The sequence below is a fragment of the Salvia splendens genome, chromosome 15 (genome assembly GCF_004379255.2).
Source record: "Salvia splendens isolate huo1 chromosome 15, SspV2, whole genome shotgun sequence".
NCBI classification, from domain to species: Eukaryota; Viridiplantae; Streptophyta; class Magnoliopsida; order Lamiales; family Lamiaceae; genus Salvia; species Salvia splendens.
This window is the reverse complement of record NC_056046.1, coordinates 9558938-9703116: the sequence shown is the minus strand read 5'-3', so window position 1 is coordinate 9703116 and position 144179 is coordinate 9558938. Positions and strand designations below refer to the sequence as shown.

Sequence of the window (144179 nt, the reverse complement as noted above, 5' to 3'; positions counted from 1 at the left end):
CCACATGTGGTTGATTAGGTCTTCTTGTAGTTGATTGTGGATTCGAGTATCGCGCATTGTGTGTCTTGTCTCGATCCTCTGGCCAACCGTCGTATGCTCGCCTCGGCGTGGGGGAGACCTCGCTGTTGAGCTTCCGGCTTCGTCCTCGTCGTAGAAGCTAGCCGCCCTCGGCCCTTCGTCGGCTATAATCATGTTGTGTGGACAATGTGTTGACAATTCGCATGAACAAGCGCTTTGACATGCGAAAACGGAGCCTGAAGTAATCTGCCGGAAACCGCGGATGGTCGGCAAAGTAGTCGGCAACGAGCCTTTCGTGGGCTCCCTCCCGGTCACGATGGATGTAGCGGCGATTTGATCTAGTGCGTTGAGGAGGATGAGCGGGGGTATTCGCCGCGACATATGCTTCGTAAGCGGCACGATGTTGTTCGTAGTATTCTTGTTCTTCGCGCTCCGCTTCCGCCATGAGATGAGTGAAATCCATTTGATGTTTTGAGTGAAGGTTGAATGTGTTGATAGTTTGTATAAGAATTATGAATGAGAGACGAATGAGAGATGAATTGATGTGATAAATGAGTGATGAATGTGTGTATTTATAGATGATTTTGGGAAAAAAAAATCAAAAAAATTCAGAAAAAACGGGAAAAAAATGGCCATATTTTTGGGATTTGGAAAATATTTTTTTTTTATTTTTTAGCATTATTTATAATTAAATACCGATTTTTTTTTAAAAAAAAAATTTGAATGCAACGGCTACGCCGTTGCCCAATCCCGTGCCGCCACGTGTGCGTCCGCTGGCACGGACGTGCTCGATACAAATAGCAGCGCCGTGCCAGCGGCGCGAGCGCAGCGGCGGCGACCCTCCTCCTTGCCGCTGGCACGGACGGCGGTGGCGACGACCGCCACCGCTGCGGATGCTCTCATGATAGAAATTAAAAAAAATCATTGGTAGATGTAGGAGTTACATAGTACTCCGTTGTACAAGAATTGCACTAAAGTTTTTTGGGTCTAACTTCTCAATCAACCTTTTCAATCTTTGTCGTTCTAATTTGGACAGTTGTTTAGTAATCATATATATTTTTAGTACTAAAATAAGAATTCTATATGAAATCCAACATGGGACCTCCCCAAATTCTTGAAGAAATTAAACACTATAAAGGTAAAATATTTCCGTATTCATTTTTTCACCGACACAAAAAACGTCATGGCAGTTTGTAATTTTCCATTTGAGAAAACTCTACTTTAAATATAGTGTTAAATTTCAATAACCTTAACCTAATTACAATAATCTAATACTACAATTAAAATCTGAAAATTATAGTACTCTATAATTTAAGTTTAGTTAGGTTGACTGAAGCGGTGAGTGGGGCTCCAAATAAATTAATAAATTGAAGTAATGGGCTCCAAGTTGGATTACGCATATTTGGGGGCCTTTTGACTGAAGCACTTTTGCTTGGACTTTTCTTTATCATTTTTTACTAATAAATATCTATATCCGAATACATGTAACCAAATGGTCACAAAAATATTTATTTATTAAAGCTGGAACAACTCGAAGAACACCGAATTAAGAATTAATAAATAAGTTTGTTCTTTATAAAAGTAAGGGGGTTGCACAAAAAGATAAATCATCACATTCCATAACTAACTAAGCCACACATTCATATTCCTCTTAGCCCTATAGTTAAAAACATCAAAGCCCATGTCAATTAGATTTTACCAAAATAACTAATACTAATAAATACCTAAAGAAATCTATTTCAAAGTTGTCCTAGAATCAAGCCATGAAACAATGTCATTGAGAACTGTCAAAATTACATCATCCGGTTCCCCTTCAAGGATAGAGTGAAATCCACCTTCATATAGCTTCAAGGTTTTGTCATTGGTCGATGCGTTGTTGTACAAGAACTGGCTAATCCGGGGATCCGTCACCCTATCAGCAGCCCCGTGAAGAATCAGCATTGGAGTCGAGACCTGGCATGGATTCGAATCCCATAAATGGTCGTCCCCAACACAGAGTCAAGGTGGTTTTAGAGTTTATATAGTACTCACCTTGTCAACCCGAGACTCAATGTACTTTGTGGCATTCAAGAGCTCGACAGCAGTCTTGAGCCGCGTCTGGTCTGAGTAGCTGATCACATTGTATGGAGCCTGCAAGAGGAAGTTAGGGAAATGCTTTGCAAGCTCAACGACAACACTGTTATTTTACAAAGGGAAAAGGCCATATATACCAGATTTTTCTTGCTCAACTCTCTGAAAGCTAAGTCAGCTATGTCTTTCTGGGGCACGAGCTTTGCCTGTGGCATGAGCTTCGATAGGAAGATGAGTACTTGCTGGAGTGGAACGGGGGGTTTCATTTCGTCTGAGATCTGAAGAACATGCCAGCTAGTAAATAAATTATACTCACATCGTCACAATATATCAACCTATGTATGTAACTATATGGTCAATTATTTCATCAAATTGTCTAAACAGAAACAACACACAACTCTCAAGATCAACAATAAACATCTCATGTCCAATCCATATGATAAATTTGGGTACATATAGATTATAGCAGTGAAAATAGGGATGGTTACTTTACACATTGGAGCAACAAGCACTATCCCATCCCATTCCTTTGGTGCCTTTAGAAGTGCTTTGATAGCAATTGCTCCTCCCATGGACTGACCAAATATGAAACGGGGCAGCCCACGAATCTCGGGCCTTCCTGTGCATCAGAACACAAGATTAATAACTGGACTTCGAATTTACATTAGGAGTAAGCAAGTTTCTCTTAAGCATATTCCAATTCATTGAATCTGGTAGTTTTTACCTTTCATTATCTTGAATTGCTCAATGACATTGTCGACCACAGCATCAAATGAGGGGATATAGCCGTGCAATCCTTCAGAGAGGCCAAAACCAGGATGGTCGATGGCGTACACACCATAACCAGTGGCAGCAATGTGCTTGGCAATGCCTGTGATTCCATAGATTAAAAAGTGCTCACTAAATCAAAGTGGCTTATCTTCTTTTGAGATATGACAAACCTTCAAAGAAAAATGTGCAGGTGTCACCATATCCATGACAAAAACATAAGGCTCCTTTGATCCGTACACCGGGCTTTGGCAACCAGCTTTTACAAAAAATCTCTTGACCTTCCGAATTGACCTCATACCACTAAATCAAAGTTAATCATGTCATAATCAATGCTGTTTGAATAAGATTCCATTACTAATAGACAGCACACAAAACTTCCCCAAATAATGGCCCATTGGCCTCAATCTCAGGGAAACTGTTTGATGTCACAAAACGGAGTTTCATATCACACCAACTAATCAAAACCACATAGAATCAAATCATCACCATACACTTATCAGTTGGAAATTTAATGCAGAATCAGAATCAGAATGAATCAGTAAAGGGTGAAATTCTGCATTCAACTTCCAAGCATCAAATTTTCAGCCTTTATGCAAATACAGGAATCTTGATTAGAGTCTTATGATATTGAAGCAGGGATCAATTAATGATATATTTAACTCAACAAAATGTAGCTAGAAAAGGATTCTAGAGTTGAATCTTTTCAATAATACTACTATTAACAATATTTCAGCTCAGCAGTTGTTGAAATTAGTTTTGTCAAGATCACAACTCACCTCATCGGTTCTCATCCCAGCTGGAGCCATCTGCACACAAAGCAATATTCGACAATCTTTAGTAATCTAATACTACTAATAAAGACTTTTTTGTTTAATTTGAAGAAATGAAAAACCTTAAACAGTATATGATCGAGCTGCTGCTGAACGTTGGCAAAAGCCGATCGCACCCTCCTTCTGGCGGGGGCGTGATCCAAATTTTGCGATGCGATGGAGTTGAGTTCGTCGCTCACCCCATCGATCTTTTTCTGAGCCGCCAGGATCACTGTTTGCCGCAATAATGTGGGCTCCCGCTGGAAAAATTTGGGCGGAATATTCCGGCGAAAGTGGGTAGATTCGAGGCGAGGGTGGAAGGTTGAGGCGAGCGCGAAGTCCATGGTATTGGGGAATCTGGATTGAGAAAGTGGAAAGTAAACCACTTTATTCTGCCATTATAAATAGTCAAATGCATAAGTATTTTAAAACGTGTTGAGTCAGTGGAGAGTGGGTCGGAATATGATGAGTATAGCATTTGAAATGTGACCGCCGTCCAAATACAAGGGTTAGAATTTAATAATAGAGCATCTTTTATTTGTTCAAGTATTACTCCATATGAAGATTCTAGAATAGTCGAACGTTGCCGGCGTCGGTGACTTTGGGGTGGAGCGTGGACGGTGTTTTTCGGTAATAATTGGAATTTGGGAAGCTTGAAAATTTTCATGAGAATATTGTTGTAACTAACATGTAAATGTGTTTTTGACAGGTTTATGCTGTGTTAGATTGGAGTTGTGTTTATGCAAATGTGTGCCCCACATTTTTTCACCTACTTTTTTTAGTTGAAAAGTGGTGCCTACATCTCCTATTCTTTTCCTTGCATGTGTGTTGCTATTCTCACACTAAATTAGTGGATCAAATATGCAATTTTGGCCAATCCTTGAGGTGTTTCAGTAAAAATGTTTCAATTTTAGGATAACTGCAAAAAAAAATATTCAATGTTTAAATTTTTGCTTAAAAGTATCGCACAAATTTTTCTTCAAACGGAATTTGATCAACAAATCACAATTTTAGAGCATTTCGACAGCAAAATTTGGAGTTTTGTAAAGTCTCCTTTAATAGACCCTCCAAGAAAATTCCGGCAAATAGATCTATCATTCAACGTCCAAACTAGTTCAACTCAATAATCAGCCTCTTCCCCAATACCAAATTCCTGCTTCCGGCAACACTATTGGCTCACCAACTCCCCCCTGCGAGCCCCTCTACGAGACGCGACGGCTGCAATGCTGGCTCGAAGCAGGCTCGTCTCGCCTGAGCTAGCAACGAGTCACGTTGTTTGTGCTCTAAATGGCTAAAAAAATAATTAAGTTTGATTAAATTCTAGTTTATCCCGCAATTTTCAGAAGGTCCATTTATATTAACTTTGACATTTTTCTCAATTATCTCATAGCAAAACATTTCACCATGCCACGTTTCTAAATTTATAAACGTAATACGTAAATATGTAAAAATTAAAGACATAACTGACTAAATGCATTTATAACGTCATTTAAATAGTCGAATGTTTTATTCACATGATATTTTTCGTTTGCCAAAAGCATATATAATTTTTCCCAGATCATAGATTATGAAATAATTGTGGAAAATATCAATTAATAATTTGTTAAAATTTATAGAATAAACCAAAATTTGAATGTTCTTTTGGTCATTTACATATATGATGTAATATGTGATAAATGACTATAAGTCACTAGGAATGATTAAATACATCATATCCTTATTATGATGTACTATGTGATAAATGACTATAAGTCACTAGGAATGATTAAATACATCATATCCTTATTATATTAATACATCAAGTCAATAATAGCCACCTCTATATTTTAATAATTTAAAGCTATCTATATGATTCAATATGGATGATATAATGTGGTAAAGGAATTAAATGAGCCCTTCCCCTTTCCCTGTTTCCCAGTGACTAAAAAAGGAATTTCTGAAAACTTGCTCTAACAAAGTTGGAAATCTTGAATTTATGAACCAACCCGGCCTAAGACATGGACCCAATAATTATAAAGAACTTTTAAATCAAAGAATTATTTTAGTGTTGAAATTTTGATACTCCATAATAGAGCTATTTATTTGCAATAATTCACGTTGAATCCAACAATCAAATTTCAAGTCATAATCTTATGACGCGCCACATTTGAATGCAATTTAGTTGCCGAATTTTATTAAATTCTCAAATTATTTATTGAAGTATATAGTTGGTCAATAAAAATAATTCAACCATTGACCGAAACAGATGTTTTGGTGCGACTAAAATTAATAAGGTGGAAATTATGACAATGCCACGACGACTTACAAACGACACCGTTTTTGTTTAAGCATTTCATGTAAACTTCATAAAACAAAAAATTCCACGTAAACATTTAGGCCATGTTTGGTTGCCAGGATTCTGTCTGGGAAAGTAATCCGATTCCTTAAATTTTAAATTCCTGTGTTTGTTTCCGTTTTTAATCAAACTGGGAAAGTAATCAAAATCCTGAAACAAGGAATGTTAGTACAACTTTCCAGGATTCTAAATCCTAACTTTTCTTAGGTATTCTTTTTCATAGTTTTAGGATTCTTACATATTTAATGTAATATAGTACAGTTTATTATTATTATTATTATTATTATTATTATTATTATTATTATTATTATTATTATTATTATTATCATTATTACCACCATCATCATTATTATTGTTATTATTTATTACAATGTTTTAAAAATAATTTAAAAGTATAAACCATACTTAATTTCAGGATAATAAATAACTATAATTCAAATTATCATAATTATAACTATATTGTTAATATTTATTTTTATTTTTATTATCATCATAATAGTAATAATTTATTAAATAATTAAATATAATTATAATTATATAATAATATAATAATTATTAATTTAAAAATTAGTAATTAACAATAAAATTGTAGTGAAATTTTAAATTATAAAATTTATTCAATTAAAAATTATGTAAATATAATGATAATAATAATAATAATAATCTTATTTATTATTATATTATTATATATTATGATGTATAATCCATATTTAAACTATCCATCGTAATAATAAATAAAATAATATAATTATTATCATTTGTAATTAATAATTTATTAAATAATATGTATTATTATTTTTTATAAATAAAAAATGATAAGTATATTTTTAGTTTAGTGTTTAAATCAAATATAAACTTTTAAATCTTGATATTTTCCAAACACGGGAAAGTAAAGTTATTAGAAATCATATTCTCGGGATTTATTTTCCCAGAAATCATTTTCCTTGCCAACTTTACTTTCCCGCCAACCAAACATGGCCTTATAGTTTCTCCTTTTCTTAATGTAAAGCTCATCTTAAAAGTAAAAAAAAAAAGACTAAAAGAGAAGTGAAAATCTGAAACAAAAAAGGTCGTTCCAACATAGTACCAAATACCCAGCCGTATGAACCCAATGATTCAATGACAAAGATTACTAGGATTTGGTCGAAAACTAACAAAGGTAACATTTGAGCATACAACAATGAATAGTTGCTTTACATATCTTATGTTACTGGCAAAATTGAGGCTCAAGCAGAAGGCGTGTCGACCCAGTCAGCTGAGGCCCGCTTCTTGGCAAAGTATTCTTCAGCACGGGAAAGGTTCTTCGTTACAGACGGCTTCACCCATTTCTTTCGCCCAGGAAGCACGGTTAATGAACAACCAGCTGCCTCAATCTTCTCTTTTGCTGATGCTGAAAAAGCTCGGGCCTTGAAGTCGAGCTTCACAGTCAAGTCCCCATCTCCTAAGATCTGAAACAAGAGTAATATAGATCACATAATATGTAGATACGAGTATATGCTAAGGGACCACATACGTTTCTTCCTTTACAAATCCGGCATTCATGTTTACACTTCAACATACATGGATATGTACCAGTAATCATAAAAAAGAGATGAAATTAGTATGCTGTTTTAGACGATTTCGAAAGACTGGTATATCTTCTTCAAGTAAAAATACCCAACATTTTAGCATATAACTGTACATTACCTTGAGAGGGAGTCTTCTTTCCCGACCGGATGGGTTTATTAGACGTTTCTTCTTCAAGGACTCCAAGGAAACCTCTTCCCCTTCTTGAAATCCAGCATCTGCAATATCTTTCAAGTTCACCGGTAGATACTTTGGTAGTCCAGCACGCATGCCTGAATATATGAAAGCAACCCCATATTAGTATCAGCATAACTTAAATATAAAATGGTCTCAATCGAGTATATTAGAGGATGCTTCAAGCACTGTTATTGGTCATCAAATATGAAGCTTCAGGTATTGCAAACTGATATCCAAACAAAGTTTTGAGTGGCACTAGCTTACTAGAAACGACAGGTTAAGTGAATAGTAGTGTCAAAAATTGAGAATGCTTAATAAGCATTCGTGGAATCCAAAAATCATGGTAATGAACACACAGAAGAAAGCAGCAGTATATTATTTCCAATCAAGCAACCAACTTCCCACAAGTTGAATTAAAATTACTAATTAGTTTCCCAAACATCATTTGAAACAAAAATACAGGCAAATTAGTCAATCATTGACAAGCATACCCTGATAGCATACACCTGCAACTTGTATCTGTGAATGCACTCACAGGCTACTCTTTGTAAAAACTAAAACACATCTTAAAACAAAAAGTTCGGAGAAGGTGCTGAATCAAGGTAACCAACCAACACATAAATATCATCTATTCTTTTACTTTGATTCTCAACAAGAGTTAGAAAATTAATATAAACATATTAGGCAAGAACGTTATCCTAAACTAACTACTATATTTTTGCTATCAAGAACTCGAACGAAAAGGAAGCCCTCTTCAAATTAACCTCAATGCTGAATACTGTCCACTCCACACACACAGATTATGATATGGAAATCAGTCTAAGACTGTAGTACTTTAGATTACCTTAAACAAAAAAAATCAAGCAACACCATTGCTTATACTCTACCCTTAAAAAGTTCTGAATGTAATGAAAAGTTCAATTCCAGAGGAAAACAAAAATAATCCACTCTTCTAGATATACACCCGCCATCAGAAATCACTGCATTACTATTGTGTCACTAGCAATTTCATTTTTTTATTTTCACTATGTAAATTCAAAGCAACCAAGCTCAGAACAAACTCTCAAAACCTATCAGAATCATCAGAGAATAGTCATATTTTATCCCAGATTGGGCAAATTCAGATTGATATCAAGCGAAACTAGTTGAAAGAAACATTAAACCTCCAGCAATTCCCCTCAATTTAGGGATTCTTCGATAGAGGGGCATCTGGCCGCCCTCAAAACCCCTCCTGACGCCGGGACCGGACCTCGATTTCTGACCCCTCATTCCGAACCCGCAGCTTCCCCCCTGTCCAGCCGCATGCCCTCGCCCCTTTCTCTTCGCCTTCTTCCGTGACCCCGGCTGCGGGCCCAAGTTATCGAGCCGAAATCGAGCACTTCCAGAAGCTTCTTGGGCAGCAGACGCCGCGGAATTCTGAACAGTAAGCGGCTTCCGCGGCTTGTCCTTGTAGTGGCAGAGGCTTATGGACGGAAATTGAGATGGGTTCGCCCTCAGAGTTGTTACATTGCCCTGTGAATTAAAAAAACACAAAATTAAACTTGAAAAAAATGTGAACTTTTGTTGTTGTTCAGGGAGTGCGTGTGGAATGTGATGGAGAAAATACCTTGAAGTGGGAAGAGAATAGGCGAAGAAGAGGAGTAGCTGTGGAAGGGGTAGAGGAGGAGAGGAAGAGTAAGGAGGCAGCCATGGAAACAAGATAATGATAATGTTTTCAGTTTTTTTACAATTTGGATGCGATTTTCTGCCTTGGGAGAAACACAGCAGAGGCTCGAAACGACGCCGTTCGGAACAAATTAGTTTTAATTTCTTAAAACTAATTTACTTATCTTCCTTAATAAAACTAATTAGTTTTAATTTCTTAAAACTAATTTACTTATTTTCATGGAACAAATAAAAGATGTTCCGTAAAAAATATTTAAACAAAACAAAAAAGTGTATGTTGTGGTTTAACAAAAATTTACTTATTTTCCTTAATATTTTTATTCTTTTTTTTATGGCACTACAAAACAAGGAAGCAGATTCTCTGCTGTGCTCTAGATCACAGCTCACAATGCTGTGCTTCAAAACGTAAAAGATATCAAACGAAACGCAACACAATAAGCATTGGCCGCATGATTAGCTTAATTCAATGTTTTAAAAACCGGACTGGCAAGCGAACCGGCGTCATTACTGGTTCACTGGTTCAACCGGTTCACTGGTCGAACCATTGAACCGGAATACTGTTTATATATTGATGGGGTACGGACTAAACAAGCCCAACAGCAGTGACGGCCCATCAGCCCAAAGCCCAAGGAAGAGTATGAGTTCGGCATTACCAAAGAGTTCGGCCTCAGCCTACAGCTCGGTAAAAGCCAACCAATCAAGCTCTGCTCTCAAGTCGGCACCAAGCTCTCAGATCGGCAACCAAAGCAGTTCGGTCTCAGTAAGAGTTCGGCCTCAGCCTACAGCTCGGCAAAAGCCCACCAATCAAGCTCTGCTCTTAGGTCGGCATCAAGCTCTACTCTCAGATCGGCAACCAAAGCAGTTCGGTCTCAGTTTTCGACCGAACAAGGAGTTAGTGGACCCATGCAGGATTTCCACGACTTCCAACATACCCACTACCACGTGGCGTCAACTCAGGCCACGATCTTAGGCCATGACCTACACGACCTCCACGACCTAGAGTGATGATGTAAGCCACGATCTTAGTTCAATGTATAAATGGAACTTAGATCTGATAGAAAGGGGTTAGAAGCTCTCTAGAGAAAAATACCATATAGCAAGTCTGTGTTGTAAGCTGTAATTCCAGATCAAGCAATACAAACCTGCCCCCATTTCTCCCCGTGGACGTAGATTTACCTCAGTGAATCGAACCACGTAAAATTCTCTGTGTCGTGATCTGTATTTTCCTGCATTTACTAACATCAACAATTCGCGGACTCATCACTGGCGCCGTCTGTGGGAAACAGAGAACCAAATTTGTGATAAAGCGAATTTTTGACCATTTTTTTCAACCCAAAAAATGCATACCAGATCGCAGAGTACCCGTATTCCTGCCCGTGAGAACCAGGAGGAAGCCAATCCACCCCATAGGTCTGGAAAACAGCCTAGGGATAAATCCACCACCAGTTCTCATGGCGGAGGAACAAGCCGCTCCAAAAGCCGTCACACCGAGTCTTCCCAGCAGCCCGATTTGAACGAGGCTGTCAAGCTGTTTCTGGCTGAAAAGCAGGAGGAATTCTTAACCTTCCTGCAGAGAAGCCAAAAGCAGCCGGAGGCGAAAACGGCGGATTCTCTCCCTCCCTCCATACTAGACAGTCACTACCGCAGTAGTGTCATGTCTTCCAGAAGAAAGAATCCTCGGTACCGGAATCACAGGAGAACTCCATCTCCTCCATACCGAAGAAATGTCGGGTTCGCCATGTACGGAGCATTGAGGACTCCGTTCTCGGACGATATTACCCGAACTTCCCTACCACAGAACTACCGAACTCCGTCGATAACCTATGACGGACTCGTGGATCCTCATGATTTCTTGGGACGCTATCAATATAACATGGCGAACCAGGGTCTCAACGAGGTCCACATGTGCAAGCTGTTTCCCGAACTGCTTATCGGGAACGCAAGAAGGTGGTTCGATAGCCTCCCCCAAGGCAGCATTAGATCCTACCGAGATCTAATGGATGCTTTCCACAGGAGGTTCTTTCAGAAAGCGGAAGCCCGGATTACTTCGGCTCAGCTGCTTTCTATACGTCAAGGTCGCGACGAAAAGATCAGCGACTTCCTGACGAGATTCCATAAGGAATGCCTACAAGTAGATAATCTCAATGATCTACTTGTCATTTCGGCATTCCAAAATGGAATCCTGCCCGGAGCTCTCTACAGAAAGCTCGTGGAATGCAGTCCGCAAACAGCTCAAGAGATGTGGGACATTGCGGACAAGTTTTCTCGTGCCGATGAGGCAGACCGTCGAAAACGGTCTTTAGACAGCTCATCTAGAGAAGACAAAAAGAAGCCCGATCATAGCGATCAGAGGCTTCCTCGCCGAACACCTTCCCCACCAAAGGAGAGATAGCGGTCATCCGAGGTGATCGAAAAAAGAGCAAGTGTGTTCGCAGATTGCGCTTAAAAGTGCCGAGTAATCAGTTCGGCACCATCAAGCATAGCAATCACAGCAGCCGGAGTCAGAGGCAGGCGGAATGACCGAAGTCACACCGGAGCCGAACTCGATGGTGTACGGCACTGAAGCCGTGATTCCGGTTTAGATTGGCATACCCAGTCCCCGAACTCAATTTCTCCTCAGAAATGAATGGTGACGGACTGAGAGCCGAACTAGATCTTGCCGAAGAAAGAAGAGAATTGGCCTGCATAAAAGCAGCCAAGTACAAGGAGCAAGTAGCCCGGTATTACAACCAAAGGGTGAAGAAGCTGCAATTTCAAGTGGGAGATCTCGTCTTGAGAAACAACGAAGTAAGCCGAGCAGAAAAGCTGGGCGAACTCGAACCCACATAGGAAGGTCCATATCGGGTGTCAGAAGTCCTCGGCAAAGGGTCTTACAAATTGACTCACGTGTCAAGAGCACAAGTACCCCGAACATGGTACGTTTCCAACCTCAAAAAGTTCCATTTGTAAGAGACAGTCCGGTCAATGTGCTTTCTTTGGTTTGCTTGGTCTTTATTTGTCTCTGTGCGTTTTGTCTGTGTGTTTTGTCTGTTTCGGTGCGTGTCGTCTCTTACAAATGTTACTGAGGTATCTTGTTCTTCGAAGGCTGATCCCCTTCTTAGAACATATATAAGCCAACGATTGTGAGTCAAAGCTTCTACAGAAGATACAAGACCACAATTCAGCTTAAACAAGCAGTTCGTCTGAAACGAGCTGCAACAAGCCAACGATTGTGAGTCAAAGCTTCTACAGAAGATACAAGACCACAATTCAGCTTAAACAAGCAGCTCGTCTGAAACGAGCTGCAATAAGCCAACGATTGTGAAGTCCAAGCTTCTAAAGAGGATACAAGACCACAATTCGGCTTAAAAATCAAGCACTTCGTCTGAAACGAACTGCAACGAAAGTCCGATTCTCGCGATAAAACTTGCCTGAATTAGGACAAGGGAAAGTCCGATCCACGCGATAAACCTCGCCGAATTAGGACGACCAAGTTCGGTCAAAGAAGTTTACCTCATAAGACCAAGGACGACCATGTCTAGTCAAAGAGGTTTACTGCATAAGACCACTTCGGTTAACTGGGAAAGTCCGATCCACGCGATAAAACTCGCCGAATTAGGACAAGGGAAAGTTCGATCCCGGCGACAAAAATCGCCAAATTAGAACACAAACCAAGTCCGGTCAAAGATGTTTATGTCATCAGACCAAAGACGAGTCCGGTCAAAGATGTTTATTTCATCAGACCAAAGACGAGTCCGGTCAAAGATGTTTATTTCATCAGACCAAAGACGAGTCCGGTCAAAGATGTTTATTTCATCAGACCCAAGACGAGTCCGGTCAAAGATGTTTATTTCATCAGACCCAAGACGAGTCCCGCCAAAGATGTTTATTTCATCAGACCAAAGACGAGTCCGGTCAAAGATGTTTATTTCATCAGACCCAAGACGAGTCCGGTCAAAGATGTTTATTTCATCAGATCAAGGACCAAGTCCGGTCAAAGAAGTTTACTTCATAAGACCGAGGACAAGTACGATGAAATTTTTCGCTAAGCTGTAAATACAGAGTTAGAAGCGAAAACAAAATTTCATTTTTCAAATCTTGTTCGGCACACAACTCCGCTACCCTACGAGATGGCGTTACGCTATTACAAAGGACTATTCTACTGTCCAGGGTTGCTAAAGTTGAGCCATCTATTCACAAAATCCTCGTGAAGCTGAGTTCGGGCGTTCCAGGCAGCCGCAGAATAAGCAGGTCGACGAGATGCTCTAATCGACCTGCCACCTCTTCTCTGAGCCCGGGAAGCCCTAGCACCTCGGCGGCGAAGAGTCTCTTCACGAAGCATTTGCCGATCTTGCTCACTCATAACCACAGCTCTTCTGCGAACTTCAGCCCGTCCTTGACTTGACGTCTCCGGTTGTCCCTGAGTTCGTTGCTGACTTGGAGTAGGGTTTTGAGCAAGTGAATCAGAGGTTTGAGCTGGAGTACTAGCATCTGTTGGCGGGAAATGCCGGAGGAATCTCTCAATTGAGGGACGCCGGGCAAGAACTATGTCGTACCGAGAGGCCCAGCGCCGCAATGATGTCACGACTTGTTGGCAAGCCGAGCTCTCCAGCGCATTGTTCCTCCGGAGTACATTATATTCCTCCCACAGTTCGTCAACTCGACTCTGAACATCTGATATGGTCATTCCCCCGCGCACACGGATGTAATCCTCGTACGCAGTCCTCTCAGCAATGGTCGTGTTCAGCTCGGCCTCCAGATCATTCTTATCGGACTCTAAGTCCTTATTATCGGCCTCCAGCTTCACTAAACGAGCCAGAAGCTCGTCATTCTTCGTCTGATCGGCTATAGCTCTTTTCTCAGCTTCGTCTAAAGCCGAAGAGTACAGCCGTTTCCAGTGAAGTATCTCCATCTCCTTGAGTACAAAGCAGCTACGTCAGTTCGGCAGCTTACCGAGCAGGTAGTAAAATACAACAGGAGTAAGAGAGTACGAAAGGCTAAACGAAGACACAAGAGCAGAAAGAAGAATTTTTTCATTCATAAGAAAAAAATTTTTCTATACAAGGAGGGCTTCAAGGCCATTTTACATAAAGGAAGAAACTAAACTAAGAGAAGGGAGACGAAATCATACTTCGCTAGCCTCGTCTCCGCCTTCTCGGTGAGGTTCAGCTTCCTTCTCCTTATCTGCTTCAGCTTCAGCCTCTGCCTCCTTGCTCTCCCCAGCCTGTTCGGCGCCACCGTAGCCGATCTGCTGCGCCTCCTGATCGGCCTGCTTATCGCCGGCCTCCAGCTCCAGCGGCTCGGCCTCACCCTCTCCGTTGTAAGTCGAAGCGGGTGAAACGGGTCCCACGGAGGCAAAGATAGCCTCCAGGTTCTCGTCCCGATCAGCTCGACAACTCCGGACTCGGTCTGCAGAAAGCAGGACCGAGGATGAAGCGAGCTCCTCAAGGAGCGGCAGATTCTGAAGCCGAGCTGCTATCTCTCGGCTGTACAGAGGCAGCACGACGTCGGCCCCCTGCTCGCCCTTATCGGCAATTAGCCTTACCAGACTACCGACAAAAGCCGAGAACTGGCTGCTCAAAAAGAGTTTCTCCGTGTAAACACGGAGAGCCTCCCCCTGGGCAACCACGGCGGCAGCACCACTCCGTTTCGTCTGCTCTCGCTGGATGACGAGCTGGTTTTTGGCAAACTGAGCTTCATCCTGGGCCGAAATCCTAGCAGCTCTGGCTTTCTCAAAGTTTGCCTCAGCCTGCTCGGCCCGGTGACAAGCAGCCGCCAATTTCCTCTGCATCTCAGCATAGTCGTTGGACGCTTTGGAGAGTTCGACGGCGACGAGCTTGGAGAGCATGTCGTTCCTCTGAAAATGGATAAAGAAAAAAGTCAACAGAGGGCACCAAAAATACAGGACAGAAGCAAAGCCAAAGAATCAAGAAGACAATTCACCTCGGCAAAGTCCGTGGGCCATAAAAATGGCTCACAGATATGCTCCGAAGGAGGCGCCAAGACCATGTCTTTCTCTGGCGCTCTCGGGGGTTTCTGGGTCTTCCCCTTCCTACTTGCCGAAGTCGACTCCGGCTTCTTTGGACCCGAAGAAGTCTTTTGCCTCTTCGGATTCTTCTCGGCATCAGGCGCCGAGCTGGTAGCCTTCTCTCTCTCCGGCTCCTTGGACTCCGAAGATTTTCGGGTAGCCTTGTTCAGCATGTACACTGCCAAAAAGCAAGAAAGCAAGGTTAGTTTTCTTCGTTAAAGCAGTAGAGCATAAAGATAAAGAGAAATCCTCACCCTCGGCCTCTTCGTCCGAAGACGAGATGTCGAACACGACGTCGCCCTTGACGAGCTCAGACTCCGTGTATTGTTTCCTAACTATGGGAATCTTGTTGAGCTCGCCATCGAGCTCGTCCAACGGTTCAGGCCGAGGATGACGGATAACGGACTTCGGCCCTCTCCAAGGAAAACTAGGAGCCGCAGTCCTATTATAAAAAAAGAAGCGATTTTGCCATTTCGGCCATTTGGTTTTACAAAAGGCCCTAAAAGGCTGTAAAGGGACCAAGTAAAACCAAGATCCCTTCCTTTTAAACTGGAAAAAATTAAGGATTGCCCTCAGAGACAGATCCTTATCTAGCCTACGCAGTTCGGCAGCAAAAGCCGATAAGTGCCTCCAAGAGTTCGGAGTCACCTGACCTAAAGGGAGTTGAAAAAAATCTAGCAACTCTACAAAGGCAAGGGGAAGGGGGAAACGAAGCCCGCATTCTAAGCTGGCTTCGTAGACGGTGGCGTAACCTTCCGGCGGCGAGTCCGCCCTATAAAGGTCGTCAGGAATCGCAACCTTCCCCCCAGGAAAAGAGTATTTTTCGTGAAGGGATATCACAGTATCCTTACTCAAGATACTGTGAAAATACTCTACGGTCTTCTCCCCGGATTCTTTCCGGCTAGAAGACCCCTTACCCCCTTCACCACCGCTACCAGACTCAGACGAAGAAGAAGCAGACATGGTCCTTACTCTTTGCAAAATCTGAGGAAATTTTTGAAAGCGGAAGAAAATCTTTCACGCAAAAGATAGAGAGTGCAGAAGAAGCCAATAGCAAAGGTGTTCAAACGATGAAGAAGGGAGGTATTTATCAGATTCGGCGAAGATTTCAAAATCGTCACACCGTTTCGAATCCCACCTTTTCAGGATTCAACGGCCGGATTTTACTGTCGCATTTAATGCAGTCACGTGCACGGCGCGTCCCCTGACGTCAGCCTCCCCCGTACCTTTATCCAGAATGCCGAAGTGACTCGCTTCGCCGAAGTGATTCACTTCGTCTTTCGGGGGGGGTAGTGATGGGGTACGGACTAAACAAGCCCAACAGCAGTGACGGCCCATCAGCCCAAAGCCCAAGGAAGAGTATGAGTTCGGCATTACCAAAGAGTTCGGCCTCAGCCTACAGCTCGGTAAAAGCCAACCAATCAAGCTCTGCTCTCAAGTCGGCACCAAGCTCTCAGATCGGCAACCAAAGCAGTTCGGTCTCAGTAAGAGTTCGGCCTCAGCCTACAGCTCGGCAAAAGCCCACCAATCAAGCTCTGCTCTTAGGTCGGCATCAAGCTCTACTCTCAGATCGGCAACCAAAGCAGTTCGGTCTCAGTTTTCGACCGAACAAGGAGTTAGTGGACCCATGCAGGATTTCCACGACTTCCAACATACCCACTACCACGTGGCGTCAACTCAGGCCACGATCTTAGGCCATGACCTACACGACCTCCACGACCTAGAGTGATGATGTAAGCCACGATCTTAGTTCAATGTATAAATGGAACTTAGATCTGATAGAAAGGGGTTAGAAGCTCTCTAGAGAAAAATACCATATAGCAAGTCTGTGTTGTAAGCTGTAATTCCAGATCAAGCAATACAAACCTGCCCCCATTTCTCCCCGTGGACGTAGATTTACCTCAGTGAATCGAACCACGTAAAATTCTCTGTGTCGTGATCTGTATTTTCCTGCATTTACTAACATCAACAATTCGCGGACTCATCATATATATATATATATATTTATTTAGTAGTAAATAATAAAATTTAATCAAATGTTTTATCAATAAATATTATAGTATTATACATTTAATAGTATTATTATAGAAAACAAGTCTTGTACTAGTATATTAGAATATTTAATGACGTTAAGTTTAAATACAATAATAAATTAGAATACACAATATTAAAAACTAGTATTAAACTCTATGTATAATTATAAACTCCTATATTATAAAACATTAGTGATTGTAAAAGTATAATTAAAATATAAGAAATATATTAAAATTAACAATTTCTTAAAAGAATATATAAAATTAAAATGAATTATCTTAAAAGAATATAAAATTAAAAAGAATATATTTTTAGTGAATGATAGAATTTTATTAATTTTTTATCAACAAATATAATTAAATATATAAATTATACTAGGAGTAAGTTATTGTAAATAAAAAATTTAATATTTATGTATAAAAATAAATAAGTTCATAGTATTATTTTCAAAAAGTAATGCGGCAAAATAATATTATACACAAAGATATATGAATAAACATAAATTAAAAACATATATTTAGTAAATCCTCCTAGTATATAATCAAATAGTAGTAAACTTTTAATATAATTAATCACATATTCTTAATATACATATATACGTATTAAACACGAATTATTAGTTTATATAGATAAAATATTTCGTGTTTAACATATGAAAATAATTTATGTTCATATTACTACCAAGAAGTCCTTGTGGTGTAGTGGTAGAATTGTTGGTAAGTTCACCGAGAGGTCTTGAGTTCGACCCCTATCAAGGCCAAAATTTTAGAATAAAATTTTGAAAAGCATTTGAACCGGTTTCCGGTTCCCGGCCAGACCGGTCCGACCGGCCGGTTTCGGCGGTTCATGGCGGTTGAACATGTCACTGGTTTTATAGTGCTAACCGGACCGGACCACCTACCGGTTCACGGTTGAACCGGTCGAACCGGCCAGTCCGGTCCGGTTTTTAAAACATTGGCTTAATTCATTTATGCAAACACCATTTCCACATGGGCCCACCTTAGCCGATTTATTCTACAATATTTAATAATAAAGCTAATCCAATATTTTTGTCAATCGGACCAACTTGTTCGGGTTCGGGCCAACCCGTTCGGGTTGTCGGGCCATTCGGGTACGGGCTATTCGGGTTATGATTTTTTCGGGTTATAAAAGTTCGACCCTAACCCTTCGAGTTTCGGGCTAACCCACCGGGTTATTCGGGTCAATGCGTATTTTTAATTCTTTTAATATTTTCAAAAAAATAATACGTATTTTAAATTTTCTTTAATTATATACATATTTTTAATTAATCATTCAACAATGAAATATGTATTTTTAATTTTCTTTAATATTTTAAAAAAAGATTAAGTTATTTAAATTTAAATTCATTACATAATTATTTACAAAATATCTATCAATAGTATGTTTATGTTTATGTTTATGTTTATGTTTATGTATTTAAAATATAAATCAACATTTTGTTTCAAAATTCAAACATAAATCAATTCGTAGAAAATTAAATAAAATTTTCATAACGTGAGATGTGCATCGTAGATGTAACAAAAGTATTTTGAATTGTTAAAAAGTGAATTATCAAGATGCTAGCTAATTGAAGTAACTCTAAATTTTCTTGAATTATGATTGGTCAAATTTAATTTATTCCAGGTGTAAATAAGTCAAATAATAATTTATCTTTGTTTTAAGAATCATCAAAGTACTCATAATTAAATGACGAAGCGGCGTCAAAACACTTTGCACTATTATATTGGAAATATACTAAAAGAAAGCTTTTATATACGAGTATTTATGAATCCATGAACCACATAGTGATTTTTTTCGTGATCTTTTATAGTCGGTTGACGTATTTGGATTTTGCATGGTTTTAAAGGGTTGTCTTGGATGATTTTGATTATATTTCTATATTTTGGTATGTTTACATGTTTGTTGAGAAATGATAGAAAATGGATTAGAAAATGTACACAAAATATGTGGATGTGCAGCAGCCTTGTTTGAGTCAATGTTTCTCGCAATTTTGAACTCTGATAAACCTCTAATACATATCATTCTCTTCGTCTTCGAAAGAGCTTCGCGTGGATATATTGCACACCTCAATCGGAGCTTTGTAGAGAAAGTTATGACCGTTACAAAAACTGCTCACGGTGCAGAAGCCTTCAACCCGACGGGCCGACCCGTAACCCGATCGGGTCAGCCCGCATAACCCGACAACCTGAACGGGTCAGCCCGATTGGCCCGATTTTAAATTCGGGCTGCGAAATTACAACCCTAACCCTGTATTTTTATCGGGTTATTCGGGCCGGCCCGCGGGTTCGGGTTACATTGACATCCCTACATATAGGGATAATATTTCAAGTTGTTCAATAAAACAGATTTTGACTTGGAATAAATAAAAAATAGGACACATTGTGAATGACACGGGTTTTAATGTGAAAATTGGTCAAATAAGAGAGAAGGAAAAAAAATAAGAGAAAAGTAGTGTTAGTGGAACGTGGGGTCCATATTATTAGAAAGAGAGAAGAGGAAAAAGTAAAAGAGAATGAAAAGAAAGTAAGAGAGAAGTAGTGTAATTTTTTTTTAAATGTAATCTATTTTTCATAGACAACCAAAAATGGCAAATGTACTCTATTTTTCATGGACGAAGGGAGTATTTAGTAAGCAGTTACAAAAAAAATTAGTATTAATATATTTAAGGGCTATTGTTATCTGAAACTAAAAGCTTTAGCCAAATTTTAGTATTTTTTACTAACTTTAAAATTTCTACTTTACATATTTTTGTTATTTCTCTCGGTAGGTCAATCACTATATCCAACTAACTTACGTAAAATTTTTTTATCTTACTTGACTCTACTAAATTAACGTGTTTTATACGTGCCTTTTTATCCTACTTGTCCCAAACTTAAAACGTGATCTAAAATATAAGTATATATTTCACGATTGTCCATATAAAATAAGTGCTGATATTTTAGACCAATTTAAAAGTTTATGTGAAATATTAAAATTTGACCAAAGGTCAAAAATTTAGTGATCAATATCGATATATTTCAACATTATTTCACTATCTGCTATAAATATTAATAATACAAATTCATTTTAAATAATTAATGACAAAAAACGTTGCATAATATTTAATATTGCAAATTCATTTTTAATAATTGATGACAAAAAATGTTGGAATCAGCTTTATAAATATATTAAAATAAATATATATAAGAGAATGAATCGGGTGAGGTGGGCCCATGTGGAAATGGTGTTTGAATAATGAATTAAGCTAATCATGCGGACAAAGCTTAATGTTTGCGTTTCGTTTGATATCTTTTGCGTTTTGAAGCACAGCATTGTGTGCTGTGATTTAGAGCACAGCAGAGGATCTGCTTCCACAAAACAAACGCTCATTTGCAAGCACCGATTTGGTCGCAAATAGGCCCATGTGCTCGCAAAAATGGAGATTTGCAAGCAACTTGCAAGCACCACATGTGCTTCCCATTTGCTTCGTTGCAAAATTTGCAAGCGCTTTTGCAAGCACATAGCTGAAAATTTGCATTTGCAAGCACCTTGAATGTGCTCGTAATTTTGTCAAATGCTTGAAATTTGCAAGCACCGCACTGTGCTTGAAATTTGCAAGCACCGCAAAATGTCTGTTTTATTGGATACAATATGCTCGGATATGCTGGTTTGCTATATTGTTATTTTTATTTTTTTATTTGTTTTTCAAATTATTATATAGATTTATTTATTAATTATTATCAAATGAATAAATAGAGTAAATGGAATTCAGAAATGTATTCAATTAAATAAAATTGTTTTACACACTTCATGGAGTCTACATTGCTTAATCTATCCTTAGCTTCTTTTCATTTGTAGGAATGGTTGACTAAAGGCTTTTCACTTGTTCTACCAATGCAGCAGTTTGTTTCTCCGAGTATGCTCGCCTCTATCCGCACCACCGTCTTCGAGCATCCGTTCGTTTGCTGGATTGACATGTAACAAATCAACAAATTAGTACGATAAGAATGGTAGGAATGACTAATTTAAAAAAACTTGGAGAATGTTAAGTCCAAAGTAAGATATAGTTCAATGCTAAATTAAGCAAAACAGAACATGGAAATGATCATTTGTAAGCTTGGCATGACAGTAAGGAAAACAACTAAAATCCTAAGGTAAAAATAGTTCAGAATGACTAGAAACAAAAATTTTACATATATACAAAACTTTAAAAAGTGTAGACAGTTCTGTTCCCTCAATAGGCATAAGTCACATAAATCTACCGATCTTCTGCATTTCCTATAAATACTAATTCCTCTGTACATAAATTCACACACACACACACACACACACATATATATATATATATATATATATATATATGTTTGTGATCAAATACTTAACTTTTTATTGTAATAACTAATAACTAAATATCAATATTGTATGTTAAAAATATCAACACAAAATATAAATTTGTCAATCTTTCTTGTATTGATAAATTATGTCTTTGTGTTGATAATTTTAATACATAGCATTGATAGTTATTAGTTATTACTGTAAATAGTTAGCACCCTAGTCCAACCATATATATATATATATATATATATATAGAGAGAGAGAGAGAGAGAGAGGGAGAATGAATGAAAGAGAGAGGAAACTTTACAATAACATCGGAGGAGCTGTCGACATTTTCTTGCTACAAGTAAAATAGCTACAGGGAGTAATCCGGAATACATCCTGAGAGTTACTACTTAATATTAGAGTAAGCCCCATACTTTATCTTTGTAAACACCTACAACAATTTAGTTTTAGTGCATGTACAAATAAAATGTATTCTGCCGTAAGAAATAAAACAGGATAGTCTACAGATCTCTTACTTTGTTAACTAATTCACCAAGTGTCGAGGTGCACATTAATATATTATCCATGATATGCAAGAAAAGCAAATTAGAAAGAAAGATAAAAGGCAGCATGCATAACAGAATATAGTTCCATTTCCATTTAGAGTAGGAATAATGCATAATTTATAGCAAACTCTTCCATCATGCTATAAAATATGGTGATTCTTGCCTTACCATGTTCGAAAAGGTTGAATTTGACAACGGCTTTCTTGGCATTCAAAATTGTAAAATCTGCACAACAGAATATAGTTCCATTTCCATTTAGAGTAGTGATACAAGTTGCACTGACAGCAGTATGAAGCAGAAGTGAACAAAATTCTCAAATTTGAATCCAATCTATGATCACTAAAGTGCAAATAATGTGGTATTGTTAAAGAAGATTAGGAGCAAGGATAGCAAGGATAACCTGAATGAAGAAAGGTGCAAATTCCTTGTTTTGAGCTCCTTAGGGTATATCATAACTTAGGCCTCTGTTCACTTCTACTTATCAATAGTTTAGGCCTTTGATCACTCACAATATTTTTGGCCTCTGTCTAGAAACATGGAGATTTCCAACAACATCATATAAAATACTTGTTACTAAGCAAATATAAAACCTAAACAATTTGTCAAGGGGTATGTTAGTTGTGCAAATCACATAACGGTGGTAAGGCTCTTAGATGCAGAATTACCTCAACAAAGATCGAATGAAGCCAATTAGTAGTAGAATCCATTAAGTAAAGCTGATGAAGAATAAGATAGACCATAAACCAAGTGCTTCATAGCTACATCATTAATGGATAGATTTAAATTAGAGACAAAAAGTGAGTTTAAATTTTTGATCTTACTTGAGCAATGACATTATTGGTGTCTCTGGCGTATATGGCGCATGATCGCTCAAACCAGCTACCTTCAATCCTAAAATCACAGCGATCCTCTTTGGAATTAGCAACCATGGACATATCCAGCTTCGTCTTGAACTGAATCATCGATGACTTTCTCACACTAAAAAAGCATATTCTTTGAATCCGCTCTCCTCTGAAAACCTGCCATCTCCTATGCGCCGTCAGAAGTTGCACGATCGAGATATAGATTTGATCAATTGACTCAGACGACCGATATTTAGATTTTATCAATTGATTTAAACAATCGAGATTTAGATTTGATCAATTGATTTAAACGATCGAGATTTAGATTTGATCAATTGATTTATATTTAGATCTGATAAATCAGTTACCTTCTGCTGGAAGGTGATGATAGGGTTACCGGCGGCGTCGAGCAAGACGGCGGATGTGGAGGCTGAAGACTTTTCCTCTACTCCTGAAAAGTAGGTTTCCGTCGAGGTCTGTGAATCCAAAAGTTCTTCTAGAGTCATCGGCATATTAGGCCGCAGATCGGTGGCGGTGGACGTTTTTTTTCGTCGGATGGCCACGAACGCAGCGGCGTGTGACTATCGGAAACAGGGGAGATGAAGAGAAATGTTTAAAAGAAATTTGAGTTTTTATCTTGCGCCAATATTTGCTATATAATGCGGTCCAACAAATTATTTTAATATTAATAGTACTACAAGTTGAGCACATCAGTACTCGAAATGGAAGGCAATGCGACAATACTCTCTTTGCGAGTATTATTTGCTCGCAAACCAATGATTATTTATAAAGTGGTCGTTATTTTTTTATTTTGCTCGCAATTGTACTTGAAAAACTGTCATAATTTGCAAGCACATCGTGTGCTTGCTTGCAAATAAGTGCTCGAAAATGAGCCCTTTTTTTAATGTGGTATACTTTTATTTGTTAATTTAGTAAAAACCACCTTAAATTTAATTATCAAAATGAGAAAATTAAAATGGCTAGCCAAAAAGTTACTTACTTTTAAATCAAATTTACGTTATTGAAACTCAATCAATAAATAGTCAATTTACAAAGAGACTTAATAAATACGAAATATTAGTACTTTTAAATCAAATTTACGTTATTGAAACTCAATCAATAAATAGTCAATTTACAAAGAGACTTAATAAATACGAAATATTAGTGTAACTAAATATAACTAAAAATATTACAATTATAAAAAGAATTCTCAATAGATTTTGTTACCTAAAAAAATAAATGAATTAAAAGAAATAGTTAACGCCAAGTTTCCTGCCAAATGATTAGAAGAATAAAGTTAACTGTTAAGTGAAGATTAAAAGAATTGTTTATCAACTTACGGTGGGAGATTAATAGAAAACGAGGGGTAGGGGTAGGGGGTGCAGTCGTGGGGGTGGTGGAATGAATTGAATATTAAATGTTTGCTGCCGTTTCATTACAAAACTTATGCGTTTTATGGCACAGCATGGGCTGCCTCCGTCTATATTCCACTAACTTTCTTTCATCTAATTTTTTTAACATTTCTTAAAACCCATGCCGGATAGAATCGGGCTCCTACAGGAGAGAAATCATAGCATATGAAAAACTTTGTTTAATTTATTTTTATACTCCTTGGTTGGCGTGAATGAGACCTAGGTGTCAGAGAGATCCCCACTTCAATTTTTTTTTTCTTTTAAATTAGTGAAATGACATGGAGGTCGGCCTCCATAATCGATAAACATAGATCAAACTCCGGCAAAATTTAGGTATTACACTTAAGTGAGTGGGTTGGGTGGACTACACTTAAGTTTGGGCATATAAGGTAAATGAAATAACACAACAGTAGTTATTGATCATTTACTAATATTTTGCACTTGGTTCAAGATAAAGTTGGTCCCAGCTAGCCGGCCAATGAAAAAGTTCTAATTTAGATAACCAAATATTTGTAGTACAATATTGCATCTTTGTGTAATATCTACTAATATGGTATAAATCGACAATATATTAGTGGGGGAGGGGGGACGACACGATGACGACCTAAACCCGATTTACACGATTAAAATATGATATTACACCATAAAAATCTAATATTACATGATGAAACATAATTTTTAAGTATGGTTAACATGATAAAACTTGATTTACACAAACCTAGAGAATAAAATTAGAGTATAATTTTTTTAAAAAAGAATAATAATAATTTAATTATAATAATAATAATAATTATTATTATTATTATTATTATTTTTAGTTAGTTACCCAAATTCAACCAAACCCGAACTTAATCCAGAATTATCATGTTCCTAATGGGTCAACTAAATAAGGGCACAAATCCAATAAGACTTGATCCAAACTTATTAATTTTGTGTTTTGTGTCATGTAGAAAATTGTCAGCCCTAACTATAAGTAGAAAAAAAAGATACCCCTTTTTCCAAGATAGTTGAGTCATATCATTTTTGCACGTGTGTTGTTGTAGTGTGTGTATGTGAACTATGTGTGAGGGTGCACAATTTGTGAATTGTGTGTTGTATGTTAATTGTATGTATTATATATGTATGTGCGCTGCAATGTGTATATGTAGTGTGTGCATTATATATGTATGTATTAAGCGTGTGTATTGTGGTTATGTGCAACGTGTGTATACTTGTTCTGTGTGCATGCTATGTGTATGTGTGTGTAGTGTCCGTATTGTTTGTGAGTGAATGTAGTGTGTTGTATTTGTATGGGTGTGTGCAATCTATGTGTGTATGTAGTGTAGTTTGTGAAATGTATTTAGTGTGTGTGCACTGTGTGAATATGTGCCCTATATGGGTGTGCAGTGTGTAAAATCCAAATTTATTATTTTTGGAATTTCAAGTATCTTAGTTTGAATATGTAATTCAAGTTGTATAATTGAGTGAGTTTAGATTGTAATTCAAATATTTTGTTATACTAAACATTAGATTTAGAATTAAAAATTCCAATTCTGATTTATATCCTCAATTCCATAGTTTCAAAATGAGTTAAGAGTTTTTTTTCAATAACTTTTCAAATCAACCGTAACTATTGAAAGTGTGTATCTCTAGAACATAATTGGAAAGTCACTAAACATCTCGATTAACAAAACCATCTTCCCTTGTTGTATATCCCGGAAATATGGATATTTTGATTGATTTGAAACAATAATTGATTAGTGATAAATTACCAAAAGTTGTAAGGTCCGAAGAGATTGCAAGAACTAATATAATTGATAGAAACAATTAAAAAACATAGCCTAGTTGTGAATCATAATAATCTCCACCACCACCACCATCTCTTGAAGACTACACTCAAACATCCTTGTCTCCAAAGCTCCATAAGGTATATTGCGCCATATTCTTTGTTAGGCCACCAACTACCTTATATAGCTCACATTCCCATGCCCCCTCACCACAATAAACTCTCATTCACAATTTCACATGAATACCCTACATAGCGTGATCATGCTCATCATTTGTCATGTGCATAGAGTTGTTACAAATTCAAGCATAAAACAATTACTTTAATCAATTAAAATATACGAGAATCAGTCACCAAATTCATCTCTACGAGTACGACACTACCTAGCTAGCGTTACTTCAATTTCTATATACAATTAATAAAATTAATGCAGCTGATGATTAGCAATAGCCCTAATCAAGATCAAGCCCAAATGAAGAAAATGTGCCCCAAAAAAAACCTAGATCACCGCAAGTGTGGCCTGCAGATGCTCATTACTTTCGACTTGCATAACTTATGATCAGTAGATACCAATCCAGTTCAAATTCGAATTTCACATAGCAATTCCAATTATTATGTTGCAATATAACATACACAATCACGAAAAGTAATAAAGAACACAAAGAGAATTATTACTTGATTGGTTAGGCAATATGACTATGTCTATAGAGTCTGTATATATCAAGTCAAAGTTTACATTATAATTTTCGAATATAAATTAAAATACGAAAAAAAACCAACTTACTCCTACTATTAAATAATAATGAATATATCCAACCGTTAATCCTAAACCCATACAAATTGATGCAGTTATAAAATTCTGCTGCTATTGTTATGCAATAGCACGGCAAATTATTGTGATACCCTAGTTTAGGTGCTAGGGGTAAAATCGTCTAGAACTGGAATGAGAATAACAATATTTTATTTCTAAGTGATAAGTATTAAAAGTTACCAATCTCCTTGAGACTTTAATTACAAAATTTAAATAATATATGAAAGATTATAATACCCTCGTCGTTTGTCAATACTTGTCACGCTTACTATTTATTAATTCTAATAGACCCCAAATTCTATTAACTCATTTAACTTATATTTTATTATGAAATCATATATAAAAATAGGACCTACATTGCTTAAAATCCGAGTCAGGTCAACTTGTGACAATTAATGGCAGACAATTAAGATCCCCACATATCTTTCCATTATAATCCATATATCTTGATGGAGGCCGTGAATTTCTTTTTCGGTCGAGATGGTTGCGAATCAGGCTCGACTTGGTCGATGCTGGTGATGGGCTCGATCATGGCTGGAGACATGGGCGGATCCAATGTATATGCTCCCCTCAAACTTCCCCACAGATATATTTGATCTTCATTTTCACTACTAAGCATATGTCACATATCTATTCACTAAATGCCTCTTCTCAGATTCTTTATACTAGTAGAATAATTTTGCCCTCCTCAAGATGATTTCCTTGGCTTAGCTCCTAGCTGGAGAGGTTGAGGCTGGGCCGTGTGGTAAGGAATTGGGCACAAGGAGGCCCGTATACATGCCTCACTCTTGCACAATAAATAATACAACTACGACAAAGTTTATGAGATTATTGTTGTTTGTCATTGTGCATGATGCCCTAGTATGTCTAGGGCGATAAACCTGGCTACCTTAGCTGAGCCAATGAAATAAGGCAACGTCCCTCTCATTTTTCTCTCTCCTCACCTCAATACAAACCAAATGACACTAGCATGCACCCTACCCACACAAAACCCTCACTCCCTCCTTTTAAAAGTCACGAGACCCTCTGTCCCTTTATTGTTCTTTCAATTCTAGAGAAAAAAAGAGAGAGAAAGTAAGGGGATATGTCTGCTGGCAGAAGAAACTGATAGAAAACTTTCAAGCCCACTTTCTTCACCATCACTCCAACTAGCCCTCTCCACATTTCAGTCCCCTAACTCAAAGTCTTACAATTTTCCAAAGCTCTCTATCTACTTCTCTTCCATCTCAATTTCCCTTTTTTTTGATAAATATTTATTATAATTGTCTTTCTCTGTCGGTTCCATGTATGTAGACCTCACCCCACTGAAACCCCCTTTTATCTCTGCATCTCATTGATTTTCATTTAACGTTACACTTTTCTTGGACCCTCTTTTTCGTTCCAACTCCCTCTTTCATTAATTTTTGTCATGTTTTTTTTTTCAGGAGATCAGAAGCCAATTCATTAGACCTCAATAATCTACCTGAAGATTATACCAGAGACGGCTTACAGGTCTCCGGCGACAGCTCTTCATCTGCTGGTACATTAACTAAAACAATAATTTTAAGGAATTTGTTAATCAAATTGATTATTTTATGCTTTTCTTGTATGTAATATGCCTCACTGCAGCTTCACATTTCAGTCAAATCAATAAAAATCAATTCTTGGTTAATGTTAAATTGTTTTCCAGGGATTTGAAAATAAAAAGAAACCCTAGACAATAAAGAGACAAAGTGAAAAAGAATGGTGACTTGAATATCCATTGACTAAAAGGGGAGATTAGGGTTGGAATACAAATATGTCAAGAGTGTCACGAAATTTACTTAAATTAGATATTTACAGGCGGATACAGGAAAAAGAAAAGCGGCGCTGATGAGGAAAAAGATGAAGCTGGGAAAGTCTATGAGTGCAGATTTTGTTCCCTCAAGTTCTGCAAATCTCAAGCCCTTGGGGGACACATGAATCGCCACCGCCAAGGCAAATTTTCATTCATTAATTTCCCTTTCTTTACCACAATTAGCTGCACAAATCTCAAATTAAAAAATAAGAGTACCGAAAAATTGAAGCTTATTAGGTCATATTTGCTCTAGAACACTCCGCCATTGTTGAAATTAATCATTTTTTGGTTTTGAATTAGTTGGTATTTTGTGTTTCAGAGAGGGAGACAGAAACACTGAACAAGGCTCGACAGCTTGTTTTCAGCAACGATGTACCTCCGCCTCACTTAGGTTACGTGTCGAGGTAATAAATTCAGATTCGATCAAGTCCCATGTAGTAGTAATAAAATGTGTTTATTTTATTTTAATTAAATATTGGTATGGATATTTAGTGGTGGGCAGCAAATTCAGCAAGGAGGGTATCATCAAGGAAGCAGTAGCATGGACGATGGTTTCAGATCCATGTATCCACCTTCTAGAATGTTCCCCACTTCTCCTGCGCCTCCTCCGCCGCAGACGGTGCCGTACGGATTCCCTTCTCCTCCGCAGCTGATCCCGGTGCCTCCGCCGCCTCACAACGACTACTACGTGGGCCACGTCCTCCCCAACCCGTGCTACGGCGGCCCCCCGACCAACGGGAGCTACTACACCTGCGTCGGCGCCCCCGTCACCACTCGGGGACAGCTCGACGGCGGAGGGAACAATCAGGATCACGATGGGCTCAATTGGGGCCGGAAGTAGATGAAGGATCAATTCTCGGTTTGTTTTGGCTTTCTCTGTGTGTGTGTGTTTCTGTTCTGCAAGAAAAAGAGAGAGAGAGAAAGAGTTCTGGATTTTGGATAACACCCTTTTTTCAGCTCTCATCAAAAGTTTAATGGACTGAATGAGAGTTTGTGTGTGTGTTTGGTGCGTGTTTTTTTAATGGTTTTTTTTTTGCATTGCAATGAATTTGTTTGGTGCAGAAGAATGTTGTTATTTGGTGGGGAAAGGCATGTAGTAGTTGAAGGTGGACAAGAACTAATTAGGAAGAAACCATTTTCCAACAAGCGAAACAGTTTTGTCCATGGAATAATATGATTTTGAATGTTATATACACATGAAATAAATATGTTATTTTGATTAAAAAAGGTATGCTAGTTTGGATTTCATCTGTGTGTAGGTGACGCCACTTATATCATATGCGTGATCGTCACAAACACGATCCTTCTATCACTTAATTGATGTTTTGGTGTGTTTGATTTTTTTGTTACATTTTCATAATATATGTTATGCTTTATTTCTTGAACACAAAAGTGTAGCTATATCTGGATTCATGGTATATTGGCCTCAATTGGAATTTATTAAGTGCTTTTGGATAGTTAAAGTGGATGCACCACAATATGCCTACTTATTTTTCTCTGTGGAACATTTAAGTGGACATGCGAGAAAGAGATTTTTTAAGAGTAATTTTAAAATAAGTATGAGTATATAGCATGAAGAAAACCTATCAGATCAAATTGGCGAAATAGAAACTGATATGGTAAATGCCTTCATTATTCCTATAAATTTATGAAAAAATGGAATGAAAATGATACTATTATCTTTTAATATTTAATTATTAAAATATAAATAATAGTAATGAAAATATTTTTTTCAAAATACCTACTTATGATTACTTTAATATTGATATCTAGTGTATAAAATTATCAAGTGACGTGAATTTAGCAAGTGAATTAGATAAGTAACATTAATATTGACGATATAGTCTAATAAGAAGACAATATCGAATACATGTGACATGTATTTAGAAATTAATAGCGAGACATGAAAATGTTCATATTGATTGTATTTGATGAACTTTTTGTTTTCTCCTGTGCAGGCTAGCTAAGTGGAATATTTATGAAGAAATCAAGGGCTAGCTATTGGAGGTACCTATAGGCTAAATCGGTCACATCCATCTATTTCATTTTGATCATTTAACAGATGGTTTAGTCTTCCACTGGAAATGCACAATAACTTTACATTTTGATGTAAAATACACCAGCAATTAATTAATTCTTAGCATTTTTTTAGCCGATAACTTCTCCACCTCCAAATCAAAATTTAGAAACAGTTTTGCTTTTTTTAAATTATTAGTAAATATAAACTCGGAGGCGACTAATTTAAGCCAATTAATTCGAACACTTGAACAGTTTTTGCAGTCCAACTACATTCCTAGTTTTTGATCATACAACATTGAATAACAAATCTAGATCGGTTTCACTTTCGACATAAAGAAAAAGATCGGTTTGTAGAGACCCGTCGAATCAATGGGTCTGCTCTTGTCTTAAAACATGTGGTCCTTGAAGTTGTAAAATTCTATGATGAAAAATTCTGTTTTTGATACCCTATACCATTGCCTCTTTTAATCATTAGTTCCATATTAATCGAAATGATAGCTTAATATCTCATTTTTGGTCTTCGTTTTATTGAAGATTTGTTTTGTTTCCTAATCAGACCTAAGTCCGCTATGAGTTGAGGTTTGAACAATTTCTTTATATTGTTATACTCATAATTGTTAGAATCAAAAGTAATCAATATAACAAATCGAAAGTAATTAATATATGAATAAGTTAAAGATTGGGATTAGAGTATTATCTACTTTCTTGTAAAAGTAAAATTAAACTCTAATAAAGAGTTTAATAGAGTTTAATACCAATACAATACAATAGAAAATTTTCAATCCAATATGGGTTCATAAACAAACTTAGATTCAATGCTTAATGTCAATTCAGTCCAACATAGTATTGGTACCAATACAATTTAACATGGTATCATAGAAATGTCGATCACATGGACCAATAACTATCTTGTCTCTTACCAAAAAACCCAATGTAAAAGCACTACAAAATTAAACAATAGAGTCTATTAACAAGAAGAGATAGTCAGCAACTCATACTACAAAAACTAATCCTTTAAAGACACAAAAATAAAGACGTAATTGCTTGCTTGCGTTGAAAATTTTTGAAATATAACCAAAATTTGCATCTCCTACTTTGAAGACAAATTATTTTAATCTTTTCCTTTTCTAGGACGCTTCCAATTGCGTCTCCTAATTTTGTTTGGTACACCAAGAATGAACAGTTTTGGTAGTATAGTTAGAAACACAAATTAACAGCATCAAAAAATGTCCTTAGCAAATTACCCAATCACGGATTATGGAACAATTAAGTGCAGAATTAATGGGTGATCGGAGAGATTAATAGGGCAGATGTGAGAAATTACATGGTTGGGTTAGAGGATGCAGGAGAGGAAGGCAGCAAAGCTTGAATGGGGCTCTGGTGCAGGCATGGCCATGTTTTTAGTTTATTAATCACTGAATGAAGAATAAAATATTATTTTCCTGAAATCTCCTTTTCTGATCTCTTTTTATTAAATCTCTATTTCACAGTTTTTTCTTCTCTATTTGTATTTAATTTTTTTAGTTGTATTTTATTTGTATCAGATTTGATTGTTCAAAATTTGTGTGTAAGATAACATATCTTATAGTAGAATATCATAAAACTTTTCAACAAAATCTGGAAAAGAGTCCATGCAAGTGTCGTGTGATGGGTTATTGGATCAAATCATGAGTGGTCGACCATGCGTGATCAATCATTAGATATGTGCAAGTGGAACCTGCAAAATATGAGCTTCAAATCACATTCAAATTTGTCATCAGTTATTTATGTATGGTTTTTATAATTACTGCACTTTTGATCATCTGCAAAGTAAGATAAATCACGTCACGTACAATACTTCCTTTTTTATTCAGATTTGAATGTGATGTAGATCTTTCTTAACCTATTCATTTGGATCTTTATCATTTTCAGGGTGAATCTGAAATTCGTAATAGCAAGTGCTTTTATGTTTAGGTTGGAATTACGAATCCAACAAACGGAACTCGTGTGGTAGCCTTATTATCTTTCCCTTTGTCCTCCCTGTCTTTCTTTGTCTAGTGCAAAAGCTCGTGAATATAATTCTTTTTCCAAAAATAAAACTACTACACATATGTATACAAAAAAAGTGCAAGTTTACAATGTTTCTTATCCAGAGCATTAATTACGATTAAATGTACTGTATTAATTGCCATTATTTGCATTGTCAAGATTAATCCGATACAGATTAAACACTGACTATAAAGCATTATCAAAAAATGACTTCACGTATAAAAGTAGATGAGAAAGTAAACCTATTCCATGAAAAGAAGATTAACTGTACATTATTGCTTAAAGGTGGCATACTAATTAAATACTTAATTAAAAGATAAAAGTAAAATCTAGGGCTGAATAATCGCTCAACATAAAATCTAGTGGAGGAATTTATAGTTGGAGAATGGAGAGAGAGAGAGAGAGAGAGAGAGAGAGAGAGAGAGAGAGAGAGAGAGAGAGAGAGAGAGAGAGAGAGAGAGAGAGAGAGAGAGAGGAGTGAAAGAGCGAGGGCAGAGAATTCGGCGTAAAGCTGCAGATGAAAGTGAGGTACCTAGAAGTGCAAAAACAATATATGAATGAACTCTAATTGGCAGGTCAACTCAGTCTTTATGTTAACAGAATTAAGGAGATAATTAAAGACCAGTCTATCCTAATCTATTACACTAGTATACATTAGGTTATGCTGCCTGTTTCTTTGTCCATATTTCTGTGCCCTAATCATTCATGCTCCGACAACCATTTCCCACCAATATTCCTCTTATTTACTATCCATCTCATCCAAATAAGCCACGGTACATAAGTTGTTCTACAATATATAAGCATTCATCGTCAATTCGAACTAAAATATTAAATTTGAAATTAATAAACTTGAATTGGTGATTGATGAATTGTAATTAAGACAATGAAGGTGCATTGGGATGTGCAAAAAGTTTAATTTAATTAGTCCAATTCAAAATCATCATATATTTCAATTTTTTTTATTGAGACAAATGAACACTTAATGCTAGTACTTGCGAATAATAATCATATACATATTCTAATATGAATGAATCCAAATATAAATTCTTTTTGAGAGAATCTACGGGTTTAAGACCACACAGAAAAGAGATTAATAGGGTGGATAGATGTTAATCATACGAACAAGACAGTATCCTTCTTTTTTTTTTTGGTATCAATCTCATAAGAAGTCCAAAGTTGAGCATGATTAGCCTTAGACAATTCTATGATGGATGACCCATTGAGAAATTCAGTGCGTGAGTGAGGAAAAAACACACTGAAAAAACTTGGCATGGTCATTGGGGACAACCGCAAATTAGGATGTCGGGTCACTATTAGAGCCGAACCTCTCATAGTACGGTTTGGTTTGGGGACGAACCAAGTCGAAGTTGATGTGCATGTAACGTTCCAAGAAAAAAATAGAGAGTGAACATTGGTGCATTAGTACGGAAATGAGTAGCTCATATACTTTTTAAGCGGATGTGGATATGAATGAATTGCAACATCCCCGAAAGAAATAAATGATTTGATAAGTGTTACTTATACTAACAAAACACATCTTTGTTTCTAGCGCACATCTCATAAGAACTCTCAATTTAATTGTTCTTATATCGAGGGCATTTTAAGATGGGTACTAATAAATTTAAGTTAGTCCACTACAATTTGCATGCATAGCATTCTTCATAGATTAAAAAAGTAATCAGTCATAAATCACATAACCAACGTCACTACTTAATACTCCCTCCGTCTCAAGACAATTGAGTCGTAATATTTTTTGGAGTATTCCAAGAATGTTGCGTCATTTCTAGCAAACATACTTTATTCTCTTCACTTTAATCTTTAACACATCAATTTATTAAATCTCTGTGTCCAAAAAATGTCTCAACTGCTAAGTATCTTGTAACGCAAGTAGTATAATTTTGGAAAGACGAAGGGGTTACATAAGATTACACAAAATCAAGAATCCAATTACAAGATCCAATGTATGCCATTTAAAACCGCATAGTATATTTTAATCGGCAATCGCTTGCGACAGTGCCTGTGGTTGTCCATAAAATTATATAGTTTGTGTATGTTATTTGGCAATGACCTACATAGACCATCTGTATCGCGGTTGAGTATTCAACGAATTCTTACACAATTTCCCCAACGAAACAACAAATTAAAAGTTGAAGCTCCAAATTAGTGGAATAAAAAATCAGTGTATATGTCTCATCACACACACATTATATTCATAAACTTTAATTTCCTGAAGAATGGATCTACTGTTAAACTAGAAGAAAACAAGAGAGATGTCCACGTTATTCTCACTCTCTCTCTAGAAATGTTGAGAATTAATGTGTGAAAGGAACAAGACCTGAAGTGTTGTGATATTTTAAGAGGGTTTACTGTTGTGGCATCTTTTTCAGCATGATTTATATGAAAGCTATGAAAAGTAGGCTAAGTAGGCGAGCAGCAGCAAAAAGACAGCAACCCTATATTAGAGTTAGCTTACAAAGATGTGTTGCAATTTGTAGACATGTTTAAAGCTGCTATTTCATGTACCATAATTTTTCTCCATTTCTCCTCTTTATGTGACCAATTACAATACATTTCTCTTCCCATAATTGTACCTCTCTGTTTAGCCAAAACCAATGCCACTTTATCAACCAGAATAAGTATACCTATTATATCCAACTTTGGCACTATTCTGCCCTACTCTCAATCCTTCACCAAAACGATCTTTTTTTTAATCTCATATACAGCCACACTCTCTACTAGTTTTGTGTTCTAGGTTTTGATTAAACACGGCACCATTCATTTGTGTTGTTTTTCTCTTTTGATTTCATCTCCACTTTTTCAATATGTTGCATTTCATATACTAGTACTCCATTTAGTTGAAAAAAACTTATTCAAGTATGCATCCACGTCAATTAGGGTTTATTAATTTCCGATTTTAGTCTATTCATTTTCAATTCGTGTTTATTACTATAATCGATCAGATGCTTAATATTATACTCCCTCCGTCCCACTTAAAATGAAATATTTGGAAATCGGCACGAGATTTTATGTAGTGTTGTTTTGTGAGTTAATGAAAAGAGAGTAAAGTAAGAGAGATGAAAAAGTAGAGATATGGTTGTTTCCATTTTTATGAAACATTTCATTTTTAATAAGACAACAAAAAAGGAAAACGTCTCATTTTTAATGGGACAAATGAAGTATATAATTGTTAATAATTGGTTGAAAGAAGTACCAGCAGTTGTTATTCAAGTCAAGAGACAGAAAATAGTACACGAGTTTGTTAGCAATTTAACTGCTGACATGATACTATTATTAATGGTATCAAGTTGTGTTTGCATCGAAATATATGCATCATGTTTTTGTAGTGTGGTACTTTGTTAGATAGTTGATCTAACCTAATGTATTTTGTCTTGAAACAGACGTATGCATTATGCTGAAACAAATGCATCAGAGTGTATTGATTATTTAATTAATTATATTTGCAAGCATGCCTGTGCTTGTCATTCATTGCAGCTGCAAAAACCCAAAAAACCTAGAGGACTACTCCTATCTTTTTTATCCGGATTACATTTGGTCGTTTCCCAACTTTGTACTTTCGTCCCCGACGACACTCTAAACTCAGCTCCCGTATTATTTTCTATTACTCGTATACGAACAACTCAACCCTTGGTACGCTCTATAATAAGTTCGTACTATCAATTTTGATATACGACTTTGGTCTTAAGTTTTGATCTTGTGGTTACCATAGGTTTGCAACGATCCAATTGATCAAAGGTTTTTTTTGAGACTTTTAGAGTCTTGACTAAGCTTTGAAATTTAGAAATGTTGTAGTACAAAAGTATATGTTTTACTCATTGCTGAAAAGGAAACAACATTTAAATGTAGAAAGGTTGTACAAAATATATTCTAGTCTTAGATTCGTAATGATATGTGGTCCATATATTTGAGCACTCAAATATGCAAAGATCAAATACAATCAAATCAAATCACCTAGATAAGTTTCCTTGATCATGTTTCGAGGTTTATAATAGTAACTTTTGAAATTAAACTACATTTGAAGAAATAATTAAATGTGCAGTGCACCTCATGACTAAACCCTAGATTTCCTTTTCTCAGTTACCTGAGATCGAAACCCTAGATTCCAACATGTCTATATTATTAATTGAATTGAAGAGGAATATAGCACTTAAATAGTTTTGTACAATGATCTTAGATTGCAGATTGTAGCCAAGAAAATTTGAACCCAAACCTACTACTAATATAGTATATCTGTCCAAAAAAATAGACTAGTTTTACTATTTTAGGTCATCCACCTATATTAGACTAATTCTAAAAATAGAAATTTTTAACACTGCTAATAATGTGAATCCCACAATCTAGTGACAATATTTTTACCATCTTTTTCATCTATATCTCTTACTTTACCAATCACGTATTAAAACTCGTGTTATTTACAACTTTGTCTGTTTTTTTTTGGACGGAGGAAGGAAAATACTAGAGAGCCCAATTACTTCAGGAAACTACCTTATAAATAAAACTAAAAGGCCAGCTTCAGATAACGAATAAAAAAAGAAAACAAAAGATAAATAAAAAGAAGAAAACTTGAAAGAATATTTTTCTTCTCAGATCCATTTCTCGGAAAGAAACAGCATAAGTGTAAATTTTCTTTTAACACTTTCTTTTTGGATCCAAAAGATGAGTTTGTGATTGAGATCCACTCTTCAAGAACAGGGACCCACTTTAATATTTTATAGGAGTATAAATTTGTAAGGAAAAGAATATGGGGCTTTTGACAAACGAAAAGCATTTAAGCTGGCCTGGTTATATGTGGTTGGGCCCATTTAACTTGGACAGAACTTACTCATAAACGGAGCTAACAAAGCCCGCTAGATGGGCCTCTAGTAGAAACCAGGCTAGACCAGAGACTGGCTAGCATAGGCCCAGCATTGGAAACATTGACATACCTTTGTTTATTTATTGCACACACTTAATTATGTTTTTATTATTAAATTCAATTGCTTTTGTAAAAATTTATTAAAATAAATCAAATCAAATATGCTCGCTAGTTATTTTACCACATTTTTGTTTATTTAGCGGTATCATGTTTTTTGTACAGTATTGCATCTTTCATGTCAAATTATGTGGTTTTTTCTATTTTTATGAAAGGTGAAAGGAACCTTTTAAGCACAAAATCATGACAAGATTTCCCATTAATTGTTAATATTTGATGCCAGTGTGATTAATTCAATAATACTCCGTAGGAGATATCGATCTTTTGATTTGACTTTACCCGATTTAATTTGTTTTCATCTCATGATTGATAACGATACTATACGAGTCTGTAATTAATCTTATCTTGCTAGCATCTCCAACTCAAACTCAAGGCTTCTTTCAGTGCAAATCTTATTAAATTCGGCACCCAATCAATTAATCCACCTTACATATCTGTTAATGGACCATAAAAAAGACGAGAGTAATTTTTTTTTTTAATTTCAAGTCGAGTTCGCACGCGCACATTTATCATCTTAAATATGCATATATTAATCATTAATGATTGAAAGAAGTAATTACCGAACTCCCAAATCTATTTAATACTATCTCCAAAATCTATTTAATTCTATCTCCCACTTTAATTCGATGGAACCCACTGTCAAGTCCTAAGTGATTTTCATCAAATTATTAGATTAGGAGCACTAGTCACAACAATACGTTTTTCCAATGGTCATTGCATTGCAATCATAATGGTGAGGTTTTAATTCGAGATTGATTAAGAAAAATAGTTAAGGGTGCTTGAGCTCCCCCCAAATCCGCTCCAGGTGGTCATGTGATTACTTAGCTTAGCAAAATGTGCTACTCGATTTAATTTCTTTTTTTTATTCATTTACAATATACTCTCCGCCGCAATAATATGCATTCTTTCCTTTTTAGTCTGTCCCATAAAAATATACACTTTCTAAATTTGGAAACATTTTTCTCTCTAATGAGGTGATACTCATTCTCTATTAACAATATTTTAATTACTTTTTCTTTCTACTTCTCTCTTATTTTACCAATTGTGCATTAGAATTCATGCCCACTAAAAGTGCATATTTTTGTGGGACGGATGTAGTATATTAAAAATGAGTCACTCACCTTTAGAAGGCTTCTAAGAGGTTAGAGTTATCCAAAATTATATAAATGAGACAGGATAGTTATCAAATCAATATGAGACAAGAGTCAATCTTTTCAACATTCCCCCAAATTTGTGGGCCATAATGTGCATCAGACTTCTACACGCGCAGACAAAGAGATTCATATCAACTCGGACCTGGTATAATATCATGAAAATGAATCACACACCTTAAAAGACCTTCTAAAAGAGAAAGAGTTATAAAAAATTATACAATAGTAAATAAAACAGAATCCTTTGTTAGTCGTTACAGGACAAGCAGCTAGAATGAGTGTTCTCAACGATATATATATATATTACCCTTATTTATATACTGAAAGGAAATGAGCTAGAATTAGATTAATATGAATTAAGTAATTATAGTTGGGCTATAATTATATTAATTCATGAGCTCAATAATCATAGAGCCCAAATGACTTTTCAATTGCATGACTCTTCATCTACATGACTCTTCATCTACTTAATAATGGTTATTTAATCTTCATTGTGGAGAATGAATAAAAGGGGGAGTGGGGGGGAAGAGAAGAGACACAAGATAGAAAAATACATAAAGCTTTGTAGAGAGAATTCCTAGCTTTCTTCTACATAGCAATTGTACCGGGATAGTTCCTGCATCGGATTGGATTGCACGTGGACCTCGATAGTAGTGGATTCAACCTACAGGATTCAATCAATCGGAAAAAATAATACAACAAGTAAGATTTAGTTCCATTGTGTTTTACATGCTCAACTTGCAATTTGATTATGAATCTAGATCTGTTATTCTTGTATGCTTTTTCCGCTACGCTCATTAGATGATTCAAGGAATTCTCAATAGATACTCCCTCCGTCCCAAAAGAATATGCACTTTGGATTCAACACGGATTTTAATGAAAAATGATAAGGTAGAAGAGAGGTAGAGAGAAAAGATAAATAAAATATTGTTAGTGAAGAATGAGTCACATCTCATTAGAGAGAAAAGAGCTATAATATTAGAAGTGCATATTCTTATGTGACGGGGGTGTAGGTATATTCTAGTTTGATCGACAGTGATAAATGGAGTCGTCTTTGTAGGAGAATATTGGTTACAGTGTCAGAATTTTCTCCCAGAAAGAAACAGTGACACGTCAATTGAATCCAATTGAATTTGAAATGTCAACAAAAATTGCTAATAATTAAGTTGATGAATAGAACAGTTTGAACTTTGAATAAGGATTTAATCAGTCGAAATCTTTCAACTGTCGGCTTTCGATGATTGTATAGTGTGCAAATTTAGAATATATGATTGGATTAATTGCATTTATAGAAAAATATCCAAACCTTTTGTGTTTAATCACTCATATTTTATTTTCTCCTATTTTACTCTCTTTAAAATTATTCATTTTATTCTTTATTCTTTATTTTCTATTTATTTATATACTTTCTTCTCATTCAGTTGATTAACTACACACTCTATTTTAAATATCTATACCCAAAAAAATTCATCAACCAAAGAATAAAAAATGTTGGCGCCGACTTAATATCGGGGTGTTCATGATACATGCTCATAAATCATAAATAATGTGAGTCATGTTGAATATAAGCGTGTGTAGTGTATTAAATAAGAAAAATGTGTGTAGTGTATTAAATAAAAAGATAATAAAGTAGGAGAGAAGAAAAAGTAGAGAGAAGAAAGTAAGAGAAAGGAAAAAGTAAGTGAGAGAAATATGTTGACTTTTACTAAAAATGAAAATGACTCCACTATTATGGAACGTAGCAAAATGACAAAATGACTTAACTATTATGAAACGAAGGAATTATACGGTAGTAGTGTTTAATAAGTAACTAAATCCTAAATTATAATGAAAGATAAAATATTAACGATGTACTAGTATGAAATAAAAATATAGGGATGCGATTAAAAACACGGATCTTTATTCAGTCGGCCAATTCATGCCAGTTGTATTTGCTCACCAACTTGTTGAATTGATATTGAATTGTGATTGTGAGAGTGAGAGTGAGAAAAACAACTTCTATTATTATTTGTGAACATTTGTAATGGGATGATATCGGCATCGTGGCCGGCCTTAAAGTCTTCTCTGTTATAGTAGTTAGATTTTGACATTTGGTTGTCTGCAAATAATTTGTGAAAAATATATATACACATATTGCTCTAAACAATATGACGATGACCGAATTTAGGTTTCATGTGTAGCAGTGAAGGCACCGTGCATGAAAAAGATGAATTACGTACTTTATAATTAAACATTGTTATAATTAATTACTATAATTTGATATGTCCGAATTAGGAGATTGATTATACTGTATCTGTATTACACTCTTAATATGAGAATACGAGTACATTGATTGAGCACACAAAATATTTGCTTTCAATAAAAAATTAACTATACTTTATCACCTTTAGAATTCGAACCGATACAAATCCACATTTATATATCAAATAAAAATATGCATATCATCTATGATCTATCGTAAATATTTGAAATCCGAGGGCTGAAAATGATTATCGCATTCTCATGAGAAATCTGTCAAAACTGCAATTAATCAAAATGACTATGATTTTGTTATATAAGTAACCCTTAATTGTACTTCAACTTTATCGTTGATCATATAATGCATGCACAGCTTGAACATTTTGAAGGGGACTGAACCATTCAATAATACTCCCTCCGTCCCACTTTAGGAGTCTCATTTGAGTTCGACACGAGTTCTAAGAAATATAAAGGAAAGTTGGTGAAAAAAAATAGTGGAATGTGAGTCCTACGTTTATATATTAGTTTTATAATAAAATGTGAGTGGAAAAAGGTTAGTGGAATGTGATGCCTATTACCATTTATGGATTCTTTCAACCGGGACTCCTAAAGTGGGACACATAAATATGGTTAACCGGGACTCCTAAAGTGGGACGAAGGGAGTAGTATATTAGTTTAACTCTTGACCACGTGATTTGAAAGAAAGTCTTGAACCCTAGCTAAAGATATAAGCATAATGAATTATGATCCTTTTATGTTTGACACGCAAACATGTTTAAGACATTATAAGTTGATAGTAATTAATCTTCTCATGCAAAGATCTTCTAGATGTTAAAAAGTTGAACAAAATAACTATTTCTGCACAACACATCGAGTTGATTAGGATTTGATTATATCCTAAATCATGTATATACTTTTCTACCACATATATTAGGTAGCGTGGAATTAAAAGTCCTGGGTGTTGTATCGATATCGATCGATGATTAATTAGCCTTTTCAATTTTCCAAATCTTATCTTTTTTATTGAATTTTGGTGACATGAAATTAATGTCAAATAAACTATAATAGGTGAAGCAGTCACTTTCTCTAAATAATTTTGTTAGTTATATGTATAGGTCCTAAACTAGGACCATTTTCATGAAATTCGTAGGTTTATATTCAACGTTTAGTCCTAAGTTTGACGTTTAAGATGACATGAGATCCATGCTAACTGAAATTCTTCAAATTATGCACTGTAATTAAAGTTTTACGCTTATTTATAAAATATTAGTACTGTATTATGGAGTACTAGCTCTAAAAAAATGTATGATTCCAACGGTAAGTTTCCCTAAGTGACGGACTTGTGTGTCTGGAGAAATTACCGATGTCGTCGTAATCCAATAATAATCATTTGGAGATATTCTGACAATTTTTAAAAGACAAAGACTTACATGCGCGCATATCCCCGTACCCGGCCCCTCCTTCAATCCCACTTCTTCCCCATTGTTTTCTCCATAAATTTCATGTCCATGCAAACACACCCTTCCCTGGTCAAACCATGCGCTGACATGAAACTTCCTCTTTTTAATAGGAGTAACTGGACTGTAGTCTCATACTTATTTTATTATACTAATACTTTCTCCAGTATTGATTAAATATCATATTTCATTATATGGATGATCTCCAATAAATGTCTCGTTTTATTTTTACTGTTTTTAATAAGTGGACGATCTCTCATTCCAATAACCCATTCTACTCACAATTATTATAAAACTAATACTAATACAAAAATAGGATCCACATTCCATTAATTTTATTCACTCACTTTTATATTATAAATTCAAATAATTTTTTAAAATCTACAACAGTCAAATATGAGACATTTAAATGGTACAGAAGGAACGGACTATAGTATTATTTTTAAATAATTGTTGAATTACAAAAATAGTTTTCTATTATTCAATGTCCATGCGCCATCGTTTCTCCGTAGGTGAAATCATTGTTGTACAGACTACAAAGGCAGCCCAATAATCCGCATTTATGCGTGGATATGGACTTATTTTTATATGTTATAAACAGAGATAATCTCTTCTAATTAGCTTGTTGAATTAAATAATTTTTCTAATAGGATTACAGAAGTAGCCATGTAAGAATGTGGTTCGTCACCTAGAATACATAATTTGAGAAGACTAGGTAAAGTTTAATCAATGAAGTTTGAGAATGCATATGATATGTATGGATAAGTTAGTAGTAGCATGAAGAAGAGCATAATTGTGTTGTGTGTTTGAATAATGAAGCTGAAAACAATGGATTGATTCTCCATAATTGAGTGATGAATAAAGGTGTCCTTGTTTCCACATAGCAGAAGTTGGTCCTATAAATGTAACAGCCAACAAGCAACGCCTCTGACAAAAAACTCCTTTTTCCATACACACTACTGCTACTGCCACTGCCACTCATCCTAACCAACTCTCCCTCCCTCTAATTTCCATTTTGTGTACAAAAAATGGCCTCCCGCCGCCACAAGAAGGTAGTTATCGTAATGGGCCCCACCGGCTGCGGCAAGACCAAGCTCTCCCTCGACCTCGCCTCCCGCTTCTTTCCCTCCTCCGAGATCATCAACGCCGACAAAATCCAAACCCACCGCGGCCTCCCCATCACCACCAACAAAATCCCTCTCTCCGACCGCCTCCAAATCCCCCACCACCTCCTCGGCTCCTTCCAATCCTCCCCCTCCCACCCGGAGCTCACCCCCTCCGACTTCCGCCTCTCCGCCTCCTCCCTCATCTCCCAAATCCACTCCCGCCGCAACACCCCCATCATCGTCGGCGGATCAAACTCCTTCATCTACGCACTCCTCGCCAAGTCATTCCACCCCGACTCGGACGTATTCACCGATTCCGACTCGGCCATCTCCATCTGCAAAGGGCTCAGATACAGCTGCTGCTTCATCTGGGTGGACGCCTCGCCGGCGGTGCTGAGCGAGTATCTGGCGACGCGGGTGGACGAGATGATGGAGGCAGGGATGTTCGAGGAGCTGGAGGAGTTTTTCGGCAGCGGCGAGTCGGACTCGGTGAGTGGGCGCGGCCTGGGGAGGGCGATTGGAGTCCCAGAATTCAGGAGATATTTCGAGAGAAAAGCGCGCGGTGATTGGGCAGGGGATGGTGACGTGGCGGATAGGGAGGCCTACGTGGAGGCTGTGAGGGCCATCAAGGACAACACGTGTCAGCTGGCGAAGAGGCAGCTGGGGAAAATCCTGAGGCTGAGGGACTCGGCCGGGTGGGACTTGAAGAGGGTAGACGCCACGGCGGCGCTGAGGGCAGCGATGGCTGGGCGGAAGACGGCGGAGCATTGGGAGAGAGAGGTGGTAGAACCGAGTAGGAATATCGTGAAGCGCTTCTTGATGGGGGAGTAGCTAAATTGGAATATACTCCTACTTTATTACTACTATAATTTTAATCCTATTTTTCGTATTGTTTTTGTTCAATTTGGATTTTTATAGTTTATTAATTTTTGGGGGGATGCTGGTGGCAGTGGACGACGACCAATTTTGTTGCATTTGCTTATTATTAAAAGAAATTATTGTTCATAAATGGCTTTTGTGATCATTTTTTATACTTCTTCCGTACTAATGAACTAAAGTTGCAAAAGTTTAATAATCTTTGCATTAAATAAGCAATATTCCAATGATGTACTAATGAACTAAAGTTGAAAAAGTTTTATGGTAATCTTTAGCATTTGGGCTTATTAATTTTGGGCCACTATCTATTTGATTGTTGGAGTCATTAACCATATCATATAATGAAGCCTTGGAAGTTGAAGTAATTGAAGCCCAAATTCATCAATATTTTGTTTTCCTCTAAATAATTTAATTTTGTTCTATAAGAATACATTGAGGATGTTGAAAACCAAATGTTTTCCCCCGATAAAATTATGTTTCTTAATCTTAGCCATTTAGCAATTCAAATGAGAATTGACTACTATAAAATACAATATGCTTTCTCATTTTCATAAACAGAAATCAAAACATAATAATAAAATTGATTATAAAATTGATTGCAATAACTATTTTCTTCAAAAAAATTTATTAAGACATACTGTGTGTTTGCAAAATAGAATGGGTGACAAACGAGTGAATATCTTACTATAGTACATTGAGTGAATATCTTACTATAGTACATTGAGAGAGAAATTTTCAAAATTTGATTTTTAATAAAATAAGACTATTCTTTGGCAATTTCAAGATATGACTGACTCGTCAAAATCTGTTATCATCTAATGTGTCGTAAAAAGCTAAAAATTGTTCATATATTACATGTAAAATAAATACCATTTCATTATTATTATTATTATTATTATTATTATTATTATTATTATTATTATTATTATTATTATTATTATTATTATTATTGTTATTATTATTATTATTATTAAAATTTCAGCAGCTACTTGTTTATATTATATGTTCCATCACTGTAAGTAATATAGAATCATAATTGTGTGTGTGAGTTGGTCAAACGGTAAAAAGGTTAATATATGGGGCCAAAGGCCTCGGGTTCAAGTCCTCCGTGGCACGATCTTTAAATTTATGTTCATTAATTTACCTGTTAAAAAAAAGAATCATAATTAACATGCTATGCAATCAAAATGTAGGCTATTTTATGATTTCAAGAGAAATTATTTGCATAGATCATGCACAGCGGCACTTTTGAAGCACATATCGGGGTACTCTATACTATCGAAGCACGATATTGTAGGCCATAGAGATCATATTCATTAAAATAATTATTCAAAAGATCATATTCAATAAAATGATAGTGCAAGTGCTCAACTTCTTAATTAGTAGATGCGATCGTTAGTGTTAAAGAAATTTGTGAATAATATGTTTAGAATTGTGATTGGTGCTATTCACCTGGATTATGATAGATTTTTAAGACGTATCTATCTACACTAGTTAATGCATAAATATATAATAAATTCAATTAATACACCAACATATTGATTTTAATTGGGACCTTTCTATCCATCTCATATTGGAGATTTTGATTTTAATTCGGAGATCCTTTTGCAACTTTCAAATTTGTGACAATGGGAACGCATTAATTAATTTTCTTACCGTTACCCCTGAATTAGAAAAAAAGGTGGATTTGCATATTTTGGGGCTAAAATTTTGTCCAAGATTATGGAAACTATTTTAATGACATTTTAATAAATAATCTTCCAATTCAAATTGGATTTTTACAGAATACTAAATCCTAAAACATTAATTTTGGTGTAAACCATTTACAATTATATGCTATTTGCTACTCTGTTATAAAGGTGCTGCATACACCTCAAATTTAAGACAGTTTTTTAAGAAATGGCTTTATGCAAAATTGAGATATTAGCATTTGCAGTACTTGTATTCTACATACCAATTGCCCATTGTTGGGGAATCGATGGCCATCTCATTGTCTGCAAACTTGCACAGGTTCTTACCTTCCTGAATTTCACCTTTTACTCAGTTTCATGACACGAAAACCCCATCTCAACGACTGTTTTTCTGTTGCAGCCAAGGTTGAGCAAAGCAGCAGAAGATGCTGTATCACAACTTTTGCCATCATACGCAGAGAATGATCTCGGCAGCCTGTGCTCGTGGGCAGACCGTGTCAAGTTTAGATATCACTGGTCGTCGCCACTTCATTACATCAACACCCCAGACGATCTCTGCAACTATCAGTACAACAGTGAGCATGAAATTCCAGCCCCTTTTGTTATCATCAGGAAAAGATTCTTGAAATGTGAAAATGAAATATATTTTTTTTTTCTGCACATAGGGGATTGCAAGGATGAAGATGGAATACAAGACATCTGTGTGGCAGGAGCAATCAACAATTACACCACTCAGCTCCTGAGCTATCAAGATACTTCGTCTACAAGTAATTCTATCGAAAAAATTCTGAGTTTCAATACTTGCCTTTCTTGAATATGTAATGATCTGAACTCTACAATCCTCAGATAATCTGACAGAAGCACTTCTTTTCCTGTCACATTTCATGGGGGACATTCATCAGGTAATTGCTGCCACTTCATTTTTTTCGAGCTCACAGTATATACGATGTTATTAAGTGTTTTATTTAATCAAAAAAATGCAGCCTCTACATGTAGGATTTACTTCAGATAAAGGGGCTAACACTATTGATGTTCATTGGTACAAGAGGAAAGCAAATCTTCATCACGTGAGTTTTCCACGAAACACACCCGCATATTCAAGATCCCATTTTTCACATAGAGCACTCAATGTAATTCTACAGGTGTGGGATTCTAGCATCATTGAGACAGCAGAGGAAACATTTTACAATTCTGAAGTGGATGAACTTATCAGTGCACTCGACAAGAACATATCAGTAAGTAACCTTATTCTACCTTACCAGAGTCCCACCATTTCTGTCAATATTATGTATTCGTGCTGACACTCGTAGCCTATATCTTGAAATACTCCAGACTGTATGGTCCAACCAAGCTAAGGCGTGGGGAGCCTGCAGCAAAACATCTTGTCCAGATGTGTAAGTTCAAGCACAAATGCCTTGAAATAAGTTTGAAACAACAGATGTTTCACAAACTAAAAACTGAACACACTTGGTTTATAATGCAGATATGCATCTGAAGGTATCAAAGCAGCATGTGACTGGGCATACAAAGGCGTCGAGGAAGATTCAGTGCTTGGAGGTAGGCACATACATACCTGTTTTTCCTGCAACAATCTTTTGTAATCCGCCTCATATAAAAATATTTTTTTTCTACTTGTGCAGACGACTACTTTCTGTCCCGTAGGCCAGTGGTCAATCTGCGGTTAGCTCAAGGTGGAGTTCGCTTGGCAGCCACTCTCAACCGAATATTTGGATGATTATGTTTAAAATTTGCCTTCAACCAGATACATCGATGTATTTCTGTTACAGTTTCAAGGAGCTTTCCATTTGAGGATAGTCCCATAAATCATTTTATTACAAGAATGTCAAAAGATCTGATCAATTTGAATTTATCACAATTTATTTATTTCAAAGAAGAGTTCAAAGAGTCACCAATATAACTAGCATCATACATAATTAAAAAGGTTAAATTTGATGAAACAATTGGTTGTAAGGCGTAAGCTGTCTCTTCCCACAATTGGCATCCCGTATGAATTCCAATTATGGATTCCACCAAGTTCAGTTTGCCTCTTCGTGCCGTTGAAACTGAACCAACTTAGATCTCAGTTCAGCAGGGATTCGGACAGGACGATAGTTTTTGTCAAGCCAAACTGCTGTTGCTCTTGCCTCCACAACAGGCTGGGCAGGAACGTTTAGAGCATTAATAACAGCCACTTGGAAAGCTTCCAGCTAATGCAAGTATCAAATAATGATAAAAAAAAGATCACATATTAGATACCTCTAGGCTAGGAATTTTGTAGATGAAATGTTCAAAGAAGAGTCGAACAGCAGATGAGTCGGCCACCCTCACCTTCACAACGAAGCTGTCTCCACTCTGTTAAAATACGGCATATAAGGTATGATTAGACAAATCACATTGGCATAACAAATGGCAAATGGTTTATTAGCTTCTCAATGATAATGAGAATGCTAGTGACTGATTTTTTTACTTTCTATAAAACAAATTCAACCATTATTTTGGTGGTGGAAAAAATGCATAATCCATGAAACACGCCATAATATTTAGATGATATCGTACCCTTAGAGGAGCAAGAAACTTGAGTGTCAATTCTGATAAAGCCAATGCATCACCAGTTCGTGCCACTTCATCCGCATTCACTCCAATCCTCTCCAGAAGCTCATGACGACCTGCTTATGCATAGCAAAGGCAAGCTACTTAAAGCCAAAAAAGACGATAATAATTTCTAAAATTCTATCTTAGAAGGAGTTTGGTAAGCTTAGTTTTATAGCTTTTAAGCTGTTTTGGAGATCAGCCAAACAACCTTTTAGTGTGTTCGATTGTTTATTTCTAAAAACCATGTCTACTACATTCCTCATGTTCTGACTTTTAACTTAGTCTTTATAAAGACTCAACCTTTACTGCTCGAACATGAGGGATGCGCATTGCAGTAACCAATGTAATACTAACTTTGCAATGATATTAGAAAAGCAGTCTCACCATGTTGGCAATAACTTGCATAAACAGCATTATTCACAACACCATATTGATCTAACTCATAGTCTCGAACTTTCAGTTCAACTTCATGGAACCCTTGCATTCTGGAAACATAAATTATGTAAAGCATCAAGATTTCCGACTTAGGCATTGCCAGATAAGCCACTGCCAACACAGCATGAAATTAAGTTAAAATGAACCAAAAAATGAACTTTGCCCCAATTGTGGTTTTAACACAACATTTAGATTTTGTTCTCAAATACAAAGACGAAATTAGCAGCATGGAGAAACCGTTGCACAATCAAAAGAAGCAAAATTTGCAGATATTAGACAGCAAGAAATTAAGAGCATTGCAAAAATCTAATTATCTTCGATACAATCAAGGCTAAATAGAGTAGAATAATGAGCACCAGGAATCTCAAATCAAGAATGGAGTCAAGAAAACAGACAGCAATTGGAGTAATTTACAAGAGGAAAAGAAATTGTGAGTACCCTTTTCCACCTCTGAAGTCAAACGGCAGAGCATTGCAGCTCCTCACCCGTGAGTAGGACAAGCTGACACGAGGCAGGCTGTTTTTCTGCCGGGGATCGGCCGGAAAATATACAGAGGGCCGCGAAAAGTGAACGGCGAGGGAGTAGTCACGTGAGCGTTGGACGGGCACGTGCGTGCCCAGATTGGTTAAACAGTCCATTTCTGTTGGAATTTGGGTGAGACTGACTTTCAGTTTCAGTCCATACCTAAATAGTGTCACCACCGGGCTTACAAAATTTAAGAAGGTTTTCCTTTCCGTTGGTTCGCATATTAATTAATGTTGTTTACCCAAAACCCAACATTAATTATGTGTAACATTATTTTAGATTTATTATTGGATCCAACACACTTAACCAAACAATATTTTAAATTTTGTCTAGCCCACTAAATTGCACACCCCTACTAATTATTTATTGAATACAAAAATGTGGGTTGAAAATATAATAAAAACACAATTGTGTGTTAGCCTAGTTATACAATAATTCATGACTATAAGCAAATATACTCTATTTCATATGCAATTAGTTAGTTAGTAATTAGCAGATAATCAAACCAAATAAGATAATTAACAATTAACCAATAACTAAAATTTTGATTTTGATTTGATTCAGATTATTTTAAGAGCGCAGGTGGAATTGATTGAGTGTGTTGCTTCAAAGTTTAAAATGTGTTCACCATCAATATATATTCATTTCAAGTGATGGGTGAAAAATGAAAAGTAAAGAAGCTAAAATCGATGTTGAGAATTAAAAGTGGGACGGTTTCAAATTGAGCCAAAACAACCTCGTTTGCATATTGAACTTCTTACCTTGGGATAATTTTCTTTGTGTACTTGCATCTTTTGAATTTTGATTTTCCCCCATCAATACAATAATAGTGAGGAAGAGGATAGATTGAATAATAAAGAGGGACCGGTAAACCAAGCAACACACACTCAAAAGTTTATTTCTATTATTTCTGGCTAATCGATTAATTATTTCGATCATTATTGGTTAATTGAATAATCAATCAATTATACCCGGTCTGTTAATTAGATAACCAATGTTTTAATTCTTTCAGTTTTGATTATCTATTTGGGCTATTATTTCATTCGATTAACATACGTATTTCAATTCTGTTGTAATCTATAGAATTAGAGTAAGCCTTATGCATAACCAATTGGGTGCGTTTTTAAATTTTAGTATTAAAATAATTTAAAAAGTAGTACTACCAAATTTTTATTTAGGCTTGTTTTTAAGTTTGAGGTTTTGGTCAAGCTGGTTCACGCACAATATCTCTTTTATGTAGTACTATTATGATTATTTGATAACTATTATGATTCCTTGATAACTAGTATTACGTACATTTAACTCCTTGATAGAAAAATGAATCGAAATGTGAAAAAAATACTGAAATTAATACAAACTACATTGTAAGTATTAAACTTAGGATGCTTATATTCTATATTTGTCTCTATTTTTTATATACTCCTACGTAATTCTAAATTGATTTCTTTCGTTTGCTATTTCTCGATTCTTGCATCGATCTTGATTTCATTAAAACAGAAGCAACATCATTAAACATAGGTTTTCGCGAAGGGGCAGTTATAAGGGGACTGGATCCTCTGCAGTGGGGAGGAAACATAGCACAATACCGTTTGTGTCTTGAAACGACGCTGCTTTGCCTCTTTCTTGCTGCTTTTTCATTCTTTTTTCACATTACCGTTCCATATTTATTATTTTATCTTAGAGCATTAGCAATGGGGTGCCCTTAGGCGTGTCCTATGCACTGCCACTCCATCATTTTTATCCTCATACCCTCCCACCTGCAGTGTGGCGCCTAAGGCGCGCCCTATGCATTTTCTTTTATTTGAATATTTAAATAACTAGAAAAATTGAGAAAAAACTTCATTTCATTTATAAAAATTAATACATTACAATACGAATTTAAAAATACGCAAACTCAACGACGGCGGTTACGGGCACACACTTCTTCAATCATGTCGTTCATGAGCTGGGCATGGTCTTGTTGGTTGCGCATTGAGGCCTTTCTTGATAGAACCTCATTGAAGCCCGTCGGTAATCCTCTAGCGGGGGGCCTCGGTCGCCGTGCTGGATGAGCTAGATGCACCTTCATCAGCATTCTGCCATAGCCTCTTCAACGGCTGCATCTAAGGCTTCCGAGGTCGAACTTCCTGACTCCGAGGAACTAGAACTAGTGTCGTCGTCGTGGTTCATTTTGGTATGTGAGAGAGGTAGAAATGTGAGAGATGAAAGAAATGAGAGAGGCGAGATGTTCGTTTGAACAAGTGAATGAGAAACGAGGTTTAAATAGACAAAATTCGGGAAAAAAAATTCAAAAACGCGTGCCATCGTCCGCGCCCATCGTCCGCCGAGCCCACAATGGTGCCTGATGCCGCGGACAATGGCGCGGACGATAGGCTATCGTCCGCGCTTCTTCCGCGCCCGAAGCTTAGGGCGTGGGCATAGGGTGCGCCCTATGACGAGCACCCACAATGGAGGCATCGTCCGCGCCCGAGGACGATGGCACGCATAGGGCGCCCCATCGTGGGTGCCCTTATGCTAATAGGTTAGGGCTTAGGGATTCCTTATAAATGGAATTAAAATAACGCCGCCTTCCTTTCTTTATGTGTTTCTTTTCTTCCTTTTTTATATTTCTATTTCTTCAATAATTAATTTGTAAATTAGTTATTTTATTATATGTGTTTTTTTTTTACATTACCTATCGATGTATATTAGTTAATTAGCGATTCTTAATAACTGGAATACTCATGCTTATATATGTTTACAATATTTATTTGATATCCTCCACAGTGATATGACTAAATTAAATTAAGTGTTTAGTAAAAAAATATAACTATTTATTTGAGCAACTAATTAATGAACTGACCAATTATTTCAGTCTTAATTCCATAATTATTATTTTTATTCAATTTTGGTTTAGTTTAGTTTTTTTATATTGAAAAAATATTACTCCTTCATGCAGATTGGAGTATTATTAACCAGTTTTTGTTTCTTTGTTACAAACATACTCCCTCCGTCCCAAGTTACTTGAGTCGTATTTCTTTTTGGGTTGTTCCAAGTTATTTGAGTCATTTCTCTTTTTAGCTAAAAACAAATCATTTAATCACACATACTTTATTCTTTCTTTTACTTTAATTTCTCTCATCTCTCTTATTTTATTTTATCTTCTACTTTATTATACTTTATTTAACTCATTAAATACAACTTTCTTAAATCTCGTGTCGAAAAGAAACACCTCAAGTAACGTGGGACGTAGGGAGTATAATGTTACAAACATATAATAAAATAACTAATTTACAAATTTAATTATTAAAGAAATAGAAATATAAAAAGGAAGAAAAGAAACACATAAAAAAAGAAGGCGGCGTTGTTATTTTAATTCTAATTATAAGGAATCCCTAAGCCATAAACTATTAATAATAAATCTGGAACAGTAATGTAAAAAAAGGATGAAAAAGCAGCAAGAAAGAGGCAAAGCGGCATCGTTTCAAGGCACAACACGGTGCTGTGTTTCCTCCCCACCGCAGAGGATCCATTCCTAGTTATAATTCGCGGACTGTTTTATGCAATTTTATTTTATTTGTATATTTATAGATTAGAAGCCGATTATGATTTATTTCATGTGTAGTAATTAAGTAGTAACTAATGACTGAGTAACTTGATGATCAATTGTTTCACTAAACCGCATTTGAGTGCAAGAAATTTTATCATATGATATTATCATACTTTTTATCGCATTCAGTGTGTGTGACAGCGTATCATGCGTTCATTAACTTTATTGATTATATGGAGTAGTTGATTATGAAAGATAAACTTTATTAATTATTATTGTTTAAACTCTAAAGTCACCACAACCCAGGCTCAATCAAGTAATTGCAAAATGATACCCGTACAAGCCATCGTAATTTCATGTTTTTTTTCTTTGAATATGTGAACGTGTTCAACATCTTTTAACAGGTGCAATGAATTTCCTCACTATATTTCAAATCAAATGTGTTACTTAATTTGTTTGAATTCATATACACCTTGTTGCTAACAATTCAGTAGACTTCTAATCAAGTTTGTTGAGCCCGAGATTGTACACATAATTCATTGTTTGTATTCTTATCCGATTGATATCATGCGTGTATTAAAATTTTCACATTATTATTATTATTATTATCGACAGTCGGCCGACAGTACACCATCATTCCGGTATGAACAAAGGAAAAAGTTCCACCTACTCGATCTGCCATATCCATGGACTACTACACCTCACATGTTACATTAATGTCCACCTATATCTTTTTCCATTGAATCAATTATTGCAATTTGAATGAATACCAGAATTACATTTCTAAGGCCACATGAAAAGTATCAACTTTCCTTATATCCATAAATAGATAAAAAAAAAGACAAAGTTGTTTATCACGCGTGTATTGAAACTTTCACATTATTAAAGTCGACAGCCGTCTGACAGTTTGTCATCACTACGATGGAAACCTAAAAACTTTCGACTATCCGATCCTCCATATCCATGGACTCCACCTTGCACGTTACACTGTCCACCTATATCTTCTCCACTGATATAATTATAGAAATTTGCAAGAATATGAATCATAAACAAGAAATACACTTCCAAGGCCACATGAAAAGTATCAACTTCCCTTAGACACGTAAATGGATAAAAAACAAAGCATCAATCTCAACAGGGCATACCCTACTACCTAAACTAGAAAACTCCTCCTTTAATGTTGATCAAGTCAAGCTATCTCACATCAATAATTGATTCTCATCCTATTCTCACTTTTAGTTATATATCCATTTTCAACTTTTCCATCCTTGGTTTATTTAGTTAAAGTACAATTTTGAGGTGTCAAAGTTTGGGCTCAGCCTCTGAGCCTGAGCATCTTGTCGTGCGACCTAATTAACGGTGGTTTGTGGACCGAAGCCTTTTGATTTGGGTAGGGTCAGGGTAAGCCTGCTCATTGTTCAGTCCTGGTCAAATTTGACAAATCTATCAATAGAAATTAAGAGTTTTCATATTCTCATTCTTTTCTGGCTATACTCATCTAATAAAAGTATGTTGTGTCTTGTTAATTGAGATCTTTATACTGCAGTCTACACCTAAGTACGCATTTTGATACATGCTTGGAACTCCATATATAAGCACGTTGGGTATAAGTTTTCCATACAATTACGTGTAAAATGCAATTAATGTGGATACAAATTAATAAAAGTTTTTGTTTCACTTTTTTTTTGATTTAGCTCATGATTTTCTCATGACACAAAATTCTATTTAGATCGCACCATCGTTCATTTATTTCAAAATGTGAGTCCGACAAAACAGCATGATGCCATAATTAAGACAACCGTTGAACATCGCCAAAGTTGTTTTATGATTAGCAATTAATATACTATTAATCTTTGTATGATCTACAATTTTCATAAAAATACACGTGATGTATAAAATTGTTTAACATACAAGAAGCACCAACATAAAAGAAATTAATTATATACAAATATAAATATATATTTAATATAAATTTTAAGATACATTAATATAGGGCGTATTTCAACGTAAATTTCATGATCAAAGAGTTGAAAATAGTTCTTATTATCGTAATAGTGAATGATTTTAATTTGAATTTTTAATATAATACGCTATTAATTGAGTTAATCTAATTAATGATTAATAATATAATCAACAGAAAGAACTCAAAGAACGCATTAACGTGAATTATAGCACTTTGTTGGTGGAATTAAAAATGTAATACAGACTAACCAGACTAGCTAGTCAAGGACGTTTCTTTGCAGTAGAATTTCCCATGCATATGAAGAGCCACAGAAATCGATTTCAGAAAACGACATAACAAATTCATTTAGAAACATTCATTTTTTTCTTTTCCTGCTCATTTCCTTGTTATTTCTTTCCATTTTAATTAATGAGAGGCTGCGATATACATTTATATACAATGTACATCATCATTCCATATTTGTATTAGTTATATATTACTCCCTCCGTCCCACAAGAATATACACTCTTTCTTTTTTAGTCCGTCCCACAAGAATATGCACTCTTTCCTTTTTAGTCCGTTCCACAAGAATATGCATTTTCTAATATTGTAAAGTCTCTTCTCTCTAATGAGGTGAGACTCATTCTCCACTAACAATATTTTACTTACTTTTTCTCTCTACATCTCTCTTACTTTACCAATTTTACATTAAAACTCATGTCATCCATAAAGTGCATATTCTTTAGGGACGGAGGGAGTATTCGTTTATACTTATGTTGGACTCAAATCTTGCTTGTCGTTTTTTGATCAGTTATCTGAATGAGTTGACAAATCAATCTCAGAGGTATGTGTGTGTATATATGTCATTCAATTAATGCACAATTTCGATTACTATAGTAATGCTCTAATTTCTCTATGTGTTTAGTAAGACCATCTTTTTTTTTAATCTTCTACGTCAAAGCTTTCACGTAGATTAGTATAATTAAGTTGTTCAAATATGGAGTATAAAGGAGTCAAATTAATACAATTGTTTATGGGAAAGGATTTCTAATGAAGATATTCAACTAAATTAATTTTTTATTCAAATTTTCCCTTGTATATTACATTTACTCGTATGTTGTATTGTGAGAATTCTAAACATATTTATTACCACCTTAATTTCCCTATGGAATACTTTATACCGATAAATTTGTAATCTCAATAATCTAAAATCAATGCAAAAAATATAAATCAAACATATATTTCCTAGATTAAATAATCCTTATTCTCTTGGGCCTAATTAAAGGCCTCGTTTTTTCCACATTTACTTAAGCATCAAAAATATTTTGAGCTGATTAGAAACTAAAGAAGAAGAAGAAAATGAATCCACAAGAATGTGACGCAGCTGACTTCAATACATTAATTCAACATAATTTATTTTCTCATCACGTAAAATGTCACTTTAACCGGATAAACACAAATAGCGTGCAGCTTGTTTAACCACGCAATAAATCCCCCCTTGGTGTGTGGTTTTAATTTTCCTTTGTTCTAACCTTTTAATTTTAAAATTTTGTGAGTTCCCTTTTCACTATTTTACCTACCAACCAATATCTTGAGAATTTAAATTATTGATTGTATAGAAATCTACAAAATGAAATGCAATCCCTAATTTTCTTAGGATTATTCAAATTCAATCAATATATGTACTATATACATCGGTCTCAATTATCATTGATATCAGTCAAACCCAATTTCTCTACACTTTGCTTAATTAATCTCAATTTAGTAGTAATTGGTTATTTCTTTGAATAATCGATTCTGAATAAATAAAATCCAATTAATACATGCTCATATACGATATTCAATTAGTTATTCCAATAAAGTAGGTGGAGTTTCCGCCGACTTAGATGCTCACTCAAAGAGTATTCCTCGTCAGTTCAAATCATAGAAAATTCTACTATGTGTGGCTATCTCCAAAGTCTAGCACTACTAATAATAAAATAAAATAATATCTTTTCAACTGGGGTCTACCCATGATCTTTTCTTTACCTCATTAATTTTAATTTAATTTAAATCTCAATTACAACACCAATCACACTATAAAAATATGTCGTGGGGTTTGGGCTGAAAACCACCTTACCTCATCACAACTCTTTCTATTTTGCTGAAATGAACAGTAATTCAAAAAGCAACATGAATATGTATGAATGCGAGAGCGAGCTACGAAGAGGGCCATGGACTCTTGAAGAAGACAATCTTCTCATTCAGTATGTTTCTTCTCACGGTGAAGGCCGCTGGAATTCCTTAGCCAAATTTGCTGGTATTTTTCATCATTCCTTAAATCTCTATACAAAATTTATGAAAAGAATAAAAAGGAATAATTTATTTAATATATTTTGTGTACAGGGCTGAAGAGAACAGGAAAGAGTTGCAGATTAAGATGGCTCAACTATTTGAAGCCTGACATTAAGAGAGGAAACCTCACCCCTCATGAGCAGCTCTTAATTCTTGAACTCCACTCCAAATGGGGAAATAGGTCTCATTTTTATATATATTCAAATTTGACACTTTTTCTGTAAATAAATAATATTTTAAGCCAAATAATAGTAATTTTAATTTAATTACGATGATAGGTGGTCGAAAATTGCGCAGCATTTGCCAGGAAGGACAGACAACGAGATCAAGAATTATTGGAGAACAAGGGTGCAGAAGCAAGCCCGACAACTCAAAGTGGATTCCAACAGCAAGAAATTCCTCGAAGCAATCCGCACGTTTTGGATGCCAAGATTAATGGAGAAAATGGAGCAAAATTCGCCGCCAATGTCACCTCCCTCCTCCTCCTCCGCGGTCCCCTCATCGCCGGCCATAAGCCAGCTGGCGCCTCCGGATCCCCTCTGTCTGAATCCGGTGAAAATTTCAGACAGTAATAATATTCTACTCGAGCAAATCTCAAGCCCCTCTATGAACTTAACGGCGGTTAAAAATCAGCCGGAAATTCCAATTGAGGAAAGTTACTGCAATGTGGGATTTCCGAGCTGCTACGATGACATGCAGGGGCAGGAGATTGTTGTCCCAGATTGCCACGTGGCGGAGATTGATTGGTTCGGGGAGGATCTGTGCAGCACCTTTTGGAACACGGATGAGTTGTGGCAGTTTAGGAAGTGATCAGAATTGGGAAGATCCATGTAGACAGATATTAGTACTACTTACTTAATTAGGAAGTCTCTTAATTAATCTCATAGGTAATTAAGTGGCTCTTGATTTTAGTAGGGCCAACAAAAAGGTCTGTATTAAGTGATGTATATTAGGTTTAATCAAGAACTTAGATTTTATTAGTTCTAACTATGTAGTAGTAATAGATTGGGGTTCTCTAATCTTTAATGTGGCTTTCTACTTTCTCCTTTGTGTGGTCTAATCAAACTTTGTTCTCACATGAAGTGTTTGTCTCACTTTAATGCTTGTTCGCTTATTTTGACTCGGCAAGGCTGCATTTTGATCTAGTACATTGTACATCACCATGAATCGTAGAAGCGTTTTGTTTTGAGCACTCATTTTCTCAAAACGAATGCTCAAAATAAAATCGAAACGCCTCTACTACAGTTGAACGGATGAAGTGCTACTTACATATAACTATTAAATAGTGGTATCTCTTTTTAACACTTTAAAGTGTTTAAAAATATTTGAGATGTACTTAATTATCACAATTTTCTTTTATGTAGAATAATTTCACTTTGGATATCGTAAAATGATCAATAGAAGTGGGAATATATATGTAGAACTGACTTTCTTGGTAACTTTATGAAGATATTTTTTATTGCCAGCATGGCTTTTAACTTTAAGTATGAAAAAAATAGGTCTAATGTGATGGTAAACTGAATTTATCGTATGTTAATAATATGTTATTGCTTCATTCCCCTATTAAATATCCTGTATTTCTAGTTTGGAATATGCCTTATTAAATGTCTCATTTTTAATTATTATAGATGAATCTTATATTTATATTCTATTATAATAATATACTGATATAAAATTAAGATTCACATTCTACTAACTATATTTCTCAAAATCTGTAAGAGATATTTAACAATTGACGTAGAGAGTGTTCTAAAAATATAGACATTTTACACAATCTATACTCCATACTTGTGTTGAAAGACGACTATTGAAGTACTCCCTCCGTTTTTTTAAAAATAGAAACATTTGAAACGACACGGGTTTTAATGCACAATTTGGTAAAGTAAGAGAGAGGGAGAAAAAAATTGGTACGTAAGAGAGAGGGAGAGAAAAAAAGTAACGGAATTAATGTTAGTGGATTATGACCCTGTGTGGCCTACTTTATTAATGGTATAAGTGGTAAATAAATTGATGTATAGGGATGTAAAGATTTTCTAAAATAGAAAGTTTGAAAGTTGCTATTTTCAAAGAACGGACTAAAATAGAAAGAATTACTATTTTAAAAAAAATAGAGGGAGTATTATTTACGACCACAGTAGTGGTATGGAAAAGATAAAATGGGGAGTCAGTCGTGGAAACAACATTTGAAGTGAATGTTCACATCACAAGATGAAGGTGTTGTCTAATCATTTTTTCGATATGGAGAAATAATTCGAAATAATTTTTTCTTAGTTAGTGCGACAAAAATCGAGTTTGAGGTTAAAGACCAATTCATTTTCATTGTTTTACCCTTTCTTTTGTGAAGCATACCAAAACTAAATTTAATACTAAAAGCTATATTCTCGAATACTTTTATAACATAATTCTGATAGTTTCTTACGTAAAAAACTACGTACTCTACGTTTGATTCTTACGTCAATATAGTTTGCAAACAACTTTACGAGAAATGATTTGACATCATGGTCAAACCTCTTCTATATTCCCTATAATTAAATTCATGAATTCCAGAATCATAAATATTCTCAACAAAACATTCTCGAAATTTATTTAAGGTGAGTAATTTTACAATTCATGTTTATATTGCAGTGCCTAAGTGGGGGAAGCCATGATTTTCTGCTGACTAAGTACATTAATACATGTGAAAATATTGGTTGGGGGCAACATATATACAATTAAATTTATATTAACATGATAACATCAAACTTATCCATTTTCGTATATAAGATGGGTATATAAGAGGAGGCGTGTTAAACATCTTAAATCTTGTTCCAATTCGACTTGGTGATTATCCTATATTATCTATATGTTATCTATATAAGAGTGAATAACCCTCTCCGGTGAGTGGCCCATTTGTAATATATTTAGTTAATTCTAATATATTACAAATTGTTATTGACATTTCTAATAAAAAAAATTCTATATATTCGTTTTCTCTATAATTTAACTTGGATTTTTATTATTAACAATTGCAAATTTAAAATATTACCCCAATTATATTAAATTAAATATATAAAATAAAACAAATAAGATTAAATGTATATCATATTAGAGTGATGATCACATATATGCTCACATAAGTTAGGTATCATACCATTTCACTCTATGGAAAATCAGAGTGCGGAGAATTCGCCGATCCTAACTAAATTAAATTGGCTCCGCCCTTGATCCCTTTTGTGTATTCTGAAAAACCTTCAAAATTTAAAAAGAAGAACTACTAAACGAATAATTAACTAGCAAATTCGGTTTGTTAATTTCAAATCAAACATAGACATTAAAGACTATATATATTTTTTTTACGATTTAGGTTCGAATTTAAAGTGGTTATACAATGGTTGACAATTCTTAAACATGGCGTTAAACGAAAAAATGAACTAAAATTGGAAATTTGATTTGATAAGGTAATGTTATCTTATCCTCTACACAGAAGGTGTCAATTATTTAAAAATGGTGATTCAATGACGGAATCAGCATCTGCATATAAATATAAGATGATTTTAATAATATATTTAAGGTGATGGATATTCGTAGTCACATCGTTGAAAAAAGAAGAATTCTAATGGGGGCATATCATTCTCTCTCAGGCTAAGGTTTCATGTGAAATCAGAGGCATATTATCCATACAGCATCCAATCCAACTCTTCTATCAAATCAATATGTATGTTTATTCTCCTTTTATCGCAATCATCAAATATCTCACGCGCATATTCCATTTCATCATGGATTAATGGAGATTGTGTTCCTTTTTTTTCATATATAAATTTGCTCTACAATATATGTGTATTCACATTTTCTATACACAATTTTCGACCATCTAAACTTAAAAGATAGAACTATACGTTTTAGGTTTCTGGACAATTGAGATATAACCTTTTCGATACATGGACAGTTTTATTAGTGCCATCATACTTCCAGGATATTTTTACCCTATTAGTTATTTTTAAATTGTGACAAAATTGTCTATTGAGTATATATCCACTAATATGCATCACTCAAAGGGAACCTAAAATGATAGTATTACATACTTTATCGGTTACATTCTTTGTGATTTTGGTTACAGTCAATTTACTTTACTTTCAATTTTCACCATTCTAAAGGGAATTATTTCATTAGTTGTCGATTCACATATTTATTGGTCATTATTGTTTAAATTTCCTTCATTGATTTGCACAATTTTTATAAATAAATTTTTTTAAATTTATATTTAGAGAATAAAAAAATAAATAAAAGAGAAAAAGAAGTGAAAACTGATTAAAACCAAAATCACAAAGAAGGACCCAGTGAAATACTTATTTAATATCGTTCCACATACCCTTTGAATGATTCATATTAGTGGATATATAGTCAATGGACAATTTTCCCATTCCTCAAAAAATAGTTAAAAGGGTAAAAATATATAGAAGTAATGCAAAAGTGCCTCCAGCATGATTATACCACATATCCAGAGACTAATGGTGTTAATAAAATTTTTTATTAATCGGAAAGTTAGATTCCAATTATCAAGAAACTTAAAATTTAGTTCATTCAAACTACTGTTTTGTTTTTGTTTTTTTATCTTAGTTGATCACATCTAAGATGCAAGAAGTTGTAAATAATACATTCCACTAAGTTAATCAATTTTTATAGTTCAGTGATATTTGTGATATATTTTTAATCCATTGGGACAGGAAATTTTCGTGAGGACATTATTAAAAGTAGAATGAGATTATGATGGAGGAATGACATCTAGATCTAGTACTAGGGGGTCACCTGAAGTGAATTCTATTATTTTCCACTACATATGGTGCTCTTTTGTTAGCTCGTGGATAAAATACCATAAAAATGAAGTTCCATCGGAGAATATGTTGTAGCAACTGTCACTTTAAAATTGAAATTATCAAAAGGTCAATCATCTTGACATCATCGAACATATGATGATCAGCTTCTTGTTAATATACATTAGCTTCAATGGTTCGAATCTGCCGAAATTGGAAATAAATATTCATGCAGATTGGTGGCCTAAATTATAATTTTTATAACTCCTAAAGAAAAGTTAATAAGATAGTTATCTGATAGAATCTAAACGATTTATATTCTACTCCGTAGAAACAAAAGAGTGACAGTTGTATAAAAAAAATTCAGCAACTGTTATTAAAATAAATGCATCATATTCTTGATTGAGAAATTAGTTGAATGAAGTTTTCAGTTAGAGAAAAAGAAAACTCAAAAACTAATTATATCTCCCGTTTAAATTTTTGCGACACCACATTGTCTTTTACTTTTCCATTTCTAAAATACTTTAGTTAAAGAACACAATTTTAAACTGAAAATTCCATAACATTTTTGTTAAATTTTTATTTTTAATACACAAGTGCCAAAATTTCGAACTGAAAATTTGTAGTTATAATGTCGGGACTAAGAATGCGACTTGTGATTTTTTCTACTACGTAATAAATATCGAAATTTATTAATGAAAAGAAAACATATGCATAAATTTTCTCTTTAAAGAATGTGCACACGTGAGTTTCGAAAATTCTTAGGAGATTTTACGCTAAGTTTCTTTTCGGATTCCATAGAAAAAGTTTCCTGCTGGGATAAAATTTGTTTCAAAATCAACAGCTCTAAAATTAATTTAACTCCACTTTATCTTTTTTAATTAGTAATTTGAAATTAAAGGGAAGACTTTTCAAGGAAACAGTAAAAAGGCGCAACCACAATCTCTTAACTTTTGTAAGATCTTCAATAAAATTCCTTTAATTGGTCTCAACAATAATAAATAATGAGTTACTTTGTTTGTGGGGTTTTTCATTTTCCTGAATGAAATTTTGCAGGCCCACTTTGTACAATGCTAGTTGGTGAGGCCCAAAATACAACGTTAATTTTGTTAGGCCCACTTTGGGTATTTTCTTTAGTATTTACAGTCTAGTTATCTATCCGTAAGAGCAACTTCAATGGAAGAGGTAAATGAGAATGTAAATCATGTTAACTGCCAAATTTACCTTTTTTTAGAGTAAAATATTCTTCAAGGGAAGAGGTAAATGAGGAGGTGTTATACATTTTCCCATTTTGAGGAGGTATCTTTACCTCTCCGTCAAAGAGAAGGTAAAATAGAAAAAACTGTTTTTTTTAGTATGGCGGGAAGAAGAAGAGTCAAAATCTCTACAATAAAACTGAGCATATATTGAATTCAAATTGGTTGTTAGTTTTATGAAATTAATTCCACCAACAAGAAACAGAATACCATTAGATTCTAAACCCTAATTTTCAAAATAAAAAGGCACCAAGAATAGACTTTCACCTCATTCACTTCTACTCTCAAAGCCAAGCAATTCCTTTTCAATATCAGGCAAACGAAAATCAAAGGTATATATGTAGAAAAGAAGATAAAAGAAAGAGATTTGTGTTTGAGAGTTTGGGGATTGCGTCGTGGTTCTATAGAAACAGACGGCATTTTTTGTTAAATATATATATGCGCCGTGGTTCTGTAGAAACAGACGGCATTTTTTGTTAAATAAGTAGGAGTATTTAGTTTAGGGATTTTTTATGTTTTAAATATTTAGTTTAGGTATTTTTTATGTTAAATATTCGGCATGCCTTTAATAGTTTAGGGATTTTTTTATGTTTTAAATATTTGTTTAATAGTACTTTATATTATTTGGTAGATATATTGTTTAATATTTAATATTTTATGTTTAGATTATGGTTTAATATATCTCTTTTAATTTGTAGTCTAGCAACTAACATTTTAAAAAATAATTATTTACCTTTTCAATAAACCTTTTATCATCCTTGGAGTTGATTGCTTTTTGGAAAAGTATATTGCACTTTTTGAGAATGTATAAACATGATATATCCTTTTCATTTACCTTCTCCCCTTGGAGTTGCTCTAAGAGGACCACAAAATGACGATGTTGCATTTTCTGCCTTATTGCAGATGAGTGTATATAATTTTATTTAAGACAATACGAATGTGAAATAGTAAACTATGAAAGAAAAAGAAAAAAAATAATCAAAGTATTGTTATTAGATAGAAAAATCAACATTATTGGTAATCAACATTGTTGGTAGTGGAATGAGTGAAGAAAAAGTTTTTCAAAATAAAAAATGGACTAATTTAATAAGTAAGACTAAAATGGCCAATAAAAAGGACAATTTTTTAGGTGAGAAAATATTATACATCACCATATGGCTAACATAATATCATCATGCATGCATGTGATAGTAACTACTGTATATGATTAACTATCGGATAAATTATGTCCCTTAAATTAAGGAAAATAGTAAAAGGAATCAATGCAAATATTGCTCCTACTAAAATGTTTTTCATTTAAAAATTAATTATAAAGGATTTCACGTCTTCATATATAATCATTAAAATTTTTAATTAAAAAGTAAATAATAGGAGTAGTAATAATTTATAGTTCAATGTGACATGGTTGCAATAATGGAATTCAAACATGATTATATGTGCCTCTGTACATTTTGGAAGTGCACGTGTGATCAGATGATTGGTTGTGGAACACGATCATCTATCCTCATATCAATCACGAAAGTGATTATGGAGACTGGAATCATGATCAAGATCTAATGATGCACAACAAATCTAAATAGTTTTAGTAACATGTTTAAATGGATAAAAAGCATTAAACGACAAAATCTATGTTCTTTTTTTTCTTCTTTTTCCTTTTTTTTTTGTAGGGGTAATGCAAAATAAATTTAAATGAGGCGGTAATGCAGCTCACATCTCCAAATATATGTAAGATGCATAAATTAAATTACAAAATTAATTCTTGTGCAACATATATACACAACCTAAAGGGTCTTAAAATATACATACATGATATCATTTCAATCAGTTTGGTAGATCCTGATCAAGATATTACTTTAATCTTGTCAATCAAACATGTTTCCTTTTACTTTTTAATGGACTTCGGATCATTACATTTATCAAAATTGAGCTAGGATTCGATCGACATTAGATTTAAAAATATTTTCAAACTAAATAATTATATTTATTACATTGAACATATATATAGATCAATATCTTTGGTGGAAGCAGCATTTGGAGTATATCAAGGAAGTTTCCTTATCATGACAAGGATGAAGGATGAGAACACTCATTATATTATTGTGCATAAAACCATATTATACTGGAGTATATGAATCATTGTTGTAGAAGAAATAAAATGTTTAAAGTGATGTCTCCCAAAGACAATGTGATTAGAGGGGTCAAGTAACATGACTATGCTTAAAAAATATATGCAAAAGTCCAGCTTGGACAGACAATATACAAGACATTGTGTTGTTCTTGTTACTCCATGTGCGATGCTTTTGCACTAAGAATTGGAATTTTTGATAATTTTCCTAGATTACGACAACTGAACACCATGCTTTTCTAAGTCTAATTTGTATATAATATATTGAATAAATGTGTATATATTGGAGTTCAATTTATGTATGTAGATTAACGTAAAACAACCTAAAACCTTTTACTTTACATATACTATAAACTATTTTCACTTATAATTTTGTGCAACCTTAAAGATAGCCATTTTCCGTGGTAAATATAAGAGGTGATCACAGTATAATAATATGTAAAAATTAGTCATTGTTACTTGAATACTAATATTATTTATATATATTTGGTTGTGGTAGATGTCAGTATTATAATACTATGTACTAACTTAACTTAATATAACGCAATAAAATACAACCAAAATAAAAGCAATAGGAGTAGGAGTAGGTGATTAGTGAGTCGATGGCCGGACCCAAGCACAAGCGTTAAGGGGCTAGAGCCCTCACGAAACTTTTTTTATTTTATTTTATAAATTTATCTAAATATAAAGTTAGAAATATGTAAAAGTACCTATCAATATTGGCTCTCTATCAAAGTATTTTCTATGTCCTCAACTGATTATACTGTGCTTCTAGGTAATTGTAAGTAGAAATTAAAATTTGAAACGAACATAAGCCTCCTTATAAGTGGTCCAATCTCTAATTTCTAAGCCTACCCAATGAACTTTTAAAGAGTTTTTTATGCGTGCATGAAATTTAAATAATTGCTTTTAGAAATAATATAAAATCATATACTGTAATGTAATTTTACTATAATCACTTTTATCATTTAAGCTGGCCTAGCTAACATAAGTTTAGTCCATTGTGTTTGTGTATGTCCCCTCATTTCCATATCTCACTTACACGTACGTACGTAGTATATAATTAATTAATATAGACGAATCCAGAATATTTTGCTGCTCTCCCTCCAAATCTAGTAATACCAATTTCTCTAATAAAAACCATTATTGGTACGTAACTTAGAGCATGCACAACGGTGGACGGACGGCGTCCGTTCGTCCGTGCCGCTGACAAGAACGAAGTCCGCCGCCGCTGCGCTCGCGCCGCTGGCACGACGCTGCTCGCTGCATCGAGCACGTCCGTGCCAGCGAGCAGGCGACGTGGCGAGCAGCGATTGGGCAACGGCTATGAATTTTTTTTTATTAAAAATCGGTTTTTAATTAAAAAAAATCGATTAAAAATAAAAAAAAATATTTTCACTTCCAAAAAAAAATATATCCGTTTTTACCGTTTTTTTCCACTTTTTAATTTTTTTATTTTTTTCCCCCAAAAATACACATTTTCATCTCTAAATACCCACTTTCACACCCAAAAATTCACACCAAACTATACAAATCTCATCTTCATTCTCTCATATTCATTCTCATCTTCATTCTCCCATATCCATTCTCATATCCATTCTCAATCTTTCTTCCACTCCTACATCATAACAATGTCCGGTCAAGGCGATGACCCCCCGCCCTCCCACGGTTGGAACCCCGAATGGTTCGGTTCACAACCGTTTCCTAGTCCGGAAACGGAATATTCGGCCCCTCCTCAAACCCAAAGTTCGGGGGTTCCGGGTGGCTACCTGCCATACCCAATCGACGACCAAGATGCCCCCGAAGGGCGATACCGGTGGACACCGGAGCCTAGGCCGACCGCCCCCTCCCAAACTCCGACTCCTCCCACTCGCTGTGTCCGCACACCGTACACTCCGGCGGAGATGGATAAATTGTTCACGGCGTACTTGGAAATCTTCGAAGATCCGGTGGTTGGCACGAACCAATCCGGCGATCACTTTTGGTGGCGCATCGCTCGCCGGTACAATGAAAATCGACCATCGGGAACGGTCGAGCGCAACGAGAGTATGGCGCGCAACGCCATCTTCCGATCCAACGATGAAATTGGCAAGTTCAATGGCTATTTCCTCCAGGAAGAGCGGAATGCCGGGAGCGGCCGGAGCGAGGTCGACATCATCACTGCCGCGATGAGCACCTACCAATCCATGAACTACAGGTCGTTCAAGTACCTCAACGTTTGGCAGGAGACGCGGACGCACCCGAAGTATATGGGAGGCGTAACATCCTCCTCTAGCGGCTCCTCCAAACGGTCAAGGTCGGTATCCCTATCCGACGCCGGCTCCGAAGAAGTGGCTAGCCAACTCGCCGGAGCTAACTTGGGTAGCCCCGATGCCGGCCCGAGCGGTTCCCAACGCCGACCGCAAGGAAGGAAGAAGGCGGCGGCCAACCGCCGTCGAGCCGCGGCTGCAACCGCCGATGCTCCAGTTCCCGCTCCCGTTCCCGTTCCATATGCGCCACCTCCACCCCCCACCAACTCGTTGTAGCAGCTTTTGGCCCAACTCAATATGGTCGATAGGTCCACTATGACCCCCTCGCAACTTCGATCACACGAGGCCATGATATTGGGCCTCCAAAGACAATTGGGGGTAGTGCCGCCGGATGAGTAGTCGTCCATGGGGGTATTTTTAGCTTTTAATTATGTAATTTTTAATTTTTAGGAGTTTAATTATGTAATTTTTAATTTTTAGTATTTTAATTACGTAATTTTTAATTCTTAGGATTTTAATTATGTCTTTTTTATTTTATTTGTAATTTGTAATATTTATTGTGGTTTTTTAATGAATTTTAATATTATGGAAATGTTTTTGTTTAATTGAATTTTAAATTGAATTGTGCTCATCCTTGCGGGAGAGCACAGTTGTGGGTGTTGTGCTCTTGCCAGAGAGCAGGTAGAAAAAGTGGGGTCGGACCCACAACCGTGCTCGCTGACAAGAGCAAGATTGTGGATGCTCTTACAATTCGAATACATCAATAAATCACTAGACTTTTGAATTAAATAAACTATACTTTGTTTAAAATGCAATAATTCAAGTTGTTGATGTATCATGTATCTATGCCTCAAACGCTAGAGAAAGAACCATTTTTTGCCGGAAATGCAAAAGCAAAAAGTATACTCTCTAGTAAATTAATTATATTGAAAATCAATCTATAAATATCATTTAATTTAAATAAATTACATTATTATGCAATACTTTAGAAAAATATTATATCTTCTTTTTTAATAAAATAAAGTTTTTATTATTTACTTATTTCGAATCAACAAGCTTGAAATCATACGAAAATGTATCATAAATTTCATGTATCACTTTTTTATTGCTATAGAACAAAACTAATTTAAAAGTAATTCAATTAAATTTAAAATTTTAAACTACATTTATTTATCCTTATTCATTCTCATTATCTGTGACTATAATATACTTATTAAGCAGTGTATATGTTTTTCTACCACTAATATAATCATTCTTTGTTGTACATACCATACTTCATTCCTAAACTTATGATATCAACGTGTTTGCATTATGGCTGAGTAATAGAATGGTTAATGCTTGAATTTTTTTTCCGGGTTCCAACATATTTATTGTCTTCACATGTTATAAATTCAAAAAATTAATTCGATTATAGTAAGTGGACCCCAAATGCAGCCTCAATAAAAAAAATTGAGTGAACTACAAAAACAGTCCCTGGACTATGCGTTTATCTCGTCCTTAGTCCGTGGACTTTCAAAATATCCCCAAACAACTCTGGACTAACCGTTTATCTCGAAAATGATAATTTTTCACTGTTTTGGGTCGAAAATACCCTTTTGAGCATTTGGGCAATTTGGTTTTTTTACACTTTTAACATTTTAAATATGATATTATTTCAGTGATGTACTAAATCTGATATTATTTCAAAATTATCATTCTTCTTCCATTTTTTCATCCTTCACTTTGTTTCTTTATTTCAATATTAGATTTAATTTTATAAAATTAAATTTTAAATTTGATTTTTAAATATCAATAAATTTTTTTTAATTAAAACTATTAATTCATGGACACTATAAATATTGATTAAAACTATTAATTTTTCTTATTTAATATAATATTCAGCTGAATTGAAGAAGTACAGATTAATCATGATGGAAAAATAAGAGCTATTCTATTTAGCTTTCGTTCGGTTGTTATAATTGCTGGTGATTAAATATTATGAAATTGACTAAAAATTTGATATAGGAGAATTTTTGTTGAAATTTTGTAGTTAATTTTGTTTTTTTTTCAAATTAATAAACGAAAATTATATTAGTCTTACATTATATGCATATTTATTTCAGAATAAATCGTGTTATATGATTTATTTATGATTAAAACTATTAAATATTGATTAAAACTAAGGCGTCGTCATACCTTATTGATTAAATATTAGACACTATCAAATATTGATTAAAACTATTACTTTGTTATTTAATAGTAATTTTAATAATTAATAAAAAATTGTTGATATTTAAAAATTGAAATTTAAAATTTAATTTTATAAAATTAATTCTAATATTGAAATAAAGAAACAAAGTGAAGGATAGTAAAAGGGGAGAAGAATGATAATTTTGAAATAATATCAGATTTAGTACATCACTGAAATAATATCAGATTTAAAATGTTAAAAGTGTAAAAAGATCAAATTACCAAAATGTTCAAAAGGGTATTTTTAATCGAAAACAGTGAAAAAAACTATTTTCGAGATAAACGCTATGTCCAGGGTTGTTTGAGAATATTTTAAAAGTCTCTCTCTCACTCAAAAAAAAACAAGTTACGGAAAAATAAAATGATAGTACTATTCACCTCGTCTCTCTCTCTCACTCTCAGCTGCAGTAGGCTGTGGCTATTTAAATTCAAGCGTTACCATTATTTTGGTCATCACCACTCGACACAAACAATATACTGTCAATCACCATGTCCCTCCACACTCCACATTTTCCATCTCCCTTTTTTGACTAACCAATTCACAGTCACACCATTACTGTAATCTACATCACTTAACTATCATAAATATCCCCCACATTATAACTCTTCTTCACATCAAAACAATGGCGGTCGATGTCTGCATTGAAATCTCCAGTCCAATCACCAGCCCGAGAATCTCCTTCTCCTACGATCTCAACGAATTCGACCTCGTCCCCATCGAATCGCACAATCATCTTCATCTGAATCCAACAATTGACTTCGATTCATACCTCGCCCAAAACCTCCAAATCTCCTCCGCCGACGAGCTCTTCGCCAACGGAAAAATCCTCCCCGTCCAGATCAAAACCCCCGCTCCGCCGAATCAAATCGAAAAAACCGATTGCAATCCAAACATAAACACGAAGAAGAAGCGGCTGATCGAGTTCCTCTCCGCCACCATCGACGACGAAGAGGAGGAAGAGGGGAAGCCGATCGCGAAATCGTTCTGGCAATTCCGCCGCAGCAGCAGCGTCAACTCCGATCGCGGCGGCCTGCTTCGATCGCTGCAATTTCTGACGCGGAGCAACTCGACGGGATCCGTTCCGAATCCGAAGCCGTCGGGATTAGCGAAAGTGATGCAGAAGCAGAATTCGATGCGGGAAGCGCCGATTAATCGGCGCACCTCGGCGGCGGCGGGGCTCAACCACTACTACCATTACAATAAGCCGTCGTTGGGGAAGAGCAGCAGCAGCAGCAGCAGATCGTACGGCAATGGAGTTCGGATTACTCCCGTTTTGAACATTGCCCCAAATTATACCGTAAGTTTATTCGGAATCGGCTCTCTATTTTGCAGTAAAAATCAAAGAAGAGAAATTGATGATATAATTTTATTTTATTTTCATTTTTTTAATTTGAACTTGTACGGATGAAAGTTTTGCTGTGAAATGTACATATTTCTTGTGATTGAATTATTGTATATCCATTTGTCTGGACATTATGGGCATCCACAGTCACATGTAAAGAATTATTCACTCATTATTTTATTTTATTATCGAACATAAACACATAATTTTGTGTTTGATAATTAATTGTGTTCATGTGCAAATAAATAATTGAAATTAGACTAGTAGTAAAACGTAAAAACTAAGCAACCAAAAGAAAAGGCATCCAAATTGAAAGGATTCTTATGGTTAATTTGAATCCCCCTTTTAAGCTAGTGTGCAGTTGTTTTATTCCCTTTGCTTTGAATTATGGGGGCTTCTTTTCTGGATTAGTTGAAAATATGTTGGTTTGCTTTTAAGTGAGTATGTGTATGTATAGTTCAATTGTGTGGTGTTGTACATCAAGACAAGATTTGAATGATTGCATGTTTTTACGCCTTCCAACTTTGACAAAAAAAATGTTGTTATCATTCACTTCTTGGGTTTGCAACCTGAAATTCCACTAATTTAAGTAAACAATGGGTGATAACCTATAAAGTGCTACTTATCCGTTTCGTTTTTCATCTCTTTTTTCGTTGTTAATATAATATGCTATAAACAGTATGAATTAATAAAATCAAAGTAGGTTAACAAATAGTATAGGCCGGCTATTTTCGTAATAATTTTCCTGTCCATTTATACTCTACTACTGGAATAAATAAATTGGATGGAATAAAGTCAATAAAGAAAATGATCAAAATAGAGAAAGTTATGCTTAACGTCAAAATTACATCAACATTGACTCGTCAATTACAAGGCTTATTCTACAAAAAATTACTTCCGGTACGATTGAATGTACTGTAATTTTTCGTTAATGATTTTCTCTCCGATTTGGAGATAGGCAATTATATAGTGGCAACAACTATTTAGGATTTTGTCACTAATACATATATTTCACTAAATAGCTTGATTCTTATGTTAAATCGTGTGTTACATTTTTTACGGCATCCGATACAATGATATACTAATATACTTATATAAATAATAAAGAAAAATCTACATAAATTCGTAATACCTTTAAATTTTGAATTGAATTGCTTTTATTTAAACTAAATTTAATATTGATTATGTTAGTATTTTCTTATTAATTTCCAAACGCTATGTTTTTGAAAACTTTGCTTTTACATTTCCATGATATACAATCTCAAGAATCGGTAATAATGGAACATAATACGCAGTATGCAATACGTAGTAACATTAAATCAAATATATCCCCGGTATGGTGAGATCTTTCATTTCTTTAAGGCGACAATAAAATTAAATTTCCAAATTATTTCCCTTGTTCAAAAAAAGGAGAGAAATATAGAGTTGATATGATAGCTCAAATATGAATACCTTGTCACAATTTTTGAGTCATCAGAAAACTGTAACACATAAATATAAATTGGGCCTTAGAATAATAAAATTACATGGAACGGTAATCCGGTCAAAAGAGCCCATTCCGAGGCCCAATATTTAAGTAATAAGAAATAAATTAGAGTTGCTTTAATTTGCATTAAATAAGACATGAATGTCCGTAGCATTTAAAACGGTGCACGCTAAAGAAAAGAATCTGCACTGATTTATTGTATATAAATTGAATTCTAATTTTAACATACTATAATATTGAGTAGCACCTCACCTCCATTCATAGGGATTCAAATCATCATATCATGTGCTATTAACACATAAATTTGGCACCCATAAACTGATTGGTTAATCACAGCGTAGGTTCATATCCTGAGTTCAGCCACCATCATGCTCAAACTGGGGTTTGTTAATTAACGAGCTAAATAATTATTTTGCGAAGCTCAGGACTTTCGAATATATTGTATTGAATAATTATGGTTTGTCTCTAATGTATATCTTCATTTGCATTTTTCAGAAGTGATTTGCTTGTTATTAGGTGATAAAGCATTCTTGGATATCGACTGCGAATAATTTTGAATAGTAAAAATGTAAAATAGTGCTATTTGAGACTTGACTGCATATTTCCTGTCACCAAATAATAATAGTACTAGGAATGAAATCAATCAATCAATAATAGCAAAATTAGGTGACATAATTAATTTGGGAATCAAGATTAGCCTAATAAACGTTAAAAATAATGCGCACCTCTTATAATAGACATAGTGGTGGAATGCGTGACCGCTTCCCAGTAGTCAAAATAAATACTCCTAGCATATGTAGACTATCTAACTAAAAACACCTCTTTCACATTTTTACATAGGTTTTTTTAGGTTTAAAAGTAGGAACCAATTAGACTTGATTTTATTTTACCTGTCCAAACAATTTTCTTTTCCTTTTAAAGTTAAACAAATAACATCCAACCATATCAACTCAAGATGCATCCGAATTTGAAATCAAATAGTAGTATAATAAGTAACAAATCTAGGGAAGGCGGGAACCAAAGTACACAGACAAATTTATACCCCAAAATTTCAATATTCAGAATAGTGATCTTATACGAAAAGATCATCAAAGAATCAGTGTGAGGGAATGTTTTTAAGTTAAGCAAAACACCTACAACGGTCTGCCACGTTGCAACGACGTACCTCCTTCTGCCTTGCGGGCTTTGATTTCAGAACATGATATCTGAAATCTACTAATGGTGCTAAAACAGATCAATGAAGAGGCAAAATTAGGCAACGGATGCACCAAGAAACATAAACAGGGCATATGATCAAAGTGGAAAATGCTAGTAGTATTTGACAGAAGCCTGAAGATGGAAGTAAGTGGGAGAAGCAGAGATGTGAAGTCTCAAGAAAACTCACTCTCAAGAATCAGAAAGTCCATCTCTAACTTATCAGCAAATGTTTCTATTTCGAGATGAAGCTTTCACTGGTGATGACCAAATCGACAATACAAACGCACAAAATATGTAGCTGGGTAAGACAGTTGAATACTTGAATCAATAGTTTCGGTCAATCAGCCTAATTCAACTTTGTTTCTTCAGGAAACAAAGAAAAGAACGAGCTTGAGGCTTCTCCATCAGTAGAATTTAATGGGCATTGCTAAGAAATTGAAGCCTAAAGGAGTTCTAGTTCCCATCTCTGATGAGAGATGCCAATGAAAAGCACCAATTAACATCCAGAAATATCCCACAAACTAACAAGTACTACTACTTAACATATAACAGGAACAAACAAATCAAATTTCTCAGAAATTTGATACGAACTAAGCAACTATGTGCATAAATCACAGCTATCATGACCAAGTATATCATAAAGCACCAAACATGTCAACAATGGGGGTCCAATCAATAGGGAAAAGACACTAAGGAATGCTTGCAATTTGTTAAAAATGAGAATTTTGAGATTGGATATATCATAAAGGATAAGTGTTCAAATAAGAGAAACCAGAGAGAAAAAACTCCTCACCAACTTTTCCACTATGTGAACTTTATTCCAAGAAAAAAAGAAACATATATATGAACAATTATAATCAGTGAAAGAAACAAAAATCAGAATCCCCAAAGAAGCTAAACCTTTCCCTTCAACACCAAGAGGAATGAATGCAGCACTTGGCGTGAACCTGAAATTCACAATGCTGGTGTAATATGCCTCTATATTAGCACAATCAACCATGTTTTAGCAGTAACGAGCAAGAACAATCCTATCTCCATTGAAAACTGCAAATTGAGCAATGAATCAGACTCTAGAACAGGACTTCAAATAACATAACCTTGTAATTGAAAGCAAAGGATTTCAATTTGACCTCTTTGGTATCATGGAGCAGCTTCAGTAACCTTATACATATCTGGTGTAACTTCGGTGAGCCACAATCCCGGAAATAAGGTCTGCCGAAATTCAATAATTCGTTAGAATTGGATCAATCAATGGAACAGTGATGCACGTAATTTAGAGGATCAATCAATGAAAGACAAATCAGGCGAAGAAGAAGTTTGTTCAATTCGGAATTTGAAAAATTCGAGGACGCTTACATCCATTTGTTTCTGAACGATCCGAGCTCTCTTCTTCGGTCTACGCGGCGGCCGGTGCCCTACCATCGCGTAGAAATCCTCCTCGATTTCTCTCTTCGATAGCGCCACCGAGAACTTCTCCCGCTCTCTCTTCTTCCCACCGCTGGCCGCCGCCGGGCAGCCGCCGTCACTCCTATGCATCGGTGATTTCTGTCCCGACCCCGACCCCGCCCGAATCTGAGAAGATCCCGCCGCTCGCGGCAAATCCAACCGGAAACTCTTCCCGCCGCCGCCATCGCTCCCGCCGCCGGAGGATGAGCCACCACCGCTTCTCCCCAGCACGGCCGTCCTGCTCGCAGCTCGCCGCGTCCTCAAATTCCAGGGGCAGTAACCCTCGCCCTCGGCATCGGCGGTAGCCGGCAGCGGCGGCGGAGGAGGAGGGGGCGGGGGCGGCAGAGAGGCGGAGACCTCCCCTTCCTCGAGGCCGTCCTTGAAAATCGCATCCTTCATCTTATCCGCCGCCGTCTGGAGATCGAGCATTACTTTCTCCCTGATCGCAGCAATTCCGTCACCGGCGTCGTCGGAGAATCTCCGGCCGCCGTAGGAGGGAGTGGCGGGGTGCGTGAATCCGTCCTTGTCCCGCTCCCTGGTGGTGCGGCGCTGCTGGATTGGGTGATCGGAGCCACCGGAGGATCCGGCGGCGTGGCGGCGGAGCGGGGAGGTCTGGCCGTCGGAGTTGACCCTCATGCAGCGGAGGATCCTGTGATTTCCCCAGCGCAGACCGCACGGCATCGTGAAATTGTGCAACGCCTTGGATCGTTCCGTCCCCATAGCCATGAAGATTTCTTCACGAATCCGCACAAATACACACACTCTGGGGAATCCCCAAGCTTCAATTCGATTTCTCAGCAAACAAGGGTTTGTTTGTTCGCTTGTATACTTATATACGTTTTCTTGTTTTCTCTCCCAATCTCCTATTTTGCGGTGTGAGGAAATTATGGGAAAATCGCCGGGAAGGGGAAGCAACCAGTTTTATATAGGGGGAGGTGGAAGGGTACTTTCGTCAATTCAGCACATCCGAGCCTAGCGTAACGTTCAACTTTAATCATTTTGAGTTCCGCTATGGTTAGGGACAGGGTGCGCGGCTATCCCTTTTTCCCCAAACACGACTTAAGCATGATCTCAAACAATTCCTGCGCTTCTTCCCTTTCCGATTTAGGTTGTGTTTATGGGTCAACTTGTTTCACGAATATTATATGTGATTTTTTATAAATAAATATTAAATTTTTTCAGGATTGATTCCGATTTTAAAAAGTTACTCCTTTTCTAGTATTTCATTGTGTAGATTTTCATTATTCAAGATATATCCGAATTATAGATCAATACATATCTTGCGTGTTAAATACTAGTACAATATTCGTTCATAACAACCTCTTAATTTGTGTATTTATGAAATTGAATATAGTTTGCTTTTACAAACTAGGTGGAAGTATAAAGACGAAAATTAAATCAGAGATCAAATATCAAATGCGCTTTATGAAGCCAATATCCATCTTATTAATTTGATTGAATTCCTACATATTTTTGGACTTTTTTTTTCGATGTCATGTAAATCATTGCATTTTTTTGTAATTTTTCTAATAAAATGCAAGAATTTTGAAGCTGTAATTTTAATATTTAGAAAATAATTAAACTATTACTTTTCAAATTATCAGAAAAAAAAACCCAAAATATACTAGGGTTGATAAGTTTTTTTTTTTTTTTTATGTTTTCGTTATTCTTAATTACTTGATTTATTTTTACAATATATATTTAATTATATATTTGCTAAAATAAGTTGATTTAACTAGTGAATATCCAACCAATCTAATTGGTTGAACTATCAATCGATAATTTCACTATTTCAATATTTTTTGTAAAGAAAATATACAACTCAAGATACAAAAGCAAACTAACAAGGATTGAAAATATCTAATATCAAATATTTTCAATCCTAATACAAAAGCAAACTCCAGATACAAAAGCAAATTACTGAAACTTGTCGGAGGAAACTCTAATATTTGAACGTCTCTATGGTAGGTAAAAGCATAATTTGACAAAAATCAACAACAAAATTTTAATTTCAATCGACGTCACATGATGAACCATAACTGAGTTAAACTCAAAGATTAAAACACTCACACCCTCTTCGCTATGAATCAACATTTGATAGACACCTCCTATTGGCCCAAAATAATGATGACAACAACAAAACTACCTCTCTAAATCTACCATTAGTAAACCTAGTGATCTTGTCAGATATTTACTGCGTCCCATAAAAATACATGGATTTTAATGCAAAATTGATAAAATATGAGATAGATACAAAGAAAAGTGATTGGAGCATTGTTAATGGAAAATTGAAGAGAGAAAAACTTGCCAAAAGTATAAAGTGACTAATTTTGTAGGACACACCCAAAAAAAGAAAAACTATTTTAACTGGATAGATGAAGTATTAAGCATCAATTCTATGCGGTTAAAATAGAACATACCATAATATTAGCAACAAAATTATGCTTCTGAATTTTATTATATTGTTTATGCATTATAATTCGTATATATGTGTTATTGACACTCATATTAATACAATTCTAATGGTTTATTGGTTTGCTTGTCAAATATTTTTACATTATGAATAATAGGAATGTATATCTTTTAAGGATGAAAAGTTAACGTGGACATACAAATATGTGTATAGTCTCTGATCTAAGTTCGAATGATGGTTTTCTATTTTTTTCTCATTTTCCACTCTATAAATACACTCCATTTCACCTTCATTTCTCATACCTTCCCATCTCTTTCCCCAACTCACTTCTCTCTCACTCGAGTGAAATGAATCCCAGCGATGACGCGACTTCGACTGCCCTAAATCGCCCATTGATCCGGCCATGTTGCATTACAGTATGCGGTATTACGAGTACATGGTCCATATTCGGGGTTTACCGCCCGGGTTGAATGAGGTTCTAGCGGCAAGGACTACAATGCGTGACGAACAAGCTCATTCTCACCTCGAAGCCAATATGATCGAAGAAATTTGGTCACGTAGTAACTGTTGAAACTTGCTTGTAGCTTCTTTTTAGTTATTTTAGCGTTGTACTTTTTCATCTTTTTTATATCACGAAAATTTCATATTGTGGTTTTAAATATGTATTATTTTGCTACTTCTTTTTATTTGAAACACAAAAATAAAAAAAATACAAAATAATTGTCAAAAGATAGGATGAATATATAGTCCAGGTAATTACAGGTGTATAAGCTGAAACATAAAATGCTAGACATATGAAAAATGGAAATAAGGCGGGTGTATAGTCCACGTTATAGTGAATGACCTCAGCCCACACAATATGCTTTTTGAATGAATTATAATGTAATAGTAGTAATATATTAGTAAATGGTAACTAGTCTCTTATTTTGAAGGATGATAATACTGACTAGACCGCCACAAACAAGGAATTTAATTGTTGAATCATAACCAAAAGGGCTTTTTTTATCATTTAGGTTCATGGTGGCGAATGTTGCTGATCAGAAAGATTGAAATGAATATATTAGTAATAGTCGATTATTTATTTCTTTATAGCTACATATAAACACACTACAACAAATATATTCAATAAAGACACAAAATTGGAGACGCACATGCGTTGCAAAATTTAAAAAATAATCAAAATTTAATACAGCAAAAAAAAGTGTCCTGAAATTAGAGATACATTAACAAATGCGATCCTTAATTACTTAAATTGGGACATCCTTAAATACATGCTTAATTAGGGACATTAAATTATAGCGTCTCAAAAGGATGTACATGATATTGTAATAAGAAAAAAAACGCACAGTGTAAATCAAAAATAAAGAAATTTCACGTCCTTGAAAATATAGAATAAAAATATAAATAAAAAATGGTTTCTTTTAATGATTAGATATAACCTATTCTAGTTTCAATATAAAACTGTCTATTTATATAAAACATTAATATGTTTTTATAATAATAAAATACAGGGTGTAAATATTGATCTATTTATATAGTACAGTAGTATTTGGTATTTTTGCTTGTCTCTCTTTTTCAGGGAGGCAAATGTATTGGTTTTATGTGGAAATACAACAAAATATAACACTCCTAATTCCAGTTTTCTTTAATTTGTAATTGAGAACAATACCCAAATTAACAGAACCCAATTTTTTTGTACAGATTAATAATAATAATAATAATAATAATAATAATAATAATAATAATAATAATAATAATAATAATAATAACAACGGCATAGTTATTATATTAGACGACCTTTAAAAAGACAAATTAGATCACGGTTTATTCTCTATAAACGAAGCAATATACTTTGGGATTCTATAAGAACCATACACAAGCGTAGATTTCACTAGGCCTGCTTATTCGTCCGGTTCCGGTTCTAACCGGACCGGTTGATCTGTTAACCAATTTTAATTTTTCGTAAATCCTAGAACCGGAAGCGGAATCGGTCGATTCCGGTTCCAAACCGGAACCGATGTGTAATTTTAATCCGAATTTATTTATAAATTTAAATAGTTCAATACTACAAAAATAATAATTCAACATCTAGAAATATAACAAATAATACCTAAAAATTCAAATAAATACACAAAAAATACAAACCAATAATACAATAATATTCATGTAAGGGTAAGAGTGATGTCAAGTGTAGTAGGTCGGACAAGTCTATTTTTTAAAAAAATATAGGAGTTCCATAATTTAGCAATTTTTTTAAAAAATGAGTTTTAAAATTGAATTCCATTTTCCCTTTTTTAGCTAAACAAATATTCAATGGAATTTCCAATACTAATTGATCAAGTTGTGACTTTTTGGCTTATAACGGAAATAAATTATTCACAAACAAATTAAAATTGTATGTTAAATGAATTGTTACATAAATTTGTTATAAAGTTAAATTTCTATCATATGAAATGATATTGTATTTGCGTAAGTTCTTTTGGAAATTAATAACAAACTTATGATGTCCAACTCATAGTTGTTAGTTATAAAAATTGGATTAGGTAAATAATTGTAGATTCAAAGTATCACGGTTTAAATATTTTAAATACTTTAGAAAAGACTTTTAAACGGTTAACCGAGAATGATGCACTATTTATTAGCACTAAAAATACCTGCAAGTTTACAGGGTAGAACTAGTATACCTAAAGGTCAGTACCGGGATATCGAACACAGGGAATAAGATTGCAACTGGCTATCATATACTAAGCGTCATATACTATCTAGAGACACGGAGTTTTGGGTTTATAAACTAGACATAAATATAAACAAATATAAAAACAAAACAATACAAAGCAGGCTAAAGAAAGTAGAGTTTTAGGATCCAACTACTATGACCTAGTGATGATTAATCTCACAGAACCTTTACCTTTATGTGTCTCCAGGATTATTAGGAAAGTCGCGATTTTCAGATAAGTCATCTCTCAAGTGCACCTATCTAGTAGATTAGACTCTAACTATCAAAGTCTCCTTCCAATAGATTAGATTCTAACTCCTTAAGTTCCTAAGACTCAAGTCCTCACAAAGGGTCCCTCTCTCGAGTGCAGATAAACCTATGTGTTGTACTCGTTCCTCTTACCACGTAAAACTAGCTATCGCTCGATTAATCTAGTTAAACGGACATAGTTCTAAAGTTGGCAAGACAAAAGAACAATAAAAGCACGAGAACAAGCAAAACAATCACAAGAGCTAGGAAAAGGTTCAATTCAATAAATCAAAACATGTTCATAATAGTCTTCACCAAAAAATCTAAAAATGATGTTTAACTACTCATAGACAAGTAGTAAAATCAATAATAAAAGTACTAGACATGAAAGAAATTGATAAAACCCAAGGTTGAATCTTTAATCTTCAGTCTTCTCTTGTCTGGATCTGCAGAGCTCCGCTCCAATGGAAGATGGATGAATTATGTATGGAATATGGAATGGAAGAAAGTGTAGAGAGGGAGTAGGATTGGAGGCTCTGAGATGGGGATTATGAATTAGGTTTAGGAGTATTTATAGGCTAGAAAAAGGGTTAATCTTGGTTATTTTCGTGCCCTACAAGAAATGAGAGGGTTTGAAAGCATAATAATATTTTTTCTCATTTTAGTTGATTAATTGAGAATGTTAAGTTACTAATCTAACACTAAAAATATAATAATAAATTTATTGTATTAAATTATTTAATAGTGTGATCGTGTACATAACCTGTGGTGTCTTCTCTTTGTTAAGTTGGAGCACGTTAGTATCATTTTTTCGGCATTACAGTTTTGAGAAAAATAAAAATGTGTATCTCAATTAAATGAATTATACATATATTTGGCACATTCTCTTTGTTAAGTTATTTAAGAACAATATCAAGTAGGGCTTTTTACGGGGATTCATAATTATTTATAATAATTGTGATTATGTGAATTTTTCAATAAAAATTGTGAACTATATCCCCATTTTATATGTTAGTATTTCTCAATCTTTTGTTTGTATATCCTATTCTATTTCTATTTTTTCCCTCATGTCCTTTCGTTATAGTGGATTGATAAATTGATAGATGTAGAAGTAGAAGTATGTTTTTAAAATCTTTATAATCTTATGAATGCAAACTTTAAATAGTTTCTATTCTTGATATGCAATAATTTTTACATTTTTTCTATATTTTTATTAATTTGATTTAATTCCTTTTAATTATATTTTCTTATTTTTTGAAAATTATTTGGCTCGTGCATAGCACGGGTGGTAACACTAGTTATTATAAAGAATTTGTCTTTGATAATTTGAGTACCTTTTTGCTTTTTAAAATGAAATGGGCTTTTATGTTTTTCTATCACTATAGATTCCACAAGTAAGAAAGTAGGGCCTCGTAAATTTATTAACGAGCCAATGCTAGAATAATAAGTGCTCAATAACGAAATAAAATTTGAATTTGATTGTATACAAGACTTCATACTACAATATATGTAAAACTCAATAAAACCTAACCTAAAATTAGAATTGAAAATATAGTTAAGAGGTCGCATCCAAGAAAACAAGCTCGATGTGAGAATTGAAAGACAAGGCAAATGTTATAATCTAATACCTAATCAGACCATTTTTTCTATTAACGATGCAAAAACCATGATTTAACTTCCCACTTAATTAACTTGCCTCGCAAACATAATAATTAGGTTTGTAGTTCGGAGCTGAGCGCTTTTGATTAGGCTTCAACAAATTTACTTACAATCAATATTTAAGAGGTTTGAGCTTATTCAAAAAAGAATAATGCTTTGCGGCCACATTATGGCCAGCCATAAATTAATTAAATAACAAAAAAAATTGATTTTTTTTTCAAATTTTTAGTTTAATACTACTTGATTTTACTTTTATATCATCTTCATTATATATTGCTCAACATGTTAGTGTTGCTCTTTCGTAGTTTTTGCTCAACTTATTACTACTGTCATTTCTTAATTGTTGCTCAACGTATACAGTAATTCGTGATATTAATGTGCTTTACGTAATGGAATTCAAAGATAAGTATCAACTCACAAGTCCATTCACACACATATAAGTTTATATCGGTAATTCTAATTTTTTTATACATGTAAATGGACTAAATTAACTTTTTATGGCCGGCCACATTATGGCCATTTAGCATCACTCTTCAAAAAAATCAAACCATATTCTTCCTCGAAATTGAACGCAAATTATAACCTCATAAGAGAGACGGTAAATTTTTTTTTAGGAAAGTCAAAAGGAGTAGTAGGAGTATTATTTTTTGATAGATAAGTAAAATTACATATCAAAAAGAGGTAAAACATTCCAACAAATTCCCTTTAACAACAACCTTTTAATATGAGAATCTACCGGTTAAAAAGTTCACTCTGGCCAAGTTAAAATCTGAAGAATAGAGCCCTCACTTGGGAAGAAAAGTTTTAGACAGCTTTCTATTAATTAAAGAAAATAACTAACCAATTTATTATAGAAAACAAATTTCTGTCGATATCATCCATACATGTAGTTGAGTTGTATTTCATTTTGTGTCGTCAAACTATAATTGAGTGATTTTTTTTGGCGAAAAACAACACGTTACATCTCTCTTCTATTTTATTTTTTCATCTGTACACTTTATTATCTTTCCACTTTATTTAACACAATTTTCTTAACAATTCAAAAATCTAAACCAATCTAGCCACATCCATACAAGCAATAAAACAGCACAAACAACTCAAATTCCCATCCAAGAAGTCGAAGCTAAGAACATAATATTAATAATGAAACAAATAAATAAAATCGAAAATTTGAAAACTTAGAAAGCAAGGTGCGGAATAACGGCTACTTGGTCGGATCCCTAGCTCCATCAGATTCCCCTTTTCCTCCCCAATAAATTCAAACACGCTCCATATTCAAATCCAACACACAAATTCAAATCTCCACATTCTCCCTCTCTCTTTCTCACTGCAATGGCCAGCAAAAACTCATCCCTTGTGCTGAAAATCCTAATTCTATTAGCCAAATTGAAAAAGCCCTTGCTCCGAAAACTGGTATCTCTAAAGAAGATGAAGAAGCTGAAGCTGCTGGAGCAGTACAGCTACGCCAAGGAATACGAATTCTCCCCTTCGACCACTCCGATCATCGAGTTTCGTCGAATCTCCAAATACGGGAGATTGAGCTTGAGGAAGCTCTACTCCAATTTGGTGCTGATTTGCAGGAGTGTTATGGGATCGAGTAGCAGAAGCAGGGAGATTTATCAATTGGAAATGGGATTGAGTTCGTCGCTGGTTTGCGCAGGAGAGATGACGATGATTGGTACTGAGTTATCATCGACCGAAGACGATGATAATGATAATGATAATGATAATGATAATGATAATGATAATGATAATGATAATGATAATGATAATGATAATGATAATGATGACTCAGTTGATGAGAGAGCGGAGATATTTATTCAGAGGTTTTATAAAGAGATGAGGAGGCAGAGGATAGAATCCAATTCTCAATTGCTGCTTCTAAATTGAAGTTATTTTTCTTCTTCTTCTTTTGGAGGGAATGTGTGTTTGATTTTGATTTTGATTTTGTTATTTTATGTTGTTGCTTTGAGTTTTAGTCTCCACGCTATTTTATAAAGACGTGGAGAAATTCTTTGTAATTGTGATTGCAATTTGTTTAATATAATATGCATGGATAGGTTAACTCGGGCTTCATTAGCTTAGCACACATTAAAGACCCATTTTAAGAAGTTTGAAAAGAGTGATCCATCCATTCTGAGAATTTGGTTAATGGTTCAAGAATTTTGACTAAAAGCGAAAATGCAAAATTCAAAATCCATGTTGATGTATATTTTCTGCCGTTGCAAGTAAGATTGATGTGCTTCAAATTTGAAAAGGAGTAGAGATATTAGGGTTAAATTTTATGTTTGCCTTTTGTTCGTTTACTATGTGGAGGCAATGCAATGTCATCCATCTTTTACTGAACCATTTAAGCTTTCTTTTGATATTATTTTTGCCCATACAGTAACTGATATATATCTTATGTTTATTATTTCGGCCATCTTTTTGTTGCTTATAATGACCACTATGAATAAGTAAATATCCAAACTATATATTCCTCCAATAGTGCTGGGAATTTTTCATGGCTTAGTTCTAATAAGTACATATGCATGGTTAGCAAGCCCAAAACGAATTGGGCCTATTATATTAGAATTGGTTACTTAAATTGCAAAATTCAATTTCTGCAATCTGTACTGTAGTTGACAGCTCAGGCCCATCTGCACAATCTGTAGGTCAATTTGGATATATTTGCTATTTGGTGTTATTCACCTTTACTTTATGCTGTAGATTATTACTAATAAATTCAGTATTTGATATAGTCAATATAGTTTTCAAGTTCTTCTCTTTTTAAATAAACTATGATCATGAAACGGAACTTGGTTAATTGCATTAGCAAGTGAGGAATTATTTTCTTGTGAAATGATAAAATTATAAATTATAAATTTGACACTCCAAAATTATGTAAAATACAATTAATTTTCCAAATATAGTCATTATTGTGTATTTTTTGCGTATACCTCATACTAATGTGGTCACTTGTTATGTCCACATGTATTGAATATAAGTGTACAATGTAGTAGCCTAAGATGAAGGGTCACTATCTATTAGGATTAAGAAGAAACACACATATACTGAAGTTGAAGAATAAGGATCTGTGTGTGGGTGCATCATGAAAAATGAATTAGTACAATTGATCATGAAAAGACATGATTGTCGCACTTTGTTGGAAACTAGGTTGGTCTAATTCATCAAAATAGTTATACTTTTACTATAGCATCACAAAAAGTTTAAGACTTATAATTTGGCATTGCTTTTACTTCTATATTTGTACATAGAAACTGCAGTTAGATAATGAGTAGTTTGGGGTTTGGATGGTGGGGGTGTTCTTCATTATGTGATAAGGTGGCTGTCTGCCTCAAATTCAATGCACTGATTAAGGAAAACAATGTGGCCTACTCATAGCTGGAATATAATTGCGAGTAATTTCGATTGAGTGGATAAGTTTATATAGATACATGTAGTCCCACTCCTACACAATTAATCAAATTTCAAATTTAATTATTTTGTTATAACTATTCAGATATTTTAATTTGGACTTCACATAGGTTAATTAAATGTGCATATAGTTATATAGATGTGTTACAAGTTCCAGTTAAAGTGCCCAGTGATGATTTTGTTTAAACTAAAGGTATCATAATATCATGGAACAAAAATATAGACACCACATATATATGATTGTTGAGGGATCAAATTGAAAATTAATAATAACTTAATTTTAATATAATAGAAATTCTCTACAAATAATCTAAGACAGTACCATGAGGTCCAGAGCCATTGTTTTGAAAACTCAATCGGTTAATCGATAACCGACAATATCAGTTATCTACTTGGTCTCAGTTAGTAGATTCATGGTGAAGTCGGTTATCAGTTACACTAACCATTTAATAATTTTTAAATTAATACTACTACTAAATTTGTTTAATTAAATATGTACTTTCAAAATTTTCAGGTGTGGATATCCATTTCGACATGCCTAATTTGAAGTAACTTCTGCTTTGATTTGATCTTAATTATTCACATGAACTGTTTACTTTAGGGTTGATATGATTAACAAATTGAGGATTGTCTTAGAACATCTAAAGATATTAGTACTATTATTATTAATCAATTTCCATTACTTCTTTTTACTTTTTTTAAATATTTAACGTTCCGTGAATGTTTCCTATTCAAAATTTCCACAAACATTCAAAGTGCAATCATACAAGTTCAATTTTTCACTCCATATTTTACCAACGATTAGCACTAGAAAGCCTAAAAATTGCGACTAAATAATTTTATTTGTGAACCACTTGTGATCATGCAATAATCTCCACTTTATGTCCTATTCCGGCTTTCTTTTACATATATCAAAAAGCTTCAAGGTAAGAAGAAACTTTTGTTCACCAAATGCCCTAGTTTTCAAACCTAAGATTGTTTGTGTTGCTGCGAAATCCCTCTTTTCTCTTTTTCACCAACATATGGACTCTTAAGTCATCAAAAACCTCAAAAGACAAGAAAAGCATCTACTCCTAAATACTGTAGATATCTCTACTATTTCATTCTCTAGTGTGTTGTTAATCAGTCATCAATTTTCATCAATTTTGTTTTAGTTTATTTATAAAATCCTTCGAAAATCTCTCTTTCACCAATTACCCTTCCCATAGTATCTAGACCAAATCATACTTGCTTTCCTTTTTTGGATCACATTTCAATCCCATTTCATACACATAATGTGTATACACAAGTAAAGGGTGGCGGCCAGTAGCAGCAACCGACCTTCTCCAAAAATGATGTTTGAAACGTGCATGATTGCTAGTACTAATTAAAGTTGAGATACATGAGAACTAAGCGCCGACTTTGGACATACACCTATAATTTTCACTTTGCACCGAAAATAATTTTTTTACCCATTTTCACTTCTTTGTTCTTTTTTTTATGTAGTAGTACTAATTAATAATTGTAGGCAGCCTTTTTCAGTCTAAGTGCATATGTGATCTTGGAATTGCACTATCTTGTGTAGTGCCTACAAGTAAGCTTCCCCAGCCTATTAATTTACGCACACACCATTGGTTTAGCTGACCTTTTGCACATATAATTTTCCCACATACATATTGGTCAATTCTATACAAATTTTACCATTTAAACCAAGATACGACAACGAGTTGCACTCTTTACTCTTATGTGAGACACGCAAACACATACAGCTATATTACTACATTAGTCAATTCTATATAATATTACCGGATATTTAGTATTGTGACAATAAGGGTACAATAATGTAAATGATTATAGCTATATCTAATTCATATTGGTTAGGTATATAACAAAAGTTTGGACAGCTACCCATTATAGCATTAATATAATCGCTAAAGTACTATTTGACTATGTTGCATTTGAACAATAAGGGTGTGATCATGAGTAATTACAAACACATTAACCGATTCTGTACTATTATAATTAATGTAATGAAAATTCAACAAACCTAAATCTTAAAGAACTAGTCTTCACTTATAAAGGTCCCACGTTAATTACAAAATACTCCGTATATACATTTAAAATATTAAAGATTGGCAGATATAAAATAATAGAACCATATATATGCACCACTAATAGTTTGTCTGTGATTTAATAATATGGTGGTATCTTCAATGAAAATGCATTGACGCCTATCTTTCATTATTACTCTTAGAATTTCTCATAAAGTTTTTTATTCAATCAGCCTCTCTATAAATGTATTAATATTAATCATCTTTAAAAGATATGTAATAATTTTGTGCATATATATGTATATATATATATCATAAAGTGGGTGTGTGTGGCGTCATTCATTTATAAAATATTAGTCTTAGAATTAAATTATAGGAGTACAACTCACATTGAATAAAGAAGCTGCTCTCTCTGCTCTCCCTTAAATGATGTGCATGTAAGATACCTACATACTATACACTATATACATTTGGAATCAATGATCGTTAGATTTACATTTAAAGAATACACAAAATAACTTTACTTCACGGACCAATTACGTTTATTTAAATATTCCAACTATGTATTTGCGTGGAAAAGTTTAGATTATGAAAAATTAATAATTAATTTTATAAATACATTAAGTGCACATATTCATAAGTTTTAAATCTAACTTGAATCTCTCTTCAATTATCTTATGTGTTATACTAACTTAAAATTGTAGCTAGCCATTCCTTATAGATCTTATATATTCACTACCCAGTACTCCCATTGCCATTACCCATCTCAATAACCCAACAACTCTTTCTAAGTTCTCTTTGCGATTATTGTAGTACTTTTAGGTTCTTCACCATTCACCGACTGTAGTACGTACTTATATGAAACCTAAAAGTACCATTCACCGACTTTTAGCCACGGATGGCGCCGCGGTGCGTTCCCAGCTGCCATGACTACGGATGCCCTTACATATATCTTCACTACCCTATTAGTCTATATGTTTTTTTCATGTAAATAAATAACTCAAATTACTAAAGTTAGTGAGCAGGAGTTCAATAAATCATCGGACAAGTATTTGCCATAAAATTGTAAAACAACAACTAACAACCAAAGAACCAATCCAATGGACACTCTGAGTAATGCAAAAAGCACTAAAGTAAGAATAGAGACAAGTAACATTATAAAAGAAAATTACCTTACATCCATTCTCTTCCTTATTAATTTTCACTACTCCGTCAGTCTATACCCTTCTATCTTAATCAATCAACCTTTTTATCGAAATTAAGTAACTACTTATTTTGGTCATATAATTGCATTTATTCAATCATGTTATTTAATACGTCTATTTCCAGCAGCGTTTTAGCTGGCTTCACAAGTAAACCTAGTCAATTTATATTCATAAAATACATCATAGTTTCACTAACACATATACTAAACCTCGCCTCAAGAAATTGACACGAACTCGTCAAAAATGATAAAGAGATCAAACACCAAACTGAATCACAAAATCCCAAACTCAAATATTACGAAGGAATCCATGCTAGTGAGAATTTTTTCCACTAAAAAAATCTGAAAAAAAAATATACAAAAATTAAAACTACATAGATAGTCCATTAAATTAAATATAATTACCAAAGCATAGGGCTTCTTCGTATCTAGCTGACTAGTCAGATCTAAACCGGGTCCAATCTCAGGAGCCGGCCGGAGCCAAGCTGAGCTGCAAATCCACCCCAAACCCATCATGAAAGCCCGGCCCATCTTCAACCCTCGAGAATCTACTCAGAGACGGCCCATCAAGCCTCCCTCCGTGGGCCCTCATGGGCTGCTGGCTCGGCTCCACCACCCCTCCTCTCGAAGCCGAAGCCACGGGGAAGACGCAGCCGTGCGACACCTGGAACGGCTGCGCCACCACCGCCGGGCGCGGCATGTAGACCCACGACGGGGCGGCGAGCAGGTGTGGCGGCGGCGCGAAGGCGGAGACCATGGGGTTGCGCATGTAGGAGGCGGCGGCGTTGCGGCTGGCTTGCAGCTGCGCGCGCTTGAGCTGCTGCCGCTCCTTCTTGTGGGCGTTCTGGTGGCCGCCGAGGGCCTGTGAGTTGGCGAATTCGCGGCAGCAATATTGGCACTCGTACTTCCGACCCTCGGAGGCCGGAAAATCGCCGGATTCCGGCGAAGTAGACGGTGATTTTGCGGTGTTCTCTTCTTGATCTTCTATCATCATGTTGAAGCCGAATAGTTTTAAGGGCCCATTGTTGCATGCTTTGTTTTGGTAGTCTATCTCTGCCATGCTACTACTAAATCACACACACAACACAGAGTGGATATATATGTATGTGAATATGATGACGTGTGAATTTTACTATTTTTAGTGAGAGAAAGTGAGACAGAAGGGAGTGTTGTTCAACTTCAACTTCAACTTCAACTTCAAGGGAGTTGTTGCTGCATATTTTCTGCTATTTATACAAGTTTAAAAAGGTATACATGAAATTGTAAAGAGAGAGAGAGATAGTTGCGGACATCCCAAGAAGAGGAAAGAAAAGGTGAGAGGGAAATTGAGAAGAGGAGCTAATAAAAACACATTTGGGGACCCACTGAATTGATCTTGTCTTTTGTTCATCATTCATATATTCATACTCATTTTTCCTCCCACTTTCCATTGTCTTCGGAAGTTCCTAGATTGCCCCTTGCAAACATTCTTTCATGTGATTTTAACTTTTATTATAAAAATTGAGAGAGAGAGATATGCATCATGTCATGTGAGGATTGTAGGGTTGTTGAACTAAGAAATGATTAAGGGGTTGCCCCTTGTTCTTGAAAAACAGAATGTCTTGCTTTCTTGTTTACTAGTTGTACATTCACTTCATAATCATCAATCATCATTTAATACTATGAAACAGCTAGCTACCAAAGATATTTAGGTTGTTTAACTCTACCCTCTTAAAATTAACTACTACTACAAATTAGCATCACATAGCATTTTAATTATTACAGGAGAATCTACTAAAGTGAATTATAAGAGGAGGATGGGGTGTCTGTAGATCGGGAATCAAACAATGCATATGCATCCCAGTAATGTAACGTGTTCCCCAAAATGATAAGAATACTACTTTTGTAACCATGAAAATGGCATACTCTATTCATATCATGTACTGTCTTTGCATAGGTTGTCAGAGAATCAAACAACACATAAATGTGGTAATGTGCGCTTTGTAAGTGCCCTTTTCAATCGACTGCTCAAACACCAATTAAACTAACCTAAACACCAATTAAACCAACCTATGTTTATGGTATATATAGGGAGAAGTTCAAATGGGAATCTTTGATTCTTTTCTTAATGTGAGAACATGTGAATATTTTTAATCAAAGTACTGTAAATATCTATGGTGAATGCATTTTTTTTACTGAAGGGATGCAGACATGGATTCAAATCTTGGAGGAGGTGGACTTTTTTAAGTGCAGTTAATTTGCACTACGAATGCAGTATTTTATAAGTTTAAGTGTAACCAATTTAGTGTTTCAGTGCTTTTGATAGTTTAACTTTATAGACGTTTGACAATATTCCGATTTTTTAAAATATCAGAGACAGCAAATTTAGTAGCCCCATGGTGTAATCGTGATGCCCATTGTCTTACCTTTAATCGTTGCACAATCATGCACTGTCGCATTGTTGGTATAATGTCTATAAATGGGCATCATCTTGACAAATTTCCAAATTGATTTTCTAATTTCTTTTTCTCGATATAAATATATAGAATAGAAAATGTTTCCATCATAAAACAATTGTTGAATTACGGTGGTGTATAAGAATTTGAACCTGAATTTGTTTCTTAGTTTTGAATTAGACCTGTATGTATTTATTGAATAGTAACATTTACTATGTAGAAATTAATTAAAAATAAAATTGTATAAGTTGAGTTTATATATAAGTAGATGAATCTACATAAATAGCATAAGAAATGAGTGTTCCAAATGGAGCTCCCCTAAATTAAGGCGTTGAACAGGTCTCCCTCTTCTTGCTTAATTAGCCGACAATAACTACCTAAACATCTCTCCCTCATAAACTCCATTAAAGTCAAATCACCAATCTGTAATGCCCTCATTGGCAAATATGTCTTCCTTTCAAATATCTAAAGTAAAATCACATTATAATTCTATATGCGTTTAAGCCGTAGAACAATTAATCAAATATTTATCAAGGCCCACGTGCTGACATCATGTCCTAGTTATATGATTAAACTTCTAGCAATTAACATACATAATCAACTCATAAATATATACTAGTACAACTCATATTATACTTGACCTAGTTACACTCCATGATCTCATTTGTACACCGATATTCTCACATATTCATCTTTAATTATATGTAAAAAAAATTGCAACATTTAATACTTAATATAATTATAATACCTCGTTGGATATATACACATCTAGAAATTAAGTACATAGCTAGATTCACTCGTGCATAATGATAAAGTATACAATTATCTTTCCATATTCTGTTTAAATTATGTCGAGCATAAATGGTTTCAGATCTATCTAAATCTGGACATTTATGTCAAATTCCAAATTTGGATCAAACCAAAACGATAGGTCGATCTCATAATAATATATGTATACGTAGTATAAAGTATAAACAAAGTAGTTTGAAGTATGAGAAAAAAAAATTTAATGAATGGTCATGAGGTGTTAAACAAATAAAGGTGGGGGCCGGTGTGGGGTGGCGACCATTAACTTGTTGTTGATGATGAATTATTGTTTAAGATGTCTGCGTGATTGACGTTCAACTCTATAATTGTTTAAGCTTTGCTTTACATGGGAAAGATCTCCCGAATCTTACTAACTACATCATATGATAGAGAGAGAAATTTAATTATACTTGATTCAAATGAGTTATAATCTTCTTAATTATTTTAAATTAATCAGAGTGGCTTCCAAAGTCTTCATCACAACTCCTACCATGCCCCACCTTGTCTCCCCCTTTACGTCTATGTAAATCACAACTACTTAATTTATATCTAATTCCCTAACTTGGGTCTAATTCCAGGATTTTACTCACCAATAAAACTTGATTTGGGCCCACTAGAATATTTAGGTCATGTATCAATCGTATGTGTATTTAATGAGAAAAATAGAATTATATGTATACATATCAATTATGAGTATGTATTAAGAAGTACTCGATTCTGTTCTGTCACTTGCCGACTATCTACTTAGTGACAAAAGTTATGTTTTTATCTTATCCCTTAAAATTAGTTTAAATAAAAACTGCATAAGATGGCACCTATTTTTTCTGAGATTCATGCATCTTTATTCGTGGGGCCAAGTTATTTTTGAACACTAAGACCCTAACGGAACTACAAGTCATAGTTAACTAGGTTTTTGGTAATAGTTTATAATTTATTTAAATAGATATATGATAAGGTCCTATATATGATCCTATTAACTGCGATTTTAAAAAATCTTTTATTAATGTGTATCTTTAACACACTCCTGATGATAATTTGGGCACTCGCTTTATAGGGGCTCAACAACTTGGTTTGACAATTCATTAACAAAAGACACTCATAAAATTTAATACAGTACTTAATCCATGAAATTGAATGAGTATAGTTTTAACATAAGTAAGGGGAGCTAGTATAAGCAATAACATTTTTGAAGTATTTTCGGAGCCAACCAAGTGATTAAAACTTTTTCTATAAGTAAACAGGTTCATGAATCACACATAATTCCTCCGTTCCCCAAATAATAAGGCAACACCATTTGAAAGTTTATAATAATTGAGATCCATTTTAGAGGAAAAATCTTGCAAGTCTTTTAAATTTGTATATGTTAAATTTATTCCACCTACACATCATACAATATAGTTCCTTCATTCAATAATAGGAGTCCTATTAATTTCTCCATTTAGTCCATCTATCAATAAAATCTCATTTCACTTTTAGAATAAATGATAAATAAGTCTCATATTCCACAAACTCATTTACTCACATTTTATTACAAAATTAATATATATAAATAGGACTTGCATTCCATTATTCTTTTAACTCATATTTCTAAAACCAGTACTGGAGAAAGGGGCTCCTAATTGTTGTTCTTTGAGATGCACGTGATAAAAAATTAAAACTCAAAAAAAGTGTTGAAAACCTAGAGATCAGCAGTATAAGCATAAACAAAGAGGAACAACCCTAATGTGAGTGTTATGTCTAACTTTTACAATTTAACTCGAATATAGGTAGTGATAAATTAATAATGTAAAGAAAAAACTCCTGATGGGAAACAAGGAATGAAGGGCAACAAAAATTCACTGACATATTTAAATGAAGCATGCGGCGGTGAAACAACAATGTCAGAAGGGATACATAAATAACATAGTTAAGGTTTGAGAGAAAAAGAAAGAAAGAAAAGGAGATAAGCACATGCTTACCCCATTCTTGTAGGGAAACTACATGTGCTTCTCCATACAATTGGTCTCTTCCTCCTTAGACAGACTCACTAACCCTTTCTACATTCTCCACGTTGAATCCATATATATTACTACCTTCATCCGTGATTAAGTATCTCACTTTAATGTGGCACATATTGTAAGAAATGTAAATAAAATTGGATGAACAAAAGTTGTGGCACTATAAGTCTTACTTTTATAAAATCTATAATAAAATATGGGTGAAATGAGTTAACAAAGAGGTTCATTTATAAAAAATTGTCAAAATAAAATAGGAAGAAATGAGGCTTAAATACCACCAATCAATTCTTTTAAAAGTTTATTCCTTTATTGTGAAATGATATCTTATATAGACCTTGATAACAACCATTTTTGCTTCATGCACTCTTAGGTATAAGTATTTTTGTAAGGGTAGGTCCACAATTACTGTAGTGTTTATATAAGTGCACATGTATAGTATGGAGTGATTTAATTACCATGTCTAATCCAACTTTTCCAAGCTTGTTGATTAATCAACAAATGTCCTCATCGACTACCAATTAATGGGCTTGTTAATGGTTTTCACCACCTAATACACAACACTTTAATTTCAAGTGACTTTAATCATGTCTTTAATCTTTCTTGTTGATAGAAGTGATGCCAATACTATCATGTTCTTGAGATTGCCTAAATCTTCAATATGGCCCACTAATTCGTGTTAATCAAAACAATTGAGCCAATGGGAGGTCCTTACATGGTTAGAACAAGATTATTTCGACATAATCCTTTCACAACATAACATCAACACCATTTATTAACCTTTTCTCATCATCCTTTCTTCTATTTTTTTTTCTCAGCCATTACTTTGGAAGCATCCAAAAGGATTCCTAATGTGGCTTATTTTTCAAGTTGCAAGCCCCCTTTTTTGGATATGTTCAAAGCATATTTTGAGTTTTGTCCAAACAGGTGTGGTATCTTGCTGCAATAATTAATATTACAAGTCTCTTCATGTATTCCAAGCTACACTACCAACCTAATTAATTCATCTGATTAAATAATCAAGATCCATATACAAGTAGTTGGGTTGGGTGGAGTTGCTTTAAAGTCATGTGAAGTGACTCCTTCATATATAGAACTGATCTGTTGCACAACTAAATATGAGCGACTGTGGGCGCTTACATGCCACGTAGGCCTGATTTTAAGTTGTTTCCGTTTTTCAATTCTGTAATTTCTTTTCTCTTTCTTCTGCATTTTTTCTAATCTTTTTTCTCTACCTTCTGCAATTCTCTCCCCATTAGTGAACCTCTTCATTGCCATGACAGTAGCCTCGTTCAATATTTTCCCAAATTAAATCTCACCTCACCGTTGCATATACTAAAACGCATCACCCGGACCTCCCCCTCCACGTCAAAGACCTCTTCACCGAGCTCCAAATCGGCGAGGTCGAATCGAAAAAAGGCTTACAGTTTTGCTCAGTTCTTTTTTCTCCAGATCTAATTCTCCTTCAAGTAATCTAGCAGTTCCATTTTCATGATTTTTTTTCTCTAAATTGAAATTCCACAGCACATCTCAGCTTTTGATTTCTTGCTTCTCCTACAATTTCAGAAATCACAAAATTGCAGAGCGAGAAATGTAAAACCCCTCCCACTCTCTTTATTCTCCTCAAAATTTCAGAAAAATTGCAAAAGCTTAAAAATCAATCAAAAAAATTTGATGCGATTGTCATAAAATCCACAGGGATGAAGTTTGGGGAGAAATTTTGGGAGTATTACATGCCAAGAAGGAAAAACTTTGGCAAGAACGAATGAAAGATTGAGACGAAGAGAGAAGACCCAGTACAAAATTCCATTTGCAGTGGTCGGCGCAACTGGAAAAAAAAAATTCGCCGAATATTGAACATAACTCGGCTAGATAAACTTAGTGATGTAGTGGGTACTTGGTAGAGATGAAGTGCATTATAGTAGACAGTGAATATTAAGGATAATTAATTAAATTAATAGTAAGAAAATTAATTATTCCACTCAGTGGCGTATCCAGGTGGGGTCGAGTGGGGTCGGCCGACCCCACCATCACCCCCGGACTGCAGTCGGAAAGTTTGCCTTCGACCCTACGGCGTCCGTTCCACCGCCCCTTTACCCAACACAGGGAATTGATGACGACGTGAGCAAGAGATGAGGAGGAACTACGCTGTGGCAGCCGTGTCTGAAATCCGGCAGCGGCGATGGAGGCAGCCACCAAGAAGGCGAGAATGAAAGAGGAGAGAGGCCTTTTCAGATTTGTTTTCAGAGATGAATGCTTGTTGTGATGAGGATAGAGGGATTACTGGGGAGGAGAGAAAGTCCTCTATAGTTATTATTTTTATTCTTATAAATTTAAATAGAAGAAAATACTAGTTGGCACTATAAAAAATTGACACATTCCTACTCTAGTTATCTATAGCTATTTCTAATTTTATCTTGTAAATAAACTTTAAAATTTTACGGTATTTCTTTATTTGTATTATTTCAAATTAATCAAGCAAAAATGTATTGATATTCGCCTAACTTCACTTTTAAACAATTTTAACTATTTAATCAATTTTGTATATAAAATACTTTATTGATATTTCCACTAATATATAATGCTATTTCTTTATTTTTTTCTAGTTTTTGAACAATATAATTTAACATTTCAACCTTATTATACATATTTAAATTATTTTAAAAAATTATAATTTTCAAAATTTTTGATATTATAGATAACATTATGTCATTTCCGAATATAAATACTCATATTAAAAATAATTTTTAAAAATTAATTATTTTACTATTATACTCCATGTTTTTCCGACCCCACGATATTCAATTCCTGGATCCGCCATTGATATTTCCACTGCCATGTAAGTGGTCGCGTCGCCTATCTATCGCTCACATGGTGGCGCTCAAGAGATCAAATCTCTCTCTATATATAGATATATTTGTACTTTTAAACACACATAAATTTATAATTGTATATACTAATAGTATTAGTACTACTCTAATTAGCTTTGTGTCTTAGGCCTATGTTGCCCCTATAGCTAGGATGTCTAATATAGTTTAAACAATTGGGGGTGGGTTGGTCAATAAATGAGACAAATCAAATGTGATTGAATTTGTTTATAGAGAGTGGACACACTTAGTTAGACGGCAATATAAAATCCTTGTTACATGATGATTTGAAATACAATAGTTATGAGGCGCAAGCACATGCCACGGGATTAAATATAGTAAGTGTACTTTGGTAGATGGGCATATGATATGATACTAGAATAAAATACACTTATTAGATGTACTCAAATTCATGAATTTTCGAGTTTTAAGGAAAGAAAAATAATTATTCTAAAAGATGAGCCATAATAGAAAAACTAAGGTTATCCATTCTCAAAATCCGTTAAGTGGAGTCTTGGCAATTAGAAACTCTAATAAATACAGAAATTAAGATAATAATTATGCCTTGGTTAGATAGATTGGTTTTTTAAATAATGGAGTATTTCAACAAAGCACCTCTTGCCATGTGGACAACTTCTGGTTCTGGTCAATTGTCAGCAATTATATTAACAAAACTCCCAACTTATCCTGCCACGTCGAATATAGGATATACACATCAGCATGATATAATAGTTTTATTTTTTAATTAGGATGCTTTCACATTAGCATTTAGTAGTTTGATTTGAAATCACTGATTAGTGATCAAATTATATTCACAAATGGAGCGGTCGAATTATTGTGGGAATATTATTGACTAGGTATTAGATTAAAAATGTAGTAGTACAATAAAGGCATACACCTATCGACAAATCAACGAATTATAAGATTCAATTTATGCCAAACATTAGAATCTACCTATATATATTAAACTAGGCATAAATAAAACAATTATGCATATGCATGTGAACGACTAAGTCTTACCTTGCTAGCTAGAGATAAGAATTAGTATAATATATTCTACACCTGAAAACATGGTGACCTTACTTCAAGAAAAGAACCTTGGATAAACAAATCCTACAAGATTTTGGAGGCATTTATGATTTGGGCAAATAGAAAAAATACAAGTGGCGTTTAAGTGTCTCGAGATCGACAACAAAATTAATTTTAAGTAGATAAAATTTGGTAACGACAAGAAAAATTTCCCAACAAAAGACTACTGTAGTTTCAAGTGAATTGTTCTTTGTGCATTAGGTCATCCCCTAAATTTAAATATTCTTGTTTCAAACCATATAGTACTACATTCTATATTTTAGTGTACCTTCGTGTGTTGAGATGTCTATTATCACATAACCAAAAATGGCATCTTCTGATCTATCCGAATCATCAATAGTTGCGTCTCCTTGCAAGTTGAGATTATTCCTTAAACTATTATTATTGGTTTAGTGTAAGCAAGTCTCCTCAAGACACGCCACTAATTTGGGGTGTTCTACAATATTAGTGACACTTTTGTAAATTCAATATTTACTCGGTATAAGCACTCTATATATATATCCAACATTTTTACATAATACCAAAGTCGAACATTTCAAAACTTTAGAATACATTAAAAATAGGAGTGCATGTTTGTGTTAAGGTGTCAAACACCATATCAAAGCCGTTTATGAATCGATATTGGTTTGATAGAAATTGATGATCGATGTATATAGTGGCAGATTTAGGGGTGATAGGTTCAGTTGAAGTACCCTCAACTCGAAACATTCAGTTTATATTTTGTGTTTTTTTTTGGATTTTTATTTTATTTTAGCACCTTTTGTCTACCTACACCCTTGGACGTGTATTCGTATTATTGGCATCTCTTACCAACTGAGTTGTGTTTCATTGTCAATTTTCTACTTTAGCTTCCCCAAGCTTTACCTTATGCATCTGACATTGTTAGTGATTATCTGAGTATGTGAATCGTTTGATGGGTCATGAACCATCTAATGGGAAACTATCCAAGGATATTAAAACTTCGGACCGAGTTAAACAAGTACAGCGCGCGGGGATCTAACCTTGAAGTGACATGGTATAAATCAGGTGGCAAAGCACACGAGCCCTGAAGAGAGAGAGTTTCAGATAGAAGATTTAATTCCATATCTTCCAACTATGATAGCGAATAAGCAGAGGATAAAAAACATTATTTTACAGAGAGCAGATTGGCTACGAAACTCCAACCCTGTGATAAAGATAGTTGAAGTCCAGTCACTCACCATTTAACTACACTAAACAAACTTATTTGTCAGTCTGATAAAGGTAAATTAGGCTATAAAAAAAGTTGAAAGATTACTCTACGTGTTGCTCTGATATGCATTTGATCACTTGATATGATCCCCAGTCACTGTATCAATGAACCAGTTCTCACTCCATAAAAGAAAAAGAATGATTTGCAAGTAAAGGTAATACATATTTTTCAAATTCATGGAAGTAGTATCTGATTCATTTGAAACTGCTCCATCCCATCATCTTTACATAGTTAATAAGAGAAAAGGTTGCACATGAAGATGAATTTCAACACAGCATGCAAAGTATTTCATCTTTATATAGATTTTCCTATAGAAACTGAACTCACCTATTCCCTTAGACGCCGATACCTAAAAACACTTCATCCTATAAATCGCTATTGTTTAAGTTTCTAGTTTGCACTAGACGAAGCAACGGATCTTGTTCTAGTAAAGGAAGATAGGATTCTTTATAAATCTACTTGTGTAAAGCAAGAGTGTTTTGCAGCAGAAATCTCAGTTCCATATTATCAGCTGTGGGGAAGAAAATATCTTGAGTTTCTCTATGCAAACAGATCATTTGCATGAACCTCTTCAGAAGGTTCATGTAACATAACTCAAAATAGGCATTTTGAAATTCGAACAATGAAGCTCCACAACAACATACAATGTGTTGTGCCTTATTCAATCTGGATCAGATGGAATTATATTATGGAGTAGGAATAAACAACCTCCCTTGCATACTAGGCCCCAAGAATAATAGCATTCTATAATTCACTGAACTTCCTAGAAAAGAATTAGAACTCTCAAACATCATCATTTTCTGCAGTTTATTTATGCAGATTTGGATTTGTGAAATACTCCATATTTCATGCTTCCTTGTGCTTATTAAGATATCAATATTACATAGTATTATAAAAATATTATACTTTGGATTCTGATTTCAACCTGTCAAATTCTACCTTCATCAACACTAATTAAAACTCATTACCTAGCTCATAAGGCAATCGAGAGTTCATCGACATACGCAACTCAGATGTCAAATCTACTTCAAACTAATCAATTCATTGCAATTAATCATTTCACTAATCAATTGCACATTCGTATAAACATTTGAAGATGAATTTTAGTAGTTGAGCACCTCAAATTCGCCGCCGACCGTAGATCATGGAACATCACGGATCTCCTCGCCAAAACACAATTTGACCTACAAATCTCATTCAAAATTCATGAAACTTGTGCCGAAAAAGGGCCGATCGATTTAAGCAGCGTCGATTATTGTAAGAAAGATAAACAAAATCGATTCGCAAACGCACATTAAACACATACACACAATCTAGTAACGAGTATCATAATTTGTAGAATAACATATGCATTTGGGGAAAATGAGAGTCCAGCAGCAAGTAATTACTCATGGTTTTCGAAATACGCGTGCAATGATAATGATTGAAAATTCCGATCAAATTATACAAAATTAAATGATTAAATAATTGAAATTATTGGAGGGTAATTACGCTATGCGAGTACGTGAATTATGAGCAGAACTGAGTAGTAGGCCCATACTCACCAAAAATATAAGCTAGGCCCAACCCACCACAGTCACATTACTAAAGCCCATCTAAAAAAATCAACAAATGATGGCAATATTTTTATAGACAACAAATTTACTGTAGCCACATTAGGTAAGGTTTGAAAATAACAGTATAGTTTATAATTGGTATACTTTTACAGATGTTATGTAAGTAAATAATAACGGTGAATATTATTTTTTTTTTCTTGGTACAAAGTTGCAGTTAGCGTCCGAAAAGGGAAACTATACATAAGAAACACATAATTTATCATAAAGCAACAACGGTTAAGATGGGGGGGTTCAATTCTCCTTTTGGTGCTTCGACTCTTACATAAAGTTCTTGCTTGGATAATTCAAAAGTGGAAGAAGGCTTTTTACTAATAAATCGATATTCAAAATCATTTCGTTCAGGGTCTTTTATTCCATCACAGCGCCAGCTTTCTAAATTCTCATATGGCCTCCTTGGAATTCCATCCAAGGCTTGTTGGATTAATTTTATGGATTCTCTCATTTCACTTATTCGTACTAAATAATGAGCTAGTGAATCACCTTCGTTTTGCCATTGAATCTCCCAATCAAATTCGTCATAACACTCATAACGATCAACTTTACGAAGATCCCATTGGATTCCCGAAGCTCGTAGCATTGGCCCCGATAAACCCCAATTTAGTGCTTCTTTCTGAAACATGAACTCCTCTAGAAAGCTACAGGCATAATGTGACAAAAAAATAGTTGCAAAGTTATATTCTCTGTACACGTGACAAAGCACAATAGACTCAAAATTCTGAAGTAAGTCATCTGCACTATGGAGCAGCAATTGACAGAAATATCAAAACAACCTGGAATGCCACTCCAACAAGGCTATCAGCCTATCACTATCCTATTCTAGCTTTTGAATTTCTGGAGACTTTGCCAACTGTAATCCATATAATAAGCACCAAATTTCTACTGTCAAAATAGAACATATTCAACAATATTGACAACAAACCCAAACTTCCATGCTCCGAGCTTATCACGAAATAAGCTGCCTCCAAATGCTCTTTCCATATCTCCTCAAAAAGAGGCATCTGTATTCGTTGTTAGAGTATATGGAGGTCGCCAGCTTATCAACATAGACGATTGCAGGATCCCATGCTTAACGCTTTCTAAAAATAATTTAGTGGAAACCCACACTTTTGTCCATTTTCCTTTGTGTAATTAGAGGTGGATTCAGAATTTAATAATGGAGAAGGCTGAATAATAGATACTCTATTAGTCTATTAAAAATCCAAAAAATTTGTGAAAAGTGACTTATTTTGCATAAAAATGTTTCCTAAAAAAGTCGCTTATTGGAAAAGAGGAAGAATGGAATAAATTTTTCTAACAAACTTAGAATATTCTTCTTTGGATTTGTTAGTTTTCAGAATTTAGTCTGAAAAAGTAGTTACGATTCTTTATTTTTAGAGTGAACTGCACCAAAAGGCCCTAACTTTTCGCTGTGTAACAGCAGAGGCCCCTAACTTTTAAAAATCTCACCAGATGGATCTAACAAAATATGTAATCACAAAACGTGTATATTTTGCCATTTTTCGGACGAAAATGCCCAAATAGGTTGAAGGGCAGTTTAGACCTTTTACGTACTACACTTGATCCCTGTGCCTGCACATAGTCTGCATGTGCAGGGGCTGTCTTGTCAAACAGTATAGTCTTCATAATTCCATTCTCCTAATTGATGTAGCCGTTTGGTATAAATGCAAACGTACTATGGCTTTTACATTGGAGGAAGTTAGGTAATGGTGTAGTACTCCATATAGAATTAATTGGCTCTGAATTTCGATTATGTTAAATAAACTCTGTGCGGTCCTTTCTCATCGAGAAAATAACATGGGCTTGTTATCAATTTATTTTGCAAATTAAACAACGGACATAACCAAGATAAATACTTATTCCAATTTCTAAAAAATAAAGAATTTGGAAGACGTGTGCTGTAAGTTCTAATGTGGAATTTATAATATGGGACAGATATGAAAAAAAGTGTGAGTGAAGTATTACTCTGGAAACTGGTCAGTTGGTAATAGAAAGAAAATTATCAAAAATAGAAATACATAATTAAAAAATAAAATAAAATAAAATATAAAAGTGAACTGCTTTTATTGGAGCAAACAAATGTGCCCAGCAGAAGAATAGGATTTTAGTCACGTATGAAGATGAAAGTCCGATGGGATGTTGTGCCACAGTATCCCTTTTAATTTTTATAAAAATTGATTTGGATTCATAATATTTATATTTTTAATGCTGCAATTCCCATGTTAAAATAGTAAGTATATATTCAAAAAGTTATTTGTGTTTTTAAAAGCTACTAGTACTACATTAAAGTGGAAAACGTACCATTTAATAAAAAAATGTAAATAAGGACAAATGCTTATTTTATTTTTATTACTATGATTTATTTAAATTTCATTAGTCAACTTTATTATACTGTACCATATTAATAGATGATCTTATCTTAACAATTTGTCAACAACAATGCCATATAACATTAAAAAGGGAATTGAATAATCAATGGTTTCGAAAATACTTGAACTGAGTCAAATAAATATGAAATGAAAACAAAAAATTGCGGGTGAAATGAAACTAAACTTCGGTAATAAATTACAATGCAGGTCCGAGCGTGGGAAAATAATAGGGGACAAGAACCATGCTTTGCTGTCACATCAATTACTTTCGCAGGTCCCATCAACAGTGCATGCAGCAGTGGCGGCCATACAAAAGGGCGGTTTTGCCCTTCCAAGCCCTGAGGTTGTTATGATCCGAAAAAACACGATTTGTGATTACATATTTTGTTAGATCCCTTTGGTGGGATTTTTAAAAGTTAGGGGCCTCTGCTGTTACACAGCGAAAAGTTAGGGCCTTTTGATGCAGTTCACTCTTTTTAATATTTAGTTTGTATTTGATTTTTAATTAAACATTAAAATGAATTAGTATTTTGAAAACGAAGACAATATTCCTTTGTACTGTATTATTTTTCTTAGATTTAAAATTTTTCAACAATTCGGATTTTCCAACTTTTCTTATGAAGTATTTCATTGACTATTTATTAGCACAATTATAATTAATTTATACAGTAAATAATAGTACTAATAAGTAATAATAATAATTAATATTAATATTTTTAGGCTTTTTATTATTATTATTATTATGTTTTAAATAAATAAATATTTTTAAATGATTAATCACACTTGATTATAGTTATTATTATTATTAACTATAATAAAAAGAAATTATTATTTAATAATCTATTACGATTATTATAAACAATTATTTACATTATAAATCATAGTAGTAAATATTATTATGATTGATAATTTTGAAATTTATGAATTATATATAATAATCATAATACCAATAAATAAACTTTAATTATATATTTATATTTTTATCATAGTACTATTAAATTATTTATTGTTCCTATTATTAAATTATCAATTAATAACTTATTAAGAAATTATTGATGAAATTTTTTAAACTCTGAATAATAATTATTACTATTATTCTAATATAATCACCATTATTGTGATTTCATCCAACGTTTAAAATATCATTTACTTTTATCAATTTAGGTACACTCCATTAAATAATTATACTTACACTCTACTAAAAATAGATAGGTGAGACTCACTTTATACTTCTCCTAACTTTTTTCGTGATTTCTTTCATTGAGCATTAATGAAAATGTAGCTCGAGTCAAAGTGAAACTTTAAATCGTGGATGAGATATTAAGAAAATCTAATGTAATTCTAAAAGTATTGATAATATTCTAATAATAATATTTATTAATTATTTTATCAATTAAAAAACGTCTTACTTTAATTGTTACATCCATAAATTAAAGTCATATTGTCAATTACTAGCTGTTTGCAATTAATTCATTAACATAAATTCTAACAATTGTTCTTTATATTTTCAAATACTAGTACTTACTAAATAAATTTTTTTATCAGAATTAATATTTCAAAAAATCCTTCTGCGAAAAAAAATAATGTTTTAACTTGATACGGAATTTAGAAAATTGTCTGACCTTATAAAGAAAATATGCAAAAAAAAAATTAATGAAAATAATAAATGTGGGAGTATCTTTTATTGCAAACGTCCCAAAATGGCAATTTATTCACCGATGAAGGACTAATTCTCAAACAATATTCTTTACTGACATATAAATTGCGTTTTATTCCTTTCTCTCATATATGTAAAATAAACCTTGTGTAACTCCATTGCATCAAAATATTCATTCCTTCTTTATGTCAACAATGAAGATGTCGTCTCCACCGTCGATGAAGAACCAATTTCCGACAGCCTCAAAACACCCCACCTCCCCATCCCCGCTACCGAACTTCCTCTGCCACCTCTTCTTAATCGTCTCCGCCCTCACATTCGTGTTTCTCCTCTGCTTCCATAACAAGACCTACTCCTTCATCCCGCAAATCTCGACCACCCAGTTCTCCTTCTTCACCGCGCAGTCGCCCCTCCACCAGCCGAGCTTGGCGCACGGGATGTTACGATCCGAGCTCGTAGCTTCCCTATCTTAGCTCGTCACTGCCGAACTCAGTGACTTCTTCTCGGTCTCCCTTGTTACGATCCGAGCTCGTAGCTTCCCTATCTTAGCTCGTCACTGCCGAACTCAGTGACTTCTTCTCGGTCTCCCTCTCTTAGTTCGGCATTGCCGAACTCAGCGATAATACGCAAAGCAACTCTTGAATGAACACTCGAGGATCGTATTATTGAATCAACAAGAAGTTTACACGATAGAAACAATCAAACGAAGAGGAGGAACTAGATCCACGATCTAAGCTCCGATTTACAATTCAACACTATACTCGACATAACCGAAAGAAATAAGCAACTCCTCTACTTATACTCTTCATCTTAGCTCACTTAACTAACTAACATCCACGTGCTCGACTCTCATTGGCTGCAACACGTCATATCTCACGTGATGATTGCCAGCTGGCTTGAGTTAGTTACACAGCAACTAACTCCTACTTAACTCCCAACTTCCAACGACTTCCTTTATAGCTCGCTATCTTGTGTTGCATGCATTTTACGCATGAATGATCATGCATGCAACAATACCCCCGACTTAAGGTTCCTTGTCCTCAAGGAACCAAGGGAAACGCTCGGTGATCACGTCCGCGAATTCCCAAGAAGCATCGGCAGGGGATCTATCTTTCCAATGGATCAGCCATTTTGTAGCCGCTTGATTGTGTCGCTTCACCATTTTTCTATCCAGAATCGCTTGTGGTATAGCATCATTGATATGAGATGTAGATGGTAGATCTGAAATAGGCCCGAGAGGAGGTGCAGCGGCCTTCAGTAATGAAACATGAAAGACATCATGTATAGCAGCTGATGAGGGTAAATTCAGCTTATAAGCTACCTTCCCCATTCTATCCACGATCTGATATGGTCCAAAAAACTTAGCTTCGAACTTGTGGTGTTTGCCCCGAATAGATTTCTGCCTATAGTCTTGAAGCTTCAGCCAAACCCAATCACCAATCTGAAACTCTCTGTCAAAACGATGAAGATCAGCTTGTTTCTTCATTCTTGCTGCAGCTTTCTCAATATTTTTCTTTAATATGACGATCATCTCCTCTCTATCTCTCAAAGCAATGTCTATAGCTTCAATATCTGAATCCCCAGGTAGGTATGGGACATGTAAAGGAGGTGGAAATCCATATAATGCTTCAAAGGGAGTCATCCGAATACTCGAGTGATAAGTAGTGTTGTACCAATATTCGGCTAATCCCAGCCATTGAACCCAAGAGTGTGGTTTCTCTCCCATAGAGCATCTCAAATAACATTGTAAACATCTATTAACAACCTCAGATTGTCCATCGGTCTCAGGGTGATAGGCTGTAGAATATAGCAATTCCACACCCAATAAAGTCATAAACTCCTTCCAGAAAGCTCCCACAAACACAGCACCTCGATCACTCACAATTTTAGCAGGCATGCCATGTAATTTGAAAACAAAATCCATGAATATTTCTGCTACTTTCTTGGCTGTAAAAGGATGGGACAAAGCCATAAAATGAGCATACTTACTCAACCGGTCTACCACCACAAATATAGTGTCTTTTCCATGCGAAGTAGGTAAAGCCTCTATGAAATCCATAGTGATATCAGTAAAAATTGCAGCAGGCATAGGCAGGGGTTGAAGTAATCCAGCCGGGGAAGTAGTGCTTGGTTTATATCTTTGGCAAGTCACACACATCCTCACAAATTCTTTAACATCCTTCATCATTTTAGGCCAATAACACAAGGCAGAGATCCTCTTGTAAGTTCCCAACACACCCGAATGGCCAGCTGTTGCAGACTCATGGAATATAGTTAGAATTTTGGCCTTCAAGAATACATCATTTCCAACTACAAGTCTGCCATTTCTCCTTAACTCACCATTTTTCCAGCTAAATTTAGGGTGAGAAGTAGTATCAGTCTGTTTTGCATTCAAAATTAATTGAATTTGTTGATCTGCTTTCCAAGATTCCTTAATCTGCTCAATTAATTCCAAGGGAATTATAAGAGAAGTTAGAGCAAATATCATAGATTCTGGCACCCTAGATAAGGCATCAGCCACTGCATTATCACATCCTTTCTTGTACCTTATCTCATAATCGAATTGCATAAGTTTTGTCATCCAAGCTTGTTGAGTTGGAGTTGTCAACTTCTGCTCAACCAAATATTTGAGGCTCTGATGATCAGTTAGGATTATAAACCTCCTACATTGCAGGTAGTAATACCATTTTTTTACTGCCATCAAAATAGCCAAGAGTTCTTTTTCATACACAGACAGGGCTTGATGTTTAGGAGTTAAGGCTTTGCTGATAAAAGCTATAGGATGTTTCTCCTGCATTAGTACAGCACCAATACCCACTCCAGATGCGTCTGTTTCAACTACAAACTCCTTGGAGAAATCGGGTAAAGCTAAAACTGGTGCAGATATCATAGCACTTTTTAATTTATCAAAAGCCTCTTGTGCTTCCTCAGGCCAACTAAATGCAGCACCTTTTGTCACCTCTATCAATGGTTTAGCAATGACTCCATAATTGTATACAAATCGCCTATAATATCCAGTTAAACCCAAGAAGCTTCTAACATGTTTAATCGTTTTTGGTCTTGGCCAATTCTTAACCGCTGCTATCTTGGCTTCATCAGTAGCAACACCATCAGCAGAAATGACATGTCCCAAGTATTCCACCCTTCTACACCCAAAACTACATTTAGACTTCTTAGCTAGAAGGCTGTGCTGCTTCATTAAGTTCATCACAGCCTTCAAGTGAAACTCATGGTCTTCCTTACTTTTGCTATAGATCAAGATGTCATCAAAGAAAACCAAAATAAATTTCCTCAAATGCTCTCTGAAGACAGAATTCATCAAGTTTTGAAAGGTGGCCGGAGCATTTGTTAATCCAAATGGCATCACTAAAAATTCATAGTGACCGGAGTGAGTTTTGAAGGTTGTTTTATGGATGTCCTCCAGCCTCATTCGAACTTGCCAATAGCCAGACCGTAGATCAATTTTAGAAAACCAAGTAGCCCCACCCAACTCATCCAAAAGCTCCTCAATAACCGGTATAGGATATTTATCCTTAACCGTGATAGCATTTAAAGCTCTATAATCCACACACATGCGCCATGATGAGTCCTTCTTCTTGACTAAAACAATAGGGCTAGCAAAGGAACTCTCACTATGCCTTATAACTCCAGATTTCAGCATTTCATCAATCATAGTTTCAATGATATCTTTCTGTTTGGAAGCATATTTATAGGGCCTTATGTTGACAGCATTAGACCCCTCTTTCAAAATGATTTTGTGATCTTGCTCCCTCGGTGGTGGTAATGAACTTGGCTCTGCAAATATGGCTTCATTCTCATCCAATATCAGTTTAAGTTCTGGCCATATTTCCTCTGTACTGATCTCATAACAGAAGGAAATTTCCTCTTCTATTGAAGGCATCAGCTGGCTGATCTTTCTTTCATTTTCATCTTTTTCTTGCAGGTTGCAGATATGTAAACAATGTAATTGATCAGATTTTGGTGACCATAGCTCTCCTTGCAACTTCACAACCGCACCATATAATTTGAATTGCATAGTCAGCTTGTTGAAATCCCATGTAATCTCACCCAAGGTAGACAACCAAGCACCACCCAATATCAAATCATAAGTTTCTAAATGAATAAGATAGACCTCAGCTTGAAATGTTGCTCCCTGCATTTCCCACTCAAGGTTACTACATTTCTGATTGCATTGCAGTAGTTGTCCATTAGCAACCTCTACAGCCTTAGAGCTCACTGCAGTGAGTTCACACTTAATCTTTTTAGCTACTCTGGAACTCAAGAAGTTATGAGTACTCCCAGTATCAATTAAGATCTTTAAAGCCTTTTTCTGACAGATTCCTCTAATCCTCATCAGTTGAGGTCCATTCTTACCCCAAACAGCATGTAAAGACAGCTGGAGATCCGGTTCTTCACCATCCCTTGTTTCATCTGCCAAATCTGCTTGTTCCTCACTTTCTGCTGTGTCTCCCAGCTCAATCAGTTGTATAACATAAAATTTCCTCTTAGAACATTGATGATTAGGAGTGAATTTTTCAGTGCACCAAAAACACTCCTTCCTAGCTCTTTTTTCATCCATTTCTTTGGGTGATAGATTAGTGCTAGCTCTAACACCACCCAAACGATTAGGCTCCTTATTACCTCCACTCCAATTGTTAGTATTCACCACAGGTTTACTATTAGTGGTGACTGCCAGAGGCTTACTACTCGAGTAATAACTGCTATTAGAATACACATTACTCTGCATCACCTTAGGCTTAATTCCTAAAGCCTTCACAGTTAGTTCTTGCAATTTAGCTAATGAGTAAGCCTCAGCCAAGCTCTTAGGTTTAAACATTCTCACTGGCATTTGTAGTTCATCAATAAGTCCAGATAAGAAAAAACTAAGTGCTTGATCCTCTCTTATACTAGCTCTCGGATACAACTCATCAAAAGTATCCATGTATGATTGTAGCGTACCTTTTTGTTTGAGATTCCTCAGATCTGCAAGCGGATCCTCAAAAGCATGAGCTCCAAAGCGAGCTGCTACGCACGAGATGTAATATCTCCAATCAACATACGCCTCATTTCCATGTAGAGTCAAAAATCCTCTATGCCATTGGAGAGCTTTTCCTTCCATATGAATTGCTGCTACCTTTACTTTCTCCGCCTCTGGTACCCTTGCTACTTGAAAAAAATATTCAGCTCTCATCATCCAACCTTCAAATCCTTCACCATCAAATTTAGGAAACTCATATCGAGTAGATCTTCCCCAATCTGATTTTCCTTCGCTACTTCCTTCACCATTATCCATTGCTGCGTTGTTTTTCTGATTCTGCAAATTAATCGTAGCGATTGCTTGCCTCAATTCCAAAATTTGGATTTCCTGCTCATGAATGACTTGATCACGCTCACTTAACTTCTGATCCATCAATTCCGCCATTTTCTTCTCCATTTCAGCGCCTCGCGTCACCGTTCCAGTTTCCGGAGATCGACTGCTCTGGATACCACTTGTTACGATCCGAGCTCGTAGCTTCCCTATCTTAGCTCGTCACTGCCGAACTCAGTGACTTCTTCTCGGTCTCCCTTGTTACGATCCGAGCTCGTAGCTTCCCTATCTTAGCTCGTCACTGCCGAACTCAGTGACTTCTTCTCGGTCTCCCTCTCTTAGTTCGGCATTGCCGAACTCAGCGATAATACGCAAAGCAACTCTTGAATGAACAATCGAGGATCGTATTATTGAATCAACAAGAAGTTTACACGATAGAAACAATCAAACGAAGAGGAGGAACTAGATCCACGATCTAAGCTCCGATTTACAATTCAACACTATACTCGACATAACCGAAAGAAATAAGCAACTCCTCTACTTATACTCTTCATCTTAGCTCACTTAACTAACTAACATCCACGTGCTCGACTCTCATTGGCTGCAACACGTCATATCTCACGTGATGATTGCCAGCTGGCTTGAGTTAGTTACACAGCAACTAACTCCTACTTAACTCCCAACTTCCAACGACTTCCTTTATAGCTCGCTATCTTGTGTTGCATGCATTTTACGCATGAATGATCATGCATGCAACACGGGATGAGAGATGAGGAGCTGCTAATGGCGCCTAAAATCCCAGAAATTCCAGTCCAGCTGCCCCCGCCGCCGTCTCCGGGGCCGACGTGGACCTGCAAGAGCCGCCGGACTTGGCGCATGGGATGAGCGATGAGGAGCTGCTGTTGAAAGCGTCGATGGCGCCTAAAACCCAAGAATCGCGCGTGCCAAAGGTTGCGTTCATGTTCCTGACGAGGGGGCCGGTGGTGCTGGCGCCGCTGTGGGAGCTTTTTTTCAAGGGGAGCCGCGGGCTTTACTCGATTTACGTCCACTCCAATCCGTCGTTTAATGGATCCGAGCCGGAGGGTTCGGTGCTCTATGGCCGGAGAATTGCTAGTAAGGTTAGTTCAATTCATTCTGTTTCTGACATTAACCACGTTATCACTTTGCACAAACTATGATACCACTAGACACATTTGGTTTCTTTAGCCGTTAATGTTATGTTAAATTGCATTTAATGATTCTTTATGGTTAATGAAGCAAATTCTATATTTGGAGATTAATCTTTTGTTAATGAAGCAAATTCTATATATGGAGATTAATCTTTTGTTACTTAGTGGTCCAGACCAGACACAGTAATAAATCCTTAGTTGATTTTTCAATGGGGATATCAACGGTAGAATGGTTGAATGCTGTGTGTGAATAAAGGGACATACAAATAAGTTCTATTCCAGGATGAAAATGCTTTAATTTTTCCTTTCTTATTATGTTTATTGTGATTATTTGTTAAAACCAATTTGCCAAAAAGTGAAAAATGGTAATGTGAGATTATATGTGAATTACTTCAATCACTGCATTCATCATGCCATATCCTACTAATACGCGTTATGAGTCAAATATTTACAGTACATTACACGCACAATACGCCCAACAATCTATTATAGGCAGAATTTATAAAGACCATATTAATTTATGTTTAATAAAGAATTATGTCTATGATGCTGACTGATGCAGGAGTAGAGTGGGGTAATGTGGACATGATTGAAGCAGAGCGAAGACTAGTAGCAAATGCCCTTCTTGATTTCTCAAACCAATACTTTGTCCTCCTCTCAGAATCATGTATCCCTCTCTACAATTTCTCTACTATATATACTCCTATTTACTCAACTCCACCCACAACTTCGTGGAGTCTTACAATCTGGAGGGGGCCGTGGGGAGCGGTCGTTACAGCCGCGACATGGGCCCCACCATTACGCTGGACAACTGGAGGAATGGGTCCCAGTTGTTCCAGATGGACAAAAGTCTTGCCTTAGAGGTCGTTTCAGATAAGACGTATTTTCCGAATTTCCAGTACTACTGCAGTGGTTCGTGCTACGCGGACGGCTTTTGTGAGCATGAAATTCGGAGAGAGGAACGCGAACCGGATGTTTGTTAGTGATAAACAGAGAATGCGAACAAACTGATAAACTGAAAGGCGTGAAGAACACTTTCAGATCAAATATATTTGACGGTTCTATCAAAAATTTGATCGGATACAATTCAGGTGTAAAACAATTTCGTATGTATTTTTCTTGTCCTACTTTTCGAACCAGAAATCGATCAATATGTAGAGGTTTAGGATGAAACGTTGCATCCCTTCATTTCACAACCGAAAATAACTGATTGTTGGCGGGTTATAAAATTGCAATTTGGTCCTTCAATTATCGACCCCAGCCAGGGGCTCTGCCCCTTGGACCCCGCTCTCGGGGCCGCTGCCCCCGAACCCCCGTCTAATCATAACGAATTCAAATAAGTGTGCACTCCGCACTTCCAACTTATTTGATGTCTCGTTATAATTATATTGATCAATCAAGTTAATCCAATTACACTAAAATATCCAACAATGTTGACTTGGGTCGACTAGTCAAGGGGCGGGCCCCACCCTTCGATGTTCATTGGGCCGGATGTGACCAATGAGTGTTTGGAGAGGCTGTGGAGTGGGAGTAGCTGCGAGTACAATGGGAGGAAGACAAATGTTTGCTTTTTGTTTGCAAGAAAATTCACTCTAAGGCCATGTTTGGTTGGCGGGAAAGTAAAGTTGGCAAGGAAAAAAATTTCTGGGAAAATGAATCCCGGGAATATGATTTCTAATAACTTTACTTTCCTGTTTTTGGAAAATATCAAGATTTGAAAGTATATATTTGATTTAAACACTAAACTAAAAATATACTTATCCTTTTTTATTTATAAAAAATAATAATACATATTATTTTATAAATTATTAATTACAAATGACAATAATTATATTATTTTATTTATTATTACGATGGATAGTTTAAATATGGATTATACATCATAATATATAATAATATAATAATAAATAAGATTATTATTATTATCATCATTATATTTACTTAATTTTTAATTGAATAAATTTTATAATTTAAAATTTCACTACAATTTTATTGTTAATTACTAATTTATAAATTAATAATTATTATATTATTATATAATTATAATTATATTTAATTATTTAATAAATTATTATTATTATTATGATAATAAAAATAAAAATAAATATTAATAATATAGTAATTATGATAATTTGAATTATAGTTATTTATTATCCTGAAATTAAGTATGGTTTATATTTTTTAATTATTTTTAAAACATTGTAATAAATAATAACAATAATAATAATGATGATAATAATAATAATAATAATAATAATAATAATAATAATAATAATAATAATAATAATAATAATAATAATAATAATAATAATAATAATAATAATAATAATAAATTGTACTATATTGCATTAAATATGTAAGAATTCTAAAACTGGAAAAAAGAATACCTAAGAAAAGTTAGGATTCAGAATCCTGGAAAGTTGTACTAACTTTCCTTGTTTCAGGATTTTGATTACTTTCCCAGTTTGATTAAAAACGAAAATAAATACAAGAATTTAAAATTTAAGGAATCAGATTACTTTCCCAAACAGAATCCTGAAAACCAAACATGGCCTAAATGCTTTAGATACGCTGATGAGGTTTGCGCCTAGGCTTATGCATTATTTGGTAGTACTTTGGTAGGATGCCGGCCCCTTGCATTTCGCATATTCTTTTTGTTAAATTAGTACTCATGTTTTTAAATGAATCATTCTTTATTACTACCTGGTATTGAATCGTATTTGAATTGTATATTTTTTCGAAATAGACAACCCCTTCAATTCATTTCATTCTCAAATCTCAACCGCCCTCTTAGCTATTTAAGTAAATAGCTCTCACAAATGAAACTACTTATGAAACATTCAAATTCTTACAAAAAAAAAGATGAAAACAAAAACTTCCATCACTCACTCGCCAACGCATCGTGAGAGACCAGCGGCGAATCCTCCGCCGTCCCCCGTCGCAACTCGTCAATCATCTTGACAACATACCCCATCTTAGGCCTATGCTCCGGCGAAGCCTGCGCACAAGCCAACCCAATTTGCAGCAACCGCTCCATCTCCTCCTCAATATCTTTATACCTCATCAGCTCCAAATCAAACACCTCCGCCGTCCACTCCTCCCTCACCACCGACTGCACCCACCGCGGCAGCTCCGACGCCCCGCTCTCCACCATCCCCGGGCACTTCCCCGTCAGCAGCTCCAGCAACAGCACCCCGAACGCGTACACGTCGCACTTCTGCGTCAGCTTCCGCCCTTCCGAGGCCTCGGAGGGGCGGTAGCCGTTTGGCTTCGGGTTCCCCGAGAGAGCGGCGAGGCCAGTGTCGGATACTCTCGCGTTGCCGTCGCCGTCGATGAGTATGTTCGTGGATTTGATATTGCCGTGGACGAGCCTCAGAGATTTACAGGTGCTGTGGATGAAGGCGAGGCCTCGCGCGGCGCCGGCTGCAATTTTTAACCGTGTTGCCCAATCTACCGGCCTTCTTCCCGGCCCTCTGTTTCCTGTAAAACATTGTCAATGTTGTTAGGATTGTCGACTGCATATTAATTTGATATTTTTCGCTTTGGATTAAGCGGCACGAATTTGTTTTTTATCACTCAACATTTATATACAGTTCCAACTTCCTTAATAATAGGACTTGAGATGAGTTTGGAACCCAAATAATAAAATCTTACATAACGAAATTAATTAATATTGAAAAAAGGAAATAACTAAAAAATTGATACCGTGGAGAAGCCAGAAAAGGTTGCCATTAGGCATGTAATCATAGACCAACAATTTCTCATCTTTGGCAAAATAGTAAGCTTTGAGTTCCACCAAATTAGGATGCTTCAGCTTTCCCAACACCTCCATTTGCTGCTCGAATTCCTTTTTTCCGGTGGCCCCCAAATCCTTCAGCCGCTTCACCACCACCACATTGCCATCGTCCAAAACCGCTTTGTATGCCGTTCCCAATCCACCTTTTCCTAGCATCTCCGCCGACGCCCTCAGCAAGTCCTCCAGCTCAAACCTCCTCGCCCCCTCAAAAAACACGATCTGCCCCTTCTCGTGGCACGATTGGGCCGGGTTCGGGTACGGGTACGGGCTCGACGAGTAGGCCATCTTCTCGCTGCTCTTCCCCGACGGCGAGGAATCCAAGTCGTTAGCGTAATTTCTCCAGAAATAGCAGTAGAGAAGCATGGAAACCAGTCCTAAAACCAAGATATCGCCTATTATTATCCCGATTATCGCCAGCGAACTGAATTTCCCTCGCTGGGTATCGCCGGGCTTTATTTCCGCGGCCATTCCGGTCGGGGAGGAGGAAACGGTTGTATTCGGGCTGGCGCAGTGTTTCAAAGGCGGGCCGCATAAAGCCCGGTTGTTTGAAAACGAGGAGGGCGGGTAAGCGGAAAGTGAGTCGGGTATCCGACCCGCCAGCCCGTTTCCAGACACGTTGAAATCATGCAGGTTGAGTATTACCAAACCCGGGAGGGGACCCGAGAACCCGTTACCATCGAGCCGCAACGTGAGCAGACGGGTCAGCCCGTTTACGGAGGCGGGTATGGAGCCGGAGAAGCTGTTTTGGGAGAGGTCGAGGCGGTAGAGGCCGGAGAGAGGGGTGAGGGAGGAGGGGAAGGGGCCAGAGAAGCGGTTGTGGGAGAGGAAGAGGAGCTTGAGGGCGGTGAGGTTGGAGAGGTCAGGGATTTGGCCGGAGAAGTGGTTTTGCTTGAGGCTGAGGACGCGGAGCTGGGTGAGGGAGGAGAGGGAGCGCGGGGGGAGGCTACCGCGGAGGCCGAGGTTTTCGAGGATTAAGCGGGAGACGCGGCTGTGGAGGCAGGTCACGCCGAGCCACGAGGCGGTGCATGGATCGGTGGAGGCGTTCCACGAGGTGAGGACGTTGTCGGGGTCGGTGGCGGATTTTAAGAGGAGGAGGGGGCGGAGGTCGGGGTTTGGAGGAGCCGCAGTGGCGGCGTACTGGATGAGGAGGAGGAGGAAGAGAGCGGTGGTCATATAATTTAACTTTGAGTGACATTGTTGAGAAGAGTAGTGAAATGTGAAGAAGGTATGGGAAATTATAATGAATGTGGAATGCAGCTTCTTTTGATCTTATACATGAGTATTTATTAAATTAGTTAAAAATGTTATAAATTCACATAATTGATTATAAGTCACACATAAATACAGTTAGCAATTTAGAACTCATTAAAGAATTAGGTAGTAGTAGTAAATAAAATAAGGTTGAACGCATGGCATATTTGCAATCGAATGTATGTACTAAGACATAATAAATGCCAACTGCAAATTTAGGACCGTTGGCGCCAGTAGAGTGGAGATAGTGATCCACATGCTTGTTTGTTTTTTTGCTGTTGTGACATATGTATATGATTTAATCAGTCTAAAATTCGTTTTGTGTGTAGTAAGGGTGTCCACTATAAGATGGACACGCTAGCCCCGCCCCAGTTTATTGTCCACAGCCCCAAAATTCTATTTCCGCTACTATAGTGGACACCTCCAATAGCCTCAAATTTTATAATCAACTTTCATTTTAAAATGTTTCAAGTAATTACGAACACATTTATCGGGCTATGCGTACGTAGAAGAAGTCGACTATACGAATTAAAAATAAAAATAAAATTTAAATTTAAATACAAATTAAAGTGTAAAAAAAAAATTCACAATGAAACCGCCGCGGCGGTTGTCTGCTGCTATAGGAGCCGCGCCTATAGCCGCGGCTATAGCCCCGCCCGCCGCGTCCTCGCCCCGCACGCGGCGAAGCCTCGTCCGCCGCCCTCCCCCCACCAGCCGCATCCGCCCTCGCGGCGGACACCCCCCACTATGACCGCCGCGTCGACCGCCCCCACCGCCCCCCTTCGCGGCGACCGCCGCGTCCACCTTATAGTGGAAGCTCTAAGTTGTCGTCCATGAGAAAGGTCATGAATAAAAAATTCGAGGAGATGAACTCCAACAATAACGAATATGTTATATGATGCAATTCGAGACATTTACACTACTAATAAAACCTATATTCTCCAAACAAATCACTCCCACATTTTATTACTGTATTTTCAGCCATAAGAGTACCAATAAATACTTATGGAGTAATGTTTAAAAATGATTCAAACTTTTGAATTCATATTCTTATTTTGAACTGCAGTCACGTACAGTCATTATGGTTCTGTTCATTAGAGCATCTCCAGCAAGGAGAGGTAAATGAAAGAGGTATTATCTATTTACCTTCTTATAAAGTGGAATATACCATTCCAAAGAATAATGCAATCCAAAGAAAAAGGTATATAGAAAGGTAAATCAATAAAATAATAGTACAAAATGCATTAAAAATATAAAGTGTGATACCTTCTCAAATACCTTCCCCCTTGGAGAATGGTTTTTCATGAAAAGAAGGCAAATATGGTAGTTATGAGATTTTACCTCTCCATTGATGGAGAGGTAAAGATACCTCTTCAAAATAGGAAAAATGTATAATACCTTCTTAAATACCTCTCCTCTTGGAGAATGATTTTTCACGAAAAAACAGATAAATATGATAGTTATATATGACTTTACCCCTCCATTTACCTCTCCCCTTAGAGATGCTCTTATGGAGTATTTGGTTAAAGCTATGTATATATATGAGTTATTATTTGTATTTTTTAGAGACAGGTGGAGAATACAGCTTTTGATATGCTCATCTTAAGTCTTAAGTAAAGGTGCCTAATTTATTACAGTATAGGTATATATAATGAATAAACTCTAGGTAATAAGCAAAATTATAAAACTATTGTTAGAGGAAAGAGTTTTGAAAGATGTAAAATGAAAGCGAACATAATGATGAGATTCTTAAGGAAGCTCTCCTTCTCCAGGAATATCTTTTGCGTTTTACAATGTCATTCTTTTCTTCTATAGTACTAGCTTCAAAAGGTGCCATCTTGTTTGAATACCAATTTATTTTTTGTTTTATAATCTATATATGTATATGTATTCAAAATAAAAGAGGATTAAAAGTTAATAAAGAGATGTAATTGGAAAAAGAAGATTTGAGAAGAATTTGTGTCTGAATGGAAGCACGATTTCCGACGGAAGTAAATTTTGAGGATTAAAGCAAAGTCATAAGTATGTTTGTCTGGGAGCCTCTGGGTATCCCCTAATTAAATTATTATACCTGTCAAAAACAATTGTGTACATAAATGTTGGAATTTTATTTTATAAGTACTGCTTCATTCATCCGTTCCATATTAATAGAGTCAATTTTCTATTTTGAGAAGTTTCAAGTTAATTGAGTCATTTCTATTTTTGGTAAAAAATAATTTTCCTTTTTTACTTGATTCTTTCGCCATCTCTCTTACTTTACTCTCTCTTACTTTTTTCATCATTCATTTAACACATTATTCTTAAACTTAGCGTCGAAAAGAAATGAGTAAGTAGTAGTATGAAATAATGCGAAATAAAAACTAGAAGTAATAGTAACAGTTCAAAAGGACTTGAATTACATGATTAATAGTAACAGTTCAAAAGGACTTGAATTACATGATTATATAATACGTTAAGGAAAAAAATTTATGTTCTAGTTCCACGAACATTTAAAATTTCGAAATAAATGTAAGAAGAGGAGATGGAGGGAAACCAGTCAAAACGGATGAAGTAGAGAGGGTTATAGAGAGATTTGCAATATCACCTTTCCAACTTTTGATGAATAAAAGATTAATATAGAAAATTAGTTGTCGTGGATATCATATTTGCATTCTCTAATATAATAGTTTATCAAGCATAGATTCATGCAATGTGGCAACACACTAAATTCAAATACTATCAAATCAAAAGTGCTTCTTCGAAATAAGCTTAAACTAAACAACTTATTTTTAAATCATTTCACTTTTCAAAAAGCACTTACATTTCTTCTTTTATTTTATAACCAGAGGGAGGCTACATTCTAACGACCTGGCCCAATCTTATGCTTCAGTTGGGAATCTGCAAAATCAACGTAACTCTGCTGAGTTTTTCACGCATTTTTATTTGCTTTAGATCATAGCATCTTCCGATTTACTCCATCAGTCCACCAAATATTGTCCAAAATTTCCATTTTGATTCCTCCACAAAATATTTCACTTTATTTTTTTTCAATTTTGATAATTGAACTCCACTTCCCACGAATTCGTTATATTCACATTCACAATTCTATTAATATAAAATTAATATAGTTGTAGTAGTATAAAAGTAGCTCATATTCCACAACTTTTGTCCTTTTGGGGAGTATTGATACTCCTTCTCCCTCATTTTACATGGGGAGAATGTAACCACAAGTATCAAGGTTTTGTCAAGGTTATATAAAACCCATTTTTGCAGTTATAGTGTGAGATGAAATTGTCGCCATTGACGTCATATTCTCAGCACACAAATTAAACCTTGATAATTGTGATACTGTAACCTTCTTCAGAACAATCACTCTTATTACGAAATGAGTACAATAAGAAGAGTAGAGACGACGGCAGCTTACATTCGTTCACCATTGTTGACACGCCTCAATTAGTTTGGCGAAACATTTTTGTTTATATTTAGTAGTACTTCTATTTCTCAATTGAAAAAAAAATGGATGATGATTCCAGATTTAACCGACAATACAACTTCAATTTCAACTCAAACTTTACTTTCATCAGAAAATTACTAGCGACAGGTAATCATTGCAATTGATTGTAATTAAGAATAAGATGTGACATCATATTAATCATATACTAGTATTATAATTTCATAAACCACTAGTCTAAACATTATTCACTTGCAAACTGTAGAGATGAAGAGAAAATCGAGTTCTTTCTTTTTTTTTATTATACCCCGGAATTCCATTTTAATGATGGAGATTATATGTATTCCGAAGGGAGTAGTGACGCATAAGAGTTATGCGTCGTTATTAATGAAACGCACATGATACGGGTACCTCTCCTCAAGACAAGAACACACCGCATAGAGAATCCCCGGAGGAGCCAGAGCAGTCACGAGGGGAAGAGTATCCCGTGTTCGAGACAGTCGCGAGGGAACGACCGGACGATACCGAGGACGTGAGGAACGGGCGACCGAAGAGGGAGTCTCGGAGGCCCGTGCGGTATGGAGAGTATGTCTCTCGCTGATCAATGGGAGAATAATTAGATTAGTATTTTATTTATGTTTATTCATTTATTTAGTTATTTAAACATTGGAATATTTATTTGCGTCGAGCGAATCTATAAGCTCCTTTTCGGGTTTTCTTTGTTGATTCTTTCCCGAATCGTAGAGTCGAATCAACCCTAGGGTCCTTAGATATAAAAGGGGATGATTGTGTTATTATGGAATTCAAGAAATAATATCATAATTTACCCTACTTCGTATCTTTTCCTTTCGTTTTCCGCAACCCTACTTCGCGTGATCACGGGATCTCGCCGGGGAAATCATCGCCGCCTCAGCCACGAGCAATCCTCGTCGCTAGCTTAAGCAGTTAAGGGAACCGATCCCTTAACAATTGGTGCCTTCATCTCGAACCATGTCCCTCCCAGTTTCGACACAGTTCCGACCGGAAACCCTCCCGTTGTCTTCGTTGCCGGTTTCAGCAGACCCGGTGATATCGCAGACGATGGACACTCAACCCTTGGATTCGATGAAAACCATGTTCGAACATATTTTGGCATCCATGGCCCGCTTCGAGTCGGACCTTGCTGATTTGAATCGGCGAACGGCGTTGCAGCGCCCGCCGCCGCGGCCGGAACCCGAGCCGCCACACACATCTCTTTCGACTACGCAGTTTCAAGAATTTCCTCAGTATCGTTTTCCGCAATTAGTGGCGCCCTCAGCAGCTCCCACGCTTCCGTTGTATTCAGCGGCTGGTTTTTTCCCTCAGCCATCGACAACGCAGGTACAACGTTCTCTCCCCCATATTCAGTTTGGGGATGTCGGCTCGCAGCCCCAATTCAATCGGCAGATGGCAGGGTTTGGCGCGTGGGGTGGGCAAGCCTCCAACGGGCCCGTAGGGTTTGGGTCCCAGACCGGTGGATCATCGCAATCGTTCAGCCGAGCGTTGTCGTCATGGGATATACCCGTATCACGCCCGATTCGTTCTTCTTGGGATATTCCTCTATCCCAGCCCTCTGCAGAGTTGCAGGATTCACGCCAGTGGTCTTCGTGGGATCACCCCTCTTCACGTTCTGATCAAGCACGGAGGATTAAGATGGACCCGCCGCACTTTGATGGGTCAGATGTCACGAGTTGGATTTCAAGAGTCCAATATTTCTTTGATCACATCGGGATGCCAATCGACCACCGGCTACATTATGTGGTCATGTTATTCGATCCGCCGGCAGCGGAATGGATCTTTAATTACAGGGAGGCTAACGGAAACATTCAATGGGCAGATTACGTCGAAAATTTGATCCAAAGTACTTCACCAATTTTATGGGCCTCATTGCAAAATTATGCCAGACGGGAAGCTTGGCTGATTACAATAGTGAGTTCGAGGCCATGTGGAGGCGACTTCGGGGCGTTCCGGATTACATTCTGTTGCCCGTGTATATTGAGGGTCTCCAAGAGCCGGTCAAGCATCAAGTCAAGTTCCAACACCCGTCCTCTGTGGCCGCGGCTATTGCTTTAGCACAGGAGTTTGATAGCGCACTGCCTAAGCCCGCTCCCAGGCGTAGTTGGCAGCCGCAGCCGCCCCGCGACAATCGTTATTCGATGAACAGCGGAGTGCAAGGGCCTCCGGCGGGTTCAGCTCCCCCCAACTCTGGGCGTCGTACCTCTGACATGTCGCGACTCCCTGTGGTCCGACTGTCGACGTCTGAAAAGGCAGAGCGCACAAAATTGGGCCTGTGTTGGTACTGCCCCGAGAAATGGATACCCGGCCACGTTTGCAAGCGCAATTTCTTGGCTTACATGGGAGTAGATGATGAGGAAGATGAGGATGAACTACCGGGGGATCCGATACAGCAAGAGGTAATTGCAGCGGATCTGTCGCATATTTATGCGTTGGAAGGGCGTCACCGTTCCGATGCTATCGAGTTACAGGGTTCGGTGGGAAAATTGCTTGTTCGTGTGTTGGTGGATACAGGGAGTTCACACGATTTCCTTCACCCGCGAATTGCAGAACTACTAAACTTACCATTGAAACCAATTCGACCGTTTCGGGTTTACGTGGGGAACGGTGAATCATTGTTATGTTCCTACGCTAGTTTGAAGACGGAATTGGTGATTCAGGAGACTTCTTTCCACATTGACTTGCACATATTGCCGATCCACGGTCCAGATATTATTTTGGGAATGGCTTGGCTGCGATCCCTTCACAGAGTGACGACAGATTACGACGGGGGTACCATCGAGTTCCTACGAGACGGGGCTCCCGTCTGCCTGAAGGTAGTGCCGCCCGGACCGCGGGAAGTCTCCCTACGGACGTTTGCTTCGATAATGATGCATCGGGGGGACGCGGAGTTGTTTGAGATTGTCCCCGTCGAGTCCACACAGCCGTTGGACGCTGCTACTCTCGAGTTTCCATCCGATATCCCCCCACTGATCAGTGCAATTCTCGGTGAGTTCAGGGGGATTTTCGGGCTGCCGTCGGGGTTGCCACCTTCCCGCGCATTTGATCACCGCATTCATCTGCTGCCCAATACTAAACCAGTGAATGTACGGCCGTATCGGTACCCGTATTTTCAGAAGAACGAAATTGAGAGACAAGTTAAGGAGATGCTGGAATCGGGGATTATCAAGTGCAGCAACAGTCATTTTTCCTCCCCGGTCCTGTTGATCCGTAAGAAGGATGGCTCGTTCCGCTTTTGCATCGACTACAGGGCCTTGAACACGGCAACCGTCCCGGATCATTTTCCGATACCCACTACGGATGAGTTATTTGATGAGTTAGGGGCAGCCCGTTTTTTCACTAAGCTGGATCTGCGCTCGAGATACCATCAGATCCGAATGCACGCGGATGACACTTATAAGACGGCGTTTCGAACCCACGATGGCCATTTTGAATTTTTGGTGATGCCATTTGGCTTAACAAATGCCCCGTCAACGTTCCAGGCTGCCATGAACGACATTTTTCGGCCTTTACTCCGGAAATCAGTCATTGTCTTCTTTGATGATATTTTGATCTACAGTCCGAGCCTGGAGGATCATGGCAGGCATTTATCCGAGGTGCTTTCTCTCCTGACTTCTCATCAATTCTATGTTAAACTGTCCAAATGTAGTTTTTGTTGTGCGACAGTGGACTATCTAGGACACTTCATAGAGAATGGTCAGCTCCGGGTCGATCAAAGCAAAATTGACGCCTTGTTAGCCTGGCCGACGCCCTCCACGGTCAAACAGTTACGCGGATTTCTCGGGTTGACAGGTTACTATAGGCGCTTCGTGGCAGGATATGCCTCTATTGCCGCCCCTTTGACAGAATTATTGAAGAAGGATGCGTTTGAGTGGTCCCCAGCGGCGGAGGCGGGATTCGCAGCTCTGAAAACGGCAATGACTTCACCGCCGGTCCTGCGCCTGCCGGACTTCAATAAAACGTTCTATGTGGAGACCGATGCTTCGGATTTTGGGGTCGGTGCAGTGTTATTACAGGACGATCACCCGCTGGCATTTTTCAGTAAGAAGTTGGGGCCGCGGCGACGTGTTGCATCTACTTACCACAAGGAGCTGTATGCAATCGTGGAAGCAGTTCAGAAATGGAGACAGTACTTGCTGGGGCGCGAATTTGTGATTCGCAGCGATCAGAAAAGCTTGAAAGAATTGTTGCTACAAATCATTCAGACGCCCGATCAGCAACTTTATGCAAGAAAATTGATGGGATACAAGTTTCGCATAGAGTACAAGACAGGGGCTTCCAATAAGGTGGCTGATGCATTGTCGCGACGTGACTTGGAGGTTGAAGAGGCAGCCCCAGATTCGGTGATATCTGAATCTACGCCGGGCGTCGAAGAAGAGACAGATTCGACGTTGCTCAGCGCGGTGGCCCACCCTGTGCCGGACATCATCGACTTACTGCGACACGAGGCGAGGGTGACAGATGAGCTGGTAAAACTGCGAGCGAGCATTGAGGATGGGTCTGCTCCAGCCCCTTTTGCGTTGAATGACGGGCTGATTTACTGGAATAGGAGGCTTTTTGTGGGCAAGGATTCCGTAGCGAAGCCGGCACTACTATATGAGCATCATTCGACCCCGTTAGCAGGACACCCGGGGGTGGACAGAACTTTTCGTCGCCTGGCCGCTGGGTTTTATTGGAAGAATATGCGCCGTGACGTTAAGGAGTTTGTAGGGGCGTGCTTCGAGTGCCAGACGACAAAGTATTCGACGCAGAAACCAGCGGGTCTTCTACAGCCTTTACCCGTGCCGTCCCAGGTGTGGGAGGACGTCTCCATGGATTTTATCACGAGCCTGCCGCCATCTCGCGGTTTTACCACGATCATGGTAGTGGTGGACAGACTGACGAAGTATGCTCACTTCGCCCCCCTTCCACCTCATTTTGATGCTTGGCGAGTGGCGAACTTGTTCATTGACACGGTGGTGAAACACCATGGTTTCCCTAAAACGTTGGTGTCGGATCGTGACCCATTGTTCCTTAGCGACGTTTGGGAGAGTATGCTTCGCCTTAGTGGAACGAAGCTCAATTTCACAACGGCTAACCATCCTCAGTCGGACGGGCAGACGGAGGTCCGGAATAGAGGCTTGGAGCAGTACCTCCGTGCGTTTGTGGCTGATCGCCCCGTACGTTGGACGAATTTCCTTCCGTGGGCGGAGTTGGCTTTAAATTGCTTCCACCATGAAGGATTAGGAACGTCGCCATTTCACGCCCTCTATGGTAGGGAGCCGCCGCTTCTTATTGCTGCGGCCCCGTCGGCAATGACCCCACCCAATGTCGCAGAGATTATTCGGCAGCGCGGGGATCTGATTGTCGCACTCCGTCGGAATTTGGCAAAGGCCCAGCAGCGGATGAGTTCATCCGCGAATAGACACCGGCGTGAGGTCAATTTCACGGTGGGAGATCGGGTTATCCTTAAGCTCCAGCAATACCGTCAGCATTCGGTGGCAAAGCCGCTTTCGTCAAAGTTGGCAAGACGTTTCTATGGTCCCTTTGAGGTATTGGAACGCATTGGACCTGTGGCGTACAGGCTGAAACTGCCCCCGGGCAGCCGAATTCACGATGTGTTTCATGTAAGTTTGTTGCGTCCGTTTGTAGAAGGTTCTGTTCAGGAGTTGCCAGAATTCCCCACCTTGTTCGCACGCGGCAAACCGGTAGCCCGTCCCGTGCAACTCAGGGAAACACGGTCGGTGATGTGGGAGGGTCGCTTGGTGGAGGAAGGATTGTTGTTATGGGATGATGATGGGGGTCGGCAACCGAGTTGGGAGCCAATGCAGGTGATCCGAAGGAGATTTCCTGATCTTTTCCTTGCGGACAAGGAAGTTTCTAAGACCGGGGGAGTTGATACGGGTACCTCTCCTCAAGACAAGAACACACCGCATAGAGAATCCCCGGAGGAGCCAGAGCAGTCACGAGGGGAAGAGTATCCCGTGTTCGAGACAGTCGCGAGGGAACGACCGGACGATACCGAGGACGTGAGGAACGGGCGACCGAAGAGGGAGTCTCGGAGGCCCGTGCGGTATGGAGAGTATGTCTCTCGCTGATCAATGGGAGAATAATTAGATTAGTATTTTATTTATGTTTATTCATTTATTTAGTTATTTAAACATTGGAATATTTATTTGCGTCGAGCGAATCTATAAGCTCCTTTTCGGGTTTTCTTTGTTGATTCTTTCCCGAATCGTAGAGTCGAATCAACCCTAGGGTCCTTAGATATAAAAGGGGATGATTGTGTTATTATGGAATTCAAGAAATAATATCATAATTTACCCTACTTCGTATCTTTTCCTTTCGTTTTCCGCAACCCTACTTCGCGTGATCACGGGATCTCGCTGGGGAAATCATCGCCGCCTCAGCCACGAGCAATCCTCGTCGCTAGCTTAAGCAGTTAAGGGAACCGATCCCTTAACAGCACAACCCTTATGCGTCTTTCGTTAATGACGCACAAGGGTTATACGTCGTTTAAAGACGCATAATGCTTATGCGTCATTAACGAAAGACGCATAATGGTTGTGCGTCTTTCAGTCAGCTTTTAACAGCCCACAGGCAGAAGCAGCGCATAGAATACAATTTCATCGTCGTTTGGTGGATCAGAGATGTCATCAACAAACCACCGTGCTTCGTTTCTGTTTCTCCGTCAGGTATCCATCTGATAAGGGTATTTCCCTTATCACGTTGCCGGAGACGATAAACAAGATAAAAGAGAAGTCCCGGGAGGCGGAATCCCGTCGACAACTCAAGCTTAAACAAAGTGCGTAAAATAAAACAGAAAGTAACGTAAATTCATATATTCATTGATTGATGGAAGATAATCACAATAGCCCTATTTATAATACTAATACTAACTTAATGAGCAAGAAAAGAGATATCATAAAGATACGGTAAATCAAAATAACTAATTAATAAAGATATGAGGATCTTCAAATGGATATGCACGTATCAACTCCCCCACGGTTAAAATCCATCTTGTCCTCAAGGTGGAAACCACGACAAATCGAAGAATGTGGCCAACAAAAGCTCTGGCGAGGTATCCCCTCCTGGATTAAATGTATAGTGGTAGGAAACATATAGATCATGCTGCAACCGGTCACCAACGCCATTTTTTTGGAACTTGTGGTTCTCTTTTAAACCACATTTTGCCATTATCACCACCATTATTTTCAGAAGTGGTCTCTTCTGCAATATCAACTTCTCTTCTTCTTCTTGAGCAACCCATCCAGAAACCTGGCGGTCTTCCTTGGATCCAGAAAAGAGTTTTTCCTCCTCGTCCATGAGATGCATTACAAAAACATCACAAGACTTCTTTGGTGTTTTGTCAGTTTTGGCGCATGTTTCAACCACCGCCTCTGCATCATCCTGAGGCTCACCAATAACCTTTGTAACAAGATATTCTTCTTCTTCTTCTTCTTCATTCAATACAAAGTAGGCTGGTGGCGGAATTGCAGTATCAGCGGCCATCGACACTATGGTTGAGTGGCAAAGACTCGTCGGATGGAGCAGAGGCTGCAGCACAGCAACTGGCTGTCCGTGGCAGTTTTGGCTTTCTGTTGTAGCTTTCGGGGAAATTGTCGAGGCTATAAAAGTCGGGGTTGAGCTCGGGACGTTTTGTTGTGGCATATCAAACCAAAAAGAAGATTCACGGAGCTGTGGTTGCTGCGGAACAGCAGCGGGCAACGACATTGCTGAGTGGTGGTTAATCGGTGGAGAAAACACCGTGCAATCAAGCTGCCAAGGTTGTGCGGCGATGTACAGCGTGGCTGCGTCTGGTGGATCAGGTTCGGGCCGGAGTGGAGGGAGCGTGCCTGCTGCCCTACGCTCATGCTCAATCAATCGGGTCTCGAGTCGGGCGAACCTAGTGAGAATATTCTCCAGCATTGCAGCTGTTGAATTCCCCGGGGCGTGCGTCGCTATTGTGGTGCACGGCCTGAACAAGGACTCCATTCTCCCCATTCCGAGATAGACTTCGTCCATGAACGAAGATTGGAGGATGAGAACGAGATGAAAGCACCAGTTGATATGGGTAATTCCCTTATCACGTTGCCGGAGACGATAAACAAGATAAAAGAGAAGTCCCGGGAGGCGGAATCCCGTCGACAACTCAAGCTTAAACAAAGTGCGTAAAATAAAACAGAAAGTAACGTAAATTCATATATTCATTGATTGATGGAAGAGAATCACAATAGCCCTATTTATAATACTAATACTAACTTAATGAGCAAGAAAAGAGATATCATAAAGATACGGTAAATCAAAATAACTAATTAATAAAGATATGAGGATCTTCAAATGGATATGCACGTATCACCATCCTAACACATCTCTACACTTGCTGGGTCAATCTTCATATCCAACAGGGTAGTCACGGCCAGTGAAAGCACGACCGTCTGCTCTCAAACCCCACAGGCTTTGCACATCCTGTAAGGTTACGGTAACTTCACCAACTGGAAGGTGGAAACAGTGTGTCTCAGGCCTCTAGCGCTCGATCAAGGCAGTTATAAGCTCATTGTCCATCCTCATCGGCCTTCCACATTCAACCACGCCTCTGAACCCCCATACATCAAGCCAATACATCACATTTTCATGTATTGGCACTGCCCAAACCTTACTCTCCGTCCTACAAACTCTCAACACATTTGTTGTGCCATTTGCCAACAATGAGGCTGAAATGTGTTCGTTTTGATGAAATAGTAATGATGGATCCTCAGGTCCATAACATAACTGCTGTTCGGAACTTGCAGATGCCACCTACTTCAAAACATTCACCCAATATTCAATTTTTTTCATAAAACTCAACAATCTAACTAAATTGCAACTTCAATTGACAACGGCAATCTATATTTTAATTTGGAGACATCATCAAGATTCAAATTAGGCAACAAAAGGGGCGCAATTACAAAAACTGAATCAATTACTTCTACCCATTTAATTGTATGCATATTAAATACACAGATTACGGAAAATCGACCAAAAAATCCATCAATTTCATCATAAACCCTAATTTTGCTAAATAATATGCATATGAAATAGACAAATTACGGAAAATCGACCAAAAATTTCCATCAATTTCATCACAACCCCTAATTTCATCATAATCCTTAAGTATAGGCAACAAAACAACAAAAATCAACCAAAAATCCATCAATTTCATCATAAACCCTAATTTTGCTAAATTACGGAAAACCTGCACAAATTAAGCCATAAATGATGTATTTAGCCAAATTTAAGAACAATCACCTGAATATGGTTGCAAAATGATGGAAATTAACTGGGAATCGTCGGAATTTGCTGGGAATCGTCGCTTGGGTCGCGGCTTTCTGTCTGTGATGCGAAGTGTTCTGCCTTCGCTGCCTGTTTAAAACCTGCCGGAAAACGCATAAGCTTTATGCGTCACTAGCCAAAGACGCATAAGTGTTATGCGTCGCTAAGGAAAGACGCATAATGCTTATGTGTCATTATTTAAAGACGCATAATGCTTATGCGGCACTGAACAACGACGCATAATGGTTATGCGTCTCTAAACAACGACGCATGATGGTTATGCGTCTCTCCCAGAACGACGCATAACAGTTGTGCGTCACTCCTTGAGTCGGAATACAACTAAAGCTCTTCATTAAAATGGAATTCCATTAACATGCATTAAAAAAAAAGAATTTTTCCAAAGAAAATCTCATCTCCAAATTAGTAATGGCCTTCACAAATGTCATTCAAAACACTCAAAACCTCATCCATGCACGGCCTCATCTCCTTCTCCCCATGCAGGCACCTAAACGCCAGCTCCGCCACCGCCGTACTCATCCTCGCAATCTCCCCATCACTCTCAAATCCAAGAAACTCATCAACCAGCTCCACAAACGCCCCTCTCTCAATCCAGCTCACAGCCATGGTCGCCAAATTAATCTCATCACTCCTCCTACTTATATCCACCGCAGGCCGCGACGACACCAGCTCGACCAGAACCACTCCAAAGCTATAAACATCGTTCTTGCTACTCAAATGTTAGCTCTTCTGATAGCTGGGTCCACGTACCCCGGCGTCCCCTGTGGGGCCATGGACACATGCGTGGCGTCCACCGTGGACAGCCTCGAGATCCAGAGGGCGGAGCCAGGAAATTGTACAAGAGGGGGCAAAGAATTGCATATTTTCTCAACAGCCGGTATAACTTTTCTTTTGTTTTTTCTCTACAAGTTCCAGATCTTTGGTCTTTAACACTCAATGACTTTTTGTTTTCTTTTTCAGGTTTTATTAAATATTACTCTTAATTACATGTATGACTTTTCATTTTTTTTCCAAATAGGGCAATAAAGGTTTTTCTATTAAAATACTAAGACGGCAAGAGTAATATAAAATACACATATTATAGTGATATTATCTATATATCTTTGTATAAATGGATAACTCAGGTGGGGCAATTGCCCCATGTATTTATACACTAGATCCGCCCTTGTCGAGATCCTGAAATCCCCGAGTTTGACCGACAAGTTGGCGTCGAGGAGGATGTTGCTGGTCATGACGTCGCGGTGGATGATGTCGGATTTGTGGAGGAAAGCCAGGGCTCCGGCTGTTTCTAGGGCGATTCTCATCCGATCGGGCCATGTCAGCGGCCGTGGAGATGGTCGGAGACTGTGCCGTTGGCGACGTACGCGTAGACGAGTAGCAGCTCCTTGCTGGAGGCGGAGGTGCATCCGTAGAGTGACACGAAATTCTTGTGCCGCAGCGATGTAAGGATCTTGATCTCGTTCATGAACTGCTCCATTCTTCTGTAGTTGTGCTCGTGAAGTCGCTGAGTTTGCCTGATTATAGCGACGGATATCATCAGATCAAAATGAGGATCCAAAGAAAAACTTCCTTTAAGTTGAAGATACAATTGTCAACTGAACCTTAATATTTTGCTTTTCTCATGTGTTTTCGTTTTTGTCCTTTAATTTTAGTTGAAATACTTATAAGATTGAAAACGATTTTTAAAGTGTAGGTGATATATTTAAAAATACTCATAAATTAGCATCTTTAATTAATTAAAATTGGCCTTAGACATTTTTTTTAATGTACCGTAGTATGCAGTTCCGTAGCCTCCGTCTCCGACTTCTTTTGGTGAACTGAAGGAATCTGTGGCCACCATTAGTTCTCTGTAAGAGAATATCTTGGCTCCCAAGTAGAAGCTTCTAGATTCCTCGATGTCCGAATTTGTGGTTTGGGGTCCACTTTTCGATCTTCTCTTCTTGCATTGTGATGAATCGGCGAATTTTTGATGATGATGAATGCTCGTAAAAATAAATTACGACACAGAGAATTTTACGTGGTTCGATTTACTGAGGTAAATCTACGTCCACGGGGAGAAATGAGGGCAGGTTTGTATTGCTTGATCTGCGAATTACAGCTTACAACACAGACTTGCTATATGATTATTTCTCTAGAGAGATTCTAACCCTTGTCTATCAGATCTAAGTCCTATTTATACATTGAACTAAGATCGTGGCTTACATCATCACTCTAGGTCGTGGAGGTCGTGTAGGTCATGGCCTAAGATCGTGGCCTGAGTTGACGCCACGTGGTAGTGGGTGTGTTGGAAGTTGTGGAAATCCTGCATGGGTCCACTAACTCCTTGTTCGGTCGAATACTGAGACCGAACTGCTTTGGTTGCCGATCTGAGAGTAGAGCTTGATGCCGACCTGAGAGCAGAGCTTGATTGGTTGGCTTTTACCGAGCTGTAGGCTGAGGCCGAACTCTTTGGTAATGCCGAACTCATCCGAACTCTTTGGTCATGCCGAACTCATACTCTTCCTTGGGCTTCGGGCTGATGGGCCGTCATTGCTGTTGGGCTTGTTTAGTCCGTACCCCATCACTACCCCCCCCGAAAGACGAAGTGAATCACTTCGGCGAAGCGAGTCACTTCGGCATTCTGGATAAAGGTACGGGGGAGGCTGACGTCAGGGGACGTGCCTTGCATGTGACTGCATTAAATGCGACAGTAAAATCCGGCCGTTGAATCCTGAAAAGGTGGGATTCGAAACGGTGCGACGATTTTGAAATCTTCGCCGAATCTGATAAATACCTCCTTTCTTCGTCATTGAAGCACTTTTGCGACTGCTTCTTCTGCACTCTCTCTTTTTTGCGAAAATTCTCTCTCCGCTTTCAAGAACTTCTTCAGACTTTCTCCACCTTCAAAAAGTAAGAAAAATGTCTTCTTCTTCTTCTTCGGTGTCGGGTAGCGGTAGGAAAGGGGATAAGGGGTCTTCTAGCCGGAAAGAATCCGGGGAGAAGACCGTAGAGTATTTTCACAGTATCTTGAGTAAGGATACTGTGATATCCCTTCATGAAAAATACTCTTTTCCTGGGGGGAAAGCGGTGGTTCCCGATGATGATCATAGGGCTAACGACCCGCCGGAGGGTTATGCCACCGTTTACGAAGCCTGCTTAGAATGCGGGCTTCGTTTTCCTCTTCCCCCACCTTTTGTAGAGCTTCTTGATTTTTTTCAACTCCCTTTAGGTCAGGTGACTCCGAACTCTTGGAGGCACTTATCGGCTTTTGCTGCCGAACTGCGTAGGCTAGATAAGGATCTGTCTCTGAGGGCAATCCTTAATTTTTTCCAGTTTAAAAGGAAAGGATCTTGGTTTTACTTGATCCCCTTACAGCCTTTTAGGGCCTTCTGCAAAACCAAGTGGCCGAAATGGCAAAACCGTTTCTTTTTTTATAATAGGACTTCGGCTCCGGGCTTTCCTTGGAGAAGGCCGAAGTCCGTGATTCCCCATCCTCGGTTAGAACCGTTGGCCGAGCTCGAGGGCGAGCTCAATAAGATTCCTATGATTAGGAAACAGTATTCGGAAACTGAGCTCGTCAAGGGCGACCTCGTGTTCAATATCTCGTCTTCGGACGAAGAGGCCGAGGGTGAGGATTTCTCTTTATCTTTATGCTCTACTGCTTTAACGAAGAAAACTAACCTTGTTTTCTTGCTTTTTGGCAGTGTTCATGCTGAACAAGGCTACCCGAAAATCTTCGGAGTCCAAGGAGCCGGAGAGAGAGAAGGCTACCAGCTCGGCGCCTGATGCCGAGAAGAATCCGAAGAGGCAAAAGACCTCTTCGGATCCAAAGAAGCCGGAGTCCACTTCGGCAAGTAGGAAGGGGAAGACCCAGAAGCCCCCGAGAGCGCCAGAGAAAGACGTGGTCTTGGCGCCTCCTTCGGAGCGTATCTGGGAGCCATTTTTATGGCCCACGGACTTCGCCGAGGTGAATTGTCTTCTTGATTCTTTGGCTTTGCTTCTGTCCTGTATTTTTGGTGCCCTCCGTTGACTTTTTTCTTTATCCATTTTCAGAGGAACGATATGCTCTCCAAGCTCGTCGCCGTCGAACTCTCCAAAGCGTCCAATGACTATGCTGAGATGCAGAGGAAGTTGGCGGCTGCTTGTCACCGGGCCGAGCAGGCTGAGGCAAACTTTGAGAAAGCCAGAGCTGCTAGGATTTCGGCCCAGGATGAAGCTCAATTCGCCAAAAACCAGCTCGTCATCCAGCGAGAGCAGACGAAACGGAGGGATGCTGCCGCCGTGGTCGCCCAGGGAGAGGGTCTCCGTGCTTTCGTGGAGAAACTCTTTCTGAGCCACCAATTCTCGGCCTTTGTCGGTGATCTGGTAAGGCTAATTACCGATAAGGGCGAGCAGGGGCCTGAAGTCGTCCTGCCGCTGTACGGCCGGGAGATAGCAGCTCGGCTTCAGAATCTGCCGCTCCTTGAGGAGCTCGCTTCATCCTCGGTCCTGCTTTCTGCAGACCGAGTCCGGAGTTGTCGAGCTGATCGGGACGAGAACCTGGAGGCTATCTTTGCCTCCGTGGGACCCGTTTCACCCGCTTCGACTTACAACGGAGAGGGTGAGGCCGAGCCGCTGGAGCGGGAGGCCGAAGTCGAGCGGGCCGGGCATCCGGAGAAGGAAGCCGATCAGGAGACGCAGCAGATCGGCTACGGTGGCGCCGAGCAGGCTGAGGAGAGCAAGGAGGCAGAGGCTGAAGCTGAAGCAGATAAGGAGAAGGAAGCTGAACCTCACCGAGAAGGTGGAGACGAAGCTAGCGAAGTATGACTTCGTCTCCCTTCTCTTAGTTTAGTTTCTTCCTTTATGTAAAATGGCCTTGAAGCCCTCCTTGTATAGAAAAATTTTTTTCTTATGAATGAAAAAATTCTTCTTTCTGCTCTTGTGTCTTCGTATAGCCTTTCGTACTCTCTTACTCCTGTTGTGGTTTACTACCTGCTCGGTAAGCTGAAATGCCGAACTGACGTAGCTGCTTTGTATTCTTAACTCTCAAGGAGCTGGAGGTACTTCACTGGAAGCGGCTGTACTCTTCGGCTTTAGACGAAGCTGAGAAAAGAGCTATGGCCGATCAGACGAAGAATGACGAGCTTCTGGCTCGTTTGGTGAAGCTGGAGGCCGATAATAAGGACTTGGAGTCCGATAAGAAGGATCTGGAGGCCGAGCTGAACACTGCCGTCGCTGAGAGGACTGCGTATGAGGATTTTATCTGCAGGCGTGGGGGAATGACCATCTCTGAAGTTCAGGAACGAGTTGACGAACTGTGGGAGGAATATAATGTACTCCGTAGGAACAATGTGCTGGAGAGCCCGGCTTGCCAACAAGTTGTGACATCACTGCGGCGTTGGGCTTCTCGGTACAACATTGTTCTTTCTCGGCGCCCCTCCATAGAAAGATTCCTTCGGCATATCGTGCCAACAGATGCTCGCACTCCAGATCAAACCTCTGGTTCCCTTGTTCAAAATCCTACTCCCAGTCAACAACGAACTCCGGAACAGCCGGAAACGTCGAGACGAGAACGGGCTCAGGAGCAACCGGAATCGTCAAGACAGGGACGGACTGAAATTCGCCGAGGAGTTGTGACTATGAGCGAGCAAGATCAGCAGATGCTTATTGCAGAGACTCTTCATCGCCGAGGTGTTAGGACTTCTCGGGCTCGGGGAAGAGGCGTTGGGTCGAGGATAGCATCTCGTCGACCTGCTTATTCTTCATCTGCTCGGAACAACCGAACTCGGCTTCCAGAGGATTTTGCAGATAGGTGGCTTAACTTCAGCAACCCTGGACAGTAGAATAGTCCTTTGTAATAGCGTAACGCCATCTTGTAGGGTAGCGGAGTTGTGTGCCGAACAAGTTTTGAAAATGAAATTTTGTTTTCGCTTCTAACACTGTATTTACAGCTTAGCGAAAAAATTTCATCGTACTTGTCCTCGGTCTTATGAAGTAAACTTCTTGGACCGGACTTGGTCCTTGATCTGATGAAATAAACATCTTTGACCGGACTCGTCTTTGGTCTGATGAAATAAACATCTTTGACCGGACTCGTCTTTGGTCTGATGAAATAAACATCTTTGACCGGACTCGTCTTTGGTCTGATGAAATAAACATCTTTGACCGGACTCGTCTTTGGTCTGATGAAATAAACATCTTTGACCGGACTCGTCTTGTGTTCTAATTTGGCGATTTTTGTCGCCGGGATCGAACTTTCCCTTGTCCTAATTCGGCGAGTTTTATCGCGTGGATCGGACTTTCCCAGTTAACCGAAGTGGTCTTATGCAGTAAACCTCTTTGACTAGACATGGTCGTCCTCGGTCTTATGAGGTAAACTTCTTTGACCGAACTTGGTCGTCCTAATTCGGCGAGTTTTATCGCGTGGATTGGACTTTCCCTTGTCCTAATTCAGGCAAGTTTTATCGCGAGAATCGGACTTTTGTTGCAGTTCGTTTCAGACGAAGTGCTTGATTCTTAAGCAGAATTGTGGTCTTGTATCCTCTTTAGAAGCTTTGACACACAATCGTGGGCTTGTTGCAGCTCGTTTCAGACGAACTGCTTGTTTAAGCTGAATTGTGGTCTTGTATCCTCTTTAGAAGCTTTGACGCACAATCGTTGGCTTGTATGTTCTAAAAAGGGGATCAGCCTTTGAAGAACGAGATACCTCAGTTTTATTTGTAAGAGACGACACTCACATAGACACAACGCACGTAGAGACAAGAACAAGTAAAAAACAAAGAAAACACATAAGACTGACTGACCGGACTGTCTCTTACAAATGGAACTTTTTGAGGTTGGAAACGTACCATGTTCGGGGTACTTGTGCTCCTGACGCGTGAGTCAATTTGTAAGACCCTTTGCCGAGGACTTCTGACACCCGATATGGACCTTCCTATGTGGGCTCGAGTTCGCCCAGCTTTTCTGCTCGGCTTACTTCGTTGTTTCTCAAGACGAGATCTCCCACTTGAAATTGCAGCTTCTTCACCCTTTGGTTGTAATACCGGGCTACTTGCTCCTTGTACTTGGCTGCTTTTAGGCAGGCCAATTCTCTTCTTTCTTCGGCAAGATCTAGTTCGGCTCTCAGTCCATCACCATTCATTTCTGAGGAGAAATTGAGTTCGGGGACTGGATATGCCGATCTCAACCGAATCACGGCTTCAGTGCCGTACACCATCGAGTTCGGCTCCGGTGTGACTTCGGTCATTTCGCCGGCCTCTGATTCCGGCTGCTGTGATTGCTATGCTGGATGGTGCCGAACTGATTGCTCGGCACTTTTAAGCGCAATCTGCGAACACACTTGCTCTTTTTCGATCACCTCGGATGACCGCTATCTCTCCTTTAGTGGAGAAGGTGTTCGGCGAGGATGCCTCTGATCGCTATGACCGGGCTTCTTTTTGTCTTCTCTGGATGAGCTGTCTAAAGACCGTTTTCGACGGTCTGCCTCATCGGCACGAGAAAACTTGTCCGCAATGTCCCACATCTCTTGAGCTGTTTGCGGACCGCACTCCACGAGCTTTCTGTAGAGAGCTCCGGGCAGGATTCCATTTTGGAATGCCGAAATGACAAGTAGATCATTGAGATTATCTACTTGTAGGCATTCCTTGTGGAATCTCGTCATAAAATCGCTGATCTTTTCGTCGCGACCTTGACGTATAGAAAGCAGCTGAGCCGAAGTGATCCGGGCTTCCGCTTTCTGAAAGAACCTCCTGTGGAAAGCATCCATTAGATCTCGGTAGGATCTAATGCTGCCTTGGGGGAGGCTATCGAACCACCTTCTTGCGTTCCCGATAAGCAGTTCGGGAAACAGCTTGCACATGTGGACCTCGTTGAGACCCTGGTTCGCCATGTTATATTGATAGCGTCCCAAGAAATCATGAGGATCCACGAGTCCGTCATAGGTTATCGACGGAGTTCGGTAGTTCTGTGGTAGGGAAGTTCGGGTAATATCGTCCGAGAACGGAGTCCTAAATGCTCCGTACATGGCGAACCCGACATTTCTTCGGTATGGAGGAGATGGAGTTCTCCTGTGATTCCGGTACCGAGGATTCTTTCTTCTGGAAGACATGATACTACTGCGGTAGTGACTGTCTCGTATGGAGGGAGAGGGAGAATCCGCCGTTTTCGCTTCCGGCTGCTTTTGGCTTCTCTGCAGGAAGGTTAAGAATTCCTCCTGCTTTTCAGCCAAAAACAGCTTGACAGCCCCGTTCAAATCGGGCTGCTGGGAAGACTCGGTGTGACGGCTTTTGGAGCGGCTTGTTCCTCCGCCATGAGAACTGGTGGTGGATTTATCCCTAGGCTGTTTTCCAGACCTATGGGATGGATTGGCTTCCTCCTGGTTCTCACGGGCAGGAATACGGGTACTCTGCGATCTGGTATGCATTTTTTGGGTTGAAAAAATGGTCAAAAATTCGCTTTATCACAAATTTGGTTCTCTGTTTCCCACAGACGGCGCCAGTGATGAATCGGCGAATTTTTGATGATGATGAATGCTCGTAAAAATAAATTACGACACAGAGAATTTTACGTGGTTCGATTTACTGAGGTAAATCTACGTCCACGGGGAGAAATGAGGGCAGGTTTGTATTGCTTGATCTGCGAATTACAGCTTACAACACAGACTTGCTATATGATTATTTCTCTAGAGAGATTCTAACCCTTGTCTATCAGATCTAAGTCCTATTTATACATTGAACTAAGATCGTGGCTTACATCATCACTCTAGGTCGTGGAGGTCGTGTAGGTCATGGCCTAAGATCGTGGCCTGAGTTGACGCCACGTGGTAGTGGGTGTGTTGGAAGTTGTGGAAATCCTGCATGGGTCCACTAACTCCTTGTTCGGTCGAATACTGAGACCGAACTGCTTTGGTTGCCGATCTGAGAGTAGAGCTTGATGCCGACCTGAGAGCAGAGCTTGATTGGTTGGCTTTTACCGAGCTGTAGGCTGAGGCCGAACTCTTTGGTAATGCCGAACTCATCCGAACTCTTTGGTCATGCCGAACTCATACTCTTCCTTGGGCTTCGGGCTGATGGGCCGTCATTGCTGTTGGGCTTGTTTAGTCCGTACCCCATCACATTGCCAGATCAAAAATGCGATTAATATGCAGAGAAGAAGGCACACTGCACCTCCGAATATAGCTGTCACCAAATGAATCTTGCATTCAAACTGCACATTAGTATAATATTTTCCGTTTTGAACTAAATTCTTACAGTTTTGTTTTTAGGACACTAACAAAGGCCAAAAGGCTTTATAATATTGATTGCACTAATACATTAATGGTATATTTTTTAATCTATGATTTGAATCCCAACAAATGAGTATTACAAGAGTGAGAGCTTTTACATACCTCCTGGTAGTAACAATCGGCCTATCCTTATCTGCATATGATATGAGGCACAAAATTCAAATTCAAGAAAATTATTTAAAAATCAAACACTCTCTCTCCACTCTACTCCAAAATCCAACTCACCGGATCTGCACAACCAGTAGCGAGGCCGGTTCGGGCAGAAGCACCTAAACAAGTAGGTGGTCTCGTTGAAGCCGCAGCGCCCCCCACTCCGCTCGCACGCGCCGCACTCACTCGCTCTCCATTTCATCACAAACCCTCTCCTCAAAACCTCGACCACCTCCCCACCACCCTCCACCGCCGCCACCGTATTCCTCCCACACCTCCTCAGTTCATCTCCTACCAACTCATCCCCTTCATACATCGTCACAATCCTCCCCCCTCACCACCCTCAAACATCGAGCCGCTGCAGTTGGAGAAGAAGCGGAGCTTCGTCACGTTTTCACCGAAATCAAACTGTGCTGTCGGAATTGACACGTTTCTGATTGTCGGAACGCAGCCATTGCTGTCGGAGTTCAGCGCTGCAGAATCGACTACTCGGAGAGATCGAGTTTCGTAGGAAATCTCCTTCACTATGAATTCGGTTTCTGTGATGTGAAGAGATGGGAATCCGTCGCTGGAGCAGTTGAGCATGAATCCGGGGAAGCCACAGTAAGGTTTTTGGAGGCCTTTGATGTAGAAAGGGAAGCTTATGTTCGGGCCGTTGCTGCAGCTTCTCGGCCCGCATGCCTCGTATCGGTAATCGATAGCTAAAGAGCTCCTTCATACGAGTATAAACCAGAGTGTATATATGTTGAGATGTATTATGAAAGTATGCATAATATATGGGGATTTGAAGAAGTGAAAATTAATATTGTGAATTAATTGGCTTTATTTCAACTAGTATGCTGCGATTTGGTGTTTGAATATAAGTGGATGAGAGTAGTTGAAGAAGACAAATATAGACATTAATTATAATGATTTGTGATAGAGAAAGTGGATGCATTGCCAAGAAAATAAGATTGACGGTGTGTTTCATAGTTGCAAGAATTGACCGACCTCGTTTTTTGGGAATAGTGGAATTGAATGGAAATAAGAGTTGAATATCTTGTCGAATAGAAAAGGGAGTAAGTTGATAGAACTTGTTCTATATGAATTTAATATTCAGATGGTACTATTAATTGTTTTTCTTCCCGCCAAAATATTAGTACTCTATCTTCCGGTCTCCTACTCCACCATTCATCCACCATTCCTACTCCAATATTCATAAATTAATAAAATAATCTTATAAACATATAAGTGATGGTGAGATTATTTTATTAAGTTGTGAGTGTGGAGTAGGAATAGTGCAGGAATGGTGGAGTAGGAGATCCGCTCCGCTCTTATGCCGTCTCAAACAAATATAGGCATATAATATGACCCGAGAATTAAAACAAAATTAACAAAGTAAGAAAGAGGAGGAAAATGGTAGTTAAAGTAGTGCTAGTGGATAATGAGACCGTCATTATTATTAGTGTTTTAATGGTGATATAAATTGTAAATAACTTGGTGTATAAATTAGAATAACTTTTCATAAATGAAAATACCCATATGGATGGAGATAGTATTATTTTAATTGATATATGATTAATCTCTAATTTTAGGTATTGTGGAGTAAATTACTAATATAACTATACTATCATTCTTATCATGTGAGACTAATTTTTCGATTAAAGAATTGGGGGTTTCGTGAAAGCTAGCTATATTTTTTGACGTAGACAAATTGATTCTCTATCGTCTATGTAGACCATAAACGATTGTAGTTTTTGACGTTTTAATCAATTTTAGAGCTTTTATTCTTAATTTGCGTCATCGTCATCGACGTTTGAAGCTTGGAGCTTCGTTATTTGGGATTTGCAACTGCATTTCAAGACTAGTCAACTACAGTTTGCAACTCATTGTTGGGTAGAAGCCACATTAAGGTTCACAGCTCTCAAACTCCAATTCCGACATTCACATAATTAACATGGTTTGAAAGTTATAGGAATATTGTCAAAATAAATAAAAAGTGAGTATTATTGAAAGTGATTTTTCCCAATTACTATAAAATACATGACACTTAAAAAAATTAGGCTAATTTGTTACAAATCACAAAATATTAATCTAAATTGCAAAAAATTAAGGCTTGGGTCTAAGGTAGACTAGTGTATGCCCAAGATTGCGATTTTAATGTGAAATTTTTTCAAATAAATTCAAAAAGAGCAATATTTCAGTAAACGGAACATGAATAGTTTTTGAATCCATATCATATGAATTCAACAAAAATAGTTCAAACCTACCGTCCATTTTCGTTCTGACTTTCTAAGCTTATGACCAATTGACCCTCTTCATATTCTTAATTTCCAAAGTCAACAAATTTTATTTATTTAAGTACTTTTTTTCGGAAGAAAACTTTTATAGAAGTCGTTCTATAGGTTATTCTGCTTGTTTGAGTTTCAAATATTCAGAAGTCCATGTATTCATTTTTTTGCTTTCAATAAATTAAGCGTATGGATCTTCCTAGGTAATCCAAATTAGATTAAAGTTTAACTAAACGTCCCACTTTCTGAAGAAGCATAGTTTAAGTTGGTCATAAGTGATTCAAGCAAAATCCTACATAATATTTGAATAATGTGAGTTCTTGAAGTCTAAAATATTTAATAAAAATCACGACAACATTTACTCTATGTATTTTTCAAAACATCATTAAGTGTCCTACCTTTTGTATGGAGTATTGTTTTCTAATTGGCCTTTAGGCTTATATTTTAATTTTTAAGTGATGAGGACTGTTAACTCAAAAAAAGCGGAGTAATGTTCAATAGTACTATTAAATAAAAAAAAAAGAAGTTATACACCTATTTTAATCAATGTGGGCCTGTTTATCCATTTCCTGGAAATTTAAACTGGATTATAACCATATGGATTTTGGATTTAAGTCTAGCTTGCTCCAATCTATAGCCCACCCAAACACAATATTAGAGTCCAAGACGCAATTGAAAGAGTTGTACCATGAATTGTCGTGTATCAATCCGCATGAACATCGGGATACTGGATTCATTATGTTTGAAACCAATAACGAAACATGCTTTTCTACTACTGTGTTAAAATTTCTCAACATATAATATTCATTATGAATCTACATATATATATATATATATATAGGGAGATGATCAAAATAAGTATGTGTTTAAATCCAGAAATGCAGACCTATATATATATATATATATATATATATATATATTTGTCTGTTGTTACATGTCAATAGATGATGATAAAAAAATTCTAACATGAAATTGCTTACTTTGGCACTAAAAATAAATTAGGCAGTCGGAAATAATGGCAAGCTGCACTCGCCGGATTTTCTACCTATAGCCGTCTATTAATAGGTGGTCTGAAGGGGAAATAACTCATTTTTATCCATATTTGGTCACTTTTCACCAACACTCAAACCTCGTAGAATTGATGATCGTTTAGAATTAATCATTCAAATTAAGACTACTGATAATATTATTTATATTTCCTTTTCCTTTTCCTTTGTGATATTATTATTATTATTATTGATGTTGTAACAACTAATGTCGCTCTCTGTGAACGTGGAATAATCTCTTTCCACTTTAAATAAGTTGGTTTGTACATTGTGGTTGTGATGTTGCACCACACTCAATGACACATTTGACACCACTTCTTTTACTTAGTCCTTTTTCGTTTCTTTTCTTTTCCTTATTAAAAAAATCGTCTGATCTCAGCCTAATCAGTTCCCAAATTAATAATGAGATATTATTTCTAAATCGACGATTATCATTAAATGGCACCTTATATAATGCATCCTATTCATGTTATTTAATTGAATAATTGATCGTTAGTTATTCTCTATTTCACTTCTCAGTTCCCACTAGTAGCAGTCGTGGGCCATTAATTCAGTAACGTTAGTGGGCCCAGCATTAGATTTAAAAAAAAAATAAAAAATGAGATACACCTGTATAAATTTCAACATGCAAAATCGCCAAGCAGGTAATTTAAAATTGGAAAAATAAAGAAAAATAATATAATTTTTTAATGTTAAAATGAGATACGCCTGTGTAAATTTTAACATGCATAATGAGTGGGACAAGCTACAGAGACCCATCATTTATTCATTTCAATAAACTACACAGCTTCCTCATCATTTCTGTCCAATAAAATTATCATTCTAAAATAAATACCACTAGTATTATGTTTATTGTATAATAATGGTATAAATTGTGCAGAAATTGCACCAAAAGTGATCTAGTACATTTTTGTGTTGCACTTGAGTAATTGAGTTGGCCTTACGTGGAAGAATAACAAAGCTCTTTAATGCTCAATTAAATTACAAAGTCACCTAACTTTCAATCAAGTGGACTTAATTCTTGAAGCTCTCGCTTGAAAAAACTCGATGAATGAGCGAAATTGTAAGTGCATTTTAGTAGCTTGCACTCAATTTTAGTATGCAAATTTTCAATTTCAAACTGAATACCAAGAATCAGGCATTTGCATCATTACATGCAAAATTATTGTTACTTCTAGCCAAATTTGTGCCAAACTAATTAATTTGCCTCTAGTTTGGTTGTCTATTAATTAGGCATTTAAGTTTACTAATTATTGCTTCACATCACATGTCAACTGGATCAGGATGTAGCACTACTATTTGATTAGACTTCATTTAGAGATATTTTTAGATGCCATGGGAGCTTGTTCATCAATTTGACGTAATTCCATGTAATTGAAATTTCACTATATACAATAGTTTACACATT

General features: G+C 36.7%; 13 protein-coding genes, 2 long non-coding RNA genes and 2 pseudogenes across 23 annotated transcripts; 7 read left to right on the top strand and 10 right to left on the bottom strand.

The window, feature by feature from the left end:
* Positions 1-1564: 1564 nt before the first annotated feature.
* LOC121769556 (caffeoylshikimate esterase-like) lies at positions 1565-4140 on the bottom strand. The gene is made up of 8 exons (XM_042166403.1): positions 3752-4140; positions 3636-3665; positions 3030-3159; positions 2813-2959; positions 2577-2707; positions 2229-2366; positions 2050-2148; positions 1565-1971 (listed from the first exon to the last, which is right to left on the bottom strand). Exons 1-8 carry the CDS (start codon positions 4010-4012, stop codon positions 1753-1755), a joined length of 1155 nt encoding a protein of 384 aa, XP_042022337.1. The 5' UTR covers positions 4013-4140; the 3' UTR covers positions 1565-1752.
* Positions 4141-7040: 2900 nt separating this feature from the next.
* On the bottom strand, positions 7041-9493 carry LOC121766319 (50S ribosomal protein L15, chloroplastic-like). Its single transcript, XM_042162576.1, has 4 exons — positions 9353-9493; positions 8910-9258; positions 7690-7841; positions 7041-7451 (listed from the first exon to the last, which is right to left on the bottom strand). Exons 1-4 carry the CDS (start codon positions 9434-9436, stop codon positions 7230-7232), a joined length of 807 nt encoding a protein of 268 aa, XP_042018510.1. The 5' UTR covers positions 9437-9493; the 3' UTR covers positions 7041-7229.
* An 11717-nt stretch (positions 9494-21210) lies between these two features.
* Positions 21211-23892, bottom strand: LOC121768632 (protein LURP-one-related 15-like). 6 transcript variants are annotated; one of them, XM_042165165.1, is made up of 6 exons: positions 23549-23873; positions 23160-23357; positions 23004-23054; positions 22739-22865; positions 22095-22563; positions 21211-21417 (listed from the first exon to the last, which is right to left on the bottom strand). In XM_042165165.1, exons 1-4 carry the CDS (start codon positions 23690-23692, stop codon positions 22788-22790), a joined length of 471 nt encoding a protein of 156 aa, XP_042021099.1. In that variant the 5' UTR covers positions 23693-23873; the 3' UTR covers positions 21211-21417; positions 22095-22563; positions 22739-22787. The 6 variants fall into 6 exon arrangements, 2 of the variants coding, with proteins under 2 accessions (XP_042021099.1, XP_042021098.1); XM_042165164.1 differs by having other exon boundaries at positions 22507-22563; positions 23549-23872; XR_006043396.1 differs by having other exon boundaries at positions 22507-22563; positions 22739-22861; positions 23004-23357; positions 23549-23892.
* Positions 23893-28231: 4339 nt separating this feature from the next.
* Positions 28232-30168, top strand: LOC121767790 (zinc finger protein JAGGED-like). Its single transcript, XM_042164117.1, has 5 exons — positions 28232-28453; positions 28593-28687; positions 28990-29124; positions 29304-29388; positions 29477-30168. Coding segments are annotated over exons 1-5 (666 nt in total). The 5' UTR covers positions 28232-28451; the 3' UTR covers positions 29826-30168.
* A 13528-nt stretch (positions 30169-43696) lies between these two features.
* On the top strand, positions 43697-44898 carry LOC121767930 (adenylate isopentenyltransferase-like). The gene has a single exon (XM_042164258.1). The coding sequence runs from the start codon at positions 43896-43898 to the stop codon at positions 44802-44804; it is 909 nt and encodes a 302-aa protein (XP_042020192.1). The 5' UTR covers positions 43697-43895; the 3' UTR covers positions 44805-44898.
* Positions 44899-46587: 1689 nt separating this feature from the next.
* LOC121766682 (endonuclease 2-like) lies at positions 46588-48275 on the top strand. Its single transcript, XM_042162950.1, has 9 exons — positions 46588-46859; positions 46941-47115; positions 47206-47307; positions 47387-47442; positions 47524-47607; positions 47683-47775; positions 47873-47934; positions 48024-48097; positions 48181-48275. Exons 1-9 carry the CDS (start codon positions 46749-46751, stop codon positions 48273-48275), a joined length of 852 nt encoding a protein of 283 aa, XP_042018884.1. The 5' UTR covers positions 46588-46748.
* A 125-nt stretch (positions 48276-48400) lies between these two features.
* Positions 48401-50278, bottom strand: LOC121768101 (acyl-acyl carrier protein thioesterase TE3, chloroplastic-like). The gene is made up of 5 exons (XM_042164464.1): positions 50006-50278; positions 49517-49617; positions 49097-49206; positions 48797-48892; positions 48401-48696 (listed from the first exon to the last, which is right to left on the bottom strand). Exons 1-5 carry the CDS (start codon positions 50203-50205, stop codon positions 48577-48579), a joined length of 627 nt encoding a protein of 208 aa, XP_042020398.1. The 5' UTR covers positions 50206-50278; the 3' UTR covers positions 48401-48576.
* A 7378-nt stretch (positions 50279-57656) lies between these two features.
* Positions 57657-58940, top strand: LOC121767176 (transcription factor MYB62-like). Its single transcript, XM_042163388.1, has 3 exons — positions 57657-57862; positions 57949-58078; positions 58176-58940. The coding sequence occupies exons 1-3, from the start codon at positions 57712-57714 to the stop codon at positions 58705-58707; spliced, it is 813 nt and encodes a 270-aa protein (XP_042019322.1). The 5' UTR covers positions 57657-57711; the 3' UTR covers positions 58708-58940.
* A 12229-nt stretch (positions 58941-71169) lies between these two features.
* On the top strand, positions 71170-73876 carry LOC121766681. The gene is made up of 2 exons (XM_042162949.1): positions 71170-71844; positions 73871-73876. Exons 1-2 carry the CDS (start codon positions 71170-71172, stop codon positions 73874-73876), a joined length of 681 nt encoding a protein of 226 aa, XP_042018883.1.
* Positions 73877-75278: 1402 nt separating this feature from the next.
* LOC121767391 lies at positions 75279-76893 on the bottom strand. The gene is made up of 3 exons (XM_042163653.1): positions 75929-76893; positions 75703-75784; positions 75279-75616 (listed from the first exon to the last, which is right to left on the bottom strand). Exons 1-2 carry the CDS (start codon positions 76742-76744, stop codon positions 75713-75715), a joined length of 888 nt encoding a protein of 295 aa, XP_042019587.1. The 5' UTR covers positions 76745-76893; the 3' UTR covers positions 75279-75616; positions 75703-75712.
* A 13082-nt stretch (positions 76894-89975) lies between these two features.
* LOC121767641 (zinc finger protein GIS3-like) lies at positions 89976-91036 on the bottom strand. The gene has a single exon (XM_042163966.1). It carries the CDS (start codon positions 90764-90766, stop codon positions 90170-90172), a length of 597 nt encoding a protein of 198 aa, XP_042019900.1. The 5' UTR covers positions 90767-91036; the 3' UTR covers positions 89976-90169.
* Positions 91037-95733: 4697 nt separating this feature from the next.
* Positions 95734-97435, top strand: LOC121767648. Its single transcript, XR_006043162.1, has 2 exons — positions 95734-96535; positions 96641-97435. It is a non-coding gene; the product is annotated as an uncharacterized LOC121767648 (long non-coding RNA).
* Positions 97436-98277: 842 nt separating this feature from the next.
* Positions 98278-101536, bottom strand: LOC121767130. Its single transcript, XR_006043041.1, has 2 exons — positions 99900-101536; positions 98278-98496 (listed from the first exon to the last, which is right to left on the bottom strand). It is a non-coding gene; the product is annotated as an uncharacterized LOC121767130 (long non-coding RNA).
* A 10165-nt stretch (positions 101537-111701) lies between these two features.
* LOC121766680 lies at positions 111702-113228 on the top strand (annotated as a pseudogene).
* Positions 113229-114977: 1749 nt separating this feature from the next.
* On the bottom strand, positions 114978-117276 carry LOC121767133 (probable leucine-rich repeat receptor-like protein kinase At1g68400). Its single transcript, XM_042163328.1, has 2 exons — positions 115951-117276; positions 114978-115725 (listed from the first exon to the last, which is right to left on the bottom strand). The coding sequence occupies exons 1-2, from the start codon at positions 117212-117214 to the stop codon at positions 115127-115129; spliced, it is 1863 nt and encodes a 620-aa protein (XP_042019262.1). The 5' UTR covers positions 117215-117276; the 3' UTR covers positions 114978-115126.
* A 13190-nt stretch (positions 117277-130466) lies between these two features.
* LOC121766679 lies at positions 130467-133151 on the bottom strand (annotated as a pseudogene).
* A 5896-nt stretch (positions 133152-139047) lies between these two features.
* LOC121767852 (LEAF RUST 10 DISEASE-RESISTANCE LOCUS RECEPTOR-LIKE PROTEIN KINASE-like 1.2) lies at positions 139048-140299 on the bottom strand. Of its 4 annotated transcripts, none has more exons than XM_042164178.1 (3): positions 139531-140299; positions 139408-139438; positions 139048-139214 (listed from the first exon to the last, which is right to left on the bottom strand). In XM_042164178.1, the coding sequence occupies exons 1-3, from the start codon at positions 139769-139771 to the stop codon at positions 139202-139204; spliced, it is 285 nt and encodes a 94-aa protein (XP_042020112.1). In that variant the 5' UTR covers positions 139772-140299; the 3' UTR covers positions 139048-139201. The 4 variants fall into 4 exon arrangements, with proteins under 4 accessions (XP_042020112.1, XP_042020110.1, XP_042020109.1 ...); XM_042164176.1 differs by having other exon boundaries at positions 139048-139198; XM_042164177.1 differs by having other exon boundaries at positions 139062-139180.
* Positions 140300-144179: the final 3880 nt, after the last annotated feature.

Excerpts from the sequence above, each read along its gene's own strand:
- LOC121769556 (XM_042166403.1), bottom strand. The coding sequence starts at position 4,012 with ATGGACTTCGCGCTCGCCTCAACCTTCCACCCTCGCCTCGAATCTACC. Across the intron at positions 3,666-3,751 it reads TCGATCATATACTGTTTAAG|ATGGCTCCAGCTGGGATGAG; the intron begins GTTTTTCATTTC and ends CTTTGTGTGCAG. Across the intron at positions 3,160-3,635 it reads CTGGGATGAGAACCGATGAG|TGGTATGAGGTCAATTCGGA; the intron begins GTGAGTTGTGAT and ends ACTTTGATTTAG.
- LOC121766319 (XM_042162576.1), bottom strand. The coding sequence starts at position 9,436 with ATGGCTGCCTCCTTACTCTTCCTCTCCTCCTCTACCCCTTCCACAGCT. Across the intron at positions 7,842-8,909 it reads ATTGAGGGGAATTGCTGGAG|GCATGCGTGCTGGACTACCA; the intron begins GTTTAATGTTTC and ends TCATATATTCAG. Across the intron at positions 7,452-7,689 it reads AAAGAAGACTCCCTCTCAAG|ATCTTAGGAGATGGGGACTT; the intron begins GTAATGTACAGT and ends CTCTTGTTTCAG.
- LOC121768632 (XM_042165165.1), bottom strand. The coding sequence starts at position 23,692 with ATGCCGATGACTCTAGAAGAACTTTTGGATTCACAGACCTCGACGGAA. Across the intron at positions 23,055-23,159 it reads CCAATAATGTCATTGCTCAA|CTTTACTTAATGGATTCTAC; the intron begins GTAAGATCAAAA and ends ATTCTTCATCAG. Across the intron at positions 22,866-23,003 it reads TTCATTCGATCTTTGTTGAG|ACAGAGGCCAAAAATATTGT; the intron begins GTAATTCTGCAT and ends CCATGTTTCTAG.
- LOC121767790 (XM_042164117.1), top strand. Across the intron at positions 28,688-28,989 it reads CGACAGCTCTTCATCTGCTG|GCGGATACAGGAAAAAGAAA; the intron begins GTACATTAACTA and ends AGATATTTACAG. Across the intron at positions 29,389-29,476 it reads CACTTAGGTTACGTGTCGAG|TGGTGGGCAGCAAATTCAGC; the intron begins GTAATAAATTCA and ends ATGGATATTTAG.
- LOC121767930 (XM_042164258.1), top strand. The coding sequence starts at position 43,896 with ATGGCCTCCCGCCGCCACAAGAAGGTAGTTATCGTAATGGGCCCCACC.
- LOC121766682 (XM_042162950.1), top strand. The coding sequence starts at position 46,749 with ATGGCTTTATGCAAAATTGAGATATTAGCATTTGCAGTACTTGTATTC. Across the intron at positions 47,308-47,386 it reads TCAAGATACTTCGTCTACAA|ATAATCTGACAGAAGCACTT; the intron begins GTAATTCTATCG and ends TACAATCCTCAG. Across the intron at positions 47,443-47,523 it reads TCATGGGGGACATTCATCAG|CCTCTACATGTAGGATTTAC; the intron begins GTAATTGCTGCC and ends AAAAAAATGCAG.
- LOC121768101 (XM_042164464.1), bottom strand. The coding sequence starts at position 50,205 with ATGGACTGTTTAACCAATCTGGGCACGCACGTGCCCGTCCAACGCTCA. Across the intron at positions 49,207-49,516 it reads TGCAAGTTATTGCCAACATG|GTCGTCATGAGCTTCTGGAG; the intron begins GTGAGACTGCTT and ends ATGCATAAGCAG. Across the intron at positions 48,697-48,796 it reads ACAAAATTCCTAGCCTAGAG|CCTGTTGTGGAGGCAAGAGC; the intron begins GTATCTAATATG and ends GTTCCTGCCCAG.
- LOC121767176 (XM_042163388.1), top strand. The coding sequence starts at position 57,712 with ATGAACAGTAATTCAAAAAGCAACATGAATATGTATGAATGCGAGAGC. Across the intron at positions 57,863-57,948 it reads TTCCTTAGCCAAATTTGCTG|GGCTGAAGAGAACAGGAAAG; the intron begins GTATTTTTCATC and ends TTTTGTGTACAG. Across the intron at positions 58,079-58,175 it reads CACTCCAAATGGGGAAATAG|GTGGTCGAAAATTGCGCAGC; the intron begins GTCTCATTTTTA and ends TTACGATGATAG.
- LOC121766681 (XM_042162949.1), top strand. The coding sequence starts at position 71,170 with ATGGCGGTCGATGTCTGCATTGAAATCTCCAGTCCAATCACCAGCCCG.
- LOC121767391 (XM_042163653.1), bottom strand. The coding sequence starts at position 76,744 with ATGGCTATGGGGACGGAACGATCCAAGGCGTTGCACAATTTCACGATG. Across the intron at positions 75,785-75,928 it reads TCGTTCAGAAACAAATGGAT|ACCTTATTTCCGGGATTGTG; the intron begins GTAAGCGTCCTC and ends GAATTTCGGCAG.
- LOC121767641 (XM_042163966.1), bottom strand. The coding sequence starts at position 90,766 with ATGGCAGAGATAGACTACCAAAACAAAGCATGCAACAATGGGCCCTTA.
- LOC121767133 (XM_042163328.1), bottom strand. The coding sequence starts at position 117,214 with ATGACCACCGCTCTCTTCCTCCTCCTCCTCATCCAGTACGCCGCCACT. Across the intron at positions 115,726-115,950 it reads CCTTTTCTGGCTTCTCCACG|GAAACAGAGGGCCGGGAAGA; the intron begins GTATCAATTTTT and ends AATGTTTTACAG.
- LOC121767852 (XM_042164175.1), bottom strand. The coding sequence starts at position 139,771 with ATGTATGAAGGGGATGAGTTGGTAGGAGATGAACTGAGGAGGTGTGGG. Across the intron at positions 139,439-139,530 it reads CTACTGGTTGTGCAGATCCG|ATAAGGATAGGCCGATTGTT; the intron begins GTGAGTTGGATT and ends TATCATATGCAG.